At 42.4% G+C, this 144,179-nt stretch overlaps 6 protein-coding genes and 1 long non-coding RNA gene across 8 annotated transcripts in view; 3 read left to right on the forward strand and 4 right to left on the reverse strand.

Moving 5' to 3' along the window:
- Positions 1–1,124, reverse strand: part of LOC124148916 (UPF0686 protein C11orf1 homolog) — a 6,759-nt gene extending 5,635 nt beyond the window's left edge. The window contains exon 1 of the mRNA XM_046520183.2: positions 765–1,124. Coding sequence (XP_046376139.1) covers positions 765–986 — 222 coding nt within the window. The 5' untranslated portion in view covers positions 987–1,124. The remainder of the gene's footprint in view (positions 1–764) is intronic.
- A 1,695-nt stretch (positions 1,125–2,819) lies between these two features.
- LOC124148915 (AUGMIN subunit 5-like) lies at positions 2,820–34,096 on the forward strand. 2 transcript variants are annotated; one of them, XM_048398547.1, is made up of 19 exons: positions 2,820–2,904; positions 4,433–4,550; positions 7,929–7,991; positions 8,602–8,634; positions 9,254–9,429; positions 12,932–13,091; positions 13,772–13,838; positions 15,207–15,292; positions 15,637–15,801; positions 17,257–17,338; positions 18,849–19,006; positions 20,717–20,879; positions 22,865–22,945; positions 23,410–23,555; positions 24,654–24,771; positions 27,030–27,165; positions 29,629–29,652; positions 32,624–32,756; positions 33,720–34,096. In XM_048398547.1, exons 2-19 carry the CDS (start codon positions 4,444–4,446, stop codon positions 33,841–33,843), a joined length of 2,022 nt encoding a protein of 673 aa, XP_048254504.1. In that variant the 5' UTR covers positions 2,820–2,904; positions 4,433–4,443; the 3' UTR covers positions 33,844–34,096. The 2 variants fall into 2 exon arrangements, with proteins under 2 accessions (XP_048254504.1, XP_048254505.1); XM_048398548.1 differs by lacking the exon at positions 29,629–29,652.
- Positions 34,097–47,502: 13,406 nt separating this feature from the next.
- On the reverse strand, positions 47,503–112,678 carry LOC124148914. Its single transcript, XM_046520179.2, has 2 exons — positions 112,575–112,678; positions 47,503–52,107 (listed from the first exon to the last, which is right to left on the reverse strand). The coding sequence occupies exon 2, from the start codon at positions 52,076–52,078 to the stop codon at positions 51,035–51,037; it is 1,044 nt and encodes a 347-aa protein (XP_046376135.1). The 5' UTR covers positions 52,079–52,107; positions 112,575–112,678; the 3' UTR covers positions 47,503–51,034.
- Positions 53,003–58,590, reverse strand: LOC125381554 (putative deoxyribonuclease TATDN2). The gene is made up of 2 exons (XM_048398549.1): positions 56,369–58,590; positions 53,003–53,286 (listed from the first exon to the last, which is right to left on the reverse strand). Exon 1 carries the CDS (start codon positions 58,588–58,590, stop codon positions 57,154–57,156), a length of 1,437 nt encoding a protein of 478 aa, XP_048254506.1. The 3' UTR covers positions 53,003–53,286; positions 56,369–57,153.
- Positions 53,838–55,750, forward strand: LOC125381555. Its single transcript, XR_007221897.1, has 2 exons — positions 53,838–54,914; positions 55,713–55,750. It is a non-coding gene; the product is annotated as an uncharacterized LOC125381555 (long non-coding RNA).
- On the reverse strand, positions 58,624–59,124 carry LOC125381447 (arginine/serine-rich protein 1-like). The gene has a single exon (XM_048397992.1). The coding sequence runs from the start codon at positions 59,122–59,124 to the stop codon at positions 58,624–58,626; it is 501 nt and encodes a 166-aa protein (XP_048253949.1).
- On the forward strand, positions 72,623–106,977 carry LOC125381448 (extensin-like). The gene is made up of 2 exons (XM_048397993.1): positions 72,623–72,679; positions 105,682–106,977. Exons 1-2 carry the CDS (start codon positions 72,623–72,625, stop codon positions 106,975–106,977), a joined length of 1,353 nt encoding a protein of 450 aa, XP_048253950.1.
- Positions 112,679–144,179: the final 31,501 nt, after the last annotated feature.

Here is a 144,179-nt window from a genome sequence, read left to right on the forward strand (position 1 = left end):
CCAGCGTAGTCGTCTTTTACGGCAAGCATGGGTTTCTGAAGACCTATTCTACCTCGTTTCTTCACGGGTCCCTTGGATATATTAAATAATCAAATTATCTAATGCTGCTCTCATATTTTTCTTATTAAATTTATTACTGGTCTTCAGCAGCCCATGTGTGTTTATCACGAGAGACGACTAACAGGTTCGGATGGCCGAGCTCGCTGATTTGGTTGACTTCGGAGTTCGGACAGGATGTGTCGGACTTCCATTTAGTGGAAACCTCGGTGGCTGAGTGGGTAAGATCCCTGACTTTGTGTGCTGGCGGTTAGGTGGCTGACTCTGGCAGTGTGGGTTCGAATCCCGGACGGGACTGACCCCCCCCCCCCCCCCCCAAAAAAAAAAAAGAAAAAAAAGTACGTGAATCTGTACTTTACTAAGAAACTGTTATCCCAAATGTAAACATTATGCCTGGAGGGAATAACAGGCGAATGATAACCTGTCGGCTTATTCGATCTAAATAAATTGTCAGTAAAATAAACTGGGAATAAACATGAATCATAATAAACAACATGGTTATTTGGAGTTCAAATAGTTATCTATATGTATGTCTTACTGTTATCTATCAAGATTGTTTTATGTTTACCCAAACACGTATATTGATGTACGTCTTTGGTCCACTGGACGTGGGTGTTATAATATTATTTTGTAATGTCTGATGTGTCATCGATTTATGGTACACGTATAAAAATTGCCGCTGCGGTGTTAAATTTGAACTACCTCACCTGCGACGGTAAACTCTTCGCCTGCCGCTCCTTCCTGATATCAAACTTGTCTTCGTTCCAGTTCCCTATCAAAGTCCCATTTGCAAACGAGTTTTCTTTCGTGGTGCATCTCCACCCAAACTGGTTGAACTTAACCTGGTCGGTGGAATGGGTCCAGATCTCACCGAGTCCGCTCGCTCGGACCATGCTACGAAATGGCGGGTTGATTTCTGCCCGCTCCATTCTGATATCTGGCGAGTTATTCACTTGCTGGAGTCAATAAAATATTGTGAGAGCTCCTGGCTTGTTTACAATGCGCGAGTGATTGACACTGTCGCGTGCTTCTCGGCTGACAATCGCGTCGCGTTGCTAGGGGAGACAACATCACATGACCAACCATGTTTGTTATTATCGGAAGTAAGCTCCATGCATTGCTTGCAAGGTAGCGCTTTGTATTATTCGTATGAGTTGGGAACTCGATAACACTGTGAAGAGCCTTAGAGGGATACCCAATGTAGAATCGATAAACACATCATGTTTGGAGTTCGGGGACAGCCAATTTGCTCACTCCGCTAGTTTTATTTCTTATGTTTGTGTAGATGTATGTTATTGTATAAATATTCAATGCATCATTTACAAAAAGAGATGATGATTTATATTAATGACATATCCAGATCAGATTCTTTTTTAATGTATATACTGTACGTAGTTCCATTCACTCTGATTCGGAAGATTGTTTGTGCAAAGACTTCACATCCGACAGTTCTTTTTTGATAATTTAAAATAACAAAAAAATATAATTACTTGATCATGCTTTCATGTCATGGCGATGTTTTATTATTAGTTTTGCTGCTTTTATAAAATTCTGGATAGCCGACATAATGTTGATTATTAAAGGGCCCGTTCTCGTGTACATTGCATCGGTTAACAGCTGGTACACAAGGCCGTATAGTTAACTATTTTTGACGGGGAGGGGGCATATATTTGTACAAGTATCACTTGTCCCTAGCTTGTATTTTCATGATTCAAATAAAACTGTTTTCTATATATAAAAAAATCCAGTTGCCCCATTCTGTAAATAATCAAGTCTGGACCAGACAATCCAGTGCATCGATCTATGCAATTGGGATACGAGGACATGCATCAACCAAGTCAGCGAGCCTGACCACCCGATCCCGTTAGTCGCCTCTTACGACAAGCATAGTCGCCTTTTACGGTAAGCATGGGTTGCTGAGGACCTATTCTACCCCGGAATCTTCACGGGTGCGAACAGGTGACGAATGAGATCTTGCCAATACAATAGTCAGCGGTGGTTCGTTTTTTCACCAACACTAGTTTATGAAAGCATTATCATTAAATCTCATGGGCGGATACAGTGAGTGAGTGAGTATGGTTTTACGCCGCTTTTAGCAATATTCCACCCTCCTTCTTATTTCGAAAAAAATCTTTATTTCTGTATAAATTACCACCAAAGACAATAAATAGATCTTAATTGTGCAGATGTAATGTCAAGAATTTAATTGCCCATAATTAAGGGTGCATATAAAACACAAGTGTGTATTATACACGAATAAATAACAGGTACATTGATCAATCGGAAGGGGTGCTAATTGGGATTGTTCACTAGCCAATATATTAGCAAATATCGCCGTGGGCGCTTTCTAGAGATGGACGCTTTATGTTGAATACGGTATTAGGAAAACAGCAATGATATTTATTGACGCTACATAATAAGTAAAATACAAGTAATAGCTTTATAACTTTGTTATTCGTGTCATTGGAGATTATGTGAGGAGACACTGACAGCATAAGCTGGATAATCGGTAATTATGAAAGTTATTTTTATTACATATGATATATAACATAAAATGCGGTTGGAATTATTTGAATTAATCCACTCCGCACACGATCAAGTGTAGTCCAAATAAAATGTACTTTGAGAACTTCATCTTTGCATAAACCACGGACTTGTATAGGTCCGTGCATAAACGTACGATTCACCAAACAGGAGAAATAAACGTTCTGGTTCCGTCCGGTAAATTTGTGCGAGTGACATAAAATCCGAACAACCGGAAATGGGTTTCGAAAAAGATGGCGGCAATTCTGAAATTCACGTAGACAGCGACAGCGACAGAGTATATTTGTGAATTCTCGGTGCATGGTAAATTCATCCGGTTATTTGTTTTATGCATTGTTTCTGTATATAGTCAGGGGTATACCGAAAGACAGAAATGTTCCACAGGTTGGTGTATTTTACACCAGGTTCGCCGACAATATGCGACACTGTCTGTAACAATCATGTGTTGTTCAAAGCGCTGCAGGAGTTGTCGAAACACGTTAGGGAAACATTCTCAAAGCTAATGAATAGTTGTCCAACGAAATGGATTTGGAGGATTTGAGTCATGACAAGATAGTGACCTGAGACCTCTTTTTAAGAAAGGGGGATAACCAGTATAACTTTTCTACATTCTACATTAGTCACAGGCAGACAGAAAATAGAATGCTTGCTCAAAAAGGCGACTTTGCTTGTCGTAAGAGGCTACTAACGGGATTGGGTGGTCAGGCTGACTGACTGGGTTGATGCATGTCACTGGATCCCAATTATGTAGATCGAAGCTCATGATGTCAATCACTGTATTGTCGGGTCCAGACTTGATTATTTACAGAACGCATCATAGAGCTAGAACATTGCTGAGTGTGCATTAAACAACAAACAAACAAATTTAACCGTGCATTTGCGATGTTTGTATACAGTATATATACATTTCGGACCAATAATAACTGCACAGACTTCTTATTTATTATTAGGGCTGTAACGATTCACCAATACCTATAATGTCATCGATACTTAGGTGCACACGATACTTGAATCGTCAGTGTGTGAGATCGCGATGTGCTATAAACAGATCAGGAACTACCGTATTCGACGTAATAAGCTCCCTGGGCGCTCTCAAAATTAGAAATAGGGGGCTCTTATTAGAATGTTATTTTGGTGAGATAAAAATTTGAAAGTTAAATTTTGTGGTTGCTGCTGACAGCCTGAAATGTTTATGTACAAAAAATATTTTTTCCAGAATTTTATTGCCCATATGATAAATAAGGGTGCATTTAACACACCAGTGCGTATTATACACAAATAAATAAGTCATGTGTACATTGATCAATCGGAAGGGGTGCTAATCGGGATTGTTCAGTAGCCAATATATTAGCAAATATCGTCATGGGCGCTTATTAGAGCGGGGCGCTTATTACGTTGAATACGGTAATTCTAGTAATAGAGTTACATCCTGTTTTGTTCTTGTGGTTTTCATTGTTAATGTTTTTGAGATAAATGTATGAAGAAAAGGGTTTTAGAGCTGTATTTTAGTGATTTCTTACTATTTGATGTAGTGTATTGTGATCCCTATAGTATTGGCAGTCCATATCGTGATAAAACCTTTATCGCAGGATACGAAGCCGTACTCAGCTCTATTAATCATTAACACATAAAGATTAAACAATACGAAATCAGCGACATCATTCAGCACAATAATGCAACACAAGCCCCGCCCTTTTCATTGTCAACCAATCAAGAAACAGTAGTTGTTTTTGTGGACGTCTCCTAATGTTTTTTCGGTTTATGGAAACACAAACGAAAACGAACCTTATTCAGCTCTGTCTTTTGTTATGAATGATTTAATATGTTGCAGGTGTTTGTAAGATGTCAGACAAGGATATCCCTCACAAGCTACACACATGGCTGACACAGGAGATGCACTTTGCCCCACCCCCGGGAACTAATCTACCTTCACCGGATGAAATCAAAGGGTACATAACTCTCCATACCTCAGATTATACCAGCTGCTCACAGACTCAATTGTCTCCCTTTTTCAAATATATCAAGACGAAGTCTCAACAAATATACTTTTAACCCCGAGCAAAGCGAAATGTTTTTTCCGTCTACCAAAAACTGACAAGGGGAAACCTAGATGGTTACAGACAAGCTGACTTTGTTTGAAATATATGCTTACCGTATTCGACGTAATAAGCGCCCTGCTCTAATAAGCGCCTACGGCGATATTTGCTAATATATTGGCCAGTGAACAATCCCAATTAGCACCCCTTCCGATTGATCAATGTACAGAAGGCTTATTTATTCGCGTATAATACGCACTCGTGTGTTATATGCACCCTTCATTATGGGCAATTGGATTCTGGAAATATATATCTGTCGTACATAAACATTTTAGGCTGTCAGCATAAACCACGAAATTTATCTTTCAACTCAGTTTATTTCACTCAAATAATATTTCAATAAGAGCCCCCGATTTCTAATTTTGAAAGCGCCCTGAGCGCTTATTATGTCGAATACGGTATACTAATATCGCCATTGTCTTGTTCAACATTAAAGATTTAAAATGTACTTTATTTGCTGGTCCACAGGGACTGACATGAATTACCGGTCCAAACTAATTTCACCTACGAAAAACTAGTAATTACCAGAAAACGGGATAGCTGACTATTCTTGTCGTAAGAGGCAGCTATGCTTGTCATAACTGGTGACTGTGCTTGTCCTATGGTTGTGGTAAGAGGCAACTATGCTTGTCATAACAGGCAACTATGCTTGTCAGAAGACTAAGAGGCGACTCATGGGATCGGGTGGTCAGGCTCACTGGTTGTCATAAGAAGGGTTTATGTATTGGAGAAAACACGCTCACGAGGTTTTGGTAGACAGAGCATGCCCTGGGGAGAGGGAAAAACCAAGGGGGCGAAGCTCTGTCTACCAAAACCAAGGGAAAGTGTTTTTCCATGCTTATAAACCGAAAAAAGAAACTTAAAACAACATTTATCAACATTTTTATGTTTCTAACATACTTTCCATGAACCTAAGGAAACGCGCGTAAAATATCTGTTGCTGGCGTACGGATCTTGAAAAGGACATTCTAAAAACCAGTGTGGCTTATCAACATATCTGTAGCCTCGTGGTACACTCACTGGGCTGCAGATATGAAGGTTGCAAGTTCGATCCTCAGGAATATAAAGAAAACATTTGTCGTTTGATTTTACATTTCATTACATGTTACAATCTGAACAGAAGTTACATTAATAAAACACCCAGGACATTATATAAAATCCCTGGGATATTACAGCAAATATGACTTGAATATCCTATAAAATCCCTGGGATATTATATAAAATTCCAGGGACATTACAACGTCCCTGTTTATGAGATTTAACCCGACTGGAAAGTAAAACCTCACATTAGGTTTTAATGCCTATAGAAAGAAGTCTCTTACTTAATAGCGATCCCAATGAATAGGTTTATAAGCTTGTCATAAGTGGCGACTATGCTTGTCATAAGACTAAGAGGCGACTCACGGGATCGGGGGGTCAGGCTCGCTGACTTGGTAGATGCATGTCATTGTATCCTGATTGCGTGATCGATGCTCATGATATCAATCACTGGATTGTCTGGTCCACGCTCAATGATTAACAGACCTGTAGGGACTACAGGTTAGAACAGCTCCATAGCAACCCATGCTGGTCACAAGAGGTGTCAAATGGATCAGGTGGTCAGTTTGGGTTACTTGGTTGACTCAATTATTTCCAGGCTGCTGTCGTTTAGCTGGAATGTTACTGAGTGCAACGTTAACAACAAACAAACACAAACTTGTTCCAATCACTCCAATGTTTTATGCAAAACAGTTTGCATGCCTGTTTATATATTTTAATGATTCATACTTTGCATAAAGTGTGTTCATTTATTACTTTTGTGAAAGGGGCGGTCGGGCAGTCTAGTGGTTAAAGTGTTCGCTCGTCATGCCGAAGACCCAGATTCGATTCCCGACATGGGTACAATGTGTGAAGCCCATTTCTGGTGTCCCCCGCTGTGATATTGCTGGAATATTGCTAAAAGCGGCGAAAAGCCATACTCACTCACTCACTAATTTTGTGAACGAACATTTATCAATAACCACCTGATCCAATATGCAGGCTTCAAAGTTTAAATTTTTACCAAGTAGCCATAGTGGTCAATCAAGAAGTCAAGCCAATCGTGTAGGTAGCCAAAAGATTTGAAATTATCTTTGATCAAATAACTATTATATGTACAAGTCGTAGCACTAGTCTTGGAATTGTATATTAGTGGAAACTGTACTTGAGTTTTGTTATTTGTGACTCGAACAATGATGCAATTTATGTTACTAGATTATATAGGTATATCCTTGCTTCTCAAAAAAACTATTAACTAAAATAAAATACTAATTAAATTAATATTGATGTATTTCGGTTCATTGTTGGGTTTAGGAGGAATTATTTGCGAGTACAATTAGTAGCAGACATGTTTATTTTTGTGTCTACAACCTGTAGCAATAGAATGTAGTCGCCACAAGATATTTTTCAAGGTAGTCATTCGTCTTCCTCTGAAATTTAGACAGTAGACAAATTGAAATTTAGATTGCATTGGCGACCATTTTAGCCGCAACTTTGAGGCCTGATACCTCAAGCATAGGTTGCTGGGGACCTATATACTACCCTGAATCATTTACATGATTTAGTCACCTCTTACTGACACCACAAGCATAGGTTGCTGGGGACCTATATACTACCCTGAATCATTTACATGATTTAGTCACCTCTTACTGACACCACAAGCATAGGTTGCTGCGGACCTATATACTACCCTGAATCATTTACATGATTTAGTCACCTCTTACTGACACCACAAGCATAGGTTGCTGGGGACCTATATTCTACCCAGAAGCATTTCCATGATTTAGTCACCTCTTACTGACACCACAAGCATAGGTTGCTGGGGACCTATATTCTACCCAGAAGCATTTACATGATTTAGTCACCTCTTACTGACACCACAAGCATAGACTGGCGACATTGGTTCCAATTCCAAACTTTTGGGAAAGAGATTTTCAAATAACCTTCTTTTTTTTTTTCATTGAAATGTATTATTCTGGTTGGCACACTTAACATGCTTAAATCATAATGTAAACCCCCAATGGGTTTTTCTTTAGAAAAATGGCATTAGCACATGTTCATTATTTTGTTGATTTTATGAGATTTTGATTTCTTCAGTGTCATTACCAATTTGAGAATTTTTTTAGGACATTTTGGATGTCAATCAGTCAATGTCCTAGCTAATAAACCACCCTGGAACCCTGTCCGAACTGATAGGTTGATAATATTTTTCAGGATCTGTCGGGGGTCGACAGTGGATGTGTGGAAGTTCATCCTCAGCCGTGTCCACTCAGTGCAGTAAGTCCTTCACTTATCCCACACTGCAGAGTTGTGTACCTTACTCGTACTGGATTCTGTGTTTCTCGCTTTGCACATGATCTTCTCCCAAACTCAGTGATGTTACTGAAATACTGTTGCAATTGGCATTTCACCTCACTCCACGCGCACTCACTAACCCAAACCCACACTCACCCATACCCACACACTTCTCCACTCACATCCCTTCCCCCTCACACACACACACACACACACACACACACTCACACACATCCACCCACACTCACATACCACACCTACACCTTCACCCACCCATGCTCACACCCACACACCCTCTCACCCCACATAAACACACACTCACATACCCCATCCCCATTCACCCACTCACTCACTCAATCACACACACACACCATCTCACACACTCTCTCACACACACACACACACACACACCACACACACACACATACCCCACCACCACTCACCCTCTCACTCACTCAATCACTCACACACACACACACACACACACACACACACACACACACACACACACACACACACACACACACACACACACACACACATTCACACTGCTATGGCATCCAATCCTCGACAGGTTGTTTCTCGGTTACAGGACAGTGAAGAAAGTGAAAGGAAATCTGGCTCTGTATCCTAAAGCAGTTGTTCGTCCAGCAGGGAAGACTTGTAAAAACTGCAGACTGTCGGCCAAGTAATCACAAGAGTCCACAATGGCTCTGTCAGAGTTGGAATCAGATCAAATGCAGCCTATGTGGTATTTTTTATGTGGTCATCATCCTGCTTAACACAGTCGCCAAACTGAATCGGAATAATGACCACACGCAACTCAAAGTACTTTGTATTTTTAAGCTATCTCATCCTATAGATGTGTGTTCAGATCTTCACACACAGAGATATTGTAACAGAATAAAAGATATTATTTTAGTGAGATTAGCAGCTGGAATGTCTGGGCTTCACAAGCACCACCAGTGGCTATTACTATTATTTGCATCTATTATATTTCACGCAAAATTTTGTGTCCGATAAAATGATACACAGATTGCATTTATTAATCCAGTGAACTCCCTGGTCAAGGATATCACAACATTGTTTCGAAATACAGGAGATCCTAGATTCCTTTTGGCTTTGTTATTATTTGAATGTAAGGAATCCCTGGCGTAAGGAAGTGGCATTAAACCCAACTCACTCACTCACTCCTTGTTTGTGATGATGATCATCACTTGTTGCCACCTTAACCATGCACTCAGTCGCGACCAGAGGCACCTGAAGAACTCCTCGGACAGCCGAACTTCACACAGTGATGAGCAGGAGGCCCTAGCAGAGCGACGAGTTCAGCTGACAAGGGAGGTAACCCAGTGTCTCTCCGACATCAGTCATATAGAGAAGGATCTGAAGAGACTTGAAAGAGAGACGATACAAACAGGTCTGTGTGAAGCATCACTTAGTTTAGTCGACTAATATTGAGTCAATGAAATGAAAATTGATTTAGGGTTAAATTGGCATCAGCATGAGTTGCAGCCGTGTTAAAGGGGGACTTCTTTAATGTTTGTTATAGTGTGACCCATGCCAGGGATTGTTATCGGGCCGTCCTCACAAAGATTATTTACATTAGGTCTTACTTTTCCATTGGCTTCTTGGGGCGGTGGGGTAGCCTTATGGTTAAAGCGTTTGCTCGTCACGCCGAAGACCCGGGTTCGATTCCCGACATGGGTATAATGTGTGAAGGCCATTTCTGGTGTCCTCCGCCGCGATATTGCTGGAATATTGCTAAAAGTGGCGTTAAACTCACTCACTCACTCACTCACTCACTCACTCACTCACTCACTCACTCACTCACTCACTCCATTGTCTTCTTTTATGACCCTGGGGAATTCTTTTGGCACAAAGATTCAAAGGTCATGGTCACGAGATAGAAAAATCTGGGGTTACACATTCTCCAAGCTTATTTGCATAAAACTTGGTAAGTTGGTTGGTTGGTTGGTTGGTTTGTTGTTTAACGCCGCACTCAGCAATATTCCAGCTATATGACGGCGGTCTGTACATAATCGAGTCTGGACCAGACAATCCAGTGATTAATATCATGAGCATCGATCCATGCAATTGGGATCAATGACATGCATCAAACAAGTCATCGAGCCTGACAAGCTGATCCCGTTAGTCGCCTTTTACGACAAACATAGTCACCTTTTACGACAAACATAGTCACCTTTTACGGCAAGCATAGTCACCTTTTACGGCAAGCATGGGTTGCTGAAGACCTATTCTTCCCCGGATCTCCACGGGTCACTTGGTAAGTAACTTCTCTTGAATGGGACCTTGCCTTATGAATAGTTTTGTCAAAGGTCAGAGTCTGTGTTAATTGTGTGGTAAAACATGGTTAGTGTCAGTTTCTGAGGCACATTTTTCTCTGCAGGCATTGAAATTTATGTTTTCATGTTTCTTAAAAAAAATCCTACCACATCAGTTTTCATTTGTATTTATTATGTCAAAGGTCAATGTCACCTTTGAGGCTATTGTGAATATGACAAAGATGTTTTACACTAGTGGATGTCCTACAGTGGAATTATAGAGATGCCAATCTTAACAATTTTGGCGTAAGCTATGTGTGCTGGGGACCTCTTGTGTGCAGGAGACCTGTTATGCTGGGGACCTCATGTGCAGGAGACCTGTTACACTGGGGACCTCGTGTGCAGGAGACCTGTTATGCTGGGGATCTCATGTGCAGGAGACCTGTTATGCTGGGGACCTCGTGTGCAGGTGACCTGTTGTGCTGGGGATCTCATGTGCAGGAGACCTGTTACGCAGGAGACCTCGTGTGCAGGAGACCTGTTCCGCTGGGGACCTTGTGTGCAGGTGACCTGTTATGATGGGGACCTCTTGTGCAGGAGACTGTTACGCTGGGGACCTCGTGTGCAGGTGACCTGTTATGCTGGGGACCTCGTGTGCAGGAGACCTGTTATGCTGGGGACCTCGTGTGCAGGAGACCTGTTACGCTGGGGACCTCGTGTGCAGGAGACCTGTTACGCTGGGGACCTCGTGTGCAGGAGACCTGTTACGCTGGGGACCTCGTGTGCAGGAGACCTGTTGTGCTGGGGACCTCGTGTGCAGGAGACCTGTTACGCTGGGGACCTCGTGTGGAAGAGACCTGTTACGCTGGGGACCTCGTGTGGAAGAGACCTGTTACGCTGGGGACCTCTTGTGCAGGAGACCTGTTATGCTGGGAACCTCGTTTGCAGGAGACCTGTTACGCTGGGGACCTCGTGTGCAGGAGACCTGTTGTGCTGGGGACCTCGTGTGCAGGAGACCTGTTACGCTGGGGACCTCGTGTGGAAGAGACCTGTTACGCTGGGGACCTCGTGTGGAAGAGACCTGTTACGCTGGGGACCTCTTGTGCAGGAGACCTGTTATGCTGGGAACCTCGTTTGCAGGAGACCTGTTGTGCTGGGGACCTCGTGTGCAGGAGACCTGTTACGCTGGGGACCTCGTGTGGAAGAGACCTGTTACGCTGGGGACCTCTTGTGCAGGAGACCTGTTACGCTGGGAACCTCGTGTGCAGGAGACCTGTTGTGCTGGGGACCTCGTGTGCAGGAGACCTGTTACGCTGGGGACCTCGTGTGGAAGAGACCTGTTACGCTGGGGACCTCTTGTGCAGGAGACCTGTTACGCTGGGAACCTCGTGTGCAGGAGACCTGTTGTGCTGGGGACCTCGTGTGCAGGAGACCTGTTACTCTGGGAACCTCGTGTGCAGGAGACCTAGTATGCTGAGGACCTCGTGTGCTGGAGACCTGTTACGCTGGGGACCTCGTGCGCAGGAGACCTGTTACTCTGGGAACCTCGTGTGAAGGAGACCTGTTACGCTGGGGACCTTGTGTGCAGGAGACCTAGTATGCTGGGGACCTCGTGTGCAGGAGACCTGTTACGCTGGGGACCTCGTGTGCAGGAGACTTGTTACGCTTGGGACCTCGTGTGCAGTAGACCTAGTATGCTGGGGACCTCTTGTGCAGGAGACCTGTTACGCTGGGGACCTGGTGTGCAGGAGACCTGTTACGCTTGGGATGTATGATTCACAGTAATCAGCTTCATAACTCAATACTGGCCAACTATTTGTTTAATTTAGGACTGAAAAAAATAGTTGACCAGTCATGAGAGACAACTGTTAACTGTAAAAAAATAATTGATTTCTTTTGACTTACCTTCTGTTAATAATATCTAGACATGATAAATACTCACTTTGAACAATGCCATTGCCTGCATATCATTTATCTTGACGACTCCACTGGGCTAATGGTGCTTGTTTGGTTAGTAGATCCTAATTGCGTAGATCGATGCTCATGATGTCAATCACTGGATTGTCTGGTCCAGACTCGATTATTTTACAGACCGCCGTCATATAGCTGGAATATTGCTGAGTGCGGCGTTAAACAACAAACCAACAAAACAAAGATACTGTTTCATACTGTACATATTGACATACCTGAATGTCAAGGACCCCCTCCGTGGTCTAGTGGTAGAGCGTCCACCCGGAGAGCGGAAGGTCCGGGGTTCGATGCCCAGCCGCGTCATACCAAAAGACGTTAAAAGATGGTACTTGTTGTTACCCTGTCTGGCGCTCAGCATTAACACATGATTAAGGGGCTAAAACAAGGACTGGTCGGCTCGGAGTCAGTATACTGTGTCTGAGTGGGGCTTCCATGTTAAACTGCGGCATGGTATCTCAGTGTGCTAGCACTATAAATCGGCATCAGTCCGAACTAGTACAAGCAGCCACACAAACACACACACACACACACACACACACACACACACACACACACACACATACACGTGCATGCACATCGCTATATAAGTGCAATAATCTTGGACGCGACGTTAAACCCCATTTCACCTCACCTCACCTGAACGTCCAGCCCCGATGTGTTGAACAGAGAGGAACTACCGCAGTGGGTGTGAAGACCTGAGGAACAAGCAGCGGCGGACTGGGCTGCTCCATGTGTACAGCAAACACAAGAAGGAGAATGTCGCAGAGTATCAGGAGTTCAAACACAGACTTGAGGCCCGGGTACAGTCTCTGGTGAACAAGTCTAGGTGGGTGTAACTGATAGATAATAGAGTACTGGGAGTTTAAGCACAGTGTGTACCGACACATGACCTTGTTCTTCCCTACATTGTGTACCGACACATGACCTTGTTATTCCCTACATTGTGTACTGACACATGACCTTGTTATTCCCTACATTGTGCACTGACACATGACCTTGTTCTTCCCTACATTGTGTACTGACACATGACCTTGTTATTCCCTACATTGTGCACTGACACATGACCTTGTTCTTCCCTACATTGTGTACTGACACATGACCTTGTTCTTCCCTACATTGTGTACTGACACGTGACCTTGTTCTTCCCTACATTGTGCACTGACACATGACCTTGTTCTTCCCTACATTGTGTACTGACACATGACCTTGTTCTTCCCTACATTGTGTACTGACACATGACCTTGTTATTCCCTACATTGTGTACTGACACATGACCTTGTTCTTCCCTACATTGTGTACTGACACATGACCTTGTTCTTCCCTACATTGTGCACAGACACATGACCTTGTTCTTCCCTACATTGTGCACAGACACATGACCTTGTTCTTCCCTACATTGTGCACTGACACATGACCTTGTTCTTCCCTACATTGTGTACTGACACATGACCTTGTTATTCCCTACATTGTGCACTGACACATGACCTTGTTATTTCCCTTTTTCAGTGAATCCCGAGTGTTCCTGGCTGGAGGCAGCAATGGTGGAGACAGTGGACTTGAGGCCGTCAGCTGTGTGAGATGATCTACTTATTGATACTACATGCCATATTCTACTGATAGACACTGCATGCCATATTCTACTGATAGACACTGCATGCCATATTTTACTGATAGATACATGCCATATTCTACTGATAGACACTGCATGCCAGTCTACTTATAGATACATGCCATATTCTACTGATAGACACTGCATGCCATATTCTACTGATAGACACTGCATGCCATATTCTACTGATAGACACTGCATGCCATATTCTACTAACAGATACATGCCATATTCTACTTATAGACACTGCATGCCATATTCAACTGATAGATGTTGCATGCCATATTCTACTGATGGATGTTGCATGCCATATTCTACTAATTGATGATGCATGCCATATTCTACTTATAGACACTGCATGCCATATTCAACTGATAGATGTTGCATGCCATATTCTACTGATGGATGTTGCATGCCATATTCTACTAATTGATGATGCATGCCATATTCTACTGATTGATGATGCATGCCATATTCTACTGATAGATGTTACATGCCATATTCTACTGATAGATGTTGCATGCCATATTCTACTGATTGATGATACATGCCATATTCTACTGATTGATGATGCATGCCATTTTCTTCTGATAGATGATGCATGCCATTTTCAACTGATAGACACTTCATGCCATTTCCTTCTGATGATAATGCATGTCATATTATGCTGATAGATGCATGCCATATTCTACTGAAAGACACTGCATGCCATATTCTACTGATAGATGATGCATGCCATTTTCTTCTGATAGATAATGCATGTCATATTATGCTGATAGATGCATGCCATATTCTACTGAAAGACACTGCATGCCATATTCTACTGATAGGTGATGCATGCCATTTTCTTCTGATAGATAATGCATGTCATATTATGCTGATAGATGCATGCCATATTCTACTGATAGATGATGCATGCCAGGTCTTTGGGGTTAAGTGACATGTAGAAAATGTGTGACAGTAGTTTCCATCTCTGTGTTTGTGTGACTGACCGCCTCCGTGGTCTAGTGGTAGAGCCCAGAGAACGGAAGGTCCCGGGCTTGATCCCTGGCTAAAGACATTATAAGATGGTACTTGTTGTTACCCTGTCTGGCGCTTGACAATAAGGGGCTTAAACAAGGACTGGTCGGCTCGGAGTCAGTATACTGTGTCTGAGTGGGGTATTCATATTAAACTGCGGTATGGTATCTCAGTGGGCTAGCACTATAAATCGGCATCAGTCCGGACTAGTACAAGCAGCCCCACACGTATGCACGTCTCTATATAATTGCAATAATCTTGGATGAGATGTTAAACCCCATTTCACCTCACCTATATGTGATACTACTTCAGCGTCAAGTACGAGAGACCTGCGGCAACATCGGCGCCTTCCTTCATGAGACTCTCAAGGGCAGCTTTGCTGGGGACAAGAGAGCCTTGTAAGTGTGCACCGTCATCATCGGATGTTCGCTATGCAGAGTTGTGTCCCTTAGGCATGCCAGAAACCTACGATTGTGGGTTCGAATCCCGGTTCGCCCTGATTATGTTTCTAGGTTTGTCAGCACCATACCCTTGCTAGTGGGTTACACCAAAGTGGTATACGTCCGAGACTTGTGGCTTTCCTCCCACATTAAGCTGACATGCCGCGATATAACTGTAATACTGTTAAAAGTGGCGTTAAACCCAACTCACTCACTCATCGGATGTACTTGTAGTCAGGGATGATCAGGCTAAACATGTTATGTTCTGTCTGCAGTGTTTTGATTTTTGTCTTGATTTTCAGTAATGAGAAAAAGCAAGGGTTGTGGACCCAGGTGGAGACAACTCTGTCGGACTTGACCGTCGGCCAGCTGGTCAGCAGTCTGGTGACCAACACCAACCTGTCTGCCCTGGCCCTCCGGGAGAAGACGCTTGCCATCAACATCAAGCAGGATGCAGAGAAACTCAGGTGGGTTGCAGCTGCTGCTGAATAATAATGATGATGATATATGATGATGATGATGATGATGATGATGATGATGATGATGATACACATTTTCCGAAAAGTTCGGGGTGGGTTTGACTAGGCATCGCTTCCTGGGAGAAGTCATATTTGCTGTCTGGGCTGCTTGTAGAGGGAGAAAGGTCCCTGAGCTGATGATGAGCCTAACCAGCCTGTCTGTACCAGGATCACCCAAACCCTCTTTGCTGCATTTATTTTGATCTGTAAATAATAATAATAATGCATGCATTTATAGAGCACAGCAATTCTCAAAATAAATATGCTCTGTGAGCTTTGGCAACTGTAAGTATTGTGGAAACAGAAATGTCTTAAGCTGATATTTGAAAGTGAAAATAGTGGAAGCAGATTTCAGATTTTCCGTTTGTTCTGACGTGACCCCTAATGGGATGTCCTCCGATCATGATGGCCATAAGTCTTTTAATCTGCTCTTTGATTACATGACTGCCTCCCCGGTCTAGCGTTAGAACATCTGACTTGAGAGCAGAAGGTTCGGGGTTCGATCCCGGAGTGCATCATAACAAAAGACGTTAAAAGATGGTACTTGTTGTTACCCTGCCTGGCACTCGGCATTAAGGGGCTAAAACAAGGGGTATTCGTGTTAAACTGCGGCATGCTATCTCTGTGGGCTAGCACTATAAAATTGGCATTAGCCCGGAATAGTACAAGCAGCCACACTCGGAATATAAGTGCAATAATCTTGGACACAACGCTAGACCCAATTTCACCTCTCCTCTTTGGTTCCATTCACAAAGAGGCAGTTACCATGGTTACAATAGTCAATACTGGATATGATTATAGACCAGACAAGTTTTACTGCAGTGGATCTTGTGAGTTATGGCCAAATGTTTCCCATATTTCTGAGATTTGCTGGGGATATGAATACTGTTAAAAGCGGCATTAAACCCAACTCACTCACTCTTTTAAATAAAATCAAAACCAGTTCAACTGTTAACTCACCTGACTGAAAGCCAAGTGAATTTATATCATAGCCTGCCTATCAGTCGTCAGTGGCAAGGTCATCTTCTCAGAAAGCACATGCTTGTTTCCACCAATGGTGACGCCTGAATATGGTTCAGAGACACCTGAAGTTTATGTCCAATTTTTGACATTGAAAAATCTATTTATGGCCATTAATTAGCCATTTTGGTACTCACGTCCCTTGGGCACGCCAGAAACCTATGATTGTGTGTACGAATCCCGGTTCGCCCCGATTATGTTTCTAGGTTTGTCAGCACCATACCCGTGCTCGTGGGTTTCACCGAAGTGGTAAACGTCTGAGACCTGCATCACTTCGGGCTTTCCACCCACATTAAGCTGACATGCCGCGATATAACTGGAATACTGTTAAAAGCGGTGTTAAACCCAACTCACTCACTCACTCACTCACTGTGTTTGATTCAGGTTCAAGTTTGAGAAAGTAGGTCAGCTGAAGGACATGTCCTCTTCGCAACCACTGCTGATGTCTGTCCACCAGCTGTTGGAGGTATGTGCGGATTTCTCTATATTAAACCAAGGGGGCGGTCGGGTAGCCAAGTGGTTAAAGCGTTCGCTCGTCACGCAGAAGACCCGGGTTCGATTCCCGACATGGGTACAATGTGTGAAGCCCATTTCTGGTGTCCCCCGCCGTGATATTGCTGGAATATTGCTAAAAGCGGCGCAAAACCATACTCACTCACTCACTCACTATATTAAACCAAGCTTAAAACACATATGGAACAGAGTTTTGTCCTTTGGACGCACCAGGATGCTGTGATCATTCATATGCCCTGATTATGTTCTTGGACCCCTGAAGATTCCGGGGTAGAACTGGACTTCAGCAACCCATGCTTGCTGTAAAAGGTGACTATGCTTGTCGTAAGAGGCGACTAACGGGATCGGGTGGTCAGGCTCTCTGACTTGGTTGAATGTAATCGATCCCAGTTGCGTGGATTGATGCTCATGATATTAATCACTGGATTGTTTGGTCCAGACTCGATTATTTACAGACCACTGTCATAAAGCTGGAATATTGCTGAGTGCGGCATTAAACAACAAACCAACCGAAATCTTGATTTGTGGGTCTCACTAGAGTGGTCCTGTATTGTTCAATTATTGTGTTTTCTTCACACAGGTTACATGCCACAATCAGTGATTCCTGGTTAGGCCAGGCTTTTTTCATTTTTAGGATTAGGGATTTTTCAGCCCAAAGTCCAGGGTTGGAGGAGAGAATTTTTTATTTTTTTTAATGCAGAATGCCTCTGGCATACTTTATGAACATATTCTGTGCTCAAAAGACCACCATTTGTGACAATAAAGCCACTAGTAACAATACAAATTCGGACAATTGTCAAGGGAGGCTATTCATGTTCGGCTTCGAGATTATGTATCTCTTTACTGGTTTGCAATGGTAAATTCCTATGTTTTTTATTAAAAGGTGATGATAACAAATAAAATAACTGACTATGCGGCTATCGGCGGGGAAAAAATTATGGAAATCTGATTTATTTTTTTAACATTTTCTCAAAGATTAGAGTCGGCGGGTCCGTAATCCGATAAATATAAAACGCCTGGCCTTAGAACGGTGCTATTGTTAGATTTGATGACTTGGTTGACAGCATGTCATTGTACCCCGATATTTTGGAAACCCGTGAAGATCCAGGTGAGAATAGGTCTTCAGCAACCCATGCTTGCTTGAAAAGGCAGCTATGCTTGTCGTAAGAGGCGACAAACGGGATCGGGTGGTCAGGTTTGCTGGCTTGGTTGATGCATGTCATATAGCTGGAGTATTGCTGAGTGCAGCATTAAACAGCAAACAAAAATTAGTGTTGACAGTTGATTTGTTTTCAATCACTGGATGGTCTGGTCTGGTCTCACTCACTCACTCACTCACTCAATCAATCAATCAATCAATCAATCAACCAACCAACCAACCAACCAACCAACCAACCAACCAACCAACCAACCAACCAACCAACCAACCAACCAACCAACCAATCAATCATTGTCTGTCCCAGGAGAGTCAGCTGAGTCACCTCCATGACTACATGATGACGGAGAAGTCTCTCAACCAGACCTTCAAACTACAGCAAGAATATAGCAACCTCCAGGACAAGCTGAGGAAACTGCTGACACGGACATTCACCGACCGCGCCGGGGAGCTGCAGCTAGCACAGTCAGTATGGCATCTGCTCTGTTTGGATAAATAAAAAGTACCGTATCCAACGTAATAAGCGCCCAGGGCGCTCTCAAAATTAGAAATTAGGGGCTCTTATTAGAATATAATTTTGGTGGAAAAAAAAAGAGTTGAAAGATCTTAAATTTCAATGTTTATGTACCTGCAATGATACAAAAGAAAAGTATGTGCGAATCATACACGACAGATATATTTTTCCAGAATTTAATTGCCCATAATTAAGGGTGCATATAACACATAAGTGCGTATTATACACGAATAAATAAGTCTTATGTACATTGATCAATCGGAAGTGCTAATTGGGATTGTTTACTAGCCAATATATTTGCAACTATCATGGGCGCTTATAAGAGTGGGGCGCTTATTAATTCGAATACAGTAACCTGGCTCCATTCACCAACATTCCTGGGACACAATGTTACAAATAGCCACCCTATCAGTCATCACAATCAGTATCACAAGTACTTCGCTTGTCTTGCTTCATACCAGTATTCATGAAGAGGTATGGTTTATTTCACGATAAAAAGTCATGACATCATTTCTGGAATTCCAACATACGCTTGCAATTTGATGACTGCGTAAATTGGACGGCACTATTTTTGAGAGGGTAGTGAGTTGTTACTTCCCCGCTTAGATGTAGCTGGCAACTCAGATAAACGCAGTGGCTAAATAATCGCATCCATCAGTGGGTGAGAATTGGCAATCTGTAATGGGAGAAAATGTACAGATAATGGCTGTCAATTGGTTTGGTGTTTGTGAGAATATTCAAGAAATACCAAACTTAACCCCCTGTTCATTAATGAACTTTTCCAACATTGCCAAGATCAGATTGTATTCAGGGAGTCACCATTTTTTCGATACGGGTAAATATTATTGAGCTTGTCAATTTTATTAATGTTCTTAAGGAGGCTGTAGATACTGTTGAAATCTCATATAAAAAATAAACGCTTCTCATTGTTTATCCTCCCTGAAGTGTTTCATTGTACAATAAACAACTCCCTCTCATAGTTTATGTCTTCAATTATCATGGGCATAATGTCCCCTGGATTACTGAGGATGCTTTCACAGGACGGGCATCTTCCCGAGGAAAGGGAGTTAACTGACTATATAAGTCCAGTTTCCACCTCGCCGAACTAGGCTGGAATTTTGGAGTAATATTTTGGCTGAACTAACGAGTCTTTCCATAATCCAGTAAAAACACGAAACAAAATCGACATCAGGTTCATAAATTGCCGTGCAGATTTCGCTCGATTGCAGGATTTGCAAAGCATGTGTACCGCCAACTCGGCGTGAACAGATGTTTTTAATAAAGATGATTTGATGCACATTGATGCGAATTAAGACCCGTTTTATTACAACATAGCTCTTGATTATCGATCAGATCATCTTGACTGGGTGCCACCATTTTGTTTGAAGCAAATGCAAGTGACATGAGAAGTGGAATCAATAGGAGGGACATAGAAGGGACATAACTCGTCATAGCCACTGGTAGCGCCACGATTGATAACAAAAATTCCAGCCAAGTTCGGCAAGGGTGGAAACTGGACTTTCAGTTAATTCCCGGTGAGCTGGAGCCTGGTTGAAGACCGGGTCAGGACACTGCACATGCTGCAGCACTGGTCACAGATGCATCGGAGTACAGAGAGCTGTGAAGCTGCCTGTGAGTTAAATGCTAGTGTGTTGTTCCAGGAAGGTGATCGACGGTGAGCTGGAAGTGATGCGTGCCCGAGCCACGCTGTACTCCCTGCTGGACGTAAAGGACAGACTCCAGGAGAACATGGAATCTTCACAGAAAGCCAGGCAGAAGATGCACCTGGCGTACAAGAAAATACACGACTTCCAGCAGATAGCAGTGAGTAGCACCGAGCTGTTGCAGAATGGTTTCCAGTACCCTTGGATTGTCTCCCCTTGCAGATCCAGGGGCAGTATAGATCCAAGTATCACATTCTTGAATGGATAACAATAATAATCAAAATCACATTTATTATGCACCCAATCCATTCCCTCAAGTGTGCTCAAAGCACTACATTATTACCTTGGTCAATGCATCAGCCTCTCAATTGTCCACGCATTTGACATCTCCATGCTTGTCTCCTAAATTCAGAGTCACAAAAGGCTCTGTGTACTCCATGCTTGTCTCCTAGATTCAGAGTCACAAATGGCTCTGCGTACTCCATGCTTGTCTCCTAGATTCAGTCACAAAAGGCTCTGCATACTCCATGCTTGCCTTCTAAATTCAGAGTCACAAAAGGCTCTGCGTACTCGATGCTTGTCTCCTAGATTCAGAGTCACACAAGGCTCTGCGTACTCCATGCTTGTCTCCTAAATTCAGTCACAAAAGGCTCTGTGTACTCCATGCTTGTCTCCTAGATTCAGACTCACAAAAGGCTCTGTGTACTCCATGCTTGTCTCCTAAATTCAGAGTCACAAAAGGCTCTGTGCACTCCATGCTTGTCTCCTAGATTCAGAGTCACAAAAGGCTCTGCGTACTCCATGCTTGTCTCCTAAATTCAGTCACAAAAGGCTCTGCGTACTCCATGCATGTCTCCTAGATTTAGAGTCACAAAAGGCTCTGCATACTCCATGCTTGTCTCCTAAATTCAGAGTCACAAAAGGCTCTGCATACTCCATGCTTGTCTCCTAAATTCAGAGTCACAAAAGGCTCTGCATACTCCATGCTTGTCTTCTAAATTCAGAGTCACAAAAGGCTCTGTGTACTCCATGCATGTCTCCTAGATTCAGAGTCACAAAAGGCTCTGCGTACTCCATGCTTTTCTCCCTATAAACATATTTCCCTGAAGGGATCATGGGCAGAATAGGTCCCATGTAGGTCATGCTGGTCTCCCCATGGAGATATCTTGGTAGGCTAGGTCCCATGTAGGTCATGCTGGTCTCCCCATGAAGATATCTTGGTAGGCTAGGTCCCATGTAGGTCATGCTGGTCTCTCCATGGAGATATCTAGGTAGGCTAGGTTCCATGTAGGTCATGCTGGTCTCCCTATGGAGATATCTTGGTAGGCTAGGTCCCATGTAGGTCATGCTGGTCTCCCCATGGAGATATCTAGCTAGGCTAGGTCCCATGTAGGTCATGCTTATCTCCCCATGGAGATATCTTGGTAGGCTAGGTCCCATGTAGGTCATGCTGGTCTCCCCATGGAGATATCTAGCTAGGCTAGGTCCCAAGTAGGTCATGCTGGTCTCCCCATGGAGATATCTAGGTAGGCTAGGTCCCATGTAGGTCATGCTTGTCTCCCCATGGAGATATCTGGGTAGGCTACGTCCCATGTAGGTCATGGAGATATCTAGGTAGGCTAGGTCCCATGTAGGTCATGCTGGTCTCCCCATGGAGATATCTAGGTAGGCTAGGCCCCATGTAGGTCATGCTGGTCTCCCTATGGAGATATCTAGCTAGGCTAGGTACCGTGTAGGTCATGCTTATCTCCCCATGTAGATATCTGGGTAGACTAGGTCCCATGTAGGTCATGGAGATATCTAGGTGGGCTAGGTCCCATGTAGGTCATGCTGGTCTCCCCATGGAGATATCTGGGTAGGCTAGGTCCCATGAAGGTCATGCTGGTCCCCCTATGGAGATATCTAGGTAGGCTAGGTCCCATGTAGGTCATGCTGGTCTCCCCATGGAGATATCTGGGTAGGCTAGGTCCCATGTAGGTCATGCTTGTCTCCCCATGGACATATCTGGGTAGGCTAGATCCCATGTAGGTCATGCTGGTCTCCCCATGGACCTAAGTTTTCATGATAAAATTGGAAAACTGTGGCATAAAACTACATTCATTGACATCAGTCAAAGATTTCTCACTCTGAATCTATCTATTCCAGGACTCCAAGCAGAACCTGATTAGAGTTTTGAGCAAGCAGAACCTCAACGCTCAGTCTCGACTGACTGCTCAGCAGGCGGAGGTACGCAGTCATCATGACATGCAGACACTATCTTATCTCAACCGACTCCAACTTCCCCCAACTTCCCCCAACTTCCCTCAACTTCCCCCAACTTCCCCCAAATTCCCCCAACTTCCCCCAACTCCCCCCAACTCCCCCCAACTTTCCCCAACTTCCTCCAACTTCCCTCAACTTCCCCCAACTTCCCCCAACTCCCCCCAACTCCCCCCAACTTCCCTCAACTCCCCCCAACTTCCCCCAACTTCCCTCAACTTCCCCCAACTTCCCCCCAACTTCCCCCAACTCCCCCCAACTCCCCCCAACTTCCCCTCAACTTCCCCCAACTTCCCCCAACTTCCCTCAACTGTTCACATCAGTCATCAGACTTTGTGAATTGGTTGTTTCTCTCAATCAATCAATCAATCAATCAATCAATCAATCAATCAATCAATCAATCAATCAATCAATCAATTTTGTCCCCCCAGATTCAACAGTACATACAGAAGTCCTTGTCCACTCATCTGGCCGACACCAGGGCACTGACCAATCAGCTGGAAGGAGGCGTGGCCTCAGAGATTGACAGATTCAGCGTGCTGTCACTCCCCTACCTGTTACATGTGTACCTGGATGGGTAAGATTGGGCATGGATCAGTTGCCATGGTTTCTTGTCTAATTTGGTGTTAGGAGTATAGAAATGGAAGCATGTAACATGTATGGCATTGTGATATGGACAGGAAGCGTGTTGATGTCATGACCAAAAAACAGAATAACAAAATTAGTTTGATAAGAAGTGTATTTTAAAACATATCTATAAAGCGAAACTTGTAATAAAAACTGTACATAACCATGATAACTGGAACAAGATTAGTTATTTATTTATTACTCACTTAATCTGAATTACGTGAATTCAACGTTGAAAGAATGACGTCGCTGGAAAAGATCAACATTTTACAACATTTTAGCTGATGAGAGCTCTAGATAAACTTTTGGTTGTTTGGGTATTTGACCTATGTTTTTTTAATATTTTATTGGGTATCCACAATTATTTGTGGGTATTCTATTTTTTTTGCCAAGTGTTTCTTTACATTTGTAACTGTGGGTAAATGAATTTCGCAATCAGCTTTTACTCACTCGTTTTATCTAACAGTTTATCTACGCATTAGTTTTATTTCAATAGTGTTTTTTATATTTTTTACTGCATTTTATATGCTATGAATTTGATTTGTATGCATTTATTCAGTTTATTTAATGCACATTAGGCAAATACACAGCTAATTTACAGCCCTGCCGATGATCCGACCTTAGACTGTTTGATTTGTGTTGGCAGTGAAGTCTTGGCCAAATTTTCTCCGAGATCAATAATAAGAGTGAGTAAGTTGGGTTTAACGCCGCTTTTAACAGTATGCCAGTTATATCACGGTGTGGCAGCTTCATGTGGGAGGAAAGCCTGAAGTGATGCAGGTCTCAGACGTTTACCACTTCATTGAAACCCAAGAGCATGTGTATGGTGCTGACAAACCTAGAAACATAATCGGGGCGAACTAGGATTCGAACCCACAATCATATGTTTCTGGCATGCCCAAGGGACGCAATTCTGCACAGCGAATCGCGGCGCCTTAGACGACTGGGCCACCCATGCCCCCCGATTATAAGAAAGAGACACCAAGAGCAATGTAAAGTTCACTCACTCACTCACTCACTCACTCGATCGCTGTTCTCCATGTTTCAGGGCTACCAAAGTTGGTCTCCTCAACCTGTCGGTTCACCAGACTAACCACCCATCAGTTGCATCGGTCCGACCTGCCCTCCACAAGACACTGGACGCCATACACTTCCCTAGCTACAAGGTTGGTCACTCTTTTTTGACAGTTAAAAGGTTATGATCAACGATGATGTGACCATGTTAAAAATTGGGACTTCACACGCATTTATCTTGACTGTCAGAGGCAGATATTCATGTTATTGCCCTGTTTGTCTTCAGGCCCCGGAATGTGTATTCTCTGTTTGTGTTCAGGCACCGGAGTATGTATTCTGTGTTTATTGTTCAGCCCCCGGAATGTGTGTTCTGTGTTTGTGTCAAGGCCCCGGAGTGTGTATTCTATGTTTGTGTTCAGGCCCCGGAGTGTGTATTCTGTGTTTGTGTTCAGGCCCCGGAGTGTGTATTGCCATGGTGTTTGTGTCAAGGCCCCGGAGTGTGTATTCTATGTTTGTGTTCAGGCCCCGGAGTGTGTATTCTGTGTTTATTGTTCAGGCCCCGGAATGTGTGTTCTGTGTTTGTGTTTGTGTTGAGGCCCTGGTGAGTGTATTCTATGTTTGTGTTCAGGCCCCGGAATGTGTGTTCTGTGTTTGTGTTTGTGTTCAGGCCCTGGTGAGTGTATTCTATGTTTGTGTTGAGGCCCCTGAGTGTGTAATCTTTTGTTTGTTGTTGAGGCCCCGGAATGTGTATTCTGTGTTTGTCTTCAGGTCCCGGAGTGTGTATTCCTGTGTTTGTGTTCAGGCCCCGGAGTGTGTATTGCCATGGTGTTTGTGTTCAGGCCCCGGAGTGTGTATTGCCATGGTGTTTGTGTTGAGGCCCCGGAGTGTGTATTCTGTGTTTGTGTTGAGGCCCCGGAGTGTGTATTATGTGTTTGTGTTCAGGTCCCGGAGTGTGTATTCTGTGTTTGTGTTCAGGCCCCGGAATGTGTATTCTGTGTTTGTCTTCAGGCCCCGGAGTGTGTATTCCTGTGTTTGTGTTCAGGCCCCGGAGTGTGTATTGCCATGGTGTTTGTGTTCAGGCCCCGGAGTGTGTATTGCCATGGTGTTTGTGTTGAGGCCCCGGAGTGTGTATTCTGTGTTTGTGTTGAGGCCCCGAAGTGTGTATTATGTGTTTGTGTTCAGGTCCCGGAGTGTGTATTCTGTGTTTGTGTTCAGGCCCCGGAATGTGTATTCTGTGTTTGTGTTCAGGCCCCGGAATGTGTATTTTGTGTTTGTGTTCAGGCCCCGGAGTGGGTATTCTCTGTTTGTGTTCAGGCCCCGGAGTGTGTATTCTGTGTTTGTGTTCAGGCCCCGGAGTGGGTATTCTGTGTTTGTGTTCAGGCCCAGGAGTGTGTATTCTGTGTTTGTGTTCAGGCCCCGGAGTGTGTATTCTGTGTTTGTGTTCAGGCCCTGGAGTGTGTATTGCCATGGTGTTTGTGTTCAGGCCTCGGAATGTGTATTCTGTGTTTGTGTTGAGGCCCCCGAGTGTGTATTCTGTGTTTGTGTTCAGGCCCCGGAGTGTGTATTGCCGTGGTGTTTGTGTTCAGGCCCCGGAGTGTGTATTCTGTGTTTGTGTTCAGGCCCCGGAATGTGTATTATGTGTTTGTGTTCAGGCCCCGGAGTGTGTATTCTGTGTTTGTGTTCAGGCCCCGGAGTGTGTATTGCTGTGGTGTTTGTGTTCAGGCCCCGGAATGTGTATTCTGTGTTTGTGTTCAGGCCCCGGAATGTGTATTGCCATGGTGTTTGTGTTCAGGCCCCGGAATGTGTATTCTGTGTTTGTGTTCAGGCCCCGGAATGTGTATTCTGTGTTTGTGTTCAGGCCCTGGAATGTGTATTCTGTGTTTGTGTTCAGGCCCCGGAGTGTGTATTCTGTGTTTGTGTTCAGGCCCCGGAATGTGTATTGCTGTGGTGTTTGTGTTCAGGCCCCGGAATGTGTATTCTGTGTTTGTGTTCAGGCCCCGGAGTGTGTATTGCTGTGGTGTTTGTGTTCAGGCCCCGGAATGTGTATTCTGTGTTTGTGTTCAGGCCCCGGAATGTGTATTGCCATGGTGTTTGTGTTCAGGCCCCGGAATGTGTATTCTGTGTTTGTGTTCAGGCCCTGGAGTGTGTATTCTGTGTTTGTGTTCAGGCCCCGGAGTGTGTATTCTGTGTTTGTGTTCAGGCCCCAGAGTGTGTATTCTTTGTTTGTGTTCAGGCCCTGGAGTGTGTATTGCCGTGGTGTTTGTGATCAGGCCCTGGAGTGTGTATTCTGTGTTTGTGTTCAGGCCCTGGAGTGTGTATTGCCGTGGTGTTTGTGATCAGGCCCTGGAGTGTGTATTGCCGTGGTGTTTGTGTTCAGGCCCCGGAGTGTGTATTCTTTGTTTGTGTTCAGGCCCCGGAATGTGTATTGCCGTGGTGTATGGAGGTGATGCAAGAAATGAAGCTGAGTGAGCAGATCACCCAGTCTCTGGACCAGGCTGACCGGAAGTCCAGGCACAATCACGACAATGTACTGGAGGATATTGCAGGTAAATAATAGGATATTGGAAAATTGTCATTGCTATAAATTTCAAGATACTTGTTATGGCCATGTGCACTCTGGTGGCAACAGTGATACAGTGAGGGCAATTAAGGTGTCACACCCTGTGAAGCTGCTTGTGGTGATAGCAATGATATCAGAAGGGTAACGGAGGTGTCACATCCTGGGAAGGTGCTTGTAGTGGCAGTGATGATATCAGGAGAGTAACGAAGGTGTCACACGCTGGGAAGGTGCTTGAGGTGACAGATGATATCAGGAGGGTTACGAAGGTGTCACACGCTGGGAAGGTGCTTGAGGTGACAGAGGTGATATCAGGAGGGTGATGAAGGTGTCACATCCTGGGAAGGTGCTTGTAGTGGCAGTGATGATATCAGGAGAGTAACGAAGGTGTCACACGCTGGGAAGGTGCTTGAGGTAACAGAGATGATATCAGGAGGGTTACGAAGGTGTCACATGCTGGGAAGGTGCTTGAGGTGACAGAGATGATATCTGGAGGGTGACGAAGGTGACTCATGCCGGGAAGGTGCTTGAGGTGACAGATGATATCATAAAGGTGACAAAGGTGACACACGCTGGGAAGGTGCTTGAGGTGACAGAGATGATATCAGGAGGGTAACAAAGGTGACACATGCTGGGAAGGTGCTTGAGGTGACAGAGATGATATCAGGAGGGTGACGAAGGTGACACATGCCCGGAAGGTGCTTGAGGTGACAGAGATGATATCTGGAGGGTGACGAAGGTGACTCATGCCGGGAAGGTGCTTGAGGTGACAGAGATGATATCAGGAGGGTGACGGAGGTGACACATGCTGAGAAGGTGCTTGAGGTGACAGATGATATCAGGAAGGTGACGAAGGTGACTCATGCCGGGAAGGTGCTTGAGGTGACAGATGATATCAAAAGGGTGACAAAGGTGACACATGCTGGGAAGGTGCTTGAGGTGACAGAGATGATATCAGGAGAGTTATGAAGGTGTCACATCCTGGGAAGGTGCTTGAGGTGACATAGATGATATCTGGAGGGTAACAAAGGTGACACATGCTGGGAAGGTGCTTGAGGTGACAGAGATGATATCAGGAGAGTGACGAAGGTGACACATGCCCGGAAGGTGCTTGAGGTGACAGAGATGATATCTGGAGGGTGACGAATGACTCATGCCGGGAAGGTGCTTGAGGTGACAGATGATATCAGGAGGGTGATGAAGGTGACACATGCTGGGAAGTTGCTTGAGGTGACAGATGATATCTGGAGGGTGACGAAGGTGACACATGCCGGGAAGGTGCTTGAGGTGACAGATGATATCAGGAGGGTGACTAAGGTGACACATGCTGGTAAGGTGCTTGAGGTGACAGATGATATCAGGAGGGTGACGAAGGTGACACATGCCGGGAAGGTGCTTGAGGTGACAGATGATTTCAGGAAGGTGATGAAGGTGACACATGCCGGGAAGGTGCTAGAGGTGACAGATGATATCAGGAGGGTGACGAAGATGACACATGCCCGGAAGGTGCTTGAGGTGACAGATGATATCAGGAGGGTGACTAAGGTGACACATGCTGGGAAGGTGCTTGAGGTGACAGATGATATCAGGAGGGTGATGAAGGTGACACATGCCGGGAAGGTGCTTGAGGTGACAGATGATATCAGGAGGGTGACTAAGGTGACACATGCTGGGAAGGTGCTTGAGGTGACAGATGATATCAGGAGGGTGACTAAGGTGACACATGCTGGGAAGGTGCTTGAGGTGACAGATGATATCAGGAGGGTGACGAAGGTGACACATGCCGGGAAGGTGCTTGAGGTGACAGATGATATCAGGAGGGTGACTAAGGTGACACATGCTGGGAAGGTGCTTGAGGTGACAGATTATATCAGGAGGGTGACTAAGGTGACACATGCCGGGAAGGTGCTTGAGGTGACAGATGATATCAGGAGGGTGACTAAGGTGACACATGCCGGGAAGGTGCTTGAGGTGACAGATGATATCAGGAGGGTGACTAAGGTGACATATGCCGGGAAGGTGCTTGAGGTGACAGATGATATCAGGAGGGTGACTAAGGTGACACATGCCGGGAAGCTGCTTGTAGATTGACCCGTGAAGATCCGGGGTAGAATAGGTCTTCAGCAACCCATGCTTGACGTAAAAGGCGACTATGCTTGTCGTAAAAGGCGAATCACAGGATCGGGTGGTCAGGCTCGCTGACTTGGTTGATACATGTCATCGATCCCAATTGCGTGGATCGATGCTCATGATGTCAATCACTGGATTGTCTCGTCCAGACTCGATTATTTTACAGACCGCTGTCATATAGCTTGAATATTGCTCAGTGTGGTGCTAAACAACAAACAAACAATCAAATCCTTGTAGATTGTGTATTATTAGTGGCATGCTATGCTCTGATGTCTGACACCAGGCAGGTCAACCAGTGATTTCAGCTGTTATATGTTTTCAGCTATTATTCTACCCAAAGTTAATGGTAATTTTTCCGTCTCTGCTGTTTGAAAGTTTTACTTTTGTTTTGTTTGCACTGCGTTAACCCTTCTTCTGATAACCACACCTGTATCTGTAATAAGAAAATGATTGTCTTCAGTGAAATCCCATAGCAGTTATGAAAATGATCGTGATATCAGGAGGGTAACGAATGTGTCATGAGCTGGTAAGGTGCTTATAGTGGCAGCGAAGATAGCGGGAGGGTAACAAAGGTGTTACTCTTCCGATAATTATAAGGCATCCAGTTTTTATAATTATAAGGCATCCGGGGTTCTTTGAGGTTTGAATATCTCAAAACAAACTCAAACGATCTTGCCAATTTTCTCAAGTTCTCAACTGTTCTAATTTCTTATTTAGGTTCATTCATTGCTTCTTAGTACTTGAGGGGCGGTCGGGTAGCCTAGTGGTTAAAGCGTTCGCTCGTCACGCCGAAGACCCAGGTTCGATTCCCGACCTGGGTACAATATGTGAAGCCCATTTCTGGTGTCCCTCGCCGTGATATTGCTGGAATATTGCTAAAAGCGGCGTAAAACCATACTCACTCACTCACTCACTCACAATTCTTAGTACTTTGAGATAATAGTAAGAGAGAGTGAAGCCAGTCTGCTTCTTTTTTAGAATTAAGTGCTGAAGTAATTTTGTTTGTTTTTACATTTTGTTGGGTGTGGTCTGGGATTCTGACCTCGGGCCATGCATGCAGCAAGCACTTTTGGCCAATAGTATGTCATTGTTATGAGACAATGATCCAATCACTGATCATTATGTTACACCCAACACTCTGCACTGTTGTGATGGGTTCTGCTCTGTTGTGTGAGGTCTGCACTAATAGTTGAGTGACTAATACATTTTCGTTGTATAATTTGGTGCACTGAGACGTTTCCCTTCTTTGGCTGAGCATTCTGTTCCCCTGAACTGGGGGCGGTCGGGTAGCCTAGTAGTTAAAGCGTTCGCTAGTCACGCCGAAGACCCGGGTTCGATTCCCGACATGGGTACAATGTGTGAAGCCTATTTCTGGTGTCCCCCGCCGTGATATTGCTGGAATATTGCTAAAAGCGGCGTAAAACCATACTCACTCACTCACTCACTCTTCTGAACTGAGGGGGCACGGGTGTCCCAGTCGTCTAAGGTGCCGTGATTCACTGTGCAGAGTTGCGTCCCTTGGGCACGACAGAAACCTATGATTGTGGGTTCGAATCACGGTTCGCCCCAATCTCATTAAAATCAGATCTAAGTTCTTGCTGCCACTAAACAAAGATCTGAGGACATCCCATTACGGAATACTGTTAAAAGTGACGTCTCCAGCAACCCAGCTTGCCCTACAAGGCGACTGTGCTTGTCGTAAGAGGCGACTAACAGGATTGGGTGTTCAGGCTCGCTGATTTGGTTGATGCATATCATCGTATCCCACTTGCAAGGATCGATGCTCATAATGTCAATCACTGAAATGACTGGTCCAGACTTGATTACATACAGACCACTGTCATATAGCTGGAATATTGTTGAGTGCGGCGTTAAACAACAAACAAACAAATCACATGAGTGATGCTGGGAGCCATCTAGGCCCAAAAGCTCTAGTCACAGACTGCAGACTTGTCTCCCTTAGTCCACCCAGGATCTGCTTCATGATGATTACCCTTGGTTTGTCAGAACTATCATGGTGTCCTATTAAGGGTCTAAAACAAAGACTGGTCAGCTCGGAGTCAGTGTACTCATGTGACTAACTCTAGCCAGGGTCCGACCGCTTCCGTGGTCTTGTGGTAGAGCGGAAGGTCAGGGGTTCAATCCCCGGCCGCATCGTACCAACAGACGTTAAAAGATGGTACTTGTTGTTACCCTGTCTGGCGCTCGGAATTAAACTGTGGCATGGTATCTCAGTGAGCTAGCACTATAAATCGGCATCAGTCCGGACTAGTACAAGCAGCCACACAAACACACACACGTACATGCACGTCGCTATATAAGTGCAATAGTCTTGGACGCGACGTTTAACCCCATTGCACCTCACCTAGCCAGGGTCCAGATTGAGTCAGGAACAGCCAAGGACAAAGAGACAGAGAGGTCAGGTCTCACCCTCTCTGATCATGTTTCAAGGTTTGTCAGGACTCGTGTCTACACAAACGCACACCCACGCACACACCCACACGCACACACACACTGGCACACCCACACGCACGCACAAACGCGGACACGCGCACACACCCACACGCACACACCCACACGCACACGCACACTGGCACACACACACACACACACTGGCACACACACACGCACACGCACACACACTAGGGCTGCAACGAATACACAATGAGGTGAATATGATTCGTATCATGAATATAGGGTAACAAATACGAATATTAATTCACGAATACAACAACAAGTCAGCAGTTGATGTATTATTTGTTATATTCAGTGAAGCAATAACAACATAAATTGTTTGACATGGTTTGTTAATTATTAATGTATTATTAATTTATATACAGCACTTATCCAGGTGCTAGTATCTGCTCAAATGCGACAATGACCAGTGACCACAATACTGTCAGATTAAATAGTATAAGAGTGTTGTCTTTTAAAGAAATCTATGCATAAAATATGTTCTTATGGGTATTTTTTTATGTGAATGCACATGCTTGCATATTCATAAATATTCGATTCTAGTGGCCACGAATAACAAATTCAATTCATGAATGGATACGGTTCGATTCACTGAATACGCAAGTGAATCGTGACAGCCCTACCCCCCCCCCAAACACACACGCACACACTTGCACAACCACTCACACACGCATGCGAACACCCACACGCCCAGTCACACCAATCATGTTTCCAAGTTTGTCAGGACTAGTGTGTACACACATGCATACACCCACACCCACACCCACTCACACACCATAACTGATATCCTCTTCAAAGCATCGTTAAACAAAACTAACTCACTGTACCCTTTCCTCTTCCAGAGCTCAGATCGGCTGTCACTGAGCAGGACAGGAAGCAGGTGGAGCGACTACTTCCTGTTCTCAACAAGAGGCTGGCCCTTGCCGGGGACGGACTCGGAGACGCCCTCCAGGCACATGCGGCTCTACAAGACTGGTGTGTACTTTGTCATTAGTTATTAAAGAATCCACCTATCTGTTTGACCGGCAACAATTTTGTTTAAAAAAATACAATTCATCTGTCAGGCATGTACAGATATAAAAGCGTTGTATTTTTTTCCAAACAGAGAGTCCGATTGCAAGACAGATCTATTTGTCACACACATCTATTTCACCTGAAATTAATTCTTTAGCATATGAAGCCTTTATGTACTTGCGTCTTGTGTACAGATCCATTCAGCTTAAAATCCAGTACTGCCCCAGAGTGATATTTTCAGGCGACACAGGACATAATTTACTTGAGTGAGATCCAGCAATCTCAAGGAGGATTTTGCGGCAAGGAAATTGTTTTGCAATCGAATGACACCACTTGTCCCTCTGCCACTGAAGCTGTTTAGCTGTAATCTTTTCACTCAAGACACTCGACAACTGTAGGACTTTATTGACTTGTGTTGATATATTTGTTGAGATTATCTATTTGTTTCTTAAGGAAGAGAATATATGGATGTCAACTTCTTTATTACGAGGAATACAATGTTTCGGAGCATATGCTTACTTCTATCAGGTGAAGGAGTAAGCATATACTCCGAAACATTGTGTTCCTCATAATAAAGAAATTGACATCCATATATCCTCTTCCTTATGTGGGGGCGGTCGGGTAGCCTAGTGGTTAAAGCGTTCGCTCATCACGCCGAAGACCCGGGTTCGATTCCCGACATGGGTACAATGTGTGAAGCCCATTTCTGGTGTCCCCTGCCGTGATATTGCTGGAATATTGCTAAAAGCGGCGTAAAACCATACTCACTCACTCACTCTTCCTTATGTGTATCACTTCTAAATGCCTTTCAAAGACCAATTTGTTTCTTTCCTCTGCATTCTGGTGTCCCCCACCGTGATATTGCTGGAATATTGCTAAAAGCGGCGTAAAACCATACTCACTCACTCACTCTTTCCTCTGCAGGTGGGATCAGCCAGCGCAGAGTTGTGTCCCTTGGGCAAAGGTTGATAATCACACATATAAGGATTGGCAGGACAGATGGAAGGTCATGGTCACACGACTGGTCCAGCTGCAGGTGCAGAGGTAGACATGAGTTACCTCCCTTGGCTAATTCACACCAGACTTACCTCCCTTGACCTGAAGGGGAGCGACTCCATGATCTGCGCTGGATTTTGTTTGTCTCGAAGACACGAGACAATGAACTAGCCATTTCATATTGAATTTAGACTCCTGAATATTATATGTAATTGTGAGCGTAATGAGCTTGTGGCTTGAGGTTTCCTGTTGAGATTTGTATATCTATTGATAGTTATTGTATTTCAATATATTTGAGAAATAGACTCTGTGTTCATTGTTCTTCAGAGGAAAATAAACCTCTCCACCCCAAACATTGATTAGTCACAATGTCTTTTATAACCTCAGGTATGTTTTATATAACCTCAAGTATGTTTTAGTTCAGATGTAATCCTGATAGTTAACAGTTTACCGAGGCTCAATTTAGCTGTATAAAACATGCACAAGTGCAACCTTTTATCGAAATATTTAACCTAATATTTATGTATTCATGCATGCGTCTCTTTACCATCTCATTCTCTTTATAATTGCCGCTGTGTGTGGACATATTGTTTGAACCTAGAGAATATTGGCCAGAGTTCCTACGCTCTTCTCACCACATGATACAGTCCGACAACACTGCGGTAGTGTGGTACATAAACCGAATGGGATCCACGAAGTCGATGTCGCTCCTCTTGATCGCTCTGGAGTTCTTCCTACTCATCCAACTCTCTCAACATCCACGTCCACGTCCACAACCGCCACATCCCAGAGGTCTCCAATGTTATAGCAGACTCCCTGTCCCAACCCGACAGACCATCACCAACTGCTGATGACCTTCCAATGGATCTGCCAATTATATCTGCCCCAAGAGATAAATCTTTTTGCGACCTGCTTCATAGCTCATCTATCACACTTCTCGTTGCCCATCCCTGACCAACAGGCTTGGAATCACGATGCGTTGCCAATCCCGTTTGGAAGGGCCCCCACAGGCCTTCTTCCCCTGGTCCTACAGGAAGTAGAAGCCACCAGTCACCTAACTCTGACTTTGTTCGTGCCCTATTGGCCAACACGCAGCTGGTTCCCTATCTTGCTGACTTTTAAGGTTCTGACGTAACCTGTAATGGATGTCCTCAGATCTTTGTGTGGTGGTAAAATGAGTGAGTTGGGTTTAACGCCGCTTTGAACAGCGAGTGAGTGAGTGAGTTGGGTGTAACGCCGCTTTTAACATTATTCCAGTTATATCACGGAAAGCCGAAGTGATGCAGGTCTCAGACGTTTACCACTTCGGTGAAACCCACGAGCACGGGTATGGTGCTGACAGACCTAGAAACATAATTGGGGCGAGCCGGGATTCGAACCCACAATCCTAGGTTTCTGGCGTGCCCAAGGGATACAACTCTGCACAGCGAATCGCGGCGCCTTAGACGGCTGGGCCACCCGTGCCCCCGCCTTGAACAGTAATACAGTGATATCACGGCGTGTTAGTTTAATATGGGTCTCAAAAGTTTACGCTTCTGTAAAATCCACGAGTACGAGTATGGTGCTGACAAACCTAGAAACATAACTGGGGCGAATTGGGATTCGAACCCACGATCATAGGTTTCTGGCGTGCTCAAGGGACGCGACTCTGCACAGCCCTCGACAACTGGGCCAACTCGGCGCCAAAAGATATTTTCAAAATCTTTTTTATGTTTTTCAGTGCTCACGTGATTTGATGCGATTCGCGATGTAAGGCCCGTTTTATCACAATATAAATTTTGATTAATGGATCAGATATTCTTGACTGGGCACAGTTATTTTGTTTTAAGCAAATGCATGTGATATGAGAGGTGGAATCTGATTGGTCAATAGGCGATTGAGCTCAGAAATTCCAGCGTAGTTCGGCAACGGTGGAAACTGGACTTGTATAGTCAGTTAACACCCCTTGCCTCTGAACAATGTGAGCGGGAAAACATACCAGCAATTGGTGAAACAATCCCGATATACTAATCGGACATAACAGTGAGAGATCTGGTAGCACATGCAGAACGTGTTGTATGACATAACGACCACCTAGCGGTAAAAAACAATCGATACAGCATACCTTTAATAATTGATCCGGAAGGGGACTTCGGCCAAGGACAATCGCGTGCACATGCTATGCATATCTTTAAGGCTTCATCTGGAAGAACCTTAAACTGGCAAATGAATATGACTAACAGGAGGACGACATTAGCCAATCAGAAAGCAGCTTTCTCTGGCTTCAAAATAGAGACTTCTATTCCAGACTAGGATTTGAAAACGATATTCTGGAATTTCTAACAGATGGCCGAGATTGTGTGGCGGTAGTTCCAAAGGGCTATGGAGACCGCCTCTGTGGTCTAGTGGTAGAGCGGAAGGTCCGGGGTTCAATCCCCGGCCGCGTCATACCAAAAGACGTTAAAAGATGGTACTTGTTGTTACCCTGCCTGGCTAAAACAAGGACTGGTCAGTATACTGTGTCTGAGTGGGGTATTCATGTTAAACTGCGACATTGTATCTCAATGTGCTAGCACTATAATATCGGCATCAGTCCGGACAAGTGCAAGCAGTCACACACACACACACACGTCACGTCGCTATGTAAGTGCAAAAATCTTGGACGCGACGTTAAACCCCATTTCACCTCACCTCACGGGCTGTGGAAAGTCTTTTCCGTTTCAGATGTTTGTCCCAGTGAAGCGAGAGACAGACGATGAGTTTGACAAGAGGTTTGTTATTTGAACACCGTTGGTTTCTCTGATGCAAATTAACCCAAGTAGAAATGCTGACAAATATTGATAGTATTACGGCAGCTTACAAAGGTTGTTGTTAAAATCAACCAAACCTCGAAACACGGTTAACGCCCGAAGTTCGCATTTTGCGTAAAATATACACCGCTACATGTCCAGCTTTAGGAATCAGTTATACAGCTCGTAGCTATCGTTCGGAATACCCGTGTTGGCCATTTCGAGGTTGCATGATTAGAAAACATTCCGACTGTCACTTTCCTTATCTGGTAAGCTACGCTCCAATTGGTCGGATGAAATGTTCTGACGTGTCCTCAGATCTTCGTGAAGAGTGAGTGAGTATGGTTTTACGCCATTTTTGTTGTTGCAATATTCCAGCAATATCACGACGCGGGACACCAGAAATGGGCTTCACACATTTTATCCATCTGGCGAAGGTGGCGAGGTCTAAGATCTGATTTTAATAAAATTGCGAACACTAATTAACACCCGCAAAGTTGAAAACACAAAAACAAATTGTCCTTGACGTCAGGACGCCTTTTCTAAAAGACAGCCTCCGTGGTCTAGTGGTAGAGCGTCCGCCCGGAGAGCGGAAGGTCCGGGGTTCGATCCCCGGCCGCGTCATATCAAAAGACGTTAAAAGATGGTTCTTGTTGTTACCCTGTCTGGCGCTCGGCATTAAGGGGCTAAAACAAGGACTGGTCGGCTCGGAGTCAGTATACTGTATCTGAGTGGGGTATTCATGTTAAACTGCGGCATGGTATCTCAGTGAGCTAGCACTATAAATCGGACAAGTACAAGCAGCCACATACACGTGCATGCACGTCGCTATATATGTGCAATAATCTTGGACGCGAAGTTAAACCAAATTTCACCTCACCTCGCCTCACCTTTTCTAAGACAGGAACATGCCTCAGCAAAATCAACTTTGTAGCCGGGATCGTTTTCTTAGGGCAGCTGTTGACATGCTTGGCTCACGTTTTATGGCACTTTCATTCCCCATTGAATTCGTCTCATGAGGAAGCATTAATAGCTCGTGTTATCGATGCGATAAGCCAGCCCGATAAAATTAGAATCATGATCCGACAATTATGAAAATGAGATCACCTGTTTGGAATTACTTTCACAGAAGGACATACATCGATACAATGTCTGTGTGCTCATAAACTATTGACTACCTTGCCCTTTAGCTGAGACTGATATTAAAACGAACGAATCAAATAACCGTCCATTGATATATTTATTTCATTTCTTCGCAGCATGTTACATACGTGACGGTCTGGGGAGAAGCAGGACTTCAGCAACACGTGCTAGCCGTAAAAGGCGACTAACGGGATCTGGTGGTCAGGCTCGCTGACTTGGTTGATGCATGTCATCGTATCCCAATTGCGTGGATCGATGCTTGTGATGTCAATCACTGGATTATCTGGTCCAGACTCGATTATTTACAGACCGGCGTCATATATCTGGAATATGGCGGAGTGCGGCCTTAAACAACAAACAAACAAACACAACATCTGAGGTGTTGTTTCTTTGTGAAAGTATTATTGGTATATAATTATAACTGTGGCACTTTTAGTTAACACCTTGACTCACTGTGAAAGTACATGTAGTTAAAAAACATGGTTAAAATTGTATTTTATTATATAAAGGAGTCATGAGAATCTTTTCATTTCCTGACCCGAAACTGAAGAAATCTAGAGTTGCTATACTATTATAGACTTGCATGGGACTCGAGTGCGGCGTTCAACAACAAACAAACAAAACATATTTCCACTGCATGGACTCAACATGATGTCTTTCATTGTAGGTGAGGTGAGGTGAAATTGGGTTTACCGTCGCGTCAAAGATTATTGCACTTATATAGGGACCTGCATGCACGTGTGTGTGTGGCTGCTTGTACTAGTCCGGACTGATGCCGATTTATAGTGCTAGCTCACTGAGATACAATGCCGCAGTTTAACATGGATACCCCACTCAGACACAGTATACTGACTCCGAGCCGACCAGTCCTTGTTTTAGCCCCTTAATGCCGAGCGCCAGACAGGATAACAACAAGTACCATCTTTTAACGTCTTTTGATATGACGCGGCCGGGGATCGAACCCCGGACCTTTTCGCTCTTCGGGCGGACGCTCTACCACTAGACCACGGAGGCGGTCTCTTCCATTGTAGTGGTGGCAGGTTATAGAAATTGTGAAAAATACGCTGAACTGATACATATCTCGAGGAATACGACAGTGTTTCAGATACTTTAAGTTGTACTTTGTACCAGTTGTAACTGACCATCTCTCCACCCCGAGCTGACCATCTCTCCACTGGCCATGGCTGCCAAATTAAAGTAGATGGTCACGGGACAGTGCTATTTACAAAATTCATAATGGAGGTAAGGTGAAATAGGGTAACGTCGCGTCCAAGATTATTGCACGTACATTGCGACGTGCATGGATGCATGCATGCGCGCGCGCGCGCGTGTGTGTGTGTGTGTGCGCGCTTGCTTGCTTGTGCTTGTACTAGTCCGGACTGATGCCGATTTTACAGTGCTAGCACACTGAGGTTAACGTGACATTGAATATCAAACGAAACATTGAATATCCCGTTAAACTGTATTAAATACGGCTTGAAATCCATCTCTGAACATCCCACTGAAAGTCGGTACATCGTGTCACAATTGTAATTCCCATGGCCACCGTTGACGACGTAAGCATTCTTAAGTGTCACGGGGCACGGGTGGCCCAGTCGTCTAAGGCGCCTCGATTCGCTGTGCAGAGTTGCGTCCCCTGGGCACGCCAGAAACCTATGATTGTGGGTTCGGATCCCGGTTTGTCAGCTCCATACCGTCCTCAAGGGTTTCAGCGAAGTGATTGGTATCATGAGCATCAATCCAGGTCATTAGGGTACGATGACATCAACCAAGTCAGCGAGCCTGACCACCCGATCCCGTTAGTCGCCTCTTAAGACAAGCATGGGTTGCTGAAGACCTATTCTAACCCGGATCTTCATGGGGGTTACTTCAATGTAACACACGCATACATTTGTTAACTCGGAATGACGCTATTGCACATTTCTTAAACTGAGTAGAGACCCGTAGAATTGAAAATAAAGTCCCCAAACAAAGCTAGCAAGACATGCTCCAGGAGCCCCTTTCACAAAACCATCCGAAGGCTGAGACGATCGTAATTCTCACACTTTAACACTGACCTGGGACAGTCGTAGCTCCAGGATTGCGTTGTGGAAGAGGTCCAGTAGATCAAAGCTGAACTTTGTTTGTTGTTTTTTATTGTTGTTTAACGGCGCATTCAGCAATATTCCAGCTATATGACGGTCGCCTGTAAATAATCGAGTCTGGACCAGACAATCCAATGATTAATATCACGAGCAGCGATCCACGCAATTGGAATATGATGACATGCATCAACCAAGTAAGAGAGCCTGACCACCCAGTCTCGTTAGAACATGCATGGGTTTGTGAAGACCAATCAGCGAGCCTGACCATCAGGGCCCACTTGCACAAAGCGATCTTAGCGCTAAGACTATTGTAAGACTATGTTAAAGTATGGGAGTTACGATCATCTTAGCGCTAAGATCGCTTTGTGCAAGTGGGTCCAGATCCCGTTAATCGCCTCTTACGACAAGCACAGTCGCCTTTTACGGCAAGCACGTGTTGCTGAAGACCTGCGCTTCCCCGGACCTTCACGTATGTCACATGCTGCGAAGAAATGAAATATATATCAATGGATGGTTATTTGACTGATTCGTTTTAATATCAGTCTCAGCTAAAGGGCAAGGTAGTCAATAGTTTATGAGCACACACACATTTTATCGATCCCGTTAGTCGCCTCTTACAAGTACGGGTTTCTGGAGATTTATTCTAACCTGACTGACGCATCCCTTGTGAAAGATTAATATGAATAAAATATGAGTGCCCTGAGAAACGTCAGGCTTCGTTGTTAAATTGTCTTTAATTGGGGATTAGCACGATATTTAATATTGAAGTTCATTAGTTAAGTAATATTTGTTTTTGTTTGACGATTCTATGTCAACATGAAATTCTCGCGATCACGCGATCATGTGCGCGTGAGCCTTGACGGTGACTGGTCAGATTGGTTCCATGTAAAAAATAATACCCGGGAATAGCGATCAGCTGCTTCGCTTAGGGTTATTATTATTTTAAATATGTTAGATGGCTGCATATAATTAAGAAAATAATGGAATATATTATTCCTGATAAAAAAAATAGTTTCAGATACAATTTTTTGCCGATCCTTGCATTAAAAATCCTACAAAGTTATATCATTGGGTGTGTCTTGACCGAATCACCGGTCGATTCCAAGAAAACGTGTGTACAGCTGATTGCTGTTTCCGGCTTAGTTTACGAGACAATACACAAGGTAATCTTAATCCCTGGATATAAAACAATGCCTAGCAGAACAATAAAGCAGAACAATTTAATCGGTAAATAAACATGTCTGGTGATTTTTTATCTCAAATTTCGAATTTGTACTGACGAAGTTTCTGATCACCCGTTCGTTTGCCGGACTTCGCTGAAAGGGTACGGTGTAATTTTTTTCTGCGCATAATATTCAAATTTCTTTTTTTTTCAAAATATTGAACCCGCTAGAGGGGGGTGCGCATTATACACGGGTGCGCACTAAGAAAATACGGTATATATGAAAGTTTGTTTTGAAACTGGTGGCTATTACAATCAAAATAGACATCAAACTGAATTAAATTCGGAAAGCCAAATAGATCGTCAGAGAAAAGAACTCTACACGAAGATAAGTGTCCCGTTATGTAAACAAACGAGTGTGAATTTGAATGTCTCCCTGTGCATGGCGCTGTCTCACTGGAACTCGTTACATAACTCGTCAGTAAATAAAAATATATCCCCCCAACATGTAAGTATAGGGGTATATATTTTTTATCTACTGACCAATAATGAGTTCCTGTGCGCTATCGGTATTAACAACTACAATTAACACAACTCAACCCTGTAAGCAATGTACTTTGTAATGTCGAAATGAGAATATAGATTTTTCACGATGTTTCAAACGATCACGTCTTGCCATAATTACGGAAGCCTTTTAGGGCATTTTTTTCTTCTTTTTTTAATGGAAATTTCCAGACACTAACTTGAATTTTCAAGATGTTATGTTGAAATTTCAAGATTATAAGTTGAAATTTCAAGATAATCATCTTGAAATTTCGAGACAACTTGAAATATAAACTTATTATCTTGAAATTTAAACTAAGTATCTTGAAATTTATACTTATCGTAAAATTTCAAGATACTAACTTGAAATTTCAAGACACATGCTAACTTGAAATTTCAAGATAATCATCTTGAAATTTCAGCTTTGTAACTTGAAACCGGATGGATCGGGTGGTCAGCCTCAATGACTTAGTTGATTGTCATTGTACCCCGTCGGTACAATCGTTGCTCACAATATCAGTCACTGGATTGTCTGGTCGAGATTCATTTCAGACCGCACCCGTGAAGATCCGGGATAGAATAGGTCTTCAGCAACCCATGCTTGCCGTAAAAGGCGACTATGCTTCTTGTAAGAGGCGACTAACGGGATCGGGTGGTCAGACTCGCTGACTTGGTGGGTGCATGTCATCGTATCCCAATTGCATGGATCGATGCTCATGATGTCAATCACTGGATTATCTGGTCCAGACTCGATTTTTTACAGACCGCCGCCATATCACTGGAATATTGCCGAGTGCGGCGTTAAGCAACGAGAAAAAAACATTTATGTAATTTCATTGAAGATTGCTGTCCATTTTGACATTTTGAATGCGGCGTTAAACAACAAACAAACAACGATCGATGCTCATGATGTCAATCACTGGATTGTCAGGTCCAGACTCCATTATTTACAGATCACCGCCATATAGCTGATATATTACCGAGTGCGGCGTCAAACAACTACAAAAAAAAAAAAACGTAAAAAAGTGCAAGCATTGGTCATCAACTGTAGACGAAAATACCACACTGTAATTTCCCATGTAGTTTTCAAGCACGACACGAATCTGACCAGCATATACTGATCTATTTGATCAAATTACCTCACATTGTCTGGAGTGCACGGTGTATTTGAATTTATAATTTACGAATGTCGGGTGCGTGATGTCGATTTGCCATTTTTGTCATTTACGTCAAAAACAAACTTATCCTCACGACTTTGAAAATTCCAGATCGTGTTGCCGTAATTGCATCAAGCTACTCGAAATAAACATTTCTTTTGTTTGGTGTTTTCTCTCTGTTTAACACCGCGTGTATAGACGGCAGCCCTTAATAATAATCAGATCTGGACCAGACAAGCCAGTGATTGATCCACGCCAAACGTTGACACGATATCAATCAAGTCACCGATCTTACATTTCCATTTAGTCGTCTCTTACAAGGAATGGTTTGTCACGGTAGTTGTGGCTTATGGTTAAAACACTGTAAAAAAATCTAGCTATACAAGCTTGTATATCTTTTGTACAGATGAGAAATCCAACGCCTAAACAATTTTGTATAGATAAGATATCCAACGCCTAAACAATTTTGTATAGATAAGATATCCAACGCCTAAACAATTTTGTATAGATAAGATATCCAAAGCCTAAACAATTTTGTACAGATAAGATATCCAAAGCCTAAACAATATTGTATAGATAATATCCAAAGCCTAAACAATATTGTATAGATAAGATATTCAAAGCCTAAATAATATTGTATAAATTAGATATCGAAAGCCAAAAGAATATTGTATAGATGAGATATCCAAAGCCTAAACAATATTGTACAGATGCGATATCCAACGTCTAAACAATTTTGTATAGATGAGAAATCCAACGCCTAAACAATTTTGTATAGATACGATATCCAAAGCCTAAACAATTTTGTATAGATGAGAAATCCAAAGCCAAAACAATTTTGTATAGATGATATCCAAAGCCTAAACAATATTGTATAGATAAGATATTCAAAGCCTAAAGAATATTGTATAAATGAGATATCCAAAGCCTAAACAATTTTGTATAGATGAGAAATCCAAAGCCTAAACAATATTGTATAGATGAGAAATCCAACGCCTAAACAATATTGTATAGATGAGAAATCCAAAGCCTAAACAATATTGTATAGATGAGATAGCCAAAGCCATAACAATTTTGTACAGATAAGATATCCAAAGCCTAAACAATTTTGTATAGATAAGATATCCAAAGCCTAAACAATATTGTATAGATGAGATATCCAAAAACTGTTTTTCTTTGCGTATATTTGTAAAGGGAGATAATTGCTATGTATTGTTATACGATTGTTCGGCACGTGCATAATGCAGAGTCGACCAATGATATTAGCAAGTGACAAATAAACTGCTATAGTGGAGTGTAACACTACTGGAATTTTCTGAGTTGCAATTTGTACTCCACTCTTGTTTTTTTTCTTGAAAATTAACTTGAGTTAAGTTAGCAACTCTTGCAATGGTGAGGTGAAATGGGGATTTAACGTCGCGTCCAAGATTATTGCACTTATATAGCGACGTGCATGCACGTGTATGTGTGGCTGCTTGTACTAGTCCGGACTGATGCCGATTTATAGTGCTAGCTCACTGAGATACTATCTCGCAGTTTAACATGAATACCCCACTCAGACACAGTATACTGACTCCGAGCCGACCAATCCTCGTTTTGCCCCCTAATGCCGAGCGCCAGACAGGGTAACAACAAGTACCATCTTTTACCGACTTTTGGTATGACGCGGCCGGGGATCGAACCCCGGACCTTCCGCTCTCCGGGCGGACGCTCTACCACTAGACCACGGAGGCGGTTACTCTTGCAATGGTGTTGACAAGTAAGTGACTGAGGCGTCTGGTATATTTCATTGCGCTTTGCGTGGTTTGTGAGTAGACATTATGGTCTATTGTGCGTAGGGGGTAGCAGACGGAGGAGATTTCACTTGAAAGTGTAGAAATTGGTTTGTGCTGAGCTTGGCGTGGTTTGTACGTTTGAAGTATGACGATTGTATTGGTATTTTTACTTCTGTAACTGCAAAATGTTGTTTTATATTTCCTTATCTACATGCCAAACAATTTCACCAGGCACAAAACTTGCTTCAAGTTTTAAACAAATTCCCGATCTATTGCGCTAAGAAGAATACAGTACCAATCTAAGTAACACTATGCAATGAAAACATCGATGTTATGCGAAGCGATCATATAATAGTTTAAACTGATGGTTATGATCAATGAAGCCTTTTGTCGACATAGACAGTATACTGTGTCAACATTTTAGGAATATTTTAACCGCTATGACTTAAACATCACTCTAGACCGCCTCCGGGGTCTAGTGGTAGAGCGTCCGCCCGGAGAGCGTTAAAAGATGGTACTTGTTGTTACCCTGTCTGGCGCTCGGCATTAAGGGACTAAAACAAGGACTGGTCGGCTCAGAGTCAGTATACTGTGTCTGAGTTGGGTATTCATGTTAAACTGCGGCATGGTATCTCAGTTAGCTAGCACTATAAATCGGCATCAGTCCGGACTAGTACAAGCAGCAACACACACACACACACACACGTGCATGCACGTCGCTATATAAGTGCAATAATCTTGGACGCGACGTTAAACCCAATTTCACCTCACCTCACCTCATTTTTAAAGTACTAAGGCAGCGTCTAAAAGATAATTGTATAACACTGTGGTATCAAGAATTAAGAGAATCATCATATATTTTATATAAACAGTTTAAGCCCATCTTTGGAATAGAAAAGTATATTATTGGTAAGTTTTGTTTGTTTGTTGTTTAACGCCGCACTCAGCAATATTCCAGCTATATTCCAGCACAGACACAGACACACGCACGCACGCACGCACGCACGCACGCACGCACGCACACACACACAGTGCATGCACGTCGGTATATAAGTTTAACAATCTTGGACGCGACGTTAAACCCAATTTTACCTCACCTTTTTTCGACATAATATACGATAAGATTTGGCACGAAAGTGATGTGTTCATTCTTGAAAATGAACTGTGACATGCACTCATTGCGCATATATACAGAATACTAAACGGCCTCCCGTGCAGTACGATGTTAAGGAAACGAGTGAACAGTTTGATATCAACTCAGCTTTTCGCCAGGTTCATGAAAATGGTATTGCGCGGAAACTCGTTTCGTATTTCAAATACAATTACGAAAACGATCGGAGAATTCCATGCTTGTTTGTCTGCGTGAGGATGGATAGATTTATAATGTTTACTAAATTAGATTTTAATGTATCGCCCCACCAGAATTCACAAATTAAATACGTCAGCAGTTTAGGAATTTATACACGAGATCTTGAAAATGTACATGAGTGAGTTTTTTATTTTACGCCGCTTTTAGCACTATTCCAGCAACATCACGGGCTTCACACATTGTACCCATGTCGGGAATCGAACCGGGTCTTCGGCGTGACGAGCGAACGCTTTAACAACTAGGCCACCCGACCGCCCCGAAAATGCATGGCGGCACGTAACCCGAGTCAACTTGGGAACGGGACGTATTTTACATTTCACATTAAATGTGACGTGATTTACATCATTAAAAGAGTGAGTGAGTTGGGTTAAACGCCGCTTTTAACAGTATACCAGTTATATCACGGCGTGCCAGCTTAATGTGGGAGGAAAGCCCGAAGTGATGCAGGTCTCAGACGTTTACCACTTCGGTGAAACCCACGAGCACGGTAATGGTGCTGACAAACCTAGAAACATAATCGGGGCGAACCGGGATTCGAACCCACAATCTTAGGTTTCTGACGTGTCCAAGGGACGCAACTCTGCACAGCGAATCGCGACGACTGTGCCTCCCGTGCCCCCTCATTAAAAGAAAGATCTACACGATGACACAATTATAAATGACGAGTTTATTTCAGAACCAATTGTAATTCATTTATATAGACCAAGAACGCATGCATCAATCCGCCTGCGTTTGGATTGCATAACCAATTATCTATTTTCACGTTCATTAATGCCAAAGAATACCAACATCACAGGACCAGTAAGATAGGTTGTCGAATGTTATTTCGTATTTACACCTATTGCGTATCACCGTATCACTGTATCACCGTCCCTGAGCACAAACCCAAAGGAGCTGTCCCTCTTAGCACTTGTTAATTAGAGCGAGTGAGTGTGGTTTTACGCCGCTTTTAGCAATATTCAAGCAATATTACGGCGGGGGACACCAGAAATCGGCTTCACACATTGTAGCCATGTCGGGAATCGAACCCGGGTCTTCGGCGTGACGAGCGAACGTTTTAACCACTAGGCTACCCGACCGCCCCTTAAACTACGGTTATAACGAACTCAAAGGGACCACTAATTTAGTTCGTTATAACCGCAGTTCGTTATATGCATATATACAGGATATATACAGCAAATGGCCGGGACCAAAAAATAAAATAGTTATATCTGCCAGTTCGTTATAAGCGTGTTCGTTATAAACGTAGTTTACTGTAATTAGAGAATGTATTGCCACTACAAAAGCCCCATTCTTCATTTGTAAGGCAGCGTCTACAAGATAATTCTATAACACTGTGGTATCCAGAATTAAGAGAATCATCATATATTTTATATAAACAGTTTAAGCCCATCTTTGGAATAGATGGTATATCAGTAGTAAGTTTTGTTTGTTTGTTGTTTAACGCCGCACTCAGCAATATTCCAGCTATATGACGGCCGCCTGTACATAATTGAATCTGGACCAGACAATCCAGTGATTAATATCATGAGCATCGATCAACGCAATTGGTATATGATGACGTGCATCAACCAAGTCTGCAAGCCTGACCACCCGATCCCGTTAGTAGCCTCTTACGACAGGCATAGTCGCCTTTTACGGCAAGCATGGGTTGCTGAAGACCTATTCTACCCCGGATCTTCATGGGTCTAGTAGTAAGTAAGGATAGGATTTATGGATGAACAACTTTATTACAGTAAAGAGCGACGTTTCGGTTTAGGTTCTACCACCGTTATCAAAGCAAGTGATGTACAGAGTGTGGCTGACAAGCATATATACAGGTAGGAGGCAATGTTTATACAGTAGAGTAGATATTAGATGTGGTTATACTGGAGTGAAGGAGCCAGTTACGTACACAAAAGGGTAGTAAAGACAATTAACGGCGAAGTAATATAAACAATAAGGTTATGGCTGATTGGGGTCCTTGATGAGGGGAGGTGAAATGGGGTTTAACGTCGCGTCCAAGATTATTGCACTTATATAGCGACGTGCATGCACGTGTGTGTGTGTGTGTGGCTGCTTGTGTGTGGCTGCCGATTTATAGTGCTAGCTCACTGAGATACCATTCCGCAGTTTAACATGAATACCCCACTCAGACACAGTATACTGACTCCGAGCCGCCCAGTCCTTGTTTTAGCCCCTTAATGCCGAGCGCCAGACAGGGTAACAACAAGTACAATCTTTTAACGTCTTTATGTATGACGCGGCCCGGGATCGAACCCTGGACCTTCCGCTCTCCGGGCGGACGCTCTACCACTAGACCACGGAGGCGGTCTCCTTGATGAGAACGCCGGGGGTAAGTGAAGGCCCAATCAGCCATAATCCTTTTGTTTATATTGCAAATCAATCTGACCCTATGTCACTGGACAATGGAACGCCACAAGGCAGCATTATTAGCCCAACCCTGTTTTAACATCATGATCAATGATCTTTTTGATCATGTCAACTCTCCTACCCAAACTTCTAAGTTAGCTGATCACGAAGCAATATGGGTAAAGCACAGAGACATTTCACAAATCCGAAAAAACTCAGCCCTGGACGGATTGGATCAATGGTGCAATAAATGGGGGTTTACCCTTTCCAGTGAAAACACTGTGGGAATTCTATTCAAACGCAGGGGGAAAGGTGCTATGATACCCCGTGTTTCCATAAAAGGCAAACCAATCAAATATTTCTTGGGGTGATCCTTGCTCAACACCTCACTTGCTGCAAATATATAGATGTCAAAAAGACCTAAACGTATTACGGGCAATTTTAGGCACATCTTGGGGCACATCTTGGGGCACATCGAGGGACACTCAGCTTAACCTCAACAAATCACGTATCAGATCAAAAATAGACTATTGTTGTGAGGCCTTTCACTCAGCATCCAATACTGTCTTGAGCCGCCTCCACAGGATACAGTACAAAGCCCTAGTGCTAGCCACAGGCGCAGCAACAAGCACCTCACTAGAAGCACTGCAAGTAGAAACGGGGGAACTCCCATTGAAACTAAGAAGAGAGCAGGCAATACTATCGTTCTGGGGACGAACATCAAACCGTTTGATCAAAAGATATGACAAGACAAAAACACTCGAGATGAAGCCCTAGAATGGAAAAATCCCTGAATAAGGCTATCTTGGATATTAGTACGTTAACTCATCCGAAGTCACAATTGTGATGACATTCAGCCCCCAGAAAGTCACTACAAAGGGTTACACCCTCCCTGGACTTTAAAAACTCCCAAAGTTGACACTGCTTTAACATCAGAAGTCACCCAAAAAGAAAACCCAACCCTACTACGATCAGTAGCTATCACTAAAAATCAAACTACCTGGGACCGCTGGGCCCATATATACACTGATGGATCCAAGAATCCTATCAACAACAGTGCTGGTTACGGGATCCATATCCACAGCTCCAAACCCCAAGCACATTCAGTTCGCCTGCCTGATGGTCAGTCAGTATTCACGGCTGAATTGAAGGCAATCCATCATGCACTCAAACTCATACCGGAACTCCCGGAAGCAAAGGCAGTCGTCCTATCAGACTCGCTAAGAAAAAAACAAAGTGGCATCATTTGGCTTTCGTACAATAGCGCGTGCGATCTTTGTGCATATGAAACGATATACTGCTATTTCGCTGTATTTTTTAAACCTGGTTTTTACCAGTCAAGTGTTGGTAGATTTACGTTAGAGTGTATAATTCATTGTCAGTGGAGAAATTGTGGGATATTGCTAACCCCACTCACCCACAGAGGCCATTCTCGAAACAGATCTCAAGGAGGATGCTTAAAGTACATTGTAAATATCCCGAAGATGCAACCCATTAAAATATATCCCACATCTTTTATTCATTTAAAAAGAACCTATCCTCATAAGAAACACCCAACCTAAAAAAATAATCATGTTCTCTCATTCATATTCTGAACTGCTATGCCCCGATCAAACACTTCCAAACGCCAACAAAAACTCCAAAGCGCGATGTCATTAAAATCAGATCTTGTACTCCCATACTATACGCTGTGCGTGAAGATGTGACGACACATCCAAAGAAGGTCACGGCGGGTGAATCCTGGTCGAACTGTGAGTGACCGGTCTGAGGATGCCCGAGTTCTTGAGCCAATCAGATGTCAGCTTTCTAAAACGAATCGGCTTCATTTCTTTCGAACCTCGAATCGGTAATTTCATTTTTTAAAATTTTAGCAAAGAAAACCGCAACAGGAAGCAAACATACCCTCGATAGTATGTAGATGCCATGGCGGTCAGAAACGACCATATTCACAAAACATAGCACCGATTTATTTTTTGGCACCAATAACTCCCTAATTATAGTCATTTTCGAGATACTGATGTCTGATTTGCTTTTGTGCATCGTTCTCTAAGTTGTACCGAGAAAATATCAAGCCCAAACCCTGATTAGACAGTTCAGATCAGATCTTCACGCAGAGAGTGAGTTTCATTCGCATTGAAATAGGGGGCACGGGTGGCCCAGTCGTCTAAGGCGCCGCAATTCGCTGTGCAGAGTTGCGTCCCCTGGACACGTCAGAAACCTATGATTGTGGTTTCGAATCCCGGTTCGCCCCAATTATGTCTCTAGATTTGTCAGCACCATACCCGTGCTCGTGGGTTTCACCGAAGTGGTAAACGTCTGAGACCTGCATCACTTCGGGCTTTCCTCCTTCATTAAGCTGACACGCCGCTAATTAACTGGAATACTGTTAAAAGCGGCGTTAAACCAAACTCACTCACTCTTCTGAAATACTACATTCTAATCAATTTCCTTCCACCTCAGTAAGGGACCGTCATTCACTCTCGACTCGAGATACGGACCTTCCTGGCACAGCCGATTGTGGTTGTCCCTAATTAGTGAGTGAGTGAGTGAGTATGGTTTTACGCCGCTTTTAGCAATATTCCAGCAATATCGCGGCGGGGGACACAAGAAATGGGCTTCACACATTGTACCCATGTTGGGAATCGAACCGGGTCTTCGGCGTGACGAGCGAACGCTTTAACCAATAGGCTACCCGACCGCCCCCTTAGATGTGTTTGGCATGAGCTTAAATTGTAATAGTTATCCATCATTCTTACCCACCGACGGATCACTAACATGTTGGTGGTTCATGATAAAAGAAATACCCACACATTAAAACACCAGGCAAACATTATCAACACGTGATCAGTCACGTGTGACCCTGCTCATCACGTGACAAGTCCCATAATCATCACGTGGTCTTCTTCCAGAAAATATCCCCGGGCCAAGTACTGTAGTCCTTTGTGTCCAAAAGCTGACCCGTAGCTGGGTGATATGGCTTCATAAAATGAGCCGTCAAGAAGTCGATTATCTCCCTTCCATCGGGGTCTTTCTTGTGCGGTCCCCATTCCAGCTGTAGGTATCTGACGTCGACCGATTTGAAAAAGTTATCTCCCCCTAGTAGCACTTTTGCCTCATGGGTCTCGACGTCCAATTTGATGGCGACTTTTTTTAGTTTGAACACTTCTAGAATGTCGTCAAGCAGCACAGCTTGTGCAGTCTCGCCCGTCTCGGACGTCGTGTTTTTCACATACGTCCCGCCGACATTTCCCTCATACGTCCCGAAGCCGACCTTGAACCTGCTCGAGGACAAGGCGTTATGGATAACATACACATCCGTGTACTTCCCAGCGCGCACTGAGCTGCACAGCTTCTGTATATTTTTTAATAAAGGTTCCACAAATAACACCTTCCGTCCTAGCTTGGCAATTGTTAACCCATAAACACCGATGTTCCCGCCAATATCCACGAACTCCAGATCGCCATCTTGTTTTACAACGTCGTGGAATCTCTTGACGTGTTCCTGTTCCCAGACCCTCCCATCGAGTATATTCCCCGACACCCACACATCCATCTTCTTGGGGTGAACGAAAATAGGCAGGTCGCCCGCAGCAGAATGAAGCACCGTCCTTACGAAGTTCTGGTCGCCTTCACACGTACCATCGTCACGTGACCAGTCCGTGGCTGACCTGGTGACCACAGTAGCACCGCTGAGGGAGGGCTTCAACAGGAAGTCTCCATCCCCACCAGGGGGAGCCTTGTCAACAGCAGGTGTCTTGACACGGACGTCGATAGCGCTGACAACCCCGATCGGCTTTTGCTGAACCTGAGAGTTAGGAAATACAGCTCTTTCGTTCTTCTGAGACAGGTGAAAGTAAAGGATGGTCCAGAACGAGGCTAGGACTGCAAGGGAGAGTACCGCGTTGGTTCGGTTGCAAGTAATAGTGAACCTCATCCTGATGCAAGCAGCCTTTCGATTTTCACCTGAAAATAGAAATTCCACAATTTCACTGAAATGTACGTTGTATTCACATGGCGGTATGTGGGCGTTGAAAAGAACAGTATACAAACAAATTTTCAGCTGATGATGAATGAGTGAGTGAGTTGGGTTTAACGCCGCTTTTAACAGTATTACAGTTATTTCACGGCGTGTCGGCTTAATGTGGGAGGAAAGCCCGAAGTGATGCAGGTCTCGGACGTTTACCACTTTGGTGAAACCCACGAGCACGGGTATGGTGCTAACAAACCTAGAAACATAATCGGGGCGAACCGGGATTCGAACCCACAATCATAGGTTTCTGGCGTGTCCAAGTGACGCAACTCTGCAAAGCGAATCGCGGCGCCAGTCGAATGGGCCACCCGTGCCCCCTTCAGCTGATGAAGATATTAGGGCTGCAACGATACAGGAAGGTCACGATACGATACGATACGATACGCATCTCGATATTCTGGTCACGATACGATACGTATCTCGATACACAATGATAAAAAAAACAAGACTTAAAGCATGTCAAGATGTAACCTTTCATGATTTTGGAACAGTCAAAATTATTTTATAATAACAAGACTACTGAAGTTGTTCAGCTTCAAAGTGGAACTTTCTCTAACTTTCCTTAAAAACAATTCAAAGTTCAAACACCAGAAAATAATTAATGTGCTCCATAAGTGATACAACGTCAAAGAATTTTGATGCAATGGTCGAAGAAATTGTTTCTGAAATTATTGTTTTATCAGGAATAATATATTCCAATATCTTGTTACCTTAGTTGCAGCTTTTACTATATATATATTTAAAATAATAAGAACCACAAGTGTAGCATTTTGGTATAAGTGCAATAATCTTGGACGCGACGTTAAACCCAATATCCCCTCACCTCACCTCCTTTGTAAAAGCAGTGGCGTTCTCCAACTATATTTCCTTCGTTATCAAAGTGTTGACGGCACGCTATACATCCTTCCTTGTAATCGCGTCCCGCTAGTAACAATGCCGTCGACCTTATACAGGGTCAAGGTCAAGGTCATTGGATGTGCCCTTACACGGTTGGTTTCACATACACCAGCAATGGATTCCCCAAGCAGTAGGAAATGGTTCACAGTCATGCATCAGGCATGATGTTGTCGTGTCGACGCCTCTGCGGATCCAATTGGACGTAGTACGATCCACTGCGAGGAAAAACAGGTAGATTTAATGTCAGGGGAGGTGAAATGGGGTTTAAGATTCAAGATTATTGCACTTATATAGCGACGTGCATGCACGTGAGTGTGTGTGGCTGCTCTTACTAGTCCGGACTGATGCCGATTTATAGTGCTAGCTCACTGAGATACCATGCCGCAGTTTAACATGAATACCCCACACAGACACAGTATACTGACTCCGAGCCGACCAGTCCTTGTTTTAGTCCCTTAATGACGAGCGCCAGACAGGGTAACAACAAGTACCATCTTTTAACGTCTTTTGGAATGACGCGGTCGGGGATCGAACCCCGGGCCTTCTACTCTCCGGGCGGACGCTCTACCACTAGACCACGGAGGCAGTCAGTTTTAATGTCAGAAGAAAGATCAAATAGAGGACACAAGTTCAGTCGAGAAGCAATCCTCGTTTCCAGGGTATTAAAATCTGCCTCCTATTATGACACTGAGATACGTCTACTTTTACGTGTAAATGTTTACAAATTGTTCATGTTGAATTATAAATATAATATGCATAAAGAATATAAAGCTAACAGTAAAACCATCAAAGAAAAACCTTAGTGTCCAGCCGATGTCACACAAACATCCAACAAGAGTGAGTGAGTATGGTTTTACGCCGCTTTTAGCAATATTCCAGCAATATCACGGCGGGGGACACCAGAAATGGGCTTCACACATTGTACGCATGTCGGGAATCGAGCCCGGGTCTTCGGCTTTACGAGCGAACGCTTCAACCACTAGGCTACCCGACCGCCCCATATCGTAAGAGAAGTGTTGAAAAAGAAAAGAAAATTATTTAGCCAGTTGTACTAGGGTACCCTACTTTGTGCACATTTTTATGTATGTCATCAGTTTTGTTTTAATTCTATTCCATGTTTAGATATTGTTGAAACTGTGTTCAAAATGTTGTTAATAAATACCTAACAATGAATCAACAAAAAATACACCACAAGCAACATGGAATCATTCAACCAAGAATCACCACGACAAATGTATAAATTATTGAAACAATTTTTCTGGTGTAAAATAATCAAGGAAATATTTTACTATCCTGTATATATACTTAATTGATAATGATGAAAATGTTATGAAATAATCAATATTGTATATGTGTTAGATCTAGGATATTTCTGTGTTTCTGTTTATATGTTATTACTCTGCAACTAAGTGCATGATAAGAAATAGTCTACATTGGTGATGCTTATACATTACCCAAATCCCAGTCCTGAAGTTTTATATCAAATGGGTATTGGTAAAGAATTGGTAAAGAATTGTACAAAATATGTAGTACATGTCTTAATAATGAATCTCCACTGACTAGTTAAAACACAGGATCACACAATCAGTTGCAGATGTACAAAGTGCAAAACTAATATTTTTTATATGAAACCAAACATTTTATAAATATGTACATTATCAATTTTGTGTTTTGAAGTGAAATGTTTTTAATGAAATGAACAAATCCTGTGTATCAGAATATATGTATGAAAAACAGCTGGTTCATTAATTTTAGGTTCTTGATCCTGATACCTTTGTCAACCCACGGCATCCAAGGCACATGAGGGAGTTCACAGAACCAAGTGGTCCCGTCGACCCCCCAGGTAAGCTTCATTGTGTATCATTAAAATTTTATACTAAGTTTTCCTAAAATAATTAGATCCACAGCAAGTGCTGTTATAAGTTATTATGTTGTAACAAATATACAATTTTTTATATAACTTTTCGAGAACAGAAAGTAATTTATATTAGGATTCAGGGAAATGTAGGCAACAAAATATTAGTAGTTTCAGTTGTAGCTTTTAAGATATACTTCAATTTAGACTCATTAAGGTGATATCATAATCTCTTTCCAATCACACAGTAAATATGTCAACAAGATTGGTGCCAGTCCAACAGTATTCCTCTCTGTCTGGCCATTTAATGACTGTAGGGTTCACCCCATTGTGTATCAACAACCAATAACATTCCTTTTATTGCTCTAAATTTTAGTTAAATACATTGAGAAGCAAGATGTTAGGCAGTAGGTGTTTCATGCTAAAACCAAGCAGACCTCTGACCCACAGCCCAGAGGGTTCTACTAAACTCTCTGTGGCACCGTCAGCTATAGTTTAAGATATTGTTCATTGTTCTTGTAAATAAAATTGTAATTAGTCTCTTGTGACTCTGGCTCTTTTGCTGACTAATACCCCCAAGAAAACCAACAAGCCATTACAAGCCCTCCCCCCGAATATCCCATGTTCACTCCCTAAGGTGCATATGTTTTGTATGTTGGCAACTTTGAATATTTGATACTTATAACATTAAGGTTATTGCAATGACGTATTGACTTTCATGTTTGTTTATGAGCGAAATAATAAAACGGTTGAATGTTGTCAGTGATTATTTGCATTTCATTTCAGGAACCAAGAACAATGGCCAGGCAAAGCCGATTGACTACTTTGATCGGCAGTTGTCTGGTCCAGGTCCTGAGGGGGAAGATTTGTACACCCTACTGGCCAATGAAACAAACAAGTATGCCTACAGCTGCTTGCGGGACCACACCCTTCCTCCACAGTCAAGACTCCAAGAATAGGAGCCGGTCAGAAATGCGGGCATTTCTGGACCTGGTACTGCTGATGGGACTGGTGAAGAAACCAACGATTTCCTCTTACTGGAATGAGGGGCTCACACACAGGTATGCTATTTAACACTTATAATTTATTATGACATATAATGATATATTCATGACATATATTTTTAATGTCAGTTAAGCTATATCATATCATACCATTGTTTATGATGTCACAAATTGGTAACATTGCATTTCATAGCAATTTCACTGAGGATTGAGATTTCATGTTGTGTTTTTCCTCCTTTCATAAGTAGGCTTCATCAAATGATATATTATAAGATCAGGAATTTTTGTTATACTGTAGTGATTTTACTTCCGCGAACAATATGGTGATTAACTGCCCTGATGGTTTCGCCAATTAATAGTATGATCGTCCGGCACGATCTGCGTAGTGTTATTCTAAAATGCGGTCCGCGACTGTTAGCTAAGAACTAGGGATTTTACCTTTCTCGAAGCTTCGTTGCAGACGATCCCTTTTCCGGCAGCGCTCGGCCACGTGCACCTCGGCCTCGGCTGCCCGAACACTTCCGAGGGAAACCGAATGTCTCCGACGGAAGTAGAGATCGTCTCACACAACACTCCTCCCTGTTTTCTAAGCTCGGGTACATCCGAGGACGTCCGTCATTGCTGAAGGTCCTCCCCCATCTTTTCTGCTCAGGCACATCCGGAGACGTCCGTCATTGCTGGAGGAACACCTTATTTTTTAGCCGCTCTGGCACATCCGAAGACGTCCGTCATCGCTGGGAGGGATGCTTTAATATTGCTGGAAAACCTTACTCCACACATTCAATCATGCGAGGCGTTAAGGGTTTGTACCCATGAATGGACACGGGTACTTGATTAACTGTGTCAATATGGAGTTTCTATATTCTTGCAACCTTAATCCACACATTCAATCATGCGAGGTGTTAAGGGTCTGTAGGTTTAATGGTATCCCCACAGCCTATGGCATCAGATAATTTAAGATGCAAAATACCCATGAATAGACACGGGTACTTGATTCACTGTGTCTTGTATTTCCTTGTACTAGTTTTTAAATCCTTGCAGCCCTACTCCACACATTCAATCATGCGAGGTGTTGAGGGTTTGTACCCCACAATTAGCATCGGATAATTAAGATGCAAAATACCCATGAATGGACACGGGTACTTGATGGGGTGAGTTGTTTATCGTGGCTGTACCACTTTCCTGACCCCCAGGAGTAACCCGGGTGTCCTTATAGTCACTTACTAGAAGTGGTACAGGGCTTGGCTGTTGGCTGTGGTGGTGGCGAGAACCGATTCCACTGTTGTCCCACGGATCCTTGATACCAAGTAGGCCACCTCGCCTATATCATTGGGGGTGCTGATCCTGTTATTTCTCGGGGACAGGTAGGGTGCATCTGTCTCTAGGAGTAGCCTATCTTCTGGTACCCTCCTTACAGCTCTCTTTTGTTGAGATGTGAATCTCGCCACCATTCCAGAAAATCCAAAGTAGGCCCTGGGGAATTTGACCAACCAGGCCTCTAGAACCTGGTAATCTCCCCCAAAGCAATGGACATGAATGGCCATGTCTGATACACTATCTGCTTTGGATTCCTGGCAGTGCCTATCTAGGATGCCTATAGCAAGGCAATGGGCCACAGCACCAAAATTCTTCTTCTTGTCCATTGCGTTGCCACGGCAATGGACTACCACCGGTAGGCCTGATGGCTTGAGTTTAAGCAGGCTTTGGAACACCTCCCTCTGTCGCACCCAGGAGGCTGGAGGGGTGGACTGGTCGATACCGATCTCCCCTAGGGCGACGACTTGAGGCTGTTTCAGGAGGTGGCAGATCTTCTCCTTGATAGCCTGGTTAAATTGGTCTGCCTTCTTAGGATGCAGACCAATAGCGTGGTGGATCCTTGTGTCCTGGCCTGTGACCTTAGGATATGTGTCCGGGTCACAATGTACGGACACCACACTAACCAACTGAAATGGTCGATCTGGATGTTGCTGGGGTCCTGGCTTTAGGGTGTCCTCCAAAGACCTACTTTCTAGGTACTTGCCAAACTGTCTAAGTTGGAGACGATCCAGATGACAGTGAGAGTCAATGGCCTGAGGTGAGATGGGACCCGCAAGGGACTGACCATCAAACTCTGAGGCGCCCTCATCCAAGACGAGGACGTCCAAAACCTGCTCCATAGCTGGGGATGGCATTTCCGGTGGGGTCTCTGCCTCCATAGGACCCTCCTCCTCTTGTCTGAACAGTGGCTTGGCTGTGACCAGTGCAGTGGGTCCGACCTCCTTTGGGCTGGTCACACTTGCCAGTGACTGTAGCTGTGGTGCCAAACCAAGACTAAAGAGAGCCTTAAACCTGGCTCTCTGCTCCTCGGTAAGCAGGTTGAGAAGGTTCCCAACGACCCTCCAATGAAGGAGAACAGCCACCGAGTTCACCGGGCACATGGTGAACTTATTGGGACCCCCAAGAGCCAGCTTGTGAGAGAACTCTCTCATCCGGGTAAGACCACTTGGGGAAATGGGATATTCCTCCAATAGGTCGGAGCCATTTAAATGATCTACCAGGTCCTCAGGAGTAGACCCGGGACCGAAGATCTGTTTGGCCAGCCAGATCAGTCCTGTCTGGGCCTGAACCAGACGCTTCACCTCCATTTGTCCCTCATCAAAGCACTGGGGCAAATGACTCATCAGGTGTTGCCTGAGATGCCTTGTCCGTTTGGATCACCCCACCACGAAGCAAGGTGAGCCCTGTGCTGACAGGGATACGGAGGTGGTTTTGCCATGATCCTGTGTCAACCCTGGCTTATGGTTCCTGATGAGCTTTCCAGGGTTGGTCGGGGCTAATGAGGTCTGGATCACCAACCCCAACCTGTCCGAGGAAGTGACAGATACTTTCCTCTGTACAGGCTTTCCCTCCATGATGGCCCCCTCTGGCTTCTGTCCATGGTGGTACAGGTGTAGGTCACCACGCCTTGGGGACCCCCCTCTCCTGTACGTGATAGTCCGGTTTCGTTGGGGGGACCTTCCCCTTCTTGGACTGGGTCCTCGATGAGGTCTTCGTGATCGTTCACTCGTGGGTACGCATCTCCTTGGCGAACGAGACCTCCGAATGACCCTCGACCAGGACACTCTATGTTGAGGATGCCTTGAGGGCGAACGTGAGCGGGCACGGTGTCCCAAGCAATCGCGTCTCCGGATAGAGCGTGAGCGGTGGTTCTCCATGTCAATGTTTGGTTGTGGTTTTGTTTGGGTTTTTTTTGTCTACAGGTGCCTGCAAGAGTGGGAAACTGTATATTAACCCTTCCATCATTTAAGTATGTGCATGGGAAGACCACGCACATACATTTTCAGTTATAGAGACAATAGTCACAGAAGTAAGAGTCCATTGTTTTAGACTCTTCCTCCGTGACCCCCACACACTCGCCGTGATACCATTCATCACAACCATCACAAGCGATCATAAGTGTACCATTGTAGGGTTTCTGGCACTTACAGTATAAGATGTCAGTCTCTTTTTGGCCGACATCAGACTGGTATTCCACCTGTGTATCCTGTGTCATCCCCTGTTTGGACTCAAACTTGGCTTTTGCCCTCAACACCCATGCTGGAATTTTTCTATCCCGACACTGACGGAGGCGGTCATGGTGGACAGTAGAATCTCGGTTCCTGTATCGGATGATAAACAGGGTGGGTGTTCGTTTCTTGACAATTAGAAAGGGACCCTTCCATGTGGGATGCAACTTTTTGCACTTCCCTACCTTCACAGCGGTGTCCATGACATACACCAAATCTCCTTCGGTGTATGTACTTTCATTGGTTTTCAAGTCATAATCTCTCTTCATTCTTTGTAAGGCTGTTCGGAGATTAGACCTGGCCATCTCATGTGCCTCCTGGATTGCTCTCTGTAAGGAATTCACATACTCTGGCAGGGAGTTAGATACATGTTTAACTGGGGATCCAAACATCAGATCAGCTGGTACATTCACCTCTCTTCCAAGCATCAACTTGTTGGCTGAATATCCTGTCTGTCGGTTTACAGATGACCGTATCGCCCCTGCTAGCTGTGCTAGGTACTCGTCCCATCCTGCTTGTGACTTCCCTACATGACAGCGTATCATCTGGAGTAATGTCCTGTTATACCGTTCTACCTGTCCATTAGAAGACGGACGGTAGGGTGTTGTACGGGTTTTGTGAATGTGTAGCAAGGAACATATTGACTTAAAGAGTTCACTCTCAAAATTACGGCCTTGGTCCGTATGTAATTGGAACGGATAGCCAAATCGAGAGAAAAACTCCTTGATAGCGGCTTGTGCTGTCGCCTCCGCCTTTTGACTTGGGAGGGGGATGCACTCAACCCACTTCGTGAATTGATCCACCATCATCAATATGTACTGATTCCCTTTTTTGCTTAAGGGCAATGGACCAATAAAATCCAGGTGCACCCTTTCCATTGGCGCGCCTGCATGGAAATTGGTGATTTTCGCCCTAGAGTGTTTAGAGGGTTTCTTGTTCTTACTACATTTCTCACATGTTTGGACATATTCCTGTGCCTCTTGAGAGCATCGGTACCAATAATATCAGGACCTTAGTCTCTCTCTTGTCTTTGAGATTCCCATATGGCCTGCTGCGGGAATGTCATGGACATGCTTTAACACTTCTTGCTGGAGGGTTTGTGGAACAAGGAGCAGTTTGTTGTTGGAGTCCTGATTACTCTCCCGGACCACCAGACCCCGGTGATCTCGTGAGAATAATTCTTTGTCTATCCAGTAGGACTTTGTTGCTTGGCTTGCCAAAAATATTTCTTGTTCAGATGGTATTGTTTTATCATCCAACCATTGATGGAGAAAGGTTAGTTGTTTGTCCTTTCTTTGGAGCTGCCTTAACTCATCCAGAGAATATCCAAACCTTGGAGTGGTATCCTTCTCTGCATTAATGGTGACCTTCTGAACTTGTACGTCCCTCGGCTCCGGAAATAATTCAAGATTTCCTGTTTGTGTGTCAGTCACCATTACTAGGCGCTGAACACTGACTTCAGGCTTTGGACAGCTCTCTAAACAAGTCTGTAGATGTTGAGTAAAATATGTACTTGATGTACCTAGAACATTCCCCTCTGTTGAAAATGTTGCTTGTCTAGAAGTTGACTCCAACAAGAGTTGTCTCACCTTGGCTTGAGTGATGTTTCTCCTTGACAAGGGTATGGAATAATCAACTTCTTCCTGGAAGGCTCCCCAATGTTTGTGTGTTCTCTCGCAATATTTGCAGCCATTGCATGGGAGTGATAGGGGCTCCACTGTTCCCTGATAATAAGGGCAATTGTCCTTCTCAGGAATCCGTGACAATCCATCCGCATTGAGGTGCTTGGCACCAGGTCTATGGAGTACTGTCATGTCATACTGACTTAATTCCTCAAGCCAACGGGCGAGCTGTCCTTCCGGTGATCGGAACCCTAGTAGCCAGGTGAGACTGCTGTGGTCTGTTCTTACTGTGAACGGCCTACCCAACAAATAATGGCGGTACTGTCGGGTAAACCGTATCACTGCAAGCAGCTCCTTGCGCGTGGTGCAGTACCTTCTCTGTTCCGGTGTGAGACTAAAACTGCCGTAACTAATTACTCTCTCTTGACCATCTTGCACTTGTATCAGTTCCGCTCCAATGGCCCAATCTGAAGCATCTGTATCCAAGATGAAGTGGTCTTCCTTGTTGGGCAATGCTAACACCGGTGTTGACGTAAGGGCAGCTTTTAACTTTTTGAAGGACTGCTTTTGTTTTTCCTCCCAGATAAAGGGTTTTTTTCCTGTGAGGTTATACAAAGAACAAGCCAGCTCAGCATAATTCTTGATGAATCCTCTGTGATAGTTGGCAAATCCTAGGAATCGCTCAACTTCCTTTGTGCAGGTGGGGACGGGCCAGTTATGAACACATTCCAGGCTACCTGGGTTTACTTCTAGCCCATCCTTGCTGACCACTCTGCCTAAAAATTCCACTTTCTTCTGAAACAGCTCACATTTTCTAGGTTTCAGCTTCAGATTGTATTTCCGAAATCGCTCTAATACTCTCCTCAGATTGATGAAGTGGGAGGGTATACTGGTCCCATTAACCACTGCATCATCCAAAAAGGCCAGGACGATGTCCCAAGTCAATCCACTGAGGACGAGTGCCATAACTCTAGAAAAAGTGGCCGGGGCATTGCAGAGACCAAAGCCCATTCTGACGTGCTCATACAATCCATACTTTGTTATGAATGCTGTCTTTTTCTGGTCCTCTTTACCAATCTTGACTTGCCAATATGCTGAATTAGCATCTAGTTTGGAGAACCATTCACTGCCTGCTAGCGTGTCAATACAATCTTCAATCAAGGGCAGAGGGAACACGTCTTTGACCGTAACGTCATTCAGACGTCGGTAATCAATGCACCAACGCACCCCACCATCAGACTTGCGAATGAGAACTGGAGCTGAAGCCCATTCTGACATAGAAGGCTGAATAACGTTGGCTTCCAACATTTTTTTCAAGTGTGCCATTATTAATTTTGCTGTGGAACGGCCGATGCCAGGCACTGTGACCAAATCTTGAATTTCACAAAAGTTAATGTAAATTTTGTCTTCTGCCATGGTTTGATTCAATTTTGAAGTCCTAATTCACTTTATGAACAAGATGGGTTTTTTTGTTGTTGTTTTTTTCAAAATCTATCGCAACACACAGCAGGTGTGGGGTCCAAACTTCAAATTGTTGAGCAATATTGTATTTTGCAAAAAATATCGCAAAACTCAGCGAGTGTGTGATCCCAATCTCGACAATATTGACGATTCCTGTGTTGTCTTGTCACCACAGAATATTCAACAGATTTCAATTTTATTATACGATTAATCCACGATGAATAGGTATCACGGTGGACCAAACGTGGTAATAAATCAATCTCACACAAAAATTTCGTTCAGAAAATACATATACATACAAACAATCGCTCGTATGCAAAGTATCACGGACGAGGGTAAAGGTCACGAGGTCAGAGGTTTTGTTGACGCTCGCAACAGACTGTCAAAATTTCTCAAAATCTGCCAAACACGTTAATTCGCGTGGCACATGAATGAAAAATGTTTGAGACATACATATAATAGCATATAGCATCAATAATTACAATATTTGCCGTACAAAAAATGGAAAATATCTTCCAATCGTACGACAAAATTTTCACTTCAGATCGGCAACGGTCAAAACAATCAAAATGGCGGCCCGTTCAAAAGCAGAAATCGTATTTTTGTTCGCAGCGCCACTGTAGTGATTTTACTTCCGCGAACAATATGGTGATTAACTGCCCTGATGGTTTCGCCAATTAATAGTATGATCGTCCGGCACGATCTGCGTAGTGTTATTCTAAAATGCGGTCCGCGACTGTTAGCTAAGAACTAGGGATTTTACCTTTCTCGAAGCTTCGTTGCAGACGATCCCTTTTCCGGCAGCGCTCGGCCACGTGCACCTCGGCCTCGGCTGCCCGAACACTTCCGAGGGAAACCGAATGTCTCCGACGGAAGTAGAGATCGTCTCACACAACACTACTCTGGTTATTTTCGTTAAATTCAAACATTTTACTTTTTATAAAATAACAGTAATATTTGTAGAGATTATTTCATACATTAAGCTTATGATTTCTTTCAGACTTTCCAGGGCCTAGATTTTCGAAACGATCTTAGCCCTAAGATTGTCGTAAAGTTATCGTAAGGAAATCGTAGGCTATCGTAGCCTATTTTCGAAACTATCGTAGCCCTAAGATATCTTAAGTTTGTCGTAAATCTAAGATAGCCCTATACCTGTCGTAAGTTTATTTTATCTTCATCCAAGATGGCGGCATACTTTTCCATACATATTGTGCCAAACAACTAGTCCGCTTTACGTTCAAACATTGACATTTCATTTGGTAAAACTGAGTGATTCAAATTGACACTTCGAAAACAAAAAGAACGCATCATGGATTTCGCGTCAAAAAATTTCTCAATCGCGACAGCGATCCACATAACTGTCGAGTCGATAGCTTACAATATATTTCTATCCGAGTCCATGCAGAAGAAGTGTGAAACAACATACCTTTTCGATAATTTGGGAGGGATAAAAAGGGAAGGTGTCGGCAGGCTACAGTAATGACCGTGACCTCATTGATAACTCAGGGGGAGCTAATCTTAGTTCAAACTCTAGTTGAGAGTGGTTTCCCTTTGTACTCGCCCGGGACACCTTGCTCAATGGTACAGTTTTCATAAAGCGCAGAGTTCCGCTGTTATCTTTTCTGGATCGCATTTGTGTCAATGCTTTAGTCTTTATTTTCGCATTTGATAAAATTATATCAATCTACATATGTAAAAATAACCATAAAGGTTTCGCATAAGTTTTTACATCTAAAATCGTGTGGGACGGGTGGTTTTAATAATTGAATTTTAACTATACAGTGTAGTATTTATTGACTTAACAAGGAAATACATGTGATCAAATATTTGTTTTCAATATCTAATATTTTTCTTGCAAAAGTAATTGTAATTTGTTTCGTTTTAAATTCAATACCTATGTTATCTATATCATCTTGAAAGACAAATATTTGAAAAAAAAATGATTAAAAACTGTTTGTTGAACAATTGCATTCTTTAAAAACATTGATTAACGGCATATAGATGTATTCAAGTAAATATAACAATTTACTGAAATTTTGACAGTAAAAGTTAAGCACAGATTTTCGTATCGACAAATCAAATAAAAAATGGGTTCCCATACTCGTTCTGGTTCTCGTCAAAATGTAGCATAGTTTGCAAATTCCAAATATGTTCGCAGAAAAAAAAGTTTATTGAATGAAATATACTGATCAATATAAAATACACATTTTCAACACAAAAATCTTTGCATTCAATAAACCGGTTTTAAAATATTTTGGTGTTTTTAATATTTAAGTCTACATCTTCCCGTTTTATGTTTAAAATATATATATATATATACTTGAGACCATTCAAACAATAAAATCGTTGTCACGTTTAGGGTCAACGGACAAATACTAGTAAATGATCCTCAGCAATGCTGTCAGACAAGCCAAACATCATTGAACTACGTTCTGGAATAGATTTGACACATTACAAAGTATTTCGCTCCTTAGTCAGATTTAAATGAAATCAGACAAATCAGTTTATTAGCTCAACTTAATTTAAAAGGATAGAAAATGACTACATTATATGTATGTTCACGTTAACTTGTGGCTTGTTCCATGAGACAACATAACTTGACAATTCCGAAATTATCTCTCTTTGCGAACGAAAATTAGTGTCACTTATAAATTTTGAAAAGAATTATGGACCTATATAGATAAAAAATAATTTCATCATCTAAATACTTATAGCTTGATGTTGTATTTAAGTCCTTGGTTAATTCGTGAAATATATTGGATACATAAATAACAAAAAAACTTAACAAGCTTAGATTGTCATATAAACTTGCTTGTGGGTGCGCAGCTTCCTGAACATTTTTTGTTTTGAGTGTTTCCACGTATAATGTTGGTGTTTACACTAATATAAACTTGACTTTTGACATAAACACTAAAATATACAGTATACATCACTTAACATCAGACTTGAACACGCATGTTAAATGCTGAACGCATATGCTGTTCGATCAAAGGTCTCGTCATTGTCATTTAGAATAACGTCCCTTACTTTTGTCCTTGACTTTGTACGCGATGTGTTTGTATCATAAAGTTCTGCGCGGTCACGAGAGGACCATTTGAAGGGAAAATTGTGAAGTATCTTTTGGCACATTATTTCCATTCTAATAGCTAAAGTGTGGTAACGCTATACTTATTGATTATAACATTTTTGGCTTTAAAAAATGCTATTGCATGGCACACGAATGCTTTTTGTGTTCGGTTAGTCATGGCATCTTTTATCATAAGAACAACACGTCTACATGTAGGACATATGTAGGATTGTACAGAATTTCACTCAAATATGTGCATGTTAAACAATGTGACCTGACAATGTGATCATGAATTCCGTGTCACTTATCTATGTTGTTGTTATTGTCAGCAGCTGGGAAATCCCCGTGACGTCATTGGGAAACACCTCGCTTTTTCAATCTCTATCACAAATGAGTTCCTTGTCAGAGTTACGATAGGTATCGTAACTCTGAACGATCTGCGACAGGTTTACGATAGTTTCGAAAATCTATCTTATCTTAGCCTTAAGATATCTTATCTTTGAACGTAAGTTGTTAAGATTTAACTTAGCTAAGATCGTTTCGAAAATCTAGGCCCAGGACACCAGGCTTCGGGGAGGTGATGACAAGAGACCGCTTCCAGTTGTTGCTCCGCGTGATTCATGCAAGTGATAACAAGGAGCCAACTCCACGAACACAGCCTGGTGATGAGCTCCTCAACAAGTCATTCGCATCAAACTATCGGTATGTATTGTTTTAAGTGAAGGTAAGCAAGTTTATGTGTATTACTCCAAGATATCTAAGCGATCTTTAGTTCAACAGTCACTGTTGTTAACCATAACTTATATATTACTCTAAAATTAAGATTAATTTATAAACATTTTGCAATAGGATGGCATTAAGTATTAATCTGAAAATTAAATTCATCTTATAAATATAGGGGATACCGAAGTGCACCCCAAACATGTGATTCTAAATGATCAGCATGTAATCATTATTATGAAATCAAAATGTCATTACTTTGACATTTACTTTGGATTTGTTTCTTGAAATTTGATGAAATATCAATGAAAGATACTTTTCTTGTAGGTTCAATGACTGGTCTCCTTGACCTTCCAGTTAAGCTTATTGAGCTGATCTGAATATATCTTCCGGTCAAAGAATTAGTTATAGTCTGACATTTAATTAGTTGTTTCTTTGTGAAGTTATAGAGTCCTGAGCAATAACTAGTTACATACAGACAACATCTATCTATCCGTGTCTTTAATGTCACAATCCACCTGGGGATGCCTTGGGACGGGTTTTTAAAAAAATTAAAAAAACAGTGTCTCAGTTAATTTCATGTTTGTGAAATAATTTTTTGTTCAGTGATTCATTATTAAGGTGTTGATTAGAAGATGTGTCTAATTCTTTTTTAATCCATTTCAATTGGGATATACATTGATATCTAGACTGGATAATACAAATTGCACCCCGGTCTCACCTACTAAATCAGATGAATATAGTCATTTTTTTACCTAACACTCAATGAAATTTTGGATATTATTCCCAACATAGTTTATTAACATCGCCAATGTGTAACTGGTCTTCTGCGCTGATTGCAGTGCCAAGTCGCGCGAATTATCGCGAGGAAATAGTCAATCGGACAATTTGACAGGATGGTCAAGATATCACATGTCGTCTTGGTCAAATTTCATTTTTGTCTCGGCGGTACTCAAATGTGCAAACCCATAAAGATAACCGGTGGGGGATATCAGAACTTACCCCTAAGATGCTCGATCAGTGGTAGTTTTATTGAACCATCTGCATGAGGGATCACGTTAAATGTTTATGTCATGTGAGAGCAAGACACGAGTTGCAAGGGTACAAGTTGGCAAGCGATCGGCAAGTGAAATTTGGAATTGAATGCTGAAACGAATATCAGTCGAAAAGTTAACCAGGACGGATAATCAAACGCCTGATTATTATTCAGATATCTTTATGTTTACTATTATTGATTGCATGTAATGTCAAATAAGTACGGTACATTCATACAATGGGCCTACATGTCGCAAATACCGAGTTTGTCAAAATTGACATAAAAGTGGCGGCCATTTGAGTTCGAGAAATAGTACGTGCAGTCTGTGTGGTGTTACTCGCTGTCCCGTCTATTATGTTTTAACAAACTTCGGATAACACGTTATTGAGAGACGTTAGGTTGGAAGTGTCTGTTTAAAATAAGAAAATATCATTTATTTAAATCCGTATTCGTGACCAGCGTGCGCTGAAGATTGTATGAGGTAAACATGACAAAAACTTTTTTACATCGGTAAATATTGTAACGACTTGTAATTTTCACAGACGATTATTTACATTAAAATTTGCATAGCCTTACACAGATTTCTTTCAGGTGTGGTGCTACAAAATATCATTTGGGTAAACCAAATCAATGAAGCATTTTACATTGGAAAACAGTTCATGTCAACTTCCCGTAATTTGCTTTGACGTCGTGAAAACTGATATTTTTTCTCTCGATTATTTGCAAGTCCAATCATTCATGCGCATATCTCTGTTTCGGAACACATCTAAATAAATGTCATATGGTTAGAACCATGAAGGCATTTCCTGTCAAATGTTATTCATTTCAAATAACATATATTTATGACAAAGACACAGTACCGGTGTTCATGTGGTCATGGGGATGTTTCAATATTCACAAAAAGTAAGAAAAACACGAAATTAGGACTACTCACACTTTCAACGATGGCACCAGAATGACAATAAACTCATTTTGCAACAACTTTTAGACTCACCGAAAGGCAATTTAAAGATCTATTATGTCGTATAATTTCGTAAAGTTGTGTGAAGAAATAAGAACGTTGTTACACTTTTTAAACAATGTATACGTTTTTGTAACCGCGACGTCATCACAGTGCGGCACTGAGCGGTTTGCAGGCTGACTGACGTCCAGGCACCATGAGGGTTAAGGGCCAAACGTTGACCTGACCTTTCTGGTCACGGCTTCCGTCATTTGTCATCAAGGAATGCCGACAGGTCACCTGTCAGACATGTCCGATAAGCTTCCGAAAAGCTTAATTAAACATAACTGTCCCTTATTTTTATCACCTCCCCTTGAGAGTGTCATATTTTGGGGTGAACTCCCCCCCATCCTACACCCCCCCCCCCCCCCCCCCCCCCCCCCCCCCCCCACCCACCCACCCACCCCAACCCCACCCCCGGACTCTTGCGAAGACAACGCTGTGATAGCAGTAACACAAAGTGAATTTCACCTCAATCTGCCCACTCTCACAGTAATCACACTACATAACCCGTCTATCTCAATATTGATATATTGATATATTGATCCCATGTCAACATGGTTCGGTTCGGTTCATTTTCCTGAGGCAAGTGAGTTAACTTACTATAAAAGTACAGTTTCCACCCTTGCCGATCTAGGCTGGTATTATGGAGTTACATTTTGGCTGGACTAACGAGTCTATGCATAGTCCAGTCAAAATCGCGCACCGAAATCGAAATCCGGTTCGTAAAGTGTCATGCAGATTTCGGTCGACTGCAGGATTGGCAAAACATGTGCACCGCTAACTCGTTGTCAACAGATATTTTCTAAATCTTTTCATGCTTTTAATCAAGGTGCTCACGTGATTTGATGCACTTCGCGATGTAAGACTCGTTTTATCACAATATAGATCTTGATTATCAATCAGATTTTCTTGACTTGGCGCCACCTTTTTGTTTGAGGCAAATGCAACGGATACGAGAGGTTGAATCTGATTGGTCAGTAGGAGAGGCATAGAAAGGACATAACTCGTAATAGCCACTGGTGGCGCTACGATCGAGCCCAGGAGCCTCGGGAAGATGGTTCGGTTCGGTTCGGGAGTGAGTGAGTGAGTGAGTGAGTGAGTGAGTGAGTGAGTGTGTGAGTGTGAGAGTGAGTGAGTGAGTGAGTGAGAGAGTGAGTGAGTGAGTGAGTGAGTTGTGTTTAACGCCGTTTAACATTATTCCAGTTATATCGCGACGTGTCAGCTTAATGTGGGAGGAGAGCCCGAAGTGATGCAGGTCGTCTGGGATATATGCGTGGACAGGTAGTGTTCTTTCTATTCAAGTAAAGTCACACATATTTCTTGACAACAATATCACAATCACAAAGATATTTACATATCTCTTCTTCAATGTCATTGAAACAGACATTGTTATAGTAGCGTGATCCCTCAGGAGGGATGTATACAGCACCATGAACTAAATCACACTCAGATATCAGTTTCTCAGATAAGTGAGTGAGTTGGGTTTAACGCCGCTTTTAATAGTATTCCAGTTATATCACGGCGTGTCAGCTTAATGTGGGAGGAAAGCCCGAAGTGATGCAGGTCTCAGACGTTTACCACTTCGATGAAACCCACGAGCACGGGTATGATGCTGACAACCCTAGAAACATAATTGGGGCGAACCGGGATTCGAACCCACAATCATAGGTTTCTGGCGTGCCCAAGGGACGCAACTCTGCACAGCGAATCGCGGCACCTAGGTGAGGTGAGGTGAAATTGGGTTTAACGTCGCGTCCAAGATTATTGCACTTATATTGCGACATATATAGTACGTGTGTGTGTTTGTGTGGCTGCTTGTACTAGTTCGGACTGATGCCGATTTATAGTGCTAGCTCACTGAGATACCATGCCGCAGTTTAACATGAATACCCCACTCAGACACACTATACTGACTCCGAGCCGACCAGTCCTTGTTTTAGCCCCTTAATGCCGAGCGCCAGACAAGGTAACAACAAGTACCATCTTTTAACGTCTTTTGGTATGACGCGGCCGGGAATCGAACCCCGGACCTTCCGCTCTCCGGGCGGACGCTCTACCACAAGACCACGGAGGCGGTCCGCGGCACCTAGGACGAGTGGGCCACCCGTGACCCTTGTGCGTACAGAAACACTTCATACTCATATCAATATCTGTACAGCATGCTAATTCAGTTACGTATTGACAAGGAAGCTTGTAAGGCTTATCAGCATAGGAACATAGTGTTGAGAATTCAATGTTTCACTTTCATACATGTGCGGACAAGTGTGTGAGAGAGGTAGTAATACATGATACGCTGCAGCAGGATCACGAGGGGTGCGTGGGGTTGTATGTGTCCCGCGTTAGGTTTTATACCACGTGCCGGACGAGGGACTAATAAACCCGCATGCACCCCTCGTGATCCTGCGACAACGAATTTCTCTTTACGACATATTTTTATATGACAAGTAACGCACCTACCGTAATCACAAGACACTGTCCACAGCGAATATATATAAAAAAAATGTCTGAACGACAGTACCGCACTAAATTATTTTAAACGTAAAGAAAAACACACACACCTTTACGAACGGTCCAGTGGTTGTTAGTTGTCAGTCAGGGATTGATAAACGATTTTGTCATTCCGAAATATGCCAACTGTGACGAATGTCTACAGCTGGGCCAACCGAGCAGGACGTGGCAGAGTATGTTTGGGCGGTTGCGCATTACGAAGGTAAAACTAAAGTACTCACGGAAATGAAAAAAAACCTGTTTTTTTCGATCTCGGGTTTTAAATAAATGCAGTTAATATACAAAAAATATAAATATTCAAACAACTCAATTAGTACTAATTGGGCCTTGGCACAAATACAGCGTATCAAAGGTTTTTATGTCTTTTTACACGTAAAAGTGTGTAAAAATATGAACAAAACAGACTATTGTGAAACTGAGCATAACCAGGTTTTAGTAGATCAAGGTGAATGTCCATGACCTATGACACCTTGACGACAGGTGAAAACAGGTGCTTGAAACCCACGGGCATGTGATTTGTCAGTGGTTAGTGATTTGTGAGTGGCATTGGGGGATAGTGAATCATCGTCAAAATATCAGAACGTAAAAGTAACATATTCCCTTCTCAAACAACAACTTACATGTTATTATTATTATGTACATAAACATAGATGTTATTTTTATTGTTGTTTTGATAACTTATTTCCAGGCTAATTTGCATAATGCCTATAGCCTGTTTCTGCCATGTCAATTTGGACTTAGTTTTATTTTTGAATGTTGAAAGTGCCTACAAATTACCTCCTGTAAAGTACATTTTGTATTGAGCACTGAGATAAAACTAGCAAATCTAGACTAGTACTTTTCCAGTTGTTTTGTTATTTCGTAATTACATCTACGTAATGCTTTGTGTCGATTACTAAATCCAGCATTTTTTTTCATTTCCATTAGTACTTTTTTTTAGTTCATAGTTCGGAAATCTGGTAGCGCTTCGCGAGACTCACAGGCCCTGTCAATCATCGGGTTAGAAATATCGAGTTCCAAAAAGAGTTCACGTGTTAGGAGCGCCCGGGGACATTTTCCAAGGGAGTTGATATGATTGATTAAGATAAGGTTGAAAATATTTCAGTCTCAGGGTATAATTCACGAGTGTGATAAAAATGCATGAATGAACTTGTTACCATTGAAAATCGAGCGTCTTTGTTCATTATCTTAACGGTTTCGCTTGACAACACATATTTCAAAACCACAAATACCATATTTGGCTTTTTATTATTATTATATATATAATTTTTTATAAATATATAATCAGATCTCATCATTCTTACATGGAGGTACACTCCGGTGCAGTGGTGACACCACTGCCACAGGCTAATTTGCATATCACGTGATCAGATATTCCCCTTGTTTGTAAACAAACGCGCATATTTTAAAATCATCTTGGCCAAATGCAAACCTTTCGATGCGCTTTAAAAACTGTTTTGCATAATTGCATAGATATGCTGCTACAAATTTGACCTTGAGATGCATGGCATTATATCTTAACACATCAAAGTGGCTGTATCGCAAGCTCTCCGTTGGGCTTCGATGACAATGCAAACAGAGATTTTCACCTTTCAGGATGCTTTCTTAATGAAAGGTAACAATTTAATGATATTTGTTTATCAAAATGTGAAGACTCGTTAAAAATGAAACGGATGCAAAGCATAAGCAGTATTTTTTAATGGACTTTGTAAGATGTGACGAATCGGTACATGGCGCTGGCCTGTGGCAGAGGTACCATGCTGGCTGCCGACCGCAAAGAATTCTGGGTAGGAGGGTGACATGGAGGTATGATAATGTTTTGTTTTTTATCAAGATCACGCGAACCAATCAGATCTCATCATTCTGACACGGAGTTGTGATAAAGTCAAACGTTACATGGAGAGCACACATACTTACTTACTGAATTAACTCGAGTAAATTTGAACATACTTGCATGAGGTGAGGTGAAATGGGGTTTAACGTCGCGTTCAAGATCATTGCACTAATATTGCAACGTGCATGCACGTGTGTGCGTGGCTGTTTGTACTAGTCCGGACTGATGCCGATTTATAGTGCCAGCTCACTGAGATACCATGCCGCAGTTTAACATGGATACCAGTATCATACCACACTCAGACACAGTACACTGACTCCGAGCCGACCAGTCCCTGTTTCAATCGAATCGAACATGGCGTGACGAGCGAGCGCTTTAACCACAAGGCTACCCGACCATCCCTGTTAAATATTGGAATTCTCTGTTTTGAGATTGTTAATCTCTTGGTACTGATCCTTTGAATATGCTTGAAAGTATATTTCTGATCGGACGACTGGGTCATTCTTATTCTTTAGCTATATATTCGACCGATCGGGAAACATCTGTTGCGTGTCCTGTCGCAGTGTTATTCCAACAGTGATATCCCCTACATTAAACAATGTTAGATCTACAGTGTCGACAGATGGATAAAGATCTTTGGTTGACTTCAGTTCGGGACATTCGTATTACATTCTAAGTACATTCGAAATACATTCGAAGTGTTCGAGCTGCATTCTGTTTGAATTCATGGACGTTTGAACCGTATTCGGCAGCCACTCCGGGAGCGTTGTGACTGCATTCGAGGTGAATTCATACAGCATTCGAAGCACCTTCAAACCAGACTTCGGGCGGTATTCCGGCAGCAATCGAACCGCACTCGTACATCTTCCCGAGGCAAGAGAGTTAACTCACTTTAAAAGTCCAGTTTCCACCCTTGTCGAACAAGGCTGGAATTACTGGGCTCGATCGTAGCGCCACCAGTGGCTATTACGAGTTATGTCCCTTCTGAGCCTCTCCTAAGGACCAATCAGATTCCACCTCTCGCATCACTTGCGTTTGTTTCACACAAAATGGTGGCGCCGAGTCAGGACGATCTGATCGATAATCAATATCTATATTGTGATAAAACGGGTCTTACATCGCGAAATGCATCAAATTACGTGAACATGATTAAAAACATGAAAAGATTTGGAAAATATCTGCTGACAACGAGTTGGTGGTGCACATGCTTTGCAAATCCTGCAATCGACCGGAATCTGCACGACAGTTTACGAACCGGATTTCGATTTCGTTGCGCGATTTTGATTGGACTATGCATAGACTCGTTAGTCCAGCCAAAATAGAACTCCATAATACCAGCCTAGTTCGGCAAGGGTGGAAACTGGACTTTTATAGACAGTTAACTCCCTTGCCTCGGGACGATGCACTCGTATGGCATTCGAGAGCTAATACACACGGAATGTGCAAGAATCATTCGGGACGGGTTCGAAGCGTATTCTCAGCATTCGAACGGCGTTCTTACAAAGCATGGTCAATTTGAAATTCCCTCCCGAATTTGGCACGATTTCGAAAAATCTTCATTCCTGCTGATTCCGAATAAGTGTGACGGGGACATTAGCAATCTTAGTGGAGAACACGATCAACAAGTATGTCTCATCCGATCTAACAGTGACTGTTTACTTCTAGTCAAGATATCATCTTAGTTATTGGGGAACGGGTAGCCCAGTCGTCTAAGGCGCCGCGATTCGCTGTGCAGAGTTGCATCCCTTGGGCACGCCAGAAACCTATAATTGTGGGTTCGAATCCCGGTTCGCCCCGATTATGTTTCTAGGTTTGTCAGCACCATACCCATGCTCGTGGGTTTCACCGAAGTGGTAAACGTCTGAGACCTGCATCACTTCGGGCTTTCCTCCCACATTAAGCTAACACGCCGTGATATAACTGGAACACTGTTAAAAGCGGCGTTAAATCCAACTCACTCACTCATCTGAGATACTGATATCTGAGTGTGATTTAGTTTTTGGTGCTGTTTTCATCCCTCCTGAGGGATGACGCTACTATAACAATGTATGTTTCAATGACATTGAAGAAGAGATATGTAAATATGATTCTGATTGTGATATTGATGTCAAGAAATATGTGTGACTTTATTTGAATAGAAAGAACACCACCTGTCCACTTTTATATCCCAGAAGACATAATAGGAGAAGTAAATGTTAGAGAAGTCATTTCATCATTAGGTATGGACTTGCCAAAACACTCAGTAGATAATGGAAGAGCTAATAATCATAGATATATTTTTTTAGAATTACTGGTATTTAAAAACAATAACTTGTTCATATCAATGGAAGATTTGGAGAAGAGGGAGACCTGGAAAGAAATACTTGTAACTATAGCACCTGCATGTATACTTAAAAAGGTTAGTAATTTCAATGTTCGAGACTTCGATCCCAATCTGTCAGATGCTCACAGCGCTGTACATCTCAACACGAACACTCGTCAAGACAATACCACCTGTCAATCAATCACCTGTCAATCAACTCCTGCTGTTGCCAGGCGCACGGACTTCCCATGCGACTGCCGTCGCTGGGGCGGCAGAAAAGCATGTCAATTTCAAGACGCCGTCAATACTGGCGATGTGAATACAATACTTGATAAACTGAGTATGTGTGATTTTAATGTTAACAAGAAATGTTTATCAGACATTGTTGAAAATGTTAATAAGGTTTTTGTTAGTGCTGCACGTGTGTCCTTTGGTTTAAACATGTAAACCCTTACCCCCAGCGACGCCACAAAATATGGTTCGGCAAGTATATTTTAATCGAGGTGTGAAGTGTGAAGTTCGTCGAGGGAAGTATCTTCAATCCCAAACTATTTTCCAAAGGAACAAAACGTTATAAATGAGCAACGTTTACTAGATGCAAGTAGATCATATAAGAGAAAATTACGTAAATTTTATAATCGACACAGAAATACTTTACAAACTAACATATCATCAGTTATCATAGTTAGAACAAGCCTCGTCTACCATACAGGATAGCCTAGTGGTTAAAGCGTTCGCTCGTCACGCCGAAGACCCTTGTTCGATTCCCGACATGGGTACAATGTGTGAAGCCCATTTCTGATGTGATATTGCTTGAATATTGCTAAAAGCGGCGTAAAACCACACTCACTCGCTCTAATTAACAAGTGCCAAGAGGGACAGCTCCTTTGGGTTTGTGCTCAGGGACGGTGATGCGGTGATACGCAATAGGTGTAAATACGAAATAACATTCGACAACCTATCTAACTGGTCCTGTGATGTTGGTATTCTTTGGCATTAATGAACCGGAAAATAGATAATTGGTTATGCAATCCAAACGCGGGCGGATTGATGCATGCGTACTTGGTCTAAATAAATTCGTTCTGAAATAAATCATCACTCGTCATTTATAAATGTGTCACCGTGTAGATCTTTCTTTTAATGAGGGGGCACAGTCGTCTTAGGCGCCGCGATTCGCTGTGCAGAGTGATATAACTGGAATATTGCTAAAAGCGGCGTAAAACCATACTCAGTCAGTCAGTCTACCATACAGAACTACGATTGCGATGATTGAAATTGCCAATACAACGGAAACCGGATCAGGGATAAGTACTCAAACTGACCTGCCAGCCATTCTAAAGATGAGACGAGCGATTCTGAGAAGGGAAGCAGCATCAGTTCGTGACGCTGATAACAAGATAAGTGTTGTCTCGGCCGAGTGAGTGAGTGAGTGAGTATGGTTTTACGCCGCTTTTAGCAATATTCCAGCAATATCACGGCGGGGGACACCAGAAATGGGCTTCACACATTGTACCCATGTCGGGAATCGAACCCGGGTCTTCGGCGTGACGAGCGAACGCTTTAACCACTAGGCTACCCGACCGCCTCTCTGTATGGTAGACGAGGCTTGTTCTAACTATGATAACTGATGATATGTTAGTTTGTAAAGTATTTCTGTGTCGATTATAAAATTTAACCACTAGGCTACTAAACAATGCATATGGAATCCCGTTAATGCACACGTTTTTATACCCATTTTTGGGTAGTGAGCTGAGTTGAGGAGAAATGGGGTCTAACGTCGCGTCCAAGATTATTGCACTTATATAGCGACGTGCATGTACGTGTGTGTGTGTGGTTGCTTGTACTAGTCCGGACTGATGCCGATTTATAGTGCTAGCTCACTGAGATACCATGCCGCAGTTTAACATGAATACCCCACTCAGACACAGTATACTGACTCCAAGTCCTTGTTTTAGCCCCTTAATGCCGAGCGCCAGACAGGGTAACAACAAGTACAATCTTTTAACGTCTTTTGGTATGACGCGCCCGGGGTCGAACCCCGTACCTTGGAATTCCGCTCTCCGGGCGGAAGCTCTACCACTAGACCACAGAGGCGGTCTTGTTATCCCAGAAGGAAAATGTTCAACAAACTGTGTGTAGGCGAACTGCTCTGTATTGAAAACAGGATGATTATCTCCATGGCAACTGGTGTTTGTGAAGATATTGAGTGAAATGACATCGACTGATCCTACCGTGTGAGAGTTATTGATCTAATTGTAGTACTCGCCAGCTTATTATCAAGATAGGAAGTACGGTGCGGGATATATTCAATTCAGTTCAATTTTTTTGCACGTGAAGATCCTGACTCGAATTGGCCTTCAGCAACCCATGCTTTTTGTCAGTGACGACCAACGGGATGGGGTGGTCAGACTTCTGCTTCTGCTAGTTCTGTTATTCAATCAATGCTATTTCATCCCATCCGCCTACTGACCCGTGACGATCCGGGGTAGAATAGGTCTTCAGCAACCATCACTCTTTTGTTTCCGTCATCCGGACGGCATTTCTGACGTCATTCGAATCTGATTGTGACGTGAGGTCGGAATGACGTCACACTAGAAACGACGTCATAGCTGAAGATTGTTGACGTCATTCAACAAATTGTGCACACTCCGGCAGCATAACACCACTGCCACAGGCTAATTTGCATATCACGTGACCTGACTTTTCTCTTGTTTGTAAACAAACGCGCATTTTCAGAAATCAATATAGAACGGACTAATGCAAGTATTTGGGGGCGCTTAACATATTGTTTTGCATAACTATATAGATATGCTGCTACAACTGCGACAGTGAGTTGCATGACAATATATATTTATACATCAAAGTGGCCGTATCGCTAGCTCTCCGTTGGGCTTCGATGACAGCACGTGGAGCCGTACAACCAATGTAAACATAGGATAACTACGCAAATTAAAATAGGTTTTCACGATTTCGGATATTTTCTCAATGAAAGTTAACCACTCTATGACATATATTCATCTAGATGTGTGGACTTGTCAAAAATGAAACAGATGAAAAACATATGCAATATCTTGAATGGACTGTGAAAGATGTGACGAATCGTCACGTGGTGCTGGCCTGTGGCAGAGGTACTATGCTGGCTGGCTGCCGGTGTCACGAAATATATTCGCCCCCAGAATAAAATCTCCCCCCGGCGAATTTATACCGGTACAGTTCCGCCCCTCTCGAAATAAACTTGATATTTTGCTATATGTTGTGGTCATCAGTTATGCAAATCAGTTTCGGTGTGTCTTTTTAACAAGATGATCTTCATTAATATTCACCGCCAGCCCCATTGTAACAATTACATGTACACTTTGCTTTGACGATGCCGGTTGATGTTTTTGAATCTATTCTACATGCTAATCATTTCGGGAAGATGATACACATTATCTATATTTTGGGTTACTTTGCCTATAAAGATTATACATGTAAACGTACGCAGTCTTAGTAGATTTTAAAGTAGATTTAATCAGTGCTGAATTAGATAGTTATGATGTTGTATGTTTAACAGAAACCTGGTTGCACCATGATATTCTAGCCCCTGGTATTACACTGATACCATTTTCAAATGGTAGCCTGTATTAAGGAATATATTTTAGATCTTTAATCAGAGTATAACGGCGTGGATATGTTGACAGTTTTTACGTAGTTAGTGTTAAAACCGAATGTTTGCGAGGATTAATAAGATCTCTGAAATCAGTTACATCAGTAGTTCCGGTGTCACGAAATTTATTCGCCCCCAGAAATAAAATCTCGTAGGGATTTTTATAAATACTTGTGTTTGGCTTGTGTTGGGTCCGAAAGTTTATATCTAACATTTTGGAATTGAAGACAGTGATAAAGTCTTATATCAATATGTGGACTCATAAATATTGGTTTTATGTTTTAACGGAGATATGATATTTTCTTATGAAATATCGCGTAATAGAGTAATTTGCATGCTTTACCATTCATTGTACCATTCTAAACCATGTGAATGTTGTATGTCAGTCAATCGGGTGAGAAAACAGCCCAATCCTCGCTCTAGAAAGGACTATGTCAATCATTTTGCAAGTTGAAATGAACTGTTTCGATTTGCCAATGGAAATACTACACCATAAATGAACTGTTTCGATTTGCCAATGGAAATACTACACCATAAATGAACTGTTTCGATTTGCGCGGTTTCACCAACCGTTCAAGATAACTAATACTCTCTGTCAATGCGTTCAACGTGTAAATGCATTTCATACCTGATATACTGACATGGTCCCAGCTGGCAAACAAGACTTCTAAGAGCTTACTGTTCCGGCATAACTTCATCTATTCATCGGAGGCAACAGATTTTTGCAAAAAATTGAAAACACTGATTTTCAGTGATCCATTAATATATTTGTACCGCTATTGTCAACGTTCACGCCAAAAGGAAAATTTTTGTTTGAAAATTGAACTTGGCTATTCTCTAGCATTGATGTTTCACATTTCTATGGTTGTTTACATGACATGAGTATTGGTTGATAACAACATCTGGTGTCACATGACACAAAAAAATATGTGTATGCCTGAAGTAGATAATATTTTATTCAGGAAATAATAGCTAGAATTGGTTACCCGAACAGACTAAATGGTTATATTTCCCTTTAATATAACAGTGTTTCAACACACAAAAATGTTAAACAAACACACGTTTGTGTTTACCGTTATACTTGCCCATGTAGCCGTCGTATACATGTAAATATATAAATGTTGTGTACAGTCATGGGTGGAATTGAATACAATATTGAAATAAGGAACGTGTTCATGAGGCGAGACATTTCAAAACAATATACAATCTAAAGTGTTGAATATCTTCTTTGGTTGACTACAAACTACAGTTTTTACACGTGCACATACCTTAGCTACATCATAAATAATATATATTTCATATTTTTTTGTTATCTATAAATCCCCCTATCTAAAATCAACCAACATCCCAGAAATACAATTTCACGTAGTTAAAATTATAAATCTACTCAATAGAATACAAATGGATCCCAGAACGATGCTTGATTTCAGGACCAGAACTTAGGCAATCTAGACTTGTCAAATCATTCTTTACTTGGAGTCCGTTTCAAATACATTCTCTAGGATCTGGGGACAGATAGAGTAACACATAGTCAATGAAAACATTTCTTTAAAATATATTTTTTTTATTCGGAAGAACCTTTCTCCTTCTGCTGTTATGGAATCAACTAAACTAGACTTGGTTAGTATGATCTAGACTTGCCTAGGAATTTAGTAAAACAGAATACCTAAAAAATATAAATTCCACAGTCATGGCGCAGGGCCAGGCCTAGGAGACAGACTACCGCGTGAGTATTGCATTGAGAACTGGGCCAAGTGTAATCGGATATGTTGCTAGGTCTCGAGTTTGAACTGTTGGCATAATAGAACAAGCTTGGGCACAGTGGTGCAATAAAGGGGTTAGTTTTCTTCCGGGATTGTTAATGTAGAGATTAAAGCATTAACAACGCACAATTTGTCTGTTTTAAAAAGAAAATGTGCTATTGTGATTTCATATTCATAATAATGGTATGCTGTACCAGTACATGGATATTACTTGCTTGTACTCGAGGTACATTGATAACGTATGCTTGTAAAGGCTGGCATGGGACTCGGTGTAGCCGGTGTTGGTTTACTATCAACTATAATCGCCACGCCTATCGTACTTGACATGGAAATAGCCGCTGGAGTCTCTTGACTGGCAGGAATAGCGATAAAATTTATTTCTCGTAAGTTGCCAAAGAAAGCATTAAAACATGATAATATTCGGATACTCGCCGAATGAGTGAGTGAGTTGGGTTTAACGACGCTTTTAACAGTATTCCAGTTATATCACGGCGTGTCAGCTTAATGTGGGAGGAAAGCCCGAAGTGATGCAGGTCTCAGACGTTTAGCACTTCGGTGAAACCCACGAGCACGGGTATGGTGCTGACAAACCTAGAAACATAATCGGGACGAAGCGGGATTGGAACCAACAATCATAGGTTTCTGGCGTGCCCAAGGGACGCAACTCTGCACAGCGAATCGCGGCGCCTTAGACGACTGGGCCACCCGTGCCCCCGATACTCGCCGAAGCAAAGTTGAACAGCATTGAGGATCATATTTCAACAGCACTGGCTGATTGTAAGATATCCGAGGAGGATTTTCGTTCAGTGTTGTCAGAACTCACCAAATACAACACAATAAAGCAGGAGATTCGATCTTAATATCGTAAGATCAGTGGTATTAGCGAAGACGAGAAAAAAAGTACATAGAACAGGGAACACAAGCGCGTCAATTATTCCGTGCCAAAACCAAAGAACTGGTTGGAGATTAAAAATAGATTGTTTCCTATCATTGGATCGCACCGCATAACAAATCATACATTCATTTAAACGAATGCTTACATAAATATATAATAATGGAGAATTACAAACCAACAAAGGAAGAACTCGAAAAAGCTATCGAAGCATTTATGCTCAGGGACAAAATTATCAAATGGAGAGAATTACCACAAGGTATATATTATATCAATGATGTCAGACCAACCAAATACGGTCATCAATTGTTTCTTTCCAATTACCAAGAAGCGTATATAGTCTGGTCTCCTAGTAAAATGAACGAAGAACTTAGTAAAAATGTTGAATATCACTTTGTTAAAAAATTATGGTATGCGTATGAGTAAAAATAATAGAGAATGTTTTCATTACAATTTAGTTTAGTCTCATCATCGTTTTTGTGCTAAAAATTCCCTCTATGGTATCATTGATTGACTCAAGGTAGTGGTGAGCTAGATTCAATTTAACTTAATCTCATGACGATCGTTGAATCGCATCAGCGTTTACACATAAAAAATTCCCCCTGTAGTAGCAGTATAGGTATATAAATCTGGCTCCAGTGGGGTTGCGGCAGAATCACCATTACCTATACTACTTTCTGTGACGTTCCTTGTAAGAGCTGAACATTTAATATTGGAAAAAGGCTCAGGGTAGATGAAATGGAAATTTGCAATAACATATTGTGTGATGCATAAATTGGGAGCTTATTGCAATTGCAAATATCGTCTTTCTTTTTTGACAATAAATAACAAGTTAGTGAACAAATTCAATCAAACGAGTCACAGCACGACTGTATGTGCTCATATTTCAACGCCATCATCACTGTTCGTGTGATGATTAACCGATCATTATTGACTTATCAACACTGACTATTGGGCAATCTTTTTGTTACAAAGGGAATTAACTCTACTTTTGAAATGATATAAGCGACGGTCCAAACTGTCAATTCCGGTCTGGTTCCCGGATCAATGCGCGCTGCGACAACTACACTCTCCAACCCAGAGTTCCATGCGGCCGGTGTCATTTATACCGGTACAGTTCCGCCCCTCTCGAAATAAATTCTCCCCCACCCTACGAAATAAAATCTCCCCCCAGAATATTTCCTCCCCCGGTCGTTTTATAAATACTTGCCATGCAGTTCAATAGTTGCCAAACACTTCTGATAGAGACGATGTTGAGAATGTGGAGTGAAAAGGGCTTCACTTTGAGCACTGTGTTTTCTTTACTACCGCAATATGAGACAATAAAGTGGTATATAGGTGGATATAATATTAGTCGTTAGATATAAAGAATGTTTAGTAACTTAAGAAGTTCTAGGACAGTTATTAACACATGTCGTGTCAGCCCTATTACATTCGCGATTGTCCACTTCCAGAAAACATCCTGTGTTGGTTTAACATGAATTAGAAAATGTTAATTAGGGATGCCCATAACGTTAATTAATGAAAGACGAGTAGTCAAAACACTGTCATTTCCTGCCCAGGACATCACACCCCTACACGCTAAGGTCGGTGAGAAACATTCTCATAAAAAAACACACACACAGTCAAGACTGTAGATTCCCGTCGTCTAGCTACAAATCCCTGTGATGTATTAAAGGTTCAAGAATTTTGAACTGAACTGTCCGAAAGTTTATATCTAAAATGTTGGAATTGGATACAGTGATAAAGTCTTATATCAATATGTAGACTCATAAATATTGGTTTTATGTTTCAACGGAGATATGCTATTTTCTTATGAAATATCGCGTATTAGTGTAATTTGCATGCTTTATTCATTGTACCATTCTAAACCATGTGAATGTTGTAATATCAGTCAATCGGATGGGAAAACAGCCCAATCCTCGCTCTATAAAGGACCATGTCAATCATTTTGTAAGTTGAAATGACCCCTGATTCTTTATGAATACTTTATAACAGTTTATTCATAAACTTAATGCTTCGTACTATAGGCCTGTGGCCTCTTCAGTGCTGAATAAAGATTGAAAATACATCAGTCAATCAAAGATGAAGGTAACTTTATACATCAGAGTTCTTTAGAATTAGTTCATGTTTTGTTCTTAGACTAACATTTCAACCATCGATTGTGTTCACATGTAGACTCAAACTGGTATATTAAAAAAATGTATACAGACAACAACAACTGTATTAGAAACAACAAGTACTGTAGAGACTCTTGTCTCCCATCCTTTGTTTGGTATGATTATGTCTTATAATTATTTTAGGATGGAAGGTACAGTTACCAAATAAAATATTCTGAAATATCAATTCATTATGACCATATTTCATAATCTATTTTTTAAAGTAACCCTCCTTACATTAAAGATAACTATTTAGAGAATATAGTACTTAAAGACATTGCAACAAACCGAATAATCAGGGGGGAGACTTTATACTGAGGGGGGCGCGAAATATATCCGCCCGGGGAAGATTTTATTTCAGAACAGATTCGCCGGGGGAGAATCTGTACCGGTATAAAATCTCCGGGGGGAGAATTTGTACGGGGGAGAGTTTATACCGGGACACCGGCGCATGGAGCTCTGGGTAGGAGAGTGCAAATTGTGGTTCCGCTGCTGTTGCGTTTTGCTCTCCTTAAAGGCAAACACTAAAATTCGTCTCTGTATGTAGACATCTTCGGTAATAAATAAAACATCATTTTCGTGTTCATGTCATACTCATTCGTGACCAACTCGTGTTATTCCGGGACAAGCCGAATAGCGACTCGTGCCCCTCTCGTGGCCATTTTTGCGACCGGGTTCCGTCTTTGCGCAAACGGGCATACCTAAAACAATTGTCAACTCGTTGCGTAATGGTTCACACATTTTCCCCATATATTATATATATTTCAGATGCAATTTAAAGCACATCGGGACGTGCCGAATTATACAGTATGATTGAACACATTTAACTGTGTCTTGGGTATATTTTTAGTTGCAAGACATATGTAAAATCAAAAAATATTTCTGAGGGATTTTTTGACGAAGAACTTGAAATCATACGCGCATTCTGATTGGTTTGTCGTGTTTCCGCACATAACATTCATCGATAGGGGATAGAGTCTTCTTGCAGGTTACGGAAAGGGGCGAGTGGTGACGAATGATGTCATACTATGTTTACGACACTCGTGCCTTAGTTCCGGTGGACACTCATATTATATCCTCTATATACGTTCCGGGCACGGTAATTTAGGGGGCACGGGTGGCCCAGTCGTCAAAGGCACCGCGATTCGCTGTGCAGAGTTGCGTCACTTGGGCACGCCAGAAACCTATGATTGTGGGTTCGAATCCCGGTTCGCCCCGATTATGTTTCTAGGTTTGTCAGCACCATACCCGTGCTCCTGGGTTTCACCGAAGTGGTAAACGTCTGAGACCTGCATCACTTCGGGCTTTCCTCCCACATTAAGCTGACACGCCGTGATATGACTGGAATACTGTTAAAAGCGGCGTTCAACCCAACACACTCACACGGTTATCCAAGGGATGCGCGTCATGATCTAATATTAAACAGGCCGAGGCTGAAAGCGAGCAGGAAAACTGATATTCGCAAAACATCGCAATCACTTCATTTTGCTTGTCCTTTAACAGTTATTCCTTAAGTAAGGTGGTGAGGTGAAATTGGGTTAAACGTCGCGTCCAAGATTATTGCACTTATATAGCGACGTGCATGTACGTGTGTGTGTGTGTGTGGCTGCTTGTACTAGTTGCTGTACCGATTTATAGTGCTAGCTCACTGAGATACCATGCCGCAGTTTAACATGAATACCCCACTCAGACACAGTATACTGACTCTGGGCCGACCAGTCCTTGTTTTCGCCCCTTAATGCCGAGCGCCAGACAGGGTAACAACAAGTAGCGTCTTTGAACGTCATTGGGTATGACGCGGCCGGGGAGCAAACCCCGGACCTTCCGCTCTCCGGGCGGACGCTCTACCACTAGACCACGGAGGCGGTCTTCCTTCAGTAAGACTTATGTACACGTGGAACGCATGAAAAACGAGAACCTTTGCTTGTTACACGTGTTTGTGCATTAAAAGGCGTGTTATTTTACAGGGTGATAAATATTAAGTTGCCTGTCAAGGTAACTGATTTTGGTTATTTTTTCCTGAATAAAATACTATTTAAAACACATAACCTTACCACTCACTGAAACGTGTGGCCAGATCAATTCCGACCCGTGAAGATTCCGGGGTAGAATAGGTCTTCAGCAACCCATGCTTGCCGTAAAAGGCGACTATGCTTGTCGTAAAAGGCGACTAACGGGATCGGTTGCCCAGATCAATTCCAAACGTATATCATGTAAAACCCCAACCAAACCGGCACATCTGATGTTGGAATCAATCAATTCTCGTGTCTATAACAACCATTGTTGCAGAAATTTACACATCAATTAATTGCCTCAAGAGAAAATAAAAAGAAATGCCGAAATTGTATGCTCTTAGAATTGTGATCTACAAGCTGGAACCTCGCCATTGTCCTCACAGCACTGCAGGGAATTTACTAGAAGTATTTGGATGAATGTACAATCATGTAGAACGCATTAATACCACTAAACGGTTTCTGCACAGACGCTACCGTATGTCATAAAATCATCTCCATGTGGAAATACAATATAAAAATAATAAATCTATTAACATGCGTCACGCAAGGGTTTGGAAGTGGAACATTTCCTTTGGCGAGGAGTAAATTCTAAATAAGGAGTGGGCGGCTATATAGAACAAGCTTGTGACATTATAAATTACGGATGACATTCTCGACAGGTCACCGACATTACTGTGTTGGGGTGCCGGTTTGTAAACAACCAATGATACAAAAGATGCTAGGGAGCTTAAAATTAAATTTTTCACCATCAGCAGCACCCTCATCGTCATCCTCATCATTAGTACCACTACCACTACATTAAACGAATTTCACAGTGAGACCTACCGCCAATAATCCCACTTTTCACCTTGTATCCTGATGTTATTCTCGATAGCTTCTGTTATGATAACCGAATGCTTTCTGTATTGCGGCAAACACAGTCGCGAGTTGCACTTCCCACCTGTCACAGTTGAACGCTGCCATGGGATAGCTAATACATATCAACTATATGCATGATCGATCACATTTGCCCAATCAATTTGGTAACTATTATGAACAACGCCCATTGGTATTGATCTTTTGCCTTTTGTATAATTTACGTATGCCAGAGCACTGACTCACACAGCCCGACCCGAACACAATCAACGGTAAGCCCAGCTGTGTCTATGATAACAAATGAGCTGTAATATGTAATTATCATACCAATAGGTGAGGTGAGGTGAAATTGGGTTTAACGTCGCGTCCAAGATTATTGCACTTATATAGCGACGTGCATGCACGTGTGTGTGTGTGGCTGGTTGTACTAGTCCGGACTGATGCCGATTTATAGTGTTAGCTCACTGAGATACCATGCCGCAGTTTAACATGAATACCCCACTCAGACACAGTATACTGACTCCGAGCCGACCAGTCCTTGTTTTAGCCCCTTAATGTCGAGCGCCAGACAGGGTAACAACAAGTACCATCTTTTAACGTCTTTTGGTATGACGCGGCCGGGGATCGAACCCCGGACCTTCCGCTCTCCGGGCGGACGCTCTACCACAAGACCACGGAGGCGGCATTCATACCAATATGTACGGTGGCCCATAAGGGACATGGAGTCTGTTTTTCCATATTTTGATATTTCACTTACATTTATCGTAACCTTTTGCAAATTAACACAATTTGCCATACAAATATGTGATAAATCATGTATAAAAACATCCGAAAACATGGAAAATGTACTTTTAAGTAGCTATTGAGTCGCTGAAATGTAAAGTGAAAATGTCAAAAACTAAAATGGAAATGTCAAAAACCAAAACGAAAAGGTCAAAAACTAAAATGAAAATGTCAAAAACACAAAACGAAAATGTCAAAAACTAAAATGAATACACAGAAAACTATTTCCACCGCGGTGGAAATAGTTTTCACCGCGGTGTAAATATTATCACCGCGGTTTACCGCGGTGGGAATATTATCACCGCGGTGGAAATAGTTTTCACCGCAGTGTAAATATTATCACCGCGGTAGAAATAGTTTTCACCGCGGTGGGAATATTATCACCGCGGTAGAAATAGTTTTCTGTATTTTCATTTTAGTTTTTGACATTTTCGTTTCGTTTTTCAGCGATTCAAAATCTTCTTTACACATGATTTATCACATATTTGTAAGACAAATCGTGTTAATTTGCAAAAGGTTACGATAAATGTAAGTGAAATATCAAAATATGGAAAAACAGACTCCATGTCCCTTATGGGCCACCGTAAATATGTGATATATCATGTATAAAAACAACCGAAAACATGGAAAATGAAGTAGTTATTGAATCGCTGAAATGTAAAGCGAAAATGTCAAAAACTAAAAAGGAAATGTCAAAAACAAAAATGAAAAGGTCAAAAACTAAAATGAAAAGGTCAAAAACAAAAACGAAAATGTCAAAAACAAAAGCGAAAATGCCAAAAACTAAAATGAAAATACAGAAAACTATTTCCACCGAGGTGCAAATAGTTTTCACCGCGGTGGAAATATTATCACCGCGGTGGAAATGGTTTTCACCGTGGTGGAAATAGTTTTCACCGCGGTGGGAATATTATCACCGCGGTGGAAATAGTTTTCTGTATTTTCATTTTAGTTTTTGAAATTTTCGTTTTTGTTTTTGACATTTTCGCTTACTTTTCAACGATTCAATATCTTCTTACATGATTTATCACATATTTGTATGACAAATCGTGTTAATTTGCAAAAGGTTACGATAACAGTAAGTGAAATATCAAAATATTGAAAAACTGAGTCCATGTCCCTTATGGGCCACCGTAAATATAAGTGAGTGAGTTGGGTTTTAACAGTGTTCCAGTCATATCGCGGCGTGTCAGCTTAATGTGGGAGGAAAGCCCGAAGTGATGCAGGTCTCAGACGTTTACCACTTCGGTGAAACCCACGAGCACGGGTATGGTGCTGACAAACCTAGAAACATAATCGGGGCGAACCGGGATTCGAACCCACAATCATATGTTTCTGGCGTGCCCAAGGGATGCAACTCTGCACAGCGAATTGCGGCGCCTTAGACGACTGGCCACCCGTGTCCCCTATACTAACACTTCAAGTCTAGAATGATTTGGCAAGTCTATAGATGGTTCTCAGCTCCTAAAACTATGGATTGTTCTAGGCTCCTTTTGTCTTTTGTTGTTTTTATTTTGTATATATATATATATATATATATTATAAATAAGATTTATTTCTGGGACTAAATATCCCTCTAGGTATTGTTTAAAGAGAAAAATTCTTATTTTGGTTTAAATATGAATTCTAATATAGAATCGTGTAGTTGCAAAGTTGTGATCACGTGGTTACCATCTGGGTACGAATCGGCAGTCAGGTGACTGAAAGCTGTTATATTTCGCAGTGACCTTGACCTCTGCACGTTATAATTCTTTCAGTTCGTGCTGGTAATGTGCGTACGCTGCGCATGCTGCTAAATATAGCCTCTCGCAGTCGCCTTACTGCCGAGCCTCAGTCGGATTGTGACCACGTGATCCGAACTCAACGATAATCGCTATCTATATAAATCGCAAAGTTCAATGAAGAACGATAAAACGATAAAACAGTGTTCTACCAGGACGTCATTTGAGCAGATTCGAATATGCGCTCGCAACTTGATAACGTCATATATTGGACGACGTTATTTTTTAGAGGTAAGTGTCCAGTGAGTTGTTCCCAATAGATTTAGCTGGGGTACGCAGGTAAACGCAGTGGCCGAACTATCGCATCCCGAAGTGGGAGAGATCATTCGTCACCACTCGCCCCTTTCCGTAACCTGCAAAAAGACTCGTCCCCCTTTCGATGAATGTTATGTGCGAAAATACGACAAACCAATCAGAATGCGCGTATGATTTCAAGTTCTTCGTCAAAGAATCCCTCAGAAATATTTTTTGATTTTACATATGTCTGGCATCTAAAAATATACCCAAGACACAGTTAAATGTGTTCAATCATACTGTATAATTCGGCACGTCCCGATGTGCTTTAGATTGCATCTGAAATATATATAATATATGGGGAAAATGTGTGAACCATTACGCAACGAGTTGACAACTGTTTTAGGTATGCCCGTTTGCACAAAGACAGAACCCGGTCGCAAAAATGGCCAGGAGAGGGGCACGAGTCGCTATTCGGCTTGTCCCGGAATAACACGAGTTGGTCACGAATGTGGGAGAGATATGACAACGGTATGAGGAGAAAAGGTACAGATAATCGATGTGAGGATTGTGAGAATATGCGGGAAATACCAAACTTAAACCACCTGTAAAAAAATTGACTTGTCCGGCATTGTTGAGGTCGGATTCCATTCAGGGAGTCATCATTATTAAAAGTAAGGTAACATTTTTAAAGCTTGTACATTTCGTCAACATCCTTAAAGAGGCTGTACGAAATGTTGATATCTCATATAAGAAATAAACGACGAGAGGGAGTTGTTCATCGCACCATAAAACACTGCAGGTTTATTATCCCTGCAGTGTTTTATTGTACGATAAACCACTCCCACCCGTCGTTTATTTATTAAGTATATAGAATTAAGTGAGTGAGTTGGGTTTAACGCCGCTTTTAACAGTAGTCCAGTTATATCACGGCGTGTCAGCTTAATGTGGGAGGAAAGCCCGAAGTGATGCAGGTCTCAGACGTTTACCACTTCGGTGAAACCCACGAGCACGGGTATGGTGCTGACAAACCTAGAAACATAATCGGGGCAAACCGATATAGAAATAAGTTTCTCCTAACATATGAACTGTCCACTCTCGCTTCACTCTTTGACACTGCCTCTGTGACGATGGATCTGAGTCCTCTAATTAATACATTCACTGCCTTGTACATGTGCATACCTACATATTTAATCAGGGACAGTCTAGGATCCAAAACCCACGAACATAGATGACTGGCACACCAAAGGGAAGCAACTCTGCACGGCGCCTTAGACGACTGGGTCGTCCGTTCCCATGAAAAGCCAAAAGTTGACCTCACATGTTTACAAAGATTAAAACTTCAAAAACCCACTTACTACGGATCACTTTCTTAGGACTGAGTGCATGATCCTAGGTCATCGAGTCTTCACAACACTTATTACGTATCAGACCGCCTCCGTGGTCTAGTGGTAGAGCGTCCGCCCGGAGAGCGGAAGGTCCGGGGTTCGATCCCCGGCCGCGTCATACCAAAAGACGTCAAAAGGTACTTGTTGTTACCCTGTCTGGCACTCGGCATTAAGGGGCTAAAACAAGGACTGGTCGGCTCGGAGTCTGTATACTGTGTCTGAGTGGGGTATTCATGTTAGACTGCGGCATGGTATCTCAGTGAGCTAGCACTATAAATCGGCATCAGTCCGGACTAGTACAAGCAGCCACACAAACACACACCCGTACATGCACGTCGCTATATAAGTGCAATGATCTTGGATGCGACGTTAAACCCCATTTCACCTCACCTATAGGACTGAATGCATGATCCTAGGTCATCGAGTCTTCACAACGCTTTCTACGGATCACTTTCCTAGGACTGAAAGCATGATCCTAGGCCATCGAGTCTTCACAATACATACTACGGATCACTTTCCTAGGACTGAATACATGATCCTAGGTTATCGAGTCTTCACAACACTAACTACGGCTCACTTTCCTAGGACTTAATGCATGATCCTAGGTCATCGAGTCTTCACAACACTAACTACGGATCACTTTCTCAGGACTGAATGCATGATCCTAGGTCATCGAGTCTTCACAACACTAACTACGGATCACTTTCTCAGGAGTGAATGCATGATCCTAGGTCATCGAGTCTTCACAACACTAACTACGGATCACCTTCCTAGGACTGAATGCATGATCCTAGGTCATCTAGTCTTCACAACACTAACTACGGATCACTTTCTCAGGACTGAATGCATGATCCTAGGTCATCGAGTCTTCACAACACTAACTACGGATCACTTTCTCAGGAGTGAATGCATGATCCTAGGTCATCGAGTCTTCACAACACTAACTACGGATCACTTTCCTAGGACTGAATGCATGATCCTAGGTCATCTAGTCTTCACAACACTAACTACGGATCACTTTCTCAGGAGTGAATGCATGATCCTAGGTCATCGAGTCTTCACAACACTAACTACGGATCACCTTCCTAGGACTGAATGCATGATCCTAGGTCATCTAGTCTTCACAACACTAACTACGGATCACTTTCTCAGGACTGAATGCATGATCCTAGGTCATCGAGTCTTCACAACACTAACTACGGATCACTTTCTCAGGAGTGAATGCATGATCCTAGGTCATCGAGTCTTCACAACACTAACTACGGATCACTTTCCTAGGACTGAATGCATGATCCTAGGTCATCTAGTCTTCACAACACTAACTACGGATCACTTTCTCAGGACTGAATGCATGATCCTAGGTCATCTAGTCTTCACAACACTAACTACGGATCACTTTCCTAGGACTGAATGCATGATCCTAGGTCATCGGGACTTCACAATACATACTACGGATCACTTTCCTAGGACTGAATGCATGATCCTAGGTCATCGAGTCTTCACAACACTAACTACGGATCACTTTCCTAGGACTGAATGCATGATCCTAGGTCATCGGGACTTCACAACACTAACTACGGATCACTTTCTCAGGACTGAATGCATGATACTAGGCCATCGGGTATTTTCACAATATTTTCATTCTTTACTGTGAAGAGGCATGTTCGCCGAGTCAATGTCGTATTGAACGTTCTCACGCCGGTCTCGATCCTGTTATAAACAGGGGCAGTAAAACTGAATATGAAGAAGACAGACCACTGACTCACTCACTGTCTCACTCAAATTCAACCACTCACTCAACGTGTATCCTACAAGCCTGTATCACATTAACACAATTCTGTTGTACTTACACAATCCTGTATTAGTTCTGGATTGTCTGGTCCAGACTCTATTATTTACAGACCCCCGTCATATAGCTGGAATAGTGCTGAGTGTGGCGTTAAACAACCAACCAACTGTTGTACTAGTTGCGTTGATGTTGCGACACCGGGGTTGGGCGTTCCCTGTAACGGAATCTTTTAGAGACGAGTCGGGTGACATACCAACACAAGTACACATGCAGCTTCCTCGGGCAACTACCTGAAGCGAACTGCATTAACGTCGTCCTGGCAACTATACAATAATACGTTTCAACATTACGCTTGCCGTGGCCTAGATTCTATAAATACTGATTAATTCATTGATGCAACATGCTGAAGTAATGCATTTTTAATGACGTCCTACATGTAGCGTTCAAATAGTCCCTTCCCTTCACAATACGGGTACTCTCGGGGAGATTCTGGGGTAGAATATACCGGGATATGTCTGCACGTGCAGGATAAAACACGCATCCGAGGTTTTGGATGAAAATGTAAAACTGCAAGCGAGGGAAATTTTACTTTCCCGAAGTCAAGGTTTTTCATTTTCAACCCAAACGGAGGAGGGGTGTTTTATCCAACTTATGAACCGACTCAATGCAAAGAAAACCAGAAAAAATAAGAAAACATCGATATACCTTATAGTGAAACAATACAGTGTATCGCGGTATAAAAGGAATTCGTTCAAAGCCTGCAGCGGGGTCAAAGCGGAGTCATGACATGATACACTTAACAACTTCTCATCCCCTGATCCGGTAGCTCAGTGGGCAAACAGTGGTATACAAAACTTAACACGATGTTGATGGTTGCAGTTTGATTCACGCCTAAATTTTCATGTTAAATCAAATGGTAACTTTTAATCAGTCATCGAACGTAATTGTGTTCCGATCAAGAGATAAGTTAATGAAACGTTCACAGTAAAAGCAAGGTATTACAATTGACATATATTCATCAGGTCCCCGAGGAGATTCTTGGGTAAACTACACCCCGACCTGTCTGCACGCTCTGTTACATCACGGGTACCCCGAGAACATTCTAGGGTAGACTACACCCCGATCTGTCTGCACGCTCTGTTACATCACGGGTACCCCGAGAACATTCTAGGGTAGACTACACCCCGATCTGTCTGCACGCTCTGTTACATCACGGGTACTCCGAGAACATTCTAGGGTAGACTACACCCCGATCTGTCTGCACGCTCTGTTACATCACGGGTACCCCGAGAACATTCTAGGGTAGACTACACCCCGATCTGTCTGCATGCTCTGTTACAACACGGGTACCCCGAGGAGATTCTAGGGTAGACTACACCCCGATCTGTCTGCACGCTCTGTTACATCACGGGTACCCCGAGAACATTCTAGGGTAGACTACACCCCGATCTGTCTGCATGCTCTGTTACAACACGGGTACCCCGAGGACATTCTAGGGTAGAATGCACCCCGATTTGTCTGCATGCTCTGTTACAACACTGGTACCCCGAGAAGATTCTAGGGTAGAATACACCCCGATCTGTCTGCAAGCTCTGTTACATCACGGGTACCCCCGAGAAGAGTCTGGGGTAGACTACACCCCGATTTGTCTGCACGCTCTGTTACAACACGGGTACCCCTGACGAGATTCTAGGGTAGAATACACCCCGATCTGTCTGCAAGCTCTGTTACATCACGGGTACCCCCGAGAAGAGTCTGGGGTAGACTACACCCCGATCTGTCTGCACGCTCTGTTACAACACGGGTACCCCTGACGAAATTCCAGGGTAGAATACACCCCGATCTGTCTGCACGCTCTGTTACATCACGGGTACCCCCGAGAAGAGTCTGCGGTAGACTACACCCCGATCTGTCTGCACGCTCTGTTACAACACAGGTACCCCTGACGAGATTCTAGGGTAGACTACACCCCGATCTGTCTGCACGCTCTGTTACATCACGGGTACCCCGAGAAGAGTCTGCGGTAGACTACACCCCGATCTGTCTGCACGCTCTGTTACAACACGGGTACCCGCGACGAGATTCTAGGGTAAACTACACCCCGATCTGTCTGCACGCTCTGTTACATCACGGGTACCCCGAGGAGATTCTAGGGTAGACTACACCCCGATCTGTCTGCACGCTCTGTTACAACACGGGTACCCCTGACGAGATTCTAGGGTAGACTACACCCCGATCTGTCTGCACGCTCTGATACAACACGGGTACCCGCGACGAGATTCTAGGGTAGAATACACCCCGATCTGTCTGCATGCTGTTACAACACGGGTATCCCGAGGAGATTCTAGGGTAGAATACACCCCGATCTGTCTGCACGCTCTGTTGCAACATGGGTACCCCTGAGAAGATTCTAGGGTAGAATACACCCCGATCTGTCTGCACGCTCTGTTGCAACGCGGGTATCCCTAAGGAGATTCTAGGGTAAACTACACCCCGATCTGTCTGCACGCTCTGTTACATCACGGGTACCCCGAGGAGATTCTAGGGTAGACTACACCCCGATCTGTCTGCACGCTCTGTTACAACACGGGTACCCCTGACGAGATTCTAGGGTAGACTACACCCCGATCTGTCTGCACGCTCTGTTACATCACGGGTACCCCCGATGAAATTCAAGGTTAGAATACACCCCGATCTGTCTGCACGCTCTGTTACCACACGGGTACCCCTGACGAGATTCTAGGGTAGAATACACCCCGATCTGTCTGCACGCTCTGTTACATCACGGGTACCCCCGAGAAGAGTCTGCGGTAGACTACACCCCGATCTGTCTGCACGCTCTGTTACAACACGGGTACCCCTGACGAAATTCCAGGGTAGAATACACCCCGATCTGTCTGCACGCTCTGTTACATCACGGGTACCCCCGAGAAGAGTCTGCGGTAGACTACACCCCGATCTGTCTGCACGCTCTGTTACAACACGGGTACCCGCGACGAGATTCTAGGGTAAACTACACCCCGATCTGTCTGCACGCTCTGTTACATCACGGGTACCCCGAGGAGATTCTAGGGTAGACTACACCCCGATCTGTCTGCACGCTCTGTTACAACACGGGTACCCCTGACGAGATTCTAGGGTAGACTACACCCCGATCTGTCTGCATGCTCTGATACAACACGGGTACCCGCGACGAGATTCTAGGGTAGAATACACCCCGATCTGTCTGCATGCTGTTACAACACGGGTACCCCGAGGAGATTCTAGGGTAGAATACACCCCGATCTGTCTGCACGCTCTGTTGCAACATGGGTACCCCTGAGAAGATTCTAGGGTAGAATACACCCCGATCTGTCTGCACGCTCTGTTGCAACGCGGGTATCCCTAAGGAGATTCTAGGGTAAACTACACCCCGATCTGTCTGCACGCTCTGTTACATCACGGGTACCCCGAGGAGATTCTAGGGTAGACTACACCCCGATCTGTCTGCACGCTCTGTTACAACACGGGTACCCCTGACGAGATTCTAGGGTAGACTACACCCCGATCTGTCTGCACGCTCTGTTACATCACGGGTACCCCCGATGAAATTCAAGGTTAGAATACACCCCGATCTGTCTGCACGCTCTGTTACCACACGGGTACCCCCGACGAGATTCTAGGGTAGACTACACCCCGATCTGTCTGCACGCTCTGTTACAACACGGGTACCCCGAGGAGATTCTAGGGTAGACTACACCCCGATCTGTCTGCACGCTCTGTTACAACACGGGTACCCCGAGGAGATTCTAGGGTAGACTACACCCCGATCTGTCTGCACGCTCTGTTACAACACGGGTACCCCGAGGAGATTCTAGGGTAGACTACACCCCGATCTGTCTGCATGCTCTGTTACAACACGGGTACCCCCGACGAGATTCTAGGGTAGACTACACCCCGATCTGTCTGCCGATCTGTCTGCACGCTCTGTTACAACACGGGTACCCCCGACGAGATTCTAGGGTAGACTACACCCCGATCTGTCTGCACGCTCTGTTACAACACGGGTACCCCCGACGAGATTCTAATCCCGACTAAATTGAGCGAGGGAGGGAGTTCTGTTTAACGCCGCTTTTAACAGTATCACAGTCATATCACGGCGTGTCAGCTATATGTGGGAGGATAGCCCGAAGTGATGCAAGTCTCAGACGTTTACCACTTCGATGAAACCCACGAGCACGGGTTTGGTGCTGACAAACCTTGAAACATAATCGGGGCGAACCGGGATTCGAACCCACAATCACGTTTCTGGCGTGCCAAATTGGCGCAACTCTGCACAGCGAATCGCGGCGCCTTAGACGACTGGGACACCCGTGAAATGATGCACATCCTTATCTTAATCCAACCTTATCTTAATCCAATCCAACAGCAAATAGCACAGCTTGTTAGCATTGAGTAGAGCACTTCCGTAAAAAGAACAGTGTTTTCCTAAAAATCAGCATACAGTTTATATGTTTTCTCTGTTGACTGGCATTAAGGAAGTTCAAAGGCAATAAAATAATTGAACCAACAACAGTTCACTGATTGGTATGCGGAGAAGGTGTCAACAAGCTTGACACGAGTGGGTAGAACTCGTGACCCCAGCAGTGATAACTCACCGGATGCCAATTGCGTATTTCCTATACTTCGCATGACATTGTTATCTACTTGTTACAACTGCTGCTCAATAAACCGTGTTTGTGATTATATTCAAGTTTCCATTTCCGCTATCCAAAGTGTGCAGTGAGGTCGTCTTATTGTTGATAGTCATTTTTGGAGCCATGAATACGAAGTTAATTAATGCGATCAAAGACCACCAGCATTTTTCGCATGTAATTCACGCTCGCGTTAATTTCAAGATTTACGGTACGTGAAATCGTTTTTCTGAGATGGCCCGTTTAATTTAATAAAGTTTATATCAACAAGAAGGTTTTCCTATCATTCACTCGGATGTTCACAGTTTGCTCGAGTATATCTCGTGTCAGCAGCTGCAGGTTATATCCCATTAGTTAGACGTCCCAATTGTTTGACATTTTTCTTTAGGCAAAGAGGGAATATACCTACAGGTGTAATGGATCAGTCCCAATTAGATTAAATTACTGAGTAGGGATAGGGGACTCACAGTTTAGGGAGTATATATGTTACAATTTCGCTCGCTCACTCACTCACTCACTCACTCACTCACTCACTCACTTACTCTGCAGGACAAAGCCAACAACAGTATATTTTGGAGACCATAGCCAAATAATTGAGGTAATTTCGGTACTAGTTTCAGTGTATTTAACAAATAGGGCTTTGCTGCCCATTCCCTTTGCTCAGGATAAGTAGGTTCAAGCTATGGAGTCGACACCATATGTGCCTAGAGCTGTGGACTTTAACGACTACATTGTGAGAAAATTTATCAAATGTAAAGTGTCATTAAACGTTAATATTAAAGTAGGTTCTGGGCCGGAAGAGCGAAACCTAGACAAAATCAACTCTAAAATCTCTTCGCTTTCGTGAAGCTACAGTAAGACTAGTCACGCTGCAGTAAACACGGGGTATTGCTATACCGGGACTCTCAAATTACAAGAAAAAGACAGAAATGGGTATACCGTAATCACAGTAGTAATTTATTAGATGCTGAAGAATAGTATAGTTGCACAAAAGTACTTTACATTTAACAAATTTAATAACTCTAATACTTTAATATTTCATAGATGTACATTATAATTTCTACAAAAACAACAATAACTTATATCTTAAAATATAATGGTAAATACATAAATACATTCTATAATAATTGTTTGTTCAATTAAGAAACTGATCATCTCTTCTCCTGTGTTTAAACATCCAACTGTATTTTTTTTTACGAAATGACTCTCTAGTAAATCTCCTCTCCTCTCCTCTGTTTGAACAGCACGGGCGCTAATCTAAACTACGGTAATTCGGTGTTTTTATAGCAATTACTCATTCCTCGCTTTCGTAGGACAAATACCCCAACTTGGGTTTTCGCTTTACTGATACTAGGGAAAATTGGATTTTCGCTAACCAGGCACGACTCCTTAGTATCTTTTTAAAGCTGCTTTGCTTTGTTTGTCAGATCTTATCTGGACTATTCCATTTTTAAGTCTGAGGTTACAAGCATAAGGATTAGTGTGCACTCAACCGTTTAAAGTGTTGTTATAAGCTGTCTAACTATTGGGACGTCTAACTAATGGGAGGACACCTGCGTACAGAGTCACCAAGATCACGTGCACAATACCTTGACGCCGGTACATTTACACCTGGTTCTGCAGAGCGTTGTAAAAAATCCACGGGGTCTTTTGATAGAACTGTTCTTAAATTACTTTAACCAATCCATAATTTTAGTGGTCATTTTTCAATAATACGTTTGGTATTTCTGTAGATAATATAAGTCAGTTACTGTCCGTGTATAGTCTGGAAGTTAATTTAAGGTACCGACGTTTACTACAATACCTGAAAAACTATCGGACCTACTCCAGTCAAAGTTGGTATGAGATTATTAAACAGTCATACATAACTGGACATTACATTTAAAGGCAATCGGTGCATGAATAAAAAATCTGTCTATTTAGCTATCACTATATTTCATCAACAACCAGACCTGTTCGTCACGGGTGGATCGAGCATTCATTGTAACAGCCATCTGCATAATGCTACCCCTGCGTCACAGGGCCATGTGACACAGTTGAACCAATCAACTCAACTCGAAAGGGTGCACGGGAATCACGCACGCACGAATACGGTGTTAGCGTTGGGTGTCTCAAGCAGTTATTTAATAATATTTATCCAATTATTTTTGCATTCTTTTTCAGGTCAGTGTTATTGACTTGAATGTATCATTCCTTGCCACATCAATATATTTCATGCCTCATGTTATTAGGTGTAATATATCATACGTAATTATTCATTTAGACAAATCATTGCTCTATGGTTTCAAAGAAAATATTTTAATATTTTCGTAGATGATTCGAGACTTTCGGGGCTGTTTCGGGTGAGAGAAAATCAAATTCTGAGCCAAGAATTGAATAAAGTGGACAAGATCCGATTACGACATGTACTACAAAGCACGATCCTGAAATTCGTAGACGATTCCTAGAAATTCTTTGATAAACACATTTTCTATGAATCCCACGAACTACAAGAATGTTTGGGAATCAAATAAGATATATTTAAGATTCTTAAGAAATGATTAAGAATATGTACGAATATGTAAGAATTCACATCCGTGGTAATTCGGGCTATTACATGTCGTAGTGAAACAGGGGTATATGTATTGCACTATTCTTGGTCCCACGAAATGCCCTCGTCGTCAGATTCGGAGTCTGTGCTGTCACCTAAATGAACAACAACAGGCTGGACAGTATCACGTCCCTGACAACTTTATTATCAAAGGAATCTAACTTTGATTTCCTATCCTGTTTTGGGGATGCCCCCTAAGGGATGTGCAGGGGAGCATGTGTTATTATGAGAGTTCAAAATCTTAACTACGGTTTGTTTGGGAAGCTGTAACGAATGAATTGTTCTTTTCATGTACTTTGAAATGTCAAAGAAGGGCGAACGTCTTTCACTTTCAGCCTTAAAGTATTCAAATATTTTAACAAATTAAAGAAACCTTTCGCATCATCTTTGGGTGTTATTACTTAACAGGGGGAAGTAGAGCGTATGCGTATTTCGCGCATGGATACGGTCCGCCAGGCCATTTGGTGTTTGTCTAGTGCTTTAAAGGTTTGTTAGTCATTTAGGGGGTTTAGTACCGTTGCTAGTGTCGTTTGATTGTGTGGATTTTAGTGTGGATTGGAGTGTTGTTCTGTGTTGCTGGTAATATGTGCATTATAGTATTACGTATTCAGGCGTTTCTTTAAGTTGCAGTGGGGGCATTTATCGGTTTGGTGTGTTTTTTTAATTTGGCGTAGGTGGAAGTTTAACTTAGTGTGGCCTGTTTGTAGTTTAGTTATTTCTCTGTACTTTTTTTGGTTTTATGATGGATTTTTGTTTTTTTGGGTGACTTTTGTGGCAGGTGTTTTAGTTTGCAATCAGATTTCTGATAGTTATTTTGCCACTTTGGGGAGATTTTCTCCTTTGTGATACTTTTATCGTCGTTTATTGATATTGGTAGGTTGATGCTTACTTCTTCTAATTTTAGTTCTGATTTGTCTGCTTTGTCTGCGTGTTCGTTGCCAAACACTCCAACGTGGGCAGGGATCCAAACTATTTCTATGTCTTTACCTAGTTTAGGTAGATTGTTGACGCTTTTAATTATCTGTTGTATTAGTTTTAGGCGCTTTTTGTGTTTTTATTTTTTATGGCCTGGAGCCCAGGTAATGAGTCTGAAAGGATTAGGGTTTTTTGGTGTCTATTTATTTTATCGCTGTGCAGGGCTGTTACTATCCCCATTAATTCGGCCGTGAAAATTGACTGATTATTTGGGAGCCTATTGGATTGTTTCTTCTTGGGGTTTTTTGATATGGATGCCGAATCCTGTGCGTTTTTAGCCCGGGTCCAAGGACCCGTCTGTGTAAACGTGACACCAATTTGGCCATTATTCGTGAATGCCAGCTAGTGTGATGGATTTAGCGGTTTTTGGATCAGTTTCTTTATTTAGTCTGGTGGAGAGAGATATGTCGATTTGGGGGGTTTGGAGTTTGGGTGTGAATGTGATATTTGGTGCTGTGTTTAACTGTAAATTATTTAGGTTGTGTGTATTTAGGTCATTTATTATGCGTTGAGAGATTGGTGTTAATTTGAGGGGTTTTGCGAGCTAGAGCTTGGAGTCTGGGGCTTATGTTAGTTTTAAGGATGCTACCACCGACCGCCGTTCGAAAACAACCCAGACCTTCATTACGTTACATAACTAAAGATGACAACATCCAAGGTATCAGCGGTTGATCGGCTGTAACCATGGATGGTTGTGTCTGGAGCGTGAGATGGCAATTTCAACTTTCATTTCATTTGAGTATGAGTTTGGCTTTTGTTGGATCTTGGGTTGAATTTTATTTAGCCATCTGCCGATCTTACTTGCGTCCCACTGGGCGTGCCATCTTTGGGCTATAGAGGCTTTGATTTTGTTTTGTCTAGTTTACTAAAGGGAATAGGCTGTATCTCCGCTTTGTCTAGAGCTAGCTTCGCCAGTGTGTCTGCTTTTTTCATTTCCATGAATATCTATGTGAGGGGGGATCCAACACAGCTCAACCTGTTGCCCTTGATCCGATAGTTTTGTATATTCGTATAGAATATTATTGACTGTGTTTGGCCTGATGTTGGGGTTTCTGCCGCTGATGGAACTTAGTGCACTTTGCGAGTCTGATAGGACGACTGCCTTTGCTTCCGGAAGTTCTGGTATGAGTTTGAGTGCATGCTGAATTGCACACAAAAAATCCCATTGTATTATGCTTCATTATGTTGTACTTTTTGTGATTCTCATTACAGAACAATGCTCTGTCATAACATGTTCTGCTTGGTCGAATATTGTTCCATTTTGTATGTATTTTCCATGTATTTTTTTTCAATCCCTGTATCATGTTTGGTTACCATGACAACTGTTTGTTGTATCTTTCAGCAGCACTAGTTCCATGTAACATATGTTTTAAATATGTGATTTAATTTATAATTTGTTTATATGTTAAATGTCTCTCATAACCCTGAATGGGTGGCCATGTTTTATCTTGTGGTGTTATGTATTTTGGGACCATGGGTGAGACAAAAATAAACAATTTTTCTTCTTTCATATTCTTCTTTCATATTTTTTGCTTTTGCGGTCAAAAGCTTCCCACAGCCGAGCCTGGTAGGATTGGCCGACAGCACTCAACATTTTTCTCATGTTGACGTTTCATGTTACAGGTTATTATAAGCACTTCTCTTTTATATGCCTTCTACATCTATATTTTATTTCTTGGGTATCAATTATATCGAATATAGTACTTAATACCAATCAATTAATGTAACTTCAAGTATGTAAAGAGTCGATCGCGTATATTGTAAACATCGCGTATATTGTAAACATCGCGCTAATCGCTATTACTAACTTAATCACTACACTGGCATAGCACGTAAGGCAGTGTATGAAAGGAATAATACTATATGTACATGTATATATGTTTCATATTTTAATATTAACATATTATACCCCAAACACAATTTTATGGATCACTGACTTCGCGCCCTAAGTGTGACGTCAGCATATTATCTCATTATAGTGCTTATACATGTACATACATACATACATACATACATACATACATACATACATACATAGTGCCTATTTTACTCCTATCATTATTATATAGGTGTGGTGAAATGGGGTTTAACGTCGCGTCCAAGATTATTGCACTTATATAGCGACGTGCATGCACGTGTATGTGTGTGTTGCTGCTTGTTCTAGTCCGGACTGATGCCGATTTATATTGCTAGCACACTGAGATACCATGCCGCAGTTTAACATGAATACCCCACTCAGACACAGTATACTGACTTCGAGCCGACCAGTCCTTGTTTTAGCCCTTATTGCCGAGCGCCAGACAGGGTAACAACAAGTACAATCTTTTAACGTCTTTTTGTATGACGCGGCCGGGCATCGAACCCCGGACCTTCCGCTCTCCGGGCGGACGCTCTACCACTAGACCACGGAGGCGGTCTCATTATTATATATATCATATATAATATGGACATTCAATTGTCACCTGTCAGCCTGGTAGGATGGCCGACAGCACTCAACACTTTTCTCATGTTGACGTTTCATGTTACAGGCAAATACATAAAGTTTAAAGAAACTCCGTCTTCAATATTTGTCTGGGACGACTATAAGCCTGAACCTGCTACACAATGGCGCCCGAACAGTGAGAGAGTTGTCATTACACCTGAGCAACATAACGTTGACGACTACCCCGCTTTCACGACGAGGCTGAGTACTTGGTACGTCCACCGCCGATGCATCGATCATGATACGGCATACAATCTACCAACAAGTGACTCATTCGTGACCAACTCGTGTTATTCCGGGACAAGCCGAATAGCGATTCGTGCCCCTCTCATGGCCATTTTTGCGACCGGGTTCCGTCTTAGCGCAAACGGGCAGACCTGAAACAATTGTCAACTCGTTGCGTAATGGTTCACATATTTTTCCCCATATATTATATATATTTTAGATGCAAGTTAAAGCACAGCTGAACATGCGGTATTATACAGTATGATTGAACACATTTAACTGTGTCTTTGGTATATTTTTAGATGCAAGACATATGTAAAATCAAAAATTATTTCTTAGGGATTCTTTGACGAAGATTTTGAAATCACATACGCGCATTCTGATAAAGTTTGTCGTATTTTCGCACATAAATTTCTTCGATAGGGGGACGAGTCTTCTTGCAGGTTACGGAAAGGGGCGAGTGGTGACGAATGCAAATGACTAATTCACGATTACTGTAGCGACATTCGTCACCACTTGCCCCTTACACAAAAAATCCCTATTGTAATATGCTTCATTATGTTGTACTTTTTGTGATTCTCATAACAGAACAAAGCTCTGTCATAACATGTTCTGTTTGGTCGAATATGGCTCCAATATTATGTGGCTCGCTGACTTGGTTGATGCATGTCATCGATTCCAATGGCGTGGATCGATGTTCATGATGTAAATCACTGGATTGTCTGGTCCAGACTCGATTATTTACAGACCGCCATCATATAGCTGGAATATTGCTGAGTGCGGCGTAAAAAAACAAACCAAGTATAAATAATGATCTCTGTTAACCCCCCAGCTTGCGATGTCTTGTAGCCTTGAGTAAAATAGGGTTCGGTTCAAATGGATTTGGCAAATACACAGATTCAACTACAAAAATCTGACACAAAGTAACAACAGATAACTAATCTTATCATATCATGGGCTGGTTTCTTGGCAGGATAAAGCCAACGGATAAAAACGATATCTGTTGGAGTCATATGCGGATAGAGATGCAAATATCAAAGGTCAAGTAGGGACTACTTTCACTGTTTATAAACAAACATGGCGTCGCCCTCTCATTCGGCGATCGAGTCAGAATTAACCATCGGGAATCTGGATAAACTACAGGGATAATTGCTATCATTATCAAAAGAACAGTCTAATATACTGAAAATCAGTGTCTAACTGTGACGTAGCTAAGGCATTTTATAAGTTTTGGCAACTTTGGAGATATAAATTTCGAAACAATTTTGCGAGGGCACGACGCCTACCTTAGCGGGATCGGTAGCCAAATCTGTGCTTGTAGACCTCTGCGGCTTGAAACCTTCTCCACAAATTAAAAAAGTTGGATTTGGCCGAAATATGTTTGAATTGTTACCTTGTTTCGTTTTGTCGCTGTGTGTACATCTGAGTACACTTCTTAACGTTATGACAGGACCGACTGACTGTTAACAACGTCTGACCGTGGCCGTGACGTCTCATAGACTAGGGTTAGAGTAGCTTCCCTTTGACAAAGGGCAGTTACTCTAGCGGACAGACCGATGGATTGCCGCGAAAGGCAATTAAAAACAATTGTTATTTTGCGTATATATGTTGCTTCGCCACTGTATAAGAAACAGATTTCAGATGGAACTATATTGGCTACCGTCACTGTCCGACTGACACATCACTTACCCTGTGACGTAATAAATATTAATGCGCTCATTCAAGGAAAACTCGCAATGTTTCGGTAATGTTTGTGAGAGAGGGAAAGCGATTTTGAAGCACAGAATTAAAGAATGACATTATATGATAAAGAGGTTATCACGCTTGTATGTTTGGGGATGGTAAATATCCTGTATTAGGAATAAACACTATGTATTTAGCTCGCCAAGGCTCGCTAAATACAATGTTTATTCCTAATGCAGGATATTTACCATCCTCAAACACACTCGCGTGATAACCTCTATATACATCACTGTAATTGGACGGTGGTTGAAGCGTAGTGGTTAAAGAGTAAAAAGAGATACATTCTGCAACAACGGTTAGGGTGCCGACGAGCTCTGGTTGAATTTGTCTCGTTACTGTGACTACATCTCTCACAGTTCTAATCAAAGTTTGATGTTCCTGTAATTGATCAGTGATATTGATCGGTCCCCATACCTGGCCCAGCGGAAGGCAGATGTTTCTGAATCACTATGCCTTCCAAACAGGTGGCACCCACCACAAACACATCGCCTGCCAGTTAGGGGAATAATCGATCCACATATCCTGGACCAGTGTAAATCAAACCCAAGGTATTGTATGATGGTACTTGAAAGTGGATACGATGTCCCTGCATAATCACAACACACCCAAAACCTCAAAATGTTTTGAACCTAAACAGCAGATTTATTGTGATTCCAATAGGAGACTAACTTTGAAATAGCAGCACGTCTCCCTCAAACCACAAGACACTCCTCCCTTCCTCCCACGTCTCCCTCATATCACAAGAAACCCTTCCCTTCCTCCCACGTCTACCTCATATCACAAGACACATTCTTACCTTCCTCCCACGTCTACCTCGAACCACAAGTCACCCCTCCCTTCCTCCCACGTCTACCTCATACCACAAGACACTCCTCCCTTCCTCCCACGTCTCCCTCATACCACAAGACGCTCCTCCCTTCCTCCCACGTCTCCCTCATACCACAAGACACCCTTCCCTTCCTCCCACGTCTCCCTCATACCACAAGACACTCCTCCCTCCCTCCCACGTCTCCCTCATACCACAAGACACCCCTCCCTTCCTCCCACGTCTCCCTCATACCACAAGACACCCCTCCCTTCCTCCCACGTCTCCCTCATACCACAAGACACTCCTCCCTCCCTCCCACGTCTCCCTCATACCACAAGACACCCCTCCCTTCCTCCCACGTCTCCCTCATACCACAAGACACTCCTCCCTTCCTCCCATGTCTCCCTCATACCACAAGACACCCCTCCCTTCCTCCCACGTCTCCCTCATACCACAAGACACCCCTCCCTCCCTCCCACGTCTCCCTCATACCACAAGATACTCCTCCCTCCCTCCCACGTCTCCCTCAAACCACAAGACACTCCTCCCTTCCTCCCATGTCTCCCTCAAACCACAAGACACTCCTCCCTTCCTCCCACGTCTCCCTCAAACCACAAGACACTCCTCCCTTCCTCCCACGTCTCCCTCAAACCACAAGACACTCCTCCCTTCCTCCCACGTCTCCCTCAAACCACAAGACACTCCTCCCTTCCTCCCACGTCTCCCTCAAACCACAAGACACCCCTCCTTTCCTCCCACGTTTCCCTCGAACCACAAGACGCTCCTCACTTCCTCCCACGTCTACCTCAAACCACAAGACACCCCTCCCTCCCTCCCACGTCTCCCTCATACCACAAGATACTCCTCCCTCCCTCCCACGTCTCCCTCAAACCACAAGACACTCCTCCCTTCCTCCCATGTCTCCCTCAAACTACAAGACACTCCTCCCTTCCTCCCACGTCTCCCTCAAACTACAAGACACCCCCCCCTTTCCTCCCACGTCTCCCTCATACCACAAGACACCCCTCCCTTCCTCCCACGTCTCCCTCATACCACAAGACACCCCTCCCTCCCTCCCACGTCTCCCTCAAAACTCATTCAATCAGCAAAATTCCAGCTATATGACGGCTGATCAAGTCCGGTCATGACTGATGAGCTGTATCCAGCCTAGCACCCTTTTGCCAGTCAACTAGTGAGGTGCTGAGGTGAAATGGGGTTTCATTTCGCGTCCGAGATTACGATTACATGCATCAACCAAGTCAGTGAGCCTGACCAGTTCAGTATTCTCAATGTTCAGTTCACTTCAGTATTCTCTTTGAAAAGTATAGTTCAGTATTCTCATGGAATAGTTTAGTATTCTTAATGTATAGTTCATTATTCACAAAGTACAATTCACTTCGGTTTTCTCAATGTATAGTTCAGTATTCTCAATGTATAGTTCAGTATTCTCAATGTATAGTTCAGTATTCTAAAGTAATAGTTTACTTTAATATTATCATTGTATAGTTCAGTATTTTCAATGTATAGTTCAGTATTATCATTGTGTAGTTCAGTATTATCATTGTGTAGTTCAGTATTATCATTGTGTAGTTCAGTATTATCATTGTGTAGTTCAGTATAATCATTGTATAGTTCACTTCTGTATTCTCATGGAATAGTTCAGTATTCTCATTGTATAGTGCACTTCAGTATTCTCATTGTATAGTTCAGTATTCTTATAATATAGTTCAGTATTCTCATTGTATAGTTCACTTGTGTATTCTCATGGAATAGTTCATTATTTTCATTCTATAGTTCACTTCAGTATTCTTATTGTACAGTTCATTATTCTCATTGTATAGTTCACTTCTGTATTCTCATGGAATAGTTCAGTATTCTCATTGTATAGTTCACTTCAGTATTCTCAAGGAATAGTTCAGTATTCTCATGGTATAGTTCACTTCAGTATTCTCATTGTATAGTTCACTTCAGTATTCTCATGGAATAGTTCAGTATTCTCATTGTATAGTTCACTTCAGTATTCCCCTGGAATAGTTCAGTATTCTCATTGTAAAGTTCACTTCAGTATTCTCATGGAATAGTTGAGTATTCTCATTGTATAGTTCACTTCAGTATTCTCATGGAATAGTTCACTTCAGTATTCTCATGGAATAGTTCAGTATTCTCGTTGTATAGTTCACGTTAGTATTCTCATTGTATAGTTCACTACAGTATTCTCATTGTATAGTTCACTTCAGTATTCTCATGGAATAGTTCAGTATTCTCATTGTATAGTTCACTTCAGTATTCTCATTGTATAGTTCACTTCAGTATTCTCATTGTATAGTTCACTTCAGTATTCTCATTGTATAGTTCACTTCAGTATTCTCATTGTATATGTGGCAGCCAATCGAACATGACCTTAACTTGGTTTGTTCATTTTGATGCATTATTTAAAACATTTAGATATTAATAAACAGCCGCAGTTAAGAAAAGGTGAAGATTCTCATGAAGCCAGGTAGAAACTGGGACGATCAATAGTTACTGAATCACACGAGGAATTAATATACATGTGCTAAAATATATGTACCTTGCTTCCTCCTGATGTATTTTTGGTTTGTCAATAACTATCAAAGGGACGTTTAATGTGTTCTTGTTTAGTGAATATTGGTTATTAGACATTTCAGATATTAACTGCCTGTATGTAATTGGTTTAATATATAGTTTTAAATCCCCGCGGTGGACGGACGTGAAGTCTGAATTCACAGTGATAAATGGATATTGATTAGAAGGACGATGACACGTCACTGTTTTCAATAAATGAGACGGTATGGAATCGATAGAGAGAGGGAGTTAGAGAAGAGAGAATGTACAGTTCACTTCAGTATTCTCAATGTATAGTTCACTTCAGTATTCTCAATGTATAGTTTACTTCAGTATTCTCAATGTACAGTTTACTTCAGTATTCTCATTGTATAGTTCACTTCAGTATTCTCAATGTATAGTTCACTTCAGTATTCTAAATGTATAGTTCACTTCAGTATTCTCATTATATAGTTCACTTCAGTATTCTCGTTGTATAGTTCACTTCAGTATTCTCATTGAATAGTTCACTTCTGTATTCTCATGGAATAGTTCATTATTCTCATTGTATAGTTCACTTCAGTATTCTCATTGTATAGTTCACTTCAGTATTCTCATTGTATAGTTCACTTCAGTGTTCTCATTGTATAGTTCCCTTTAGTATTCTCATTGTATAGTTCACTTCAGTATTCTCATTGTTTAGTTCACTTCAGTATTCTCATGGAATAGTTCAGTATTCTCATTGTATAGTTCACTTCAGTATTCTCGTTGTATAGTTCACTTCAGTATTCTCAATGTATAGTTCACTTCAGTATTCTCAATGTATAGTTCACTTGAGTATTCTCAATGTACAGTTCACTTCAGTATTCTCAATGTACAGTTCACTTCAGTATTCTCAATGTATAGTTCACTTCGGTATTCTCAATGTATAGTTCACTTCAGTATTCTCAATGTATAGTTCACTTCAGTATTCTCAATGTATAGTTCACTTCAGTATTCTCAATGTATAGTTTACTTCAGTATTCTCAATGTACAGTTCACTTCAGTATTCTCAATGTACAGTTCACTTCAGTATTATCATTGTATAGTTCACTTCAGTATTCTCAATGTACAGTTCACTTCAGTATTCTCAATGTACAGTTCACTTCAGTATTCTCATTGTATAGTTCACTTCAGTATTCTCAATGTATAGTTCACTTCAGTATTCTCAATGTATAGTTCACTTCAGTATTCTCAATGTATAGTTTACTTCAGTATTCTCAATGTACAGTTCACTTCAGTATTCTCAATGTACAGTTCACTTCAGTATTCTCATTGTATAGTTCACTTCAGTATTCTCAATGTACAGTTCACTTCAGTATTCTCAATGTACAGTTCACTTCAGTATTTTCAATGTACAGTTCACTTCAGTATTCTCATTGTATAGTTCACTTCAGTATTATCAATGTATAGTTCACTTCAGTATTCTCAATGTACAGTTCACTTCGATATTCTCAATGTATAGTTTACTTCAGTATTCTCAATGTACAGTTCACTTCAGTATTCTCAATGTACAGTTCACTTCAGTATTCTCATTGTATAGTTCACTTCAGTATTCTCAATGTACAGTTCACTTCATTATTCTCAATGTACAGTTCACTTCAGTATTTTCAATGTACAGTTAACTTCAGTATTCTCATTGTATAGTTCACTTCAGTATTCTCAATGTACAGTTCACTTCGATATTCTCAATGTATAGTTTACTTTAGTATTCTCAATGTATAGTTCAGGATTCTAAATGTATAGTTCAGTATTCTCAATGTATATGGTCACTTCAGTATTCTAAATCTATAGTTCAGTATTCTCAATGTATAGTTCAGTATTCTTAATGTATAGTTCACTTCATTATTCTCAATGTATAGTTCAGTATTCTTAATGAATAGTTCACTTCAGTATTATCAATGTAACGTTTACTTCAGTATTCTCATTGTATAGTTCAGTATTCTTAATGTATAGTTCACTTCATTATTCTCAATGTATAGTTCAGTATTCTTAATGAATAGTTCACTTCAGTATTCTCAATGTACAGTTCACTTCAGTATCCTCATTGTATAGTTCACTTCAGTATTCTCATTGTATAGTTCACTTCGGTATTCTCAATGTATAGTTTACTTCAGTATTCTCAATGTATAGTTCACTTCAGTATTCTCATTGTATAGTTTACTTCAGTAATCTCAATGTATGGTTCACTTCAGTTTTCTCAATGTACAGTTCACTTCAGTATTCTCATTGTATAGTTCACTTCATTATTCTCAATGCACAGTTTACTTCAGTATTCTCAATGTATATTTCAGTATTCTGATTGTATAGTTCACTTCAGTATTCTCAATGTATAGTTCACTTCAGTATTCTCAATGCACAGTTTACTTCAGTATTCTCAATGTACAGTTCTCTTCAGTATTCTCAATGAACAGTTTACTTCAGTATTCTCAATGTACAGTTCACTTCAGTATTCTCATTGTATAGTTCACTTCAGTATTCTCAATGTACAGTTCACTTCAGTATTCTCAATGTATAGTTTACTTTAGTATTCTCAATGTATGGTTCACTTCAGTATTCTCATTGTTTAGTTCAGTATCCTCAATGTATAGTTCAGTATTCTGAATGTATAGTTCAGTATTCTCAATGTATAGTTCACTTCAGTATTCTCATTGTATAGTTCACTTCAGTATTCTTAATGTACAGTTCACTTCAGTATTCTCAATGAACAGTTCACTTCATTATTCTCAATGTATAGTTCACTTCAGTATTCTCAATGTACAGTTCACTTCAGTATTCTCATTGTATAGTTTACTTCAGTATTCTCAATGTATAGTTCACTTCAGTATTCTCATGGAATAGTTCAGTATTCTCATTGTATAGTTCACTTCAGTATTCTCATGGGATAGTTCAGTATTCTCATTGTATAGTTCAGTATTCTCATTGTTTAGTTTACTTCAGTATTCTCATGGAATAGTTCAGTAATCTCAATGTACAGTTCACTTCAGTATTCTCATGGAATAGTTCAGTATTCTCATTGTATAGTTCACTTCAGTATTCTCAATGTATAGTTCACTTCAGTATTCTCAATGTATAGTTCACTTCAGTATTCTCAATGTATAGTTCAGTATTATTCTCAATGTACAGTTCACTTCAGTATTCTCATTGAATAGTTCAGTATTCTTATAATATAGTTCAGTATTCTCATTGGATAGAAACTGGAGAGAAACAGCAAGTCTCTAGCTGCTGTGAAACGTGGGGGTAGGGGAGTGGTAACAGCAAGTCTCTAGCTGCTGTGAAACATGGGGGTGGGGGTGGGGTAGGGGGGGGGGGGGATGCTTAGTTTGAGCAGTATGTGCCCTCTGACTTTTCCAGTGTCAAGTAAAGCGATGTAAAGGAATACGACTGATGAGCACTACGCAACGCCAAGGTGGCAGGCAAGGCGTTCACTTTGTTGTTATGCTATTGACGAGCTGGAGTGTGGAACATGTGTGTCATCAGGACAATGGCCAGGGTGGGTAGAATTATGCATGAATCCAATTGCTCTGAATCGCGAAATATGCACGGCGCGTCAAGCAAATAGAGCCGACAACAAATGTGTTAACGTTATACGAGATAATACTACAAAACCTTCAATGCAAACATGCCTGGGACATACACGAGTTGAATTCTTATACCACAGATAATACTACAAAACCTTCAATGCAAACATGCCTGGGACATACAGGAGTTGAATTCTATCTGACAAAGTCAATATTGAGGGGATATTTTTATCAGAGATTATCAACAGGATCTACTTTTCATTTTAGTGTTTGTCGAGCGTTCGGTCCTCAATATATCATGTCTATCATCCGACACCAGGGATGAATTAGCACTGCGTCCTTATGTTGTCTAGGAGCAGAGGTAGCGATCCCAATAAGGGTCCTGTTTTAACGTCATGTATCAGTAAAAAGACTGAATGAATTGTCAGGAACGTACAAGATTTTAATGATAATGGACTACTTTCTTATACTTATTTTTGGCCATTGTTTATTAATGGCATGTTATCACTGACGTCATCAGCTTACATATTTAACAAGTGACAACATAAGCTATACAAGCAGTAGGTCAAGCTTCCGAATTAAGCCGATGACAGTACAACATGCTGTGTGATAAATGTACCTACCTTAGGCTGAGGAATCAGGACGCCACCTTCTCTCTCACCTGTCTCTTGAAAAATGCAGAATCAATAGCATGACGAGGCATGTGGCCACTTTCAGCTTGCACCCAAGTCGGAACAACGACTACCAGGAACGCGGATTAACACGCATCTAACTCAGTATTGTGTCTACGTTTATCCCATATACATGTATGGTGATGAAATTCCGTGTCGTTAACACTTTATCGTATTTTATAGAATCTCTCAACATGGTGCATGGTCGATCTGGATCTATGTTCACTTGTGTGACCACTGTACCCATATACAGGACCTCTCTACAAGGTGTGTGGCTGACTGAATGTCTAATGATTACATAATCGACACATTTTTTATTTATGATCTACTAGACCAGTTGCTCCGTATCCAAATGAAACTGTACCTAGGTATTGCGTTACCAGAAATTGAGTATTGCGTTTCGGTGTCACGACACTTGAAATCCAACTTTTCAGTTCAACCATTTTGCTGAACTGTAATGTGTTACACATGGCCGCTGTCGTCGTGGGCCCTATACCAACAGTTGATTATCAACACACCGGGTCCGAAGTTCAAGGTGAGCGTATGCCATACCATGGCGTCCGTCGTCCGTACGTCAACATTTTTTCAAACGACTTCTTCTTTTGAACCACCAGTAGGAAATTAACGAAGTTTAACTGGACACATCCCTGGGTGTTGGGGATTCCAAATTGTACAAATGGTTGGGCTGACCCCTCAAGGGCCCGAGGGGCGGGGCCAAATAGAGGCAATTTGGCTACATTGCTTTAAACGACTTTTTCTTTGGAACTAAGTGATAGATGTCAACCATATTTGGTCGGAAGCATTCTCCGGTGGTGATGATTCATCATTATACAATGGAGGGGCTGACCCCCAAAGTGGCTGTGGGGCGGGGCTAAATAGGGGTAATTTGGCATTATTGGTTTTAACGACTTCTTCCCTGGAACTAAGAGATAGATATCAACCAAATTTGGTTGGAAGCATTCTTCAATGGTGGGGATTCAAATTGGAGAAATTGAGGGGCTGAACCTCGTTTGAGTACGTGGGTGAATAGGGTTTGGGTACGTGGGTGAGGTTTGAATACGTGGGTAAATAGGGTTTGAGTACGTGGGTGAATAGGGTTTGAGTACGTGGGTATTTAGAGTTTGAGTACGTGGGTGAGGTTTGAGTACGGGGGTGAATAGAGTTTGAGTGCGTAGGTAAATATGGTTTGAATACGTGGGTAAATATGGTTCGAGTACGCGGGGCAATATGGTTTGAGTACGCGGGTGAGGTTTGAGTACGTGGGTGAATAGGGTTTGAATACATGGGTGAGGTTTGAGTACGTGGGTGAATAGGGTTTGAGTACGTGGTTGAGGTTTGAGTACGTGGGTGAATAGGATTTGAGTACGTGGGTGAATAGGGTTTGAGAACATGGGTGAATAGGGTTTGAGTACATGGGTGAGGTTTGAGTACGTGGGTGAATAGGATTTGAGTACGTGGGTGAATAGGGTTTGAGTACGTGGGTAAATAGAGTTTGAGTACGTGGGTGAGGTTTGAGTACGTGAGTGAATAGAGTTTGAGTGCGTAGGTAAACATGGTTTGTGTACGCGGGTGAATATGGTTTGAGTACGCGGGTGAATTGGGTTTGAGTACGTGGGTAAATAGGGTTTGGGTACGTGGGTGAATAGGGTTTGGGTACGCTGGTGAGATGTGAGTACGCGGATGAGGTTTGAGTACGTGGGTGAAACAGGTTTGAGTACGTGGGTGAATAGGATTTGAGTACGTGGGTGAAACAGGCTTGAGTACGTTGGTAAATAGGGTTTGGGTACGTTGGTGAGATGTGAGTACGCAGATTAGGTTTGAGTACGTGGGTGAATAGGATTTGAGTACGTTGCTGAATAGAGTTTGAGTACGTTGGTAAATAGGGTTTGGGTACGCTGGTAAATAGGGTTTAAGTACGTGGTTGAAAAGGGTTTGAGCACGGGGGTAATTAGGGTTTGAGTACGTGGGTGAGGTTTGTGTACGTGGGTGAGTAATGTTTTGTGCCGCCTATTGGACTGGGTTCCACCTACGCCTCAAAATGACATGTCGATGGAATATGACAGATTAATGCCAATCTACTGAGGCACGAAATATAAACATTAGATTTTCTGTTGTTTGTCATATTCCAGCTATATAATCAGTACACAGTCGAATCTGGACCAGACAATCCAGAGATAACTATCACGAGCATCGATCCACGCAAAATCGCATACAAAGACAAAGACTCGTAACCTGACCTCAAGGTCCATTTGGGCGCCTTTCATGACAAGCATCGCCTTTATGCGTACTCGGAATCCATCCGTATTGATACCGAATAAGAAAAGGTCTCCAGCAATCTATGCTGGTCGTACCCTACGACGAAATGAACCGGGTGTCTGGATGACCCAAGTAAGACAAGCCTGAGGTACTGGAGACCTCCACATGGAGACAAGCCTGGGGTAGTGGGGACCTCCACATGGAGACAAGTCTGAGGTACTGGGGACTTCCACAGAGACAAGCCTGAGGTCTTTGGGACCTCCACATGGAGACAAGCATGAGGTACTGGGGACCTCCACATGGATGCAAAGCCTGAGGTACTAGGGACCTCCACAATGAGACAAGCCTGAAGTATTGGAGACCTTCACAGAGACAAGCCTGACGTACTTGGGACCTCCACATGGAGACAGGCCTGAGGTACTGGGGACCTCCGCATGGAGACAAGCCTGAGGTACTGGGGACCTCCACATGGAGACAGGCCTGACGTACTGGGGACCTTCACAGAGACAAGCCTGACGTACTGGGGACCTTCACAGAGACAGGCCTGAGGTACTGGGGACCTTCACAGAGACAGGCCTGAGGTACTGGGGACCTTCACAGAGACAGGCCTGACGTACTGGTGACCTTCACAGAGACAGGCCTGAGGTACTGGGGACCTTCACAGAGACAGGCCTGAGGTACTGGGGACCTTCACAGAGACAGGCCTGACGTACTGGGGACCTTCACAGAGACAAGCCTGACGTACTGGGGACCTTCACAGAGACAGGCCTGAGGTACTGGGGACCTTCACAGAGACAGGCCTGACGTACTGGTGACCTTCACAGAGACAGGCCTGAGGTACTGGGGACCTTCACAGAGACAGGCCTGACGTACTGGTGACCTTCACAGAGACAAGCCTGACGTACTGGGGACCTTCACAGAGACAGGCCTGAGGTACTGGGGACCTTCACAGAGACAAGCCTGACGTACTGGGGACCTTCACAGAGACAGGCCTGAGGTACTGGGGACCTTCACAGAGACAGGCCTGAGGTACTGGGGACCTTCACAGAGACAGGCCTGACGTACTGGGGACCTTCACAGAGACAGGCCTGACGTACTGGGGACCTTCAAAGAGACAAGCCTGAGGTACTGGGGACCTTCACAGAGACAGGCCTGACGTACTTGGGACCTTCACAGAGACAGGCCTGAGGTACTGGGGACCTTCACAGAGACAGGCCGGAGGTACTGGGGACCTTCACAGAGACAGGCCGGAGGTACTCGTGACCTTCACAGAGACAAGCCTGACGTACTGGGGACCTTCACAGAGACAGGCCTGACGTACTGGGGACCTTCACAGAGACAGGCCTGAGGTACTGGTGACCTTCACAGAGACAGGCCTGAGGTACTGGGGACCTTCACAGAGACAAGCCTGACGTACTGGGGACCTTCACAGAGACAGGCCTGAGGTACTGGGGACCTTCAAAGAGACAGGCCTGAGGTACTGGGGACCTTCACAGAGACAGGCCTGAGGTACTGGGGACCTCCTCATGGAGACAAGCCTGAGGTACTGGGGACCTCCGCATGGAGACAAGCCTGAGGTACTGGGGATCTCCGCATGGAGACAAGCCTGAGGTACTGGAGACCTTCACAGAGACAAGCCTGACGTAATGGGGACCTTCACAGAGACAGGCCTGAGGTACTGGGGACCTTCACAGAGACAAGCCTGACGTACTGGGGACCTTCACAGAGACAAGCCTGACGTACTGGGGACCTTCACAGAGACAAGCATGAGGTACTAGGGACCTTCACAGAGACAGGCCTGAGGTACTGGGGACCTTCACAGAGACAGGCCTGAGGTACTGGGGACCTTCACAGAGACAGGCCTGACGTAATGGGGACCTTCACAGAGACAGGCCTGAGGTACTGGGGACCTTCAAAGAGACAGGCCTGAGGTACTGGGGACCTTCACAGAGACAGGCCTGAGGTACTGGGGACCTTCACAGAGACAAGCCTGACGTACTGGGGACCTTCACAGAGACAAGCCTGAGGTACTGGGGACCTTCAAAGAGACAAGCCTGAGGTACTGGGGACCTCCGCATGGAGACAAGCCTGAGGTACTGGGGACCTCCATATGGAGACAGGCCTGAGGTACTGGGGACCTCCACATGGAGACAAGCATGAGGTACTGGGGACCTCCACATGGAGGCAAGCCTGAGGTATTGGGGACCTCCACATGGAGACAGGCCTGAAGTACTGGGGACCTCCATATGGAGACAGGCCTGAAGTATTGGGGACCTCCATAATGAGACAAGCCTGAAGTATTGGGGACCTCCACATGGAGACAGGCCTGAGGTACTGGGGACCTCCACATGGAGACAGGCCTGAGGTACTGGGGACCTCCACATGGAGTCAAGCCTGAGGTACTGAGGACCTCCACATGGAGACAAGCCTGAGGTATTGGGGAGGCATGTGCTGCCCTATCGGTAGGACCAGCCTTGCACACAATTTAAATAAACATGTGTATGCATCTGGAAACGTTCTTTAAACTGTCTCACAAATTGGAGGTTACAATCGTGACAACTTGGTCTCCTAAGGGTTGTGTTCACCGAAACGTGTCCTCTGTGATCAATGGACGTGGATAAAAACCTCTCTAAAACCGATATTGTTGATTATGTCGAGGTAGGCTCAACAACATCCACTACCACCATGCGCTCACCTGGCATTGAGTTTCTACTTAATGAAAGCAAAAAGCGTAGACACGTCCATGTTGCTACTTCCAACTGAGAACGCGAACACGGACCCCTTGCAAAACCTAAAATGTATAACGACAAGATCTATCAAGCTATAATGCGCCTTCTACCTTTGTAGGACTACCAGTAAGGTTTCTATTTTTAGAACAAAACACAACTAGAAAAAAAAACGAGAGAAGGTGGCGTCAAAATCAAATTTGTTTTCATCTTAAGCATAAACGCTAATGTCGCCCGGATCCTGCTGTGAATGTGCATTTGATATCTATTTTGAATGCGCCTTTGTGTAAATTGTGTACAGTGAAATGTCACATAAAACATTAATACATGACATGCCCTGAACAACAGGTCTGCGTCTACACTGGAATCTAGACTCACAGTCATACAGCATTTCACTTTTGTGATTGAGGTTTCTATTTGTTGAATGAGGTGAGGTGAAATTGGGTTTAACGTCGCGTCCAAGATTATTGAACTTATATAGCGACGTGCATGCACGTGTGTGTGTGGCTGCTTGTACTAGTCCGGACTGATGCCGATTTATAGTGCTAGCTCACTGAGATACCATGCCGCAGTTTAACATGAATACCCCACTCAGACACAGTATACTGACTCCGAGCCGACCAGTCCTTGTTTTAGCCCCTTAATGTCGAGCGCAAGACAGGGTAACAACAAGTACCATCTTTTAACGTCTTTTTGGTATGACGCGGCCGGGGATCGAACCCCGGACCTTCCGCTCTCCGGGCGGACGCTCTACCACAAGACCACGGAGGCGGCATTTGTTGAATGAGTTTGAATCATGGTTTAGCTTGTCGTTTTCTCAGTCTCTTCTTAATATTAAACTTTAGTAAGCATCTGTTCATATGTGTTTCATTCACACGGCAAAACTGTCACTTTTTGTTCGAACATATCATATGTATGTAAAAGAGGGTAAGAAAAACATCGGTGATGTGCTATGTACCATGTATGTACGATAATGGGAAAGATGCCTCATCATGGCAAAAAGACGTCACGTGACCGAATACGCCGCCATCTTGACGAGATCTCACGAGAAGTGACAAGATCTCGCGGGAAGTGACAGTGAGTGAGAGAGTTCATATTTAACTATCGTCAATATTTCAGCCATATCGTGACGAGACCTGATACATTAGTAATACAAATATTTAGACTAAATAAAAACCTGTCATATATGGACAGCACAATAATTAGAATATCACAGATTCGATTTAAAACTAGTAGAGAACATTTAAAAGCAGAAAGTATTAGTTAAAAATACACTATAAGAATAGGCTAGAGATCGTCAGTAACTAAAGGGAGATCACCACACTAGGGACCATGGGGACTTACAGTACTTTTGCTTCCTGCATGGACCCCGGCAGGATTTATATCCCCCTACATTCACTGGCGATAGTTTACCAGTTAAGCCAAAGATTAAATGACGAATATACTGCGCTTAAACGTCTGACATGCATAAAAATACTTCTACTTCGAATGATGTGGAGCTTACATACCCTCTTAGGGGACAGGGGCGGTCGGGTAGCCTAGTGGTTAAAGCGTTCGCTCGTCACGCCGAAGACCCGGGTTCGATTCCCGACATGGGTACAATGTGTGAAGCCCATTTCTGGTGTCCCCCGCCGTGATATTGCTGGAATATTGCTAAAAGGGGCGTAAAACCTCACTCACTCACTCACTCGTAGGGGGACAATACTTTTACCTACTTTAACCCCCCTGTTTTTACACTGAAGTGTGTATTCCGTGTGATGGACAAATCAACACAGTCAAGCAGGACATGCAGGACATGCTTGACCGAGATTCTTCCATCACAAGGGATACGAAACGGAGGATCCTCGGCTTTTAATAAATATTCATGGGTATATCTGCTGTGGCCAATACGACATCGTCGCATTAAGGCCTCTTCAAATCTGGACTGATAACCCAAGTCGGTGTAACAGAACAGATATTTGATGTAACCTATTCATACCTGCCTCGGTGTCCCACTTTTGTGGCATCAGATCTCGAATGTAACATCGAAACACAGGTTTGTGATCACTGTACGGGACAAGAAGTGGTGTCACAGATTTGTTGAGTGCTGCTTTTCTGGCAGCATCAGCCTTTGTGTTACCTTTTATGCACATTTGACTGGGTAACAAAAGACGATGTTGCTTGGTTTCTCAGTGATATATATATATATACGATATACAAAAATGAGGTAAATGTTCACTCGGTGGACATGTAATATATAATAAAATAATAAAGTCCACGTTAGTCCATCATCTTCTTTATATCAGTTTCAGACATAGTACTTTCGCTGTCTCATGACAGCTCTTCAGTGTACCTGACAATGACATATAATATGACGCCATACTTATATATCTTGGTGCAACAATCTTGGACGCTACGTTAAACCCAATTCCACCTCACCTCACCTCACCTCACCTCACAACTCTTGCCACGTGTAATAAAATACACAGTGCACAATTACATTTGTAATGGTATTTCTCATCCGTTCTCCGACCGGCAGCCATTGTGAAACGAGAAGGGGGGGGGGGGGGGGTAACTCTCATTATCCCTATTCGAAACCCAAAAGTTCATGTTGTGCCTTTCGATGTTAAGTTCAAATCTTGACATTCTTCGACTCCAAATGCAAATTTGATGTGAAGCATTTATACTTTTCAAGAGAGATTTTTCACTATGACGACAAACATTAGGTGAACAACATGTCTCATTATAGCAAAATCATTTTTCTTCAACGTGGTTGGAGACATAAAATAGGACATGTCATCAAACACAAATTTATCATACAATTCTCATATATCATTTCATTTCGCTATAGGGACAGTGATGATGACACTGGTGCCAACATGAGTAAAAGAAAAACACTTGTACCATTTTTAGGACTATTAAGGACTGAAGATGGTGTTTTTGTTTAATCTACGATTTCATCATTTGACATCGGTCAAATATTTCTGCAGAAACGATTTTGTTACCCGTGAAGAAAAATAACACGACAATAGAAAATGTAATGTCGTGATTCATAGCTTATTCTCACAAGAACCGGAAAACAAATGCAATTATTTGAGCGCGGCAGAGTTATGTCCCTTTACTGCTGGTTCGTGTAATCCCGCACCTCTCCCTTTTTAACAGTCTAAATAATAATTATCGTTATTTTACGATTTTTTTCAAAAATGGGAACATAACTTCATGTGTGTGCAGGTACGGAAGTTGCCGATGTAATTGGCTCTCCTTCGACTTTGCATCTTTTAGCTTGTTTGTTTGTTTGTTGTTGTTTAATGCCGCACTCAGCAATATTCCAACTATATGACGGCGGTCTGTAAATAAAAGAGTCTGGACCAGACAACCCAGCGATTAATATCATAAGCATCGATCCACGAAATTGGGATCGATGACATGCATCAACCAAGTCAGCGAGCCTGACCACCCGATCTCGTTAGTCGCCTTTTACGACAAGCATAGTCACCTTTTACGGCAAGCATGGGTTGCTGAAGACCTATTCTACCCCTGAATTTCACTGGTCTCTTGAACACGTGGCTGTCATGCGTACTGCCTGGCGATCTCGCCGCTAAGTAAATTTACCAGAACAAGACAAAACGGTCAATGTTAATATAAGTCAGTATTCCATCGAACCTGGTTCACATAGCAGTCACTGCCATATAGCTGAAATATTGCTGATCACGGCGTTAAACAACAAATACTAAAATCATAGAGTATAAAGATTTGTCTGATAGCTATTTCGTTTAACAATGGGAATGGTGTCAGGGTCGTCAACGTTTTGTCCTTGTGGATTTGAAGCAAGGACGTGTATGTTCCATGCACAGGTGTTACAGTGACATTTGATTTTTTTACCATAGTCTAAGAATTTATTTAACGTACCGTGGCTGTCACACACCGTTTGAACGTTGATCGAATGGTAGCCTTTCCTATTGACAAAGGCAGGTTCGTTATCTGATGGTGCCTGTATCCGTACATGTGTCCCATCGATACATCCGATGAGGAAATCGATATTGTAGAATTCCTTTCTAATGTCGCCAACACTGCAAACACGAAAACGTCGTTTTTTTCCGTATATGGTCATTGGACGGAAAAACGACTAAAAATTCATTAAAATTGATTAATTGGTCAGCGTCTAGAAAGTGTCCAGAAAAGGGTCGAGTTTTTCAAGCGTAAAATGGACGGAAAAACGATGCTTTTTGCTCCGCCTTGTACAACTGTTAACGGCCAATCAGATGGCGCTGGTCCCCCGACGCACGTGATGTCCAAGGCTTCCTTTCGGAAGCTTTAGGTTTCGTATTTCTGGCATGCCTTGCTCTAGTATCTCTCGCGCGCAGTGCAGCGAGATTTGCTGATTAGCTAGTTTTAGGATATGTTACATGTTAATGGAATTCAGACACGCGCCAAGAAGTCAAACCAAACAATGTTACCAAGTTTATTGTGGTAACGGCTATGTACAGTTACCCCTATCGGATAATGGGTTGTGTTTCATTTGGTTATAACAATAACTATTTTTTTAATGTGAAGTTTACAAGGTATACGACTTGGACGCGAGGTCGGTCTCATGACGTTCTTCACGTGACTGTATTCTTGAAAAGGCGTAAACACTGACTACTTCCACATTCCTGGGGAAAACCCTTGGAATTCCCTGGTACGAATTCATACAGAAGCGTGGTTGCAAGCCCATTTAAGGATACTCTCGCTACAACCCATCCCAGAGAGAAAAAAAACACGAAAAAAAATCCAAACTGTCGCAGTGACAATTTACAGAAATCTATGAATTTATCTTAGTATCTATTTGACACATCTTCACAATCACCTTTCAATGATCGGCCAATTGATCAGTGATGCCAAAGGCTTGAAATAGCAACAGGTTAATTAACAACTTCGAAAATATCTCCCGTCACGTTTATCGTGTCGGCCATTTTGACGTATTGTACTTGATGTAAATGTATTACGACGCTCTGTCATTGTAATTGACTTACTGAGGTAATTCTGTAAAAGATCTTCTCATCTAATGAGGATATTGTTTGGAATATATTTCTTGTAAACATACTAAAACATATGTTCCTCGCTTTGGGGGAACTATTTTATTCCGGGGTGGCCCATTAAATCTAGTAGTAAGTCAAGGCACCATGCGTGATCTGTTATTTTATGTGTTTAAATTACGATTTGGGGCGTTAATAAAATACATTGACGCAAGTATATTCTATTCAAATCAATTGGCTAATTGAATATGCTTTCTTTTACATATTACATAACATCACTGCACAAAATATGAACAGTTGCAGTAACACACTACGGTAATCGCATTAAACATCATTTTCAACTGTACAGTATATCAGTATTTCAGTTATATCATGGTGTATCAGACTGATGTGGGATAAAAATCCGAAGTGGTTCAGGTCATCCAATGGGTGTTCGGGAAAAGGTGAGCGTATCCTGCCACACAAGTGGCACCCGTCACAAACACATGCAAGGACAAGTCAATTGTTCACCTGAACAAAGCACGGAAACACACAATGATGCCCGTCCTCATTTTTACCGAGCATGTAAATTATTTTGTCCGTCAAAAACATGGACCAGTATAAACAATATGTTCATTCACGTAATACATGTCATACATTTGACAAAATGTATTGACTCGGAGCATTATTGTTAATCACAGCGTATGCAGTTGAACTCATCACCCATCCCATTATTGATAACCCTTCTTGAAGATCTATGAAATCAGAAGCTGCAACACTCTATCTTTTAACTGGCATGTCAGACTTCTATTTCATTACTCAGTTTTATTTGCACGGATTACTATGGAAGGGACATTGTCTCGTTGTCGCATTGACGCCTTAACAAAAACAAGCAAAACGTGTCAAAATTAACAAAAGCGCGACAATTGGCCATTTGTCGCATTGTCGCGTGTTCGCATTGTCGCTCTTTGATAATCCTTTTCTTTATTTTACAAAAGGGCGACGATGCCGTAACGCGACATTTTCAAGGTCAAAATATGTCTCGTTGTCGCATTGTCGCCCCATCACAAATGTGTATAAAAGGCGTAAAGTTCAGTTATTGTTACAGTTAGGAAGTTCAACCTGATAAATGTACGTCTTGAAATGAAAACACAAGTCCGCCCGCGAGTCCATAACGTTTTATTGTGAGCTCTTCTCTAAAAGTGCTTGGTGTTCAACTCCCAGTTCCAAACACGTAGTACCTCCTCAATAATCCACAAACCTCCAGTGCAGTGGTCTTCCGGAAGATCTTACTCTTGACCGTATTAGACAACTGATATTGCCTAAAAGTCGGGCCGGGCCGGGCCAAGACGGGCCAAAGTGTTATTGGCTAATTACTTCATTATCGGCGATCATACCTACATATTATTGATGCAACATACACACATGACATTAATGAACAATCACCAACCAAAAACGTGAAACATAATTAGGTATTTCGGAGTAAATCGCTTGAAATCCAGAAAGTGGAGCTGTGTGCAAGCGTCGCTGATCTAGGTAACATGTAAAAGAGCAATCGTTAAACGAAATAAGATTTGAAACGTATCAAATACTTCCAGCTCTCGCGATACAAATTTCCATCTGTCGGCATAGTGTTTATATTTATAGGATAGTACTATATCTATGTAAATACCACTTAATAATGTCACTGTTCATCGTGTATAAAGCAGACACGTTGGTTAAAGTAGACCTCTTCTCCCCATACTCTAAACAGTCTCACAAGTGTTCGGTCCGACTTGGCCCGGGCTGTCAAAATCAACTTAAACCTCACAGATGTAACATGAAATGGATTCACACCTATAGATTAGTATTATATCTACCTAATTATCTCCTTATAGTGTCTCAGATCGCGGTTTTTAAAGAAAACAAGGTGCTCAAAGTGAAGCCCTTTTCCCTCTACATTCTCAACATAGTCTCTATCAGAAGTGGTGCTCGGTCCGACTTGTCCCGGGCTGTCAAAATCAATTATACACACAGATGTATCATCAAATGTGTTAATATCTGTAGCTTAGTATTATATCTACCTATAAAACACTATAAATGTCACAGTACATCGTATTTAAAGAAAACAAGGTGCTCAAAGTGAAGCCCTTTTCCCTCTACATTCTCAACATAGTCTCTATCAAAAGTGTTTGGCTTGTGGTAGGTCCGACTTGGCCCGGGCTGTCAAAATCAACTTTAAACACACAGCTGTATCATCAATGTAGAGGGAAAAGGGCTTCACTTTGAGCACCAAGTTTTCTTTACATACCGCGATCTGAGACACTATAAAGTGGTATACAGGTAGATATTATATCATTTTGTCTTGGAACATCTATAAGATGTACAGCTACATGTATTTACCAAAAGAAAGAATCTACGTTTTTACTTCATTAAATAAACATTCACTCATTGAACATCTCCAACAGTTTTGTCCATGTTGAGATCCACTGAAATGGTTAGTTCACTTGTTACATTTATATAGAACAGAACGATATTTGTGATTAAATATGATTGTGGATACATTTACCTTGGCTATATTTTAAAATTCAACAATAGCTTGCGTGTGGTTTGTTTGGAAGCATAAAATCAACTATTGTTTGTAAAAACCATTTGTGTGTGTTAATATATATGTTTTTTAAAGGAAGTGGTGTTTGAATAAATAATTATTTGTGTGTTCACAAACCCCTATCATGTAATTATATTTTCCTGCATAACATGTTGTTTGCATGTAAAATAAATGTCCCTGTTCACCTATGTAGAAAGTCGATAAGCGAAATAAAACTGAGTAACAGACTGTGTATTATAGATCCATAGAAATACGATTGCATAGACGATCAATTCAGAATACAACAGGTGTAAGGTGTGGCTAATTGACATGTATCTCGATGACTAATTGAAATGTATTTCGCAGGTAATAATCAATAAACATTGTGACAGAAAAACAAGTGAAGGATTGAGTTGAATTTTAGTTTTGCGAAAAAGGTCCGTGGTTTCTGTGGATGAAACTAAGTTTGACAATGTTGCAAATGATCACTTTCTTTGACTTCATTACGGATTCCTCAACCTGTATCGAGGAGAATTGTTTACAGTTAAGTAAAATTCTAATTAAGATTTCTTAGAGCTGTCACGGTGGCAAATTCAAACTTCGATATCATGGTACACAGTTCTATTGTAAAGTCAGATTGGGAGTTCGAATTGGCGCTATGTATTTTTATCTCGAATTTGAAATAAGCGGTTAAATTTATATGTTTTGTTTGTTTGTTTGTTTTTTTGTTTAACGCCACACTCAGCAATATGCCAGCTATATGACGGAGGTCATGCAAATAATCAAGTCTGGACCTGACAATCCAGTGATTGACATCACGAGCATCAATCCAAACAATTGGGATAAGATGATATGCATCCAATCAACCAAGTCAGCGAGCCTGACAACCAACCCGATCCCGTTAGTCGCATCTAACGACAACCATAGTCACCTCTTAATACAAGCATTGGTTGCTGAAGATCTGTTCTAACCCTGATCTTCACAGGTCCAAATCTATATGTATTTTTATGGTGAGGCGGTCGTGATCGGAGAATAGGTTCGAGAGTTCGGTACACACATTCGTGGTCAATATCTCTCATGTTGTGGATGATAGGGATTTTGTCATGTTTTGAAGAAATGTCATCACTGGCATGCTTTTGATGGTACACAAAACGTAAGCTTTACCTCGAACATGCTAGTTCCGGTCACAAAATATATGCTTTATCTATTACTGATTTTTTGTATTAATAACATTACAACGTTTCTCAAGGTTACAGACTCCAAGGATTCATTAAAGTGCATTTTAAGCACCTAAAATTGACAACTAACACCCTGATCGCAAAACTCCTAACGATTTTTACTAAAAATAGATACGAAAACTTTTGCTGAACCCGAGATTTGAATGACTGACAAATCCGTACTTTCTTGTGTTCTCATACATAAAACAGCAGTGTAAACATGATCTAACATGGCTTAATGTGGAATGTGTCTAGGATTGTAAACTGTCCATATTATTCCAAATTGTATGCATACACATGTGTCATGTCTTTATTTGGTTTTGTGTCTCTACCCGCAAACATATGTGGCAAGATACACCTTCCAAGATAGTGGACGATGTGGACACTGACGAAAATTTCTACAACATGTCCAAACATTCCCAAACAGACAGAATCATGACTTCTGAAAGTCAATCCAGCACATCGTTGTTGTCGTTGTCGTTTTTGTCGTCTACGTCATCATTATCCTTCAAGGATAGTGGACGGTATGGACACTGGAATATTTCGAATATTTGGAAATGTGTGCATTTTAATTAATATAAACACTATTTTAAGCGTCAGGAAACGGGATTCTTCTTGTCATGAATGGCGAGTATAACAACTTGGGAAGCTAGCTTGACATTTCGTTAGTACGGTCCTCATACTGTCTTTGCCTTGTTTCTCCTGAATCTCATTAGTTTCAAAAGAAACAGATAAATCGGTCATACAATGCTTTCATTGGATTTATCAAAAAGGACCATATCAGGTTTGTTCGCTTGGATACGTCTGACTCTGTATGTGGGCGTATTCCAAAGAATTTTATATGTAATTATCATTTCCCACGACGCCCTCTGCATATTCTGGGTCGTACCATTGATGGTCTCGGAGTCAAAACCACACATTACGGTAACAAGAGGATCGGACCATGCCAAAGATACTGTGTTTGTGTCAAGCTGGACATCAACTTTGATACAAAATCACACATTGACGTTTACGAGTAGCAAGTGACTGGTTCTAGGTCGATTTGATATGGCACTTCGCTTGATTGACATTCATTTCTGTACCGTCCAGCACCATCAACAAAATAAACATTAACATTGATATTCAGTACTGCATCAATGGGTCGTTTAGGAAAATCCATTGAATGACTTGTTTTCAGTCTTGACATGCTTCACAAGAGGATCTTCAGATAAATATGTGCAATAGTGCACGATTAAATTCAATCATGAAAGGCCTCCTTGTTAATCACAACACAGACGTTAAAATATGGTGATCATCCCCATCATAAACAACTATCATCATCATTATCATTATGATGTTTATGTTCCCGTCAGAGTACATCGTATTTAAAGAAAACAAGGTATAGATATAAACACATCTGATGATACAACCGTGAGTTTAAAGTTGATTTTGACAGCCCGGGCCAAGTCGGACCCAACACAAGCTAAACACTTTTGATAGAGACTATGTTGAGAATGTAGAGGGAAAAGGGCTTCACTTTGAGCACCTTGTTTTCTTTAAATACAGCGAACCGACACACTTTAAAGTGGTATATAGGTTAATATTATACTCGTTTATAGATGTGAATACATTTGAATATACATCTGTGAGGTTTAAGTTGATTTTTACAGCCCGGGCCAAGTCGGACCCAACACTTCTGACAGAGAATTTCTTAAGAAAATACAGGAAAAGTGTTTGACTTTAACGGACCAGTTTTCTTTAAATACGGTGTTCTGAAACATTATAAAGTGGTATATAGGTAGATAAAATACTAATCTATAGATATAAAACACATTTGATAATACATATATGTGTTTAAAGTAGATTTTGACAGCCCGGACCAAGTAGGACCTAACACAAGCCAAACACTTCTGATAGAGACTATGTCTAGGATGTAGAGGGAAAAGGGCTTCACTTTGAGCACCTTGTTTTCTTTAAGTACAGCCATCTGAGACTCTATAAAGTGGTATTTAGGTGGATATGATACTAATCTATAGATGTGACTCCATTTGATGATATATCTGTAAGGTTTAAGTTGATTTTGACAGCCCGGGCCAAGTCGGACCGAACACTTTTAACAGGGATTTTCTTAATAAAATACAGTAAAAGTGCTTGACTTTAACGGTCCAGTTGTCTTTGAATGCGATATACTGTGACATTATAAAGTGGTGTATAGGTAGATATAACACTAGTCTATAGATGTAAATACATTTGAAGATACATATGTGTGTTTAAAGTAGATTTTGACCGTCCGGGCCAAGTCGGACCCAACACAAGCCAAACACTTCTGATAGAGACTATGTTGAGAATGTAGAGGGAAAAGGGCTTTACTTTGAGCACCTTGTTTTCTTTAAGGACAGCGATCTGAGACACTATAATGAGGTATTTAGGTAGATATAATAGTAATCTATAGATGTGAATCCATTTGATGATACATCTGTGAGGTTTAAGTTGATTTTGACAGCCCGGGCCAAGTCGGACCGAACACTTCTAACAGGGATTTTCTTAAGAAAATACAGTAAAAATGCTTCACTTTGAGCCCCTTGTTTTCTTTAAATACGATGTAGCGTGACATTATAAAGTGGTATAAAGATAGATTTAATACTAATCTATAGATGTAAACACATTTTAAGATACATCTGTGCGTTTAAAGTAGATATTGACCGCCCGGGCCAAGTCGGACCCAACACAAGCCAAACACTTCTGATAGAGACTATGTTGAGAATGTAGAGGGAAAAGGGCTTCACTTTGAGCCCCTTTTTTTCTTTAAATACGATGTGCCGTGACATTATAAAGTGGTATATAGGTAGATTTAATATTAATCTATAGATGTAAACACATTTTAAGATAGATTTTTGTGTTTATAGAAGATTTTGACAGCCCGGACCAAGTCGGACCTAACACAAGCCAAACACTTCTGATGGAGGCTATGTTGAGAATGTAGAGGGAAAAGGTCTTCACTTTGAGCACCTTGTTTTCTTTAAATACAGCGAACTGAGACACTATAAAGTTGTATATAGGTAGATATAATGCTAGTCTATAGATTTAAAGACATTTGATGATACATTTGTGTGTTTAAAGTGCATTTTGACAGCCCGGGCCAAGTCGGACCCAACACAAGCCAAACACTTTTGATAGAGACTATGTCTAGGATGTAGAGGGAAAAGGGCTTCACTTTGAGCACCTTGTTTTCTTTAAAGACGATGTACTGATATATTATAAAGTGGTATAAAGGTAGATATAACACTGATCTATAGATGTAAACAGGTTTGATTATACTTCTATGTGTTTAAAGTTGATTTTGACAGCCCGGGCCAAGTCGGACCCAACACAAGCCAAACACTTTTTATAGAGACTATGTTGAGAATGTAGAGGGAAAAGGGCTTCACTTTGAGCACCTTGTTTTCTTTAAATACAGCAAACTGAGACACTATAAAGTTGTATATAGGTAGATATAATGCTAGTCTATAGATTTAAAGACATTTGATGATACATTTGTGTGTTTAAAGTGCATTTTGACAGCCCGGGCCAAGTCGGACTAGACACAAGCAAAACACTTCTGATAGAGACTATGTTGAGAATGTAGAGTGAAAAAGGCTTCACTTTGAGCTCTGTGTTTTCTTTAACTACTGAAATATGAGACAATAAAGTGGTATATAATTACATATGATACTAATCTTTAGATATAAAGAATCTTAGGAACTTGAGAAGTGCTTGGACAGTTATTAACACGTGTCGTGTCAGTCCTTTGACATTCGCGAATATCCACTTCCAGAAAACATCCTGTGTTGGTTTAACACGAATTAGTAAAGGTTAATTAGGGATGCCCAACACGTTAATTAATGAAAGAAGAGTAGTCAAAACACTGTCGTTTCCTGTCCAGGACATCACACCCCTACACGCCAAGGTCGGTGAGAAGCATTCTAATCAAAGAATACACACAGTCAATACACAGTCAATACACAGTCAATACACAGTCATCTCGGCTTGGACACTCGCCCCGTGCAGACGTGTCCTTCCAAGCTCGCTACCCACGCTCAACTATGAGAGACATCGCTCTGTCGCTACCGAGGGAGCTAGTTGCCATCCTGGAGCCCTTGCTGGCTTTCAGGGTTGGGGACTACTCCCTCAGGACTTCCTACAAGTCCAACTCCTCCACCATCTCCTTTGACTTAGGTCAAAGGAAAAGACCTCTGGTCAAAGCTCCGGCAAAGACCAAGCCTAAGGAGAAAACCACCCCGGCCCCTATCCCTGCTGCACCACGCCCGGTACAGAAGGCCAGGCCGCCCAAAGTGAAGAAGGCTCCACCAGTCGCCGCCATGGAGATCCAGGAGAGCCTACCCACCACCCCTCCGCCCCCAACAGCAGCATTGAAACTCGCTCCCCTCGAATCCAGAGGGGAGGAGCCCTTTCGCACGCCTGTAGGGACAGGACACGGAAGGAAGAAGAGAAAGAGGAAAAATATCTTCTCCCCCTGACACCCCCCCCCCCCCCCCCCCCTCCAAACACCACCTACAAGCAAGACCACGGAAACACAGACCGCCGTAACACCAGGCCCCTCCCTAAACCCCAGCCAAGTCCAAACCGACCCGGTTCCGGAACCAGTTGTTGAGGAAGACGTCCGTGTCGACCTTGCCGAGAAGGCCAGCCTCATCCTGGATCCTGGAGCAGCACAAGGTCCACCCTAACCCCTGCTACCAGCATGAGAGCGGCAAGGTATACCCCAGCAACCACCCACGCCCACCCATGGTGCTGGTGCAGTACTGGGGAGAAGAGAGATTTCAACATGAAATCCATAGCTTCCAGGATCTCTCGGATTTCCTGGTCGACTGCGATCTTCAAGTCAGCCCCCTCTTCATCACCAACGCCGCCGCCCGCCTCACCACCGCACTGTTTCAAGCTCTTCCTCCAGGGGAGCTTGACCTAGACAGGAGGCTCCTGGCTGGGGAGAAACAGTAAGCTCCAGCTTCCACCACCACCCTTGCTCGCCAGCCGACGCCGTGCCTTCCCACGCCTGACACATCACACAATAATAAATTAGTATTTGACATTACGGCATTTGATTATTAGGGCATGATCATGTACATGTTCACTGTAGTAATGTACACACCAGTCAACTTGATTATAATTTTTATCAAAGTGTAGCGCGGCATCAACGATTACTTTATGATATCCTCACTTGTCATCGATGTATTGACATCGAACAATGGACGGCAATTCGAAATTCTTATGGATAGCTTCAATAGGGACAGCGCCGGTGTCAGTACAATTTTCCTAGTTAAAACAAGTATCTACAAAATATAATCTGAAGCAGACAAGAACAATATTTTTTTATTAATGCTTACTTTCATGGATAGAATTAAGGCAATCTAGGCTTGCCAAATCGTTCTAGACTTGAGCTGGATTCATTTTAAATTTATTCTGTATGGTCTGGGAGACGAACGGGCGTCAGTATCGCATGGAGAACTGGGACAGCCTTAATCAGTGTAATCGGATATGTTGTGGAGTTTCGGTTTTGGGCTGTTTGCTGAATATATAGAATTGCGAGTTATGTATACTCTGTATTCTTTCGTCATGGTAGCATATATATTTTCTATGTTGCTATGTTGCTTTTTGAATTATCCACAAATAATGAGAACTACAATGTAAACCTCTCTCTGGAGATATGCAATAATACTACTGAAGGGCATATCTGAAAAATGGGACTTCTCGACAAATATTTCTTTCTTAAATACTACCCGTTACAGGCATTCTGGTCATTATATCATACTTTGTACAGTTTAAAAGTCAAATAATGGCAAATTGTGTATCTTTCTACATTTTGAATTAATTATATTTTCTGAAATAAAACCTTAGCATCAGATAGTGATATAGACGAATATGATCTATACTATTATAAATGAATTATAAATATCGTTTTATGAATTAGATAAACAGAAATATGATAGTAAAACAAATTATTTTAATCTATTCTTGTGAGTAGGTAACAAGAGATCTAGGCAACGCACTAACGTAGCCATTTATGAAAAATGAAATATATAAAGTTTAGGGGTTTGAACATGCACATTGAATGACAGGGAAGAAAGCAACGCAATAATTAAATTATGAATCAACTTATGTTATAAATATAACAGAATATTTAGAAAATATAAGTTTAATTTCTCATTGTTGGAAGGTGTTTAATAATTATATAGATTTTGTTTGATTGTTTGTTGTTTAACGCCGCACTCAGCAATATACCTGCTATATGACGGTGGTTCGTAAATAATCCAGTCTGGACCAAACAATTTAGTCATCATCATCAAGAGCACCGATCTGCGCATTTGGGATACGATGACATGCATCAACCAGGTCAGCGAGCCAAGTCGCCTTCGTAGAAGCATGGTTTGTTGAATGCCTATTCTAACCCGGATCTTCACGGGTATTTTTTTAAATAATAAGGTACAATGAAATTCTGTATATGTCCATAATAAGTGTGTATAAGTAGATGGATAATATGTCCATACACGCCAAGTAAATGGTATATGCATTAATTTAAATGCAAATGATTCAATGATGAGTTCTTTCACAAGTCCATATTTCAAGGCATGTATTTGATATTCATAATAACTCCACAAAAGCTACACAATGGCAACAAAACGGTACCAGCATCACAGATACCAATAATACATGAGATACATATAATTACTTTAAAGTTAAAACATGTATCTAAATAGAAAATTAGAAGGATACGCTTCCGACATTTTTCGTATTTTGTTTTCGTTTGGAGAGAGAAGTTGTGATTGGTATCTGATGGGTGCAAACAGGCGTTCCCTTCCGCCCAGGCCTTGCGGCAATGCTATAGTCGATATGTGTCAGAAGAAATGAAATATTACAGCACTGGTGAATAGGTTATATGCGCATGTCAGCGTCGATCCTATAATATCCTTTTATGCAAAATACATATATACTGATGAATTAAGGTAGTGACGTAGCTTGTGTTTCGGGCCGTTTTGCCTTGTGTGGGCGTGGTCCCGTTTGCTACGTCACAATGGCCAAGATAGTGGGGGAATTAACTTGGTAGAGCTGATTACTCGGCTGTCACCTTTAAAACAGAGAGAAGGCTGCTGAGTCCCTTGAAGTCTTTATTCGTGGCAGAGTCTAATTTCATATATAGAGAGATATTTAAACAATATTACATTACAAGATAGATGCAGTCAATGACTTGTTACATTAAATATATAATTGACAACCATACATGAGTTGATAGCGACTGGTTTAAACTTTCTTAACAGGACTGTTCTAATAAATAAGGTACAAAAACGAATTGTGAATAATAAGCGACTGGGAGGTATTTCATGTTATTCTAGCTATGACATTTCATACAGGAACTGTTAACATTTACATTTACGGCATTCTAGCGTTACTCGTGTATTTACATACAAATGTATTTAACATATTGTATAATTTCAATGCCATAAATGCTTAACCAAATGATAGACGTAGCATGGCCAATATTCGTATGAGACGGTATTTACGTGAGATTACCCGCGGGTATTTACCACAATGTACTCTTTCTCATGCTATGTAATGTACGGCTTTATCTATCACTTGGCCTATCAACAGTTAATGTACAAGTGAACTAATCTACTGACATCTGCATAAACACACACATACAATTTAACATTCAAGTTGCTTTGCGGTATAACGAATGACATATAACTTATTCTTAAATATTACAAACCATGGTAAATATAAAGTTGCTTGCACATGATATAATATAAGTTAAAGGCAAGGAGAATTGAACAAGAAAATAATGTTGTCTTACCTTTAAAACAGAGAGAAGGCTGCTGAGTCCCTTGAAGTCTTTATTCGTGGCAGAGTGAAGTGTCTGCCACTGGACTCCGTATATATAGGGACTCAGGCCTTCTATAGAATGCGTTAGTTACCTAATATTGAAACTATGACATAAATCTGCTACATGCGTGGCGTATTAATTACACTTATTCGACAGTTACAGAGCACACTGACCGCGTAATATCCTTTGTATTCCACCTATCTGATACTAAAATGACGACGCGTCCGGCCATACACAGCATGTTATAGCCTGGGGCATAACCCTAGCCTGGCCACCTGGCTGAGTTACATAATCCAGAGTCACTGGTTTGTGACGGTCAGTTACGTGCATGGCAGCTGACTAACATTATCTACAGAAATATATTTAGGTATAGCTAGTTGTAAGATAAAATATTGAGAGAAATACAAAACATAATATTGAAATATGACCACTATAATTATGGGTTAATTATAGTGATTTTAGGACTATGACAATATCCCTCCGCTGTGGGAAGCTTTTGACCGCAAAAGCACAAATATGTTATATGGAACTGGTGCTACTGAAAGATACAATATCCATTTGTCATGGTAACAAACATAATACAGGTATTGAAAAAAGAATACAATATTTGAACAGTCTACCAAACAAAACATGTTATGACAGGGTTTTGTTCTGTTATGAGAGCCCAAAAAGGTACAACATAATGAAGCATAATACAATAGTTTTAGCAACATCTGGCTTAATAGAATATGTAGAGTATTGTTCTCAGCAGGGATTCGGCAGTTTGAAAACTTTACCTGATGAAAGAGGTCATGTACATGTATATGTATCGGTTTAGTTCATGGATGGGTAACAGTTCATACAACATTAACTGTTTTATATTAAGCTTAAAGTTTTAAATAGTTATGGGATGGAAGGTGGACAAATAGTGTCATATTTGGACATAACGTTTGTCTCGATTTTGACATATACACCATTATAACAGCATAATCTATAATAATAGATAACTGAACCTGACAACTCTGAGAGAAGATCAAGTGGGTTGATTAGTGTTGACAACGGGTTTGAAGAGATGACATTTGCAACTATCATCCTTCTAGCACTTAATAACACAGGAGGCCCTGCAGGTTTGTCGACAACATCTAACTACTCACAATGAAACTACCTGCCAGGTACTATCAAAGTCAAGGATAACTATACTATTAGAGATTAGACAAAATATTTGTGTGATCGTTTGTGCTTACGACTGCGCCCAGCCTGTGTTTTATGCACGTGGAAGTCTCTGATAAGTCCTTGTCCTATATTATGGTATGGCTCCCATGTTGGTGTAGGATGCGCAACCCATTTGACAAGAAAATGGCGTATGCCATTGATGTCTTTGTACTTCAAGAGTTTTTCAACATCATAGAATTGATCTTGATTGTGATCTTTTGTTTGCTTGTGATTGTGCTCTGATGGCACAGTTTCATCTGCTTTTGCAGTTGGCTTTTCACTAGAGACTGGTGATTCTAGTGGAGGACTGCCTTGCAAAGTTTGTGCAGGAGGGTCTGGTAATGGTTCCTGTGCTCTGCTTGAAACCAATGTAGGTGCAGAAGAACCTGATGCGTCAACATGCCGTGCAACATTACCTCTGAGGACATAGGGTTTCAGGCGATTGGCATGGACCAAAGATTTATGTTCTTTGTCATCTGAACATCTGTGAATTTTGAAGGTGTGGTTTGGACCAATGTCTGTGATATAATAAGGACCTGTCCATGATTGGGACAGCTTTGGGGAAAGTCCTTGTTTGACTACAGGGCTGTGTAGAAGCACCTGTTGACCTAACATGAATGAAGGTTCTGATGATTTTAGCTCTTGATGCTCCTTGTCTATCTGTTGACTTACAGACATGTTGTCGCGAGCAATAGATTTGACAACCTTCAGATTGTCGATGAGCTGCTGGAGATGTGTCTCTGCATTTTTACCAAGTGTTGGCTTTGGTGTGAGTGTAGTATCAAATGGAAGACACATCTCTCTGCCAAAGAGCATATGGTGAGGTGAGTAACCAGTTGATTGGCACGGTGTGTTTCGCATTGACATGAGAACACATGGAAGAATATCAGCCCAGTTGGATTGGTCAGGCTTACAGTAAGATTTTAAGGCTTGTGCAATTGTACTGTTACGTCGTTCAACCATTCCATTTGTCTGAGGATGGTATGACGATGTGAAGTGGTGCTTAACCTCAAAGATTTCACAGATAGCATTGACCAGCTTTGATGTGAACTGGCGACCTCTATCAGTGACTAGAGTTCGAGGTGCACCGTACCTTGTGAAGACTTCATTAAAGAGTTTTGTTGCTACTTCCACAGCATCTTGAGTGTGCAATGGAAATGCTTCAATCCACCTTGAGAATGAATCCACAGCTACAAGAACATACTTATGCCCATCCTTTGTTTGAGGAAGAGGCCCAAGGATGTCAACATGTAACCTGGAAAAGTTATCTTCAATAGGCATTGGTACCATTGGAGCTGGTTTTGAATGGGCCCAACGTTTGCTTTTTTGACATTCTTCACAAGATTTGATGTATGTTTCAACATCTTGGTACAAGCCTGGCCAATGGTATTTGGTCAAAATGGACTGACGGGTAGCATCCCGGCCAAAGTGGCACCCACCTGCTTTTGAATCATGGTAAGCATAAAGCAGGGATTTCCTGTCAGAAATAGGAACTGCCAGTTGTGTAACCATTGGGTGACGGCCGTTCTTGTGTCCTCTATGCTTTGGCAGGTAGAAATGATACAAGATGCCTTCACATAGGTCATACTCCTGTGAGAGACCTTGGAGACCTTTGACTTGAGAATCATTGTAATGAGAGGGAATCTCACCATTCTCTAGAAAGTCAATGATAGGCTTGAAATCTGGTGAACTTCTCTGTCTCTCTGCAAGATTGTTTTCCGGAATATCAGTTCCAATAGTTTGAACTGTTGGTCCTGATGGAATCTCATCTTGATAACAGAATTCAACATACAGATCTATTGATGATGCTGAAGAAAGTGCTATAGCCTTCTGACCAGATAAATGAAGGTTTTCTGAAGTTGAACATTCAGGAGATATCCCATAGTCATTATCTGCTGCAGTGAGCTGACTAGCAATCTGGTGATTGGTTGTTGCTGATGGATTTGTGGGTGGTGTTGAAACCGCTTCAGCATATGAATGCTGGATTGGATGATGATTTGACTGGATGGTGGCTGAGGTGTAGTTGAAAGAGGGGACTGGTGGGACAGGGAAATCATCAGTGACAGGTTCTATGATCTGTGCAGGATATGGAATGCGAGAGAGAGCATCAGCATTTGTATTGGCTTTACCTGCTCGATGTTCGATCTCATAATCATATTCCTGCAGCATGAGAGACCATCTAGCAAGACGACCTGTTTCCTGTTTGATGTCCTTAAGCCATTTCAGAGCATGATGATCTGTGAAGACCTTAAACTTCTGAGATGTGAGATACACCCTGAAAGTTCTAATGCCTTCTAATACAGCCAAACATTCTAGTTGAGTGATGCCCCATTTCTTCTCAGCAGCATGAAGGGCACGGCCACCATAGCAGATGACATGTTCCTGGCCAGAAGCATCTCGTTGACCTAAGATATAACCTATGGCTGAGGTAGAGGCATCCGTTGTTAGAATGAATGGTTTATTGGGATCAGGATATGTTAAGACAGGGGCTGAAGTTAGGCATCCTTTCAATTTGTTAAGTGCCTGCTCACACTCGTCTGACCAATTAAAGGTGGCATCCTTTTGAAGCAAGTTGTACAATGGTGATGCTATGCGGGAAAAATTTGGGACAAATTTGCGGTAGTAACTTGCAAGACCCAAGAAATGTCTGATGTCATGGACATTTTTGGGAGAAGGGATGCTTTTAACAACTTCTACTTTTGATTTGTCAACTTCTACTCCATCTTTGCTGAAGACGTGGCCTAAATACGTTACTCTCTTAGCTGCAAATCTACATTTGCTTGGTTTTAAGGTAAGACCAGCTTCTTTAAGTTTGCCAAAAACGCATTTCAGATGATGTAAGTGTTCTTCAAATGTTCTGCTGTAGATTATCATATCATCCACATATATTAAAATGTGTTTCCAATTCATAGCTTGAAGAGCAGAACAAATGGTTTGCTGGAATGCTGCTGGTGCATTTTTGAGACCGAAAGGAAGACGATTGAATTCAAAAATGCCATCTTGCGTGATGAAAGCGGATTTGTGCTTTGTTTCTGGGTGAAGTGGTATCTGCCAAAATCCACTTGCACAATCAAGAACAGAGAACATCTGAGCATGTTTTTCACCAATAGCATCTATGACATCTTCCAAACGTGGAAGAGGGAAAAATATTGGTTTCGTAACTGCATTGAGCTTGCGATAATCTACCGCAAATCGATAACTGTTGTCAGATTTCTTGACCATGACTACTGGCGAATGCCATTCAGAATGACTTGGTTCTATTATGCCTGCATCTAACATTTCTTTAATTTGCCTAGCACATTCTTTTCTAACTAAAGATGACTGGCGGTAGAAGGGGAGTCTAACAGGACGGGTATGCTCTGTTTCAATCTTATGTTGATGCAGATGTGTTGTGCCTAGCTCTGACAATTCTCGTGTGAAAACAGATCTTTGAGACAACAGGAAGCACTCAAGCTGTTGCTTCTGGGTCTCTGTGAGATCTGAGTCACTCAGGTCAAAATTCAGGTTAGCACTTAGCTTTGATGGGCTAGAAGGGACTGCAGTGTTGACTGATGGATGATCTAAGATTCGCTCAGATTCCAATGTATGGACAGATGATGGGTCAATGATGGATGCTGTGGCTACTATTCGTTGACAACGAAGTGTGACAGGTTTATCAGTTGGGTTGAGAAACCTCATACATGGTCTACCCTTGGCACTTTGAATGAGACATTTGGCTCCTTGAAGCTGGAGTGCCTCTAGGCCAGGAAATGGTTCCAGTAGGAATACTCTGTTGTTCTCACAACGGGAGATTTTAACAGGAATATCAGCTTGGGAGTGGGGAGGAATCTGAACTGTTTTGCGAGGTCTAGCAAACCCTGCATTGGCATCCACCAAGCTTACGGATATTAATCCATCATGCAGGTGAACTGTGCGGTTTGATAGATCAATTTTGACATGGTTTGACTGGAGAAAGTCTAAACCAAGAATGATGGTATGATGTAATGATGTGAAGACATGAAACTCCTGGGAATAAGAAGCATGGCCTATGTTAAGTTGTAGAGTGACTAAACCTAACACAGGATGGCGTTCTCCTCCTACACCAAGAATCTCTGTTAGATGAGATTTCTGAAGGTGAGACTCAGTGAGTCCTATTTTCTTCAGAAATTTCATATGAACACAGCTGATTGTTGCTCCAGTGTCTATCAATGCTGTTGTTTTGACTTGTCTGACCTTAACTTGAATGGTGTTTTTAGATAATGGGGCTACAAGAGATACATGATGTTGTTTAGAGTTAGTAGAGGAGTGGGAAGTAGGGGTAGTATGCCTAGTGGGTGGGTCAGATGGTTTAGATTGTTTCAATGGGTGCCTGATTCTAGGTGGATCCTTGGAATCAGGCACGCGTCCCTATTGATTATCTATCTTAGACAGAAGAACCTGGTAACATACAGATGTATGGTGACCTTTCTTTCTACAAACATTGCAAATGGTATGCCGATGGGGACAGTAATTATGCTGAGAACAATACCCACCACATCCTGAGCATCTTTCTCTGTTGTTTCTGCTTGATGGTCGGAGTTGCTCTCGCCTGAAGTCACGTGGCCTGTGCTGCGACTGTGGACTGGCATACGATGACTGATGACCTTGTCTTGAGCTGTAGTCATCAAGTCGAGGTGGTGACTGGAACCTGACTCTTTGTTGACAGTCATCATGGAGCGTCTCCTGCTGTGTAGACATTGCAGCTGCTAAAGGCTTCTGTTGGCTCTCCATTAGCGACATCACTAGTGTTGATAGCTTAGTCACCTGGTCTGTGAGGTTAGCTTGATCTGGCTGTTGGATGCTGAGGTATGATTTGGATGCTAGTTCACCCTGTTGACGCACTTCTTCCAATGTTTTGGGTTCTTTATTATAGACCCATTGTCTGACGGAAGGGCACAGACCATTCACAGCTATGGCAACTAAGATGTCGACTGGTATGGATTTACTAGAGGTGGACTGCTGTAACCTACTGATGTAATCTGATACCGATTCAGCAGGTTGCTGATTGATTGCCAATACCGACAGATCAAATTGTCCTGATGGTTGAAATCTAGTAATGAAAGCTTGTTTCAAGCTATTCCAGTCTGACTTGATATCATCACTCAAGGCATGATGCCACTGTTTGGCTGGTCCTTCTAAAAGGAAGTTCAACATTAAACACGCTCTGTCTTGATCAGTACCTTGGAGTTTAACCCAAGTTTCTAGATCTGACCACCAGTTATTTGCATCCTGTTTACCTGAATATTTAGGAAGTTGAATATGTGACATGGCCATGCTTGTGGTTGAAGCCGTGGAGGAAATACTTTGAGTAGCTGCTGTTGAGGATGTTGTTGGTGACGTTGATATGGCTGTTGATACTGACGTAGATGTTGATGTTGACGTTGACGTTGACGTTGGTACCGTTGATGTTGACGTTTGGTGGATGTTGCTGGTGATGTTGGTATTGTAGAGGTTGGCGTCTCTGATGTAGAGCTGTTGTTGATGATGACTCTGCCACGAATAAAGACTTCAAGGGACTCAGCAGCCATATTTATTGTTGATGGTTGAAATGAGTCGAAAAGGTACATGTTGATAATAACGTGACAGAACGCACACCGGGACCTAGTGGCCAATGTTCCCGGGTGGGAGAAGCGTTCTGTCACTTACCTTCTGGCTGTCTCTCTAGGCTGTCTCTCTGACTGACCAGGTCAGTCGGGTTTTGTAGAGCGAGGTATTACGTAACGTGTGGCAAGGTCATTGTCCCGGGTGTATGTATATACGTAAGATCCGGCGACGTTAGGAGGTGTTAATTGAAATTTATAGATAGCGCTGGAGATTAAGGGTCCTGCCCGGAGGGGCTTATGATAAGAGGGGATACGTCGAATGTTTGCTGAATATATTAAACAGACAAAGGGCATAGAAATTTCGGTGCACTTGGAAACATGTTGAACCAGTTAGGTATTTAGATAAATGAAATGTAAAATAAAAGTATTGAAATGGTTTGCACTATAACAATACCCCTGAACGTCGTGGAGCTTTTGTCCTCAAAAGCTTTTTAAAAATAATGACAATATGTAGTACAAGTACAGATCAATGCAAATGACATCGACAGGTTGACAATTAGTTGCTTCATGCAGTACACTTGACTGAGATGAATGAGATGACATTACATAAGATATACAGGCGTGTAAAGTAAATAAGTGAATAACAACATTGTCAATATCGGTGAAACAATTATACATAACATTAACAAGTTGAGCGGAGGTGCCGGCTCGTACGAACAAAATACAGGTGAGCGGAGATTCCGGCTCATACACAAAGAACCTTGGACGAGTTTCCACCGAGCAGCACATCCTGCTCGCGGTCGCCCTTGCAGTCGGAATACCAGACTGCTAGATCACATGTATCACATTGAAACAGACAATACACATTGTTGAAGTAAAGTGGACGGATGACGTAGGGACAAAAACATAATGTGCGTAAAGCGTTGTCGTTTGCATATGAAAGTAATATTTTCATGATAACAGTAAGATCTTTGAAATTGGGAGTCTTATATTGTGAGCCTAGACTCGACAAGGCTAGCAGATGTGAAGTGTGATCTGCGCTAAAAGTAGAATGTATATGCAAAACCTAACCAACTTCAAAAGTCTAAACTGGAATGTAATGAAAAATTCAATCATGTGAAATTGTCTCGAAGATATTTGAACGAATCGTATTTTGTGTGCCAGAGACCATTTACGGTTGATCGCACGAATATACATAATTTTCGCCGGTATCATAATTAAGCACAAAATCACGTTGGCAAAACGAAGAAGTAGGATAAAGACTGTATATACAATCTCCACTGAATAAGCTTGGCAAGCAACGAGGCTCCCTAACTTATTATACTTCTACAATCGCTGCTACTACATCGATTTTATCAGTTTTCACAAAGAGTACCAATAATTTCAGTGCTCACATACTCAAAAAGGAATAAATGAAGATATAAGCAGGAAATTGTAGGGTATTGGATAACTTTTTGAAAGCTATTGTCTATAGTAATGGTTATAGGGCCACATATTAAAAGAAAAATCCTTGAAACCGGGAGTCTGATTTGTATGGGACGACTCGGAACCCGCAGATATCGTGGATCTGCACTAAATGCGTATAAGCGTAGGGTGTAGGACATGAATAGAGTAGGAGCCTAGCCGATTTCAAAAACTTAATCTGATAAGGATGTACCTCTGATAACAATACATAGATTGCAATACATACTCATTATAGAAAAACATGACAAAAAATTTAAGACAACGAAACAATAATGACTTGATTACATAACATACCTTACATGAACAAGAATGTCCGTGAGAATACGTTTTAGCACAGTACTCGTTTAGAGTTGGAACGAAGGTTCAAATATATTGTCACACACACACATATAACGGTAGGCACTTGCTAAAGAATCTTGACGTTGGTCGACTTGATCTTGAGTGTTGGTAGCATGGCTGAACGTTGGCGTACTCACATGATTACATGAATATTGTCTGGATGTCGTTGTTGCTGACGTTCGGGTAGGCTGGGCTGCTGTTCGTTGCTGACGATGGGGTAGGCTGGGCTGCTGTTCGTTGCTGACGATGGGGTAGGCTGGGCTGCTGTCTGTTGCTGACGATCGGGTTGGCTGGACTGTTGTCTGTCATTTTCTTCGTTTTCCCGTCAAGTTGGCGGCTGGCTTGACGCTGCTTTTGTCTCCCATCACCTCTTCTGAACTACCATTTGCTTTGCTGCGAGTTAGGGTAGGGGGATCGTGCGTGAGTCACAGCAAACTCACGCTACCCGGATAATTCTCCATCATCTGTCCAAGGGCGTAAGTTTCGGCCCTCGGATGGTAGCTCAGGGTGATGACGGAAGACAAAACTCAGGGGTGAAGTTTAGACGACAGCAGCCATATTTATTGTTGATGGTTGAAATGAGTCGAAAAGGTACATGTTGATAATAACGTGACAGAACGCACACCGGGACCTAGTGGCCAATGTTCCCGGGTGGGAGAAGCGTTCTGTCACTTACCTTCTGGCTGTCTCTCTAGGCTGTCTCTCTGACTGACCAGGTCAGTCGGGTTTTGTAGAGCGAGGTATTACGTAACGTGTGGCAAGGTCATTGTCCCGGGTGTATGTATATACGTAAGATCCGGCGACGTTAGGAGGTGTTAATTGAAATTTATAGATAGCGCTGGAGATTAAGGGTCCTGCCCGGAGGGGCTTATGATAAGAGGGGATACGTCGAATGTTTGCTGAATATATTAAACAGACAAAGGGCATAGAAATTTCGGTGCACTTGGAAACATGTTGAACCAGTTAGGTATTTAGATAAATGAAATGTAAAATAAAAGTATTGAAATGGTTTGCACTATAACAGTAGCTGCTGTTGAGGATGTTGTTGGTGACGTTGATATGGCTGTTGATACTGACGTAGATGTTGATGTTGACGTTGACGTTGACGTTGGTACCGTTGATGTTGACGTTTGGTGGATGTTGCTGGTGATGTTGGTATTGTAGAGGTTGGCGTCTCTGATGTAGAGCTGTTGTTGATGATGACTCTGCCTGGTAACTCAGGGTTACAACGAGACAAGACTAAAAGACTGCAGCCTCATCCTGTTCTCTGTGTTCTGCCTTTCATCAGCACCGGAAACTTTGATCTCCATCAACTGACGTAGCTTGTGTTTCGGGCCGTTTTGCCTTGTGTGGGCGTGGTCCCGTTTGCTACGTCACAATGGCCAAGATAGTGGGGGAATTAACTTGGT

Source organism: Haliotis rufescens, unplaced genomic scaffold (assembly GCF_023055435.1).
Source record: "Haliotis rufescens isolate VD_foot unplaced genomic scaffold, xgHalRufe1.0.p SCAF_18, whole genome shotgun sequence".
In the NCBI taxonomy this organism is placed as follows: domain Eukaryota; kingdom Metazoa; phylum Mollusca; class Gastropoda; order Lepetellida; family Haliotidae; genus Haliotis; species Haliotis rufescens.

Coding starts and splice junctions, on each gene's coding strand:
- LOC124148915 (XM_048398547.1), top strand. CDS start 4,444: ATGTCAGACAAGGATATCCCTCACAAGCTACACACATGGCTGACACAG. Junction 13,839..15,206: donor GACTTGAGGCCGTCAGCTGT/GTGAGATGATCT, acceptor ATACTACTTCAG/CGTCAAGTACGAGAGACCTG. Junction 15,293..15,636: donor GCTGGGGACAAGAGAGCCTT/GTAAGTGTGCAC, acceptor CTTGATTTTCAG/TAATGAGAAAAAGCAAGGGT.
- LOC124148914 (XM_046520179.2), bottom strand. CDS start 52,078: ATGAGGTTCACTATTACTTGCAACCGAACCAACGCGGTACTCTCCCTT.
- LOC125381554 (XM_048398549.1), bottom strand. CDS start 58,590: ATGAGTCATTTGCCCCAGTGCTTTGATGAGGGACAAATGGAGGTGAAG.
- LOC125381447 (XM_048397992.1), bottom strand. CDS start 59,124: ATGGAGAACCACCGCTCACGCTCTATCCGGAGACGCGATTGCTTGGGA.
- LOC125381448 (XM_048397993.1), top strand. CDS start 72,623: ATGGCGCTGGCCTGTGGCAGAGGTACCATGCTGGCTGCCGACCGCAAA. Junction 72,680..105,681: donor CCGACCGCAAAGAATTCTGG/GTAGGAGGGTGA, acceptor TGATTCCAATAG/GAGACTAACTTTGAAATAGC.